The sequence below is a fragment of the Falco peregrinus genome, chromosome 4 (assembly GCF_023634155.1).
Source record: "Falco peregrinus isolate bFalPer1 chromosome 4, bFalPer1.pri, whole genome shotgun sequence".
Classification (NCBI taxonomy): Eukaryota; Metazoa; Chordata; class Aves; order Falconiformes; family Falconidae; genus Falco; species Falco peregrinus.
Window position 1 is genome coordinate 22,653,788 of NC_073724.1, and position 144,179 is coordinate 22,797,966.

The following is a 144,179-nucleotide window of genomic DNA, read 5'->3' on the forward strand; positions in this document are numbered from 1 at the left end:
TGCAGGAAAGGTTCACTGCTGGAAATTATTTTTAATAATAATTTGTAGTGGGTTTGTCTGGCAAGGTTCTGGCAGCGGGGCGGGGGGAAGGCGCTACACAGTGCCCTCTGTGAGAAGCTGCAAGAAGCTTTCCCCACATCCAACAAAACCAATGCCAGCAGCTGCAAGATGGACCTGCTGCTGGCCAGGGCTGAGCTAATCAGTGATGGTGGTTGCATTTCTGGGATAGCATATTTAAGAAGAGGAGGAAAAAATCTGCCCAAAACACCTGCAGCAGAAATGTGGAGTGAGAATATGTGAGAGCAATAACTCTGCAGACATGAAAGCCAGTGCACAGGGAGGGGCAGGAGGGGCTTCAGGGGCCAGAGCAGAGATTCCCCCCCAGCCCACGGTGAAGCCCACGGTGTGGCAGGCTGTGGCCCTGCAGCCCATGGAGGTTAATGGTGGAGCAGATACCCACTGGCAGCCCATGGAGGATCCCACACTAGAGCAGGTGGATGCCTGGAGGAGGCTGTCACCCGGTGGCAAGCCCAGGCCAGAGCAGCTTTGCTGGCAGGGCTTGTTTACCCCATGGGGGACCCATGCTGGAGCAGTCTGTTCCTGAGATATGGCACCCCATGGAAGGGACCCACACTGGAGTAGTTTGTGAAGAACTGTCTCCTGTGGGAGGGACCCCAGGCTGGAGCAGGGGCAGAGTCAGAGGAAGGAGCAGCAGAGACAACACGTGGTGAACTGACCACAGCCCCCATTCCCTGTCCCCCTGCACTGCTCAGGGGGAGGAAGTAGAGAAATTGAGAATTAAGTTAAGCCTGGGAATAAGGGAGGGGTTAGGGGGAAGGTATTTTTCTGATTCAAATGGTAATACATAAACTAATTTTCCCCATGTCAAGTCTGTTTTGCCCCATGACAGTAATTGCTGAGTGATCTCCCTGTCCCTATCTTGAACCATGAGCCTTTTGTTATATTTTCTCTGCCCTGTCTGGTTGAGGAGGGGAATCATAGAGCGGCTTTGGTGGGCACCTGGCATTCAGCCAGGGCCAAACCACCACATAATTATAAAATCATTTTCTTGATCTACAAGGAAGAAAGCAAGCAAACTGATTTTATTCATTTACATAACCTTAACAACACTCCAGTATCTTTATTAAACTGTTGGCTATATTGAAATACCTTAGATTTCAGAATTTCTCAGATGAATTGCAGAAGCATAGAGTCACAGAATAGTTGAGGTTTGAAGGTACCCTATGGCATATCAGCGACTCCTCCCAGTTTTGTGTCATCAACAGCCTCACTGAGGATACACTGCCCCATCAACCAGATCATTAATTAAGGTGTTAAACAGGATTAGACCCAGTATTGACCTGTGAGGTACACTGCTAGTTACTGGCCTCCAACTAAACTTCATTACATGGACCATTACTCATGGACATGAGCTTGGCTGTTCAGTTAGGTTTCAATTCACATCCCTGTCTGCTCATCCAGCCTGTACATCAACAGCTTGTTTATGAGTTTCTTACAGGAGATGGCATCAAAGGACTTACTGCAGTCCAGGTAGACAACATCCACTGCTGCCTCAGTCTGAAACTATGACCTGAAACTACTTTTCCTGATCCATGAATCAGTAGGATCTTAAATCTGTTTTACCTCTTGTGCTAATGACTGGGAATATTTTCTGTACAATAAAGTCTATTTAATCACAAATTGAAGGTCATTTCTTCTCTTTTACTGTTACCTCATCTCATGTTGGTAGTTGCTTCCTTAGCAGAATTCGTTTCTCTTAACTGCCCACATTACTCTTAACTGTGTTTTCTGTGAAAAACTTGTAATACAAATCCCATGACTACAATACCTAACAGACCATAAATTATATATCTCAATTATAACCTAAGCACAAAGACATCTATTTATAGTTTTTAAAAAATGTAATGTATAAATAAATATATAAAATATATATGCATAAATATGTGGAAATAAATATGTAAAATGTATAAATAAATGTATAAAATTTCAGTAAGCAGGGGGTTTTAAGCTCACCCTAGTAAATGAGTCAAATTCCTCAGGTTCTCCCCATATTTCATTATCTTCTCCAAAAGCTTCCATATTTTTGTTAGCCCCACACCCCCATTTCTTACTCTATGTCTGAGTCCATGAACAATTGCAGATTAGGAACTCCATTCTACCTTCTGTTACACCAACCATGACTTATGTCAAATTCAGCCTAGTATCTTTGAAATTCTGTCCTCATGGAGACAAGGAAAGTGTTGAACAATGACCAAGTCACACATTAGAAGGGAAGTAGTATTTGAAAAACTAGTATGCCTAAGAAAACATGTCAAAACAGATACAGTTCCTTACTAAGTTTTTGGGATACTTCCGTAAAATATTATTTTTGTCTCCCAATCTGTTTTCTTACCAGAGCTTTCCTGTGCTTTCTGGACTGACCAAGGGAAAAACATCTCTTTGCAGGTACCATGGATTTACAAGGGTCTGTAGCAATCTGGATTCTGTCTTTCTTACTCAGTGAAGCAACTACATCACAACAGCCCAGAGTCTGGCACAAAGCAACATAAGAACCCAGGATAACACAATAAATAACTCCAGCTGAGCTTCCACGCTTGGTGTTCCGCTAATAGTCCTGGCATTTATGAAGTAAAACCTGTTGGTTAACCATCAAAGAAAAAAATTACTAGAAAGCTGCTGCTAACTACTAATCACGTACAAATATCCTAAATGTGTAGTTCATTAGTCTGTTTAAAAAAGATTTAGTCACATATCTGTATAGGTGTCAGTGAACATGATCAATACAAATGCACTGTTAAACCTTCTTTTCACATGTTCTAATCAATGGCTAGCTTACTTATTGCATTCGTAGAATTATTTTAGACTCAGTTGCAGAATATCACCTCTATGTCTCTCACACCATCTAAGATTATTATATTTTTTAATGAAGGTGTATATGTACTAAAATTATCCATATCCTCTCCCATATTTCTGGGTTTATTATCACTTAAAAATTGGAGAAAGTGTAACTTGGTATTTGAAAATATAAAAAAAAAATAATAAAAAGCTGTTCTCCCTCTAAAGAATGAATATTTTGCATTGACTCAATATTCAACGTATTCCTAGGCTGTTTTGTATTCATGAAATGAAAACAGGTTTATTTGTTAATATTTTAAAATAGACCATAATCTAATGGATTCTCCCAATTGCCCACACTGGCCTGTGTTGCCATGTCACATGCAGAGCCTCTGGCAATACAAGTGTAAAATTAATTGTGATCAAAGGCAATGTATACTTAGGATATGTATATAGCTTATCAGATTACCCAGTGAGTAAATATCATCTCACTAGTAAACAAACCAGTTTGTGCTTGCAGGAAAGTATCAACATAAACCATAATTTTATATGATTTAAATCCAAAAGCTTTGATATATTCTAGAGAACATATTTAGTGGTTAGTGAATTTGATGATGGACATTCTTCTGCCAGTGACTATGACTCATATCGTTTTACACTCTATGACAGAATATCATGAGATGAAAGGTTATTGCAAAACTTAATAGTGAGGAAACAGAAATGGCTCTAGAAAGGAGAGTCTTTTATTCCAGAAGTTTTCTTGCATGAATTATCAAGGTACCAACATTCTTGAGCAAGTTCACAGCCTTAAATCCACAGTTCATGAAGACTTTATCTTCATAAGGGAAATTAGGCAATTAGCTGTGAAGTGTATCCAGACAAGGTAATATTTCTGATAGAAAACAGAATGTATTAATCACTGAGATTTTATAAAGCTAAATTTCTTGGTCTCAGTGTTAAAGATACTTTTAAATATATCTCTTCCTGAAATTTATTTAATAATAACTTATTGGCAAAATCCATGTTCTCCAGACAATTTTCCTATAATCATAGGAAGCAGTGTATATAAGCTACCCTTAGGAGTGGTGAATTGCACTTAAAAATTTGAAACAAGTTTTTCCATTAATGGAAAGTCCATAAAATCCTGAATAGATCTATTTCAGTACCTGCTAACACTGACATGAGAATGATTTTGTCTCTTCCTTCTGTTCTTTTGCTTCTCTTTTTAAAAACTTGATTCTCATAGGTTTCCTCTGAGGAATAAGGATTTAATTTTTAAAACAAAACCTCTGGTGACTGAATTTTCCATTCTGCTACAAAGGCACTTTTTATTCTTTGTAGGTACCTCATATATAATGACCTATTCATTTTCTAGTAACCATTTGGAAATGTACAAAAATTACCTTTGTGCATCCTCTGGCTGAGGACTTCCCTTCCTTTGTAAGTATTATACAAAAGTTGAGATTTAAAAAAATAAAATTAAAAAAAAAGAACACACAAAAAACCTCACCATCAAACCCAGAAAAATATTCCAAAACATTCCACATTGTCTACAAACTTCTATTGTTTATACATCTCTCCTTAAAATATACTAAAAGTTTACATGACTCCAGTCAATGACCTTTGGTATAGTTGCAGTCATCAAGCAAAAAAATCCTTCCCTCAGTCCTCCCTGTCTCTGCGATTTGTGGTAAGAATCTGGGGGGGTGGGGGAGCAGAGGAGGGAGGAGAAGAAGCAATTGTCATTGGTGGTGCAAATAGTTTTACAGCAACTCATTAGTTTAAATAAAATTGCATACATTTATCTGATTGACTCAATTAACTTACATTCATAAAATAACAGAGGTGTAACAATGCAAACTCAATTTTCCTGGTTTAGTCATCTCTGATTGTAATGGCTGTGAACTGCAGTCATCTTGTCCATAGGGACAAGAAAGAATGGATGGACATTATGTAGTGCACCCTTAGGAAGTTTTAGAAATGTATCTCCCTCTGTCAGTCCTTACTCATTATGGTTATATGCCTATATATTTTGAGCTAGACTAGCAAATTGAATTCAGACTATCCTTTTTTATTAACTTCTAGTTATGTTAACCAATAAAAAACAAACCCAAACTTTATTTCACTAACTGGGAAATTGTGAGGCACATCCATGTTAACTTCTGGAAAAGAGTTAGGGTTTTTTTTGGTTTTTTTTCTTCCTTTTTTCTGATTTTTATTCTAAGGCCCATAAATTACCATGACAAACAGATGATTTTTTTTTTTTTTTTCTAAAGTCTACCTACTGAAGTACTGATTTCTACACCATGCAAGCTTCTCGCAGAAGTTCCACTGTTGCCTCCAGGAAATCACGTGCATTGTATTGGTCATGTGTATGCTTCCCTTATTTTTGATAGTGTCATAATAAACCTCACTGAAAATAGACACACATTTACAGCAGAAAATCCCTCTGAAAACTGTTGGTCTAAACCAAGAAAACCAAGCTCACATGCTGAAAATACTGTAAGCAATTTTGCAGAAGTAGAAAATGATAACTTATTTCTTTTTTCATGAAAATTATTTCTTCTCTGCAGCACTATGATCTGCCTCTTGTATAAAACAGCTCTGCCTCTGTCTTACACTTCCTGGAGGCAGCTGATTTCCTTGACATGTCTTTTTAATAGATGATTACAATCAGAGTCCCATGTAATCTCAGTAGCTGTTTTCAAAGAAGAAAGCTTAATCTAATAATTTATTAAATTCTTAGTTCCTGTAGGAGTACTCAAAGTAAATAATTTCATCTTGGAACCCAGTTGCTGGTTACTCTCATCTTTCCTAATGAAAATTTATTTCAGTGTAGCAGTAGATTCACTATTTGTTACATTTTGATATTTTCTGAACGAGAGAATTTGTGTGTGCCTATTAAATTCCCAGCAGAGACAACATGACCTGAAACAAATTATTTTCTTTCATTAATCAAAAGGTTAATTCTTTTCTGCCTGAATGTTCTTTTTTAGAAGAAGAAAATATTTAAATGTGCTACAGTTGTTTAGTACCTGAGTGAACTGTGAAAAGAACTTTTTCATTGCAAGGACTATATACTTACCATGACTTCTTAAGAGCTTTCATTTTAAGAAAAAAATAATCTTAAACTTGCCAAAGTTTCTTACTAGATACACCAACTCTTCTTACATAAAAGGATATAATTTCAAGGTTCCCAAGAGGAAATAACTCTCTAGGAGCTAGGAACTGCATGTTCAGGAAGAATTCATACTTCTATTAAACCATTTATAATCAGAATAGGTAGATAGGCCAAGAATGAGAGAGTGAAATCATTATCATAAGAAAGTATTTTTCACTAATGAAATACTTAGTGACTTGATGAAGTCCCAGAGCTAATGAGATAGCTGGTTTCAGATCTTTCAGGAAATTCTAAAGTTCTGAGAACCACTTTTAATTTTTTAACTGAAATATTTACCTTTATGTCCCTGCCTCCCCTCCCTCCCTCCCTTCCCTTCCTTCCTTCTTTCCTTCCTTTGCTTTCATCCCCAAATTCTGACTGTGAAATAAGAGTGGATTTAGCAACAGGAAGTCAGGACTAAGCGCCTCTGAGAGTCACTGAAGGGCTGGGACCCTTGGGTCTGGACAGCTGGTCCCCAGGAAAGGAAGGAGGCAGTTCCAAAACGTTCGGAATGGGCCACTGTGGTGTTCTATAGCTTTCTGCTGCAAAATGATACCTGTTCATGACTCCTACTGAGCCTGTGAGGAGCTTTATGTGCCTGTGGCATCTCAGCCCCAGCCTTGTTCCTGGGTCTTTGCCCACCCTGCTCTGGAGAACTGCTGTGCTTCACCTTGTCTCCTCCAAATGCTGTCCACAGGAGCTCCCTGCAGCTCAAACATTGGTGTGCCCCTAGGACTGCCCTGCAACCACTGGCTTTGAAACCGGCAACTTTTCCAGTGACCTTGAGAAATCACACCAAATGCTGCCAGATCCCAAAATTTTGTTGCTAGAAGTTTGTTTAGAGAAGTATGTTTCCATTAAACTTTTATTTATATTTTTATTAAACCACTCTCCACTAGACAAACAAGGAAACTAACAAAACCACACCAAACAAGCAAATAAAATGCCTGCTGCAGACCTAATAATTTGTACCTGAATAGCCTGTGTCTTGGATCTGAAGTTCTGAGATCCCAGTCAATACATTCAGTATAAGGACCTTTCTTCATTTTGACAGACATTAAACAAACAGGAAATTCCCAAAGGAAGAGTTGTTGTACTGACAGTAAGCTGATGCTGACTGTCCCCCTCCTCCAGCCCTCCGTCTTCCAAGCCTTTGCTTTGTGCAGACATATTTTTCCCCACTTTGACTTGGAAAAAAAAAAAAGTGTAATCAGCACAAAATTTGGTGAAAGCTCTTCCAGTTAGGACTCATGGTCTAATTCACAGCCAGACATTATATATTTCTGGCTTTATTAGTTCATTGCCTTTTCAGGTGAGCTTGCACTGGCTACACCAGGGAAGGATACTACCTCTGTTTGCAGAGCATCCTCTCTGCAGTCCTGTGGCTGCTGTTTCATGGCTCTGAACTGCCAAGTGTCAAGCATACCATGGAGTCCCAGAACAGGAGTTCCTGGATAAACCCACCCTCCAGAAAATAGAAGCACCATTGTATTAGACACACAACTTAGTGTGTGATAAAAACAAATTTTATTACACTCATAGTTATTTTCCTAAATACTTTAAAGTCAAGAAAGTTCCAAAGGGCATTCTTCTATAGATAAACTAATGTCTTCTTTACAAAACACTTTTAGTGTTCAACTATTTACCTTTGTTAGCATATTTATCATCCTTCTATTTAAATAGTTTGATGACCTTTAATCATGAAGGATATATATAGATTGATTGACTATTTAGTGTATAATACTTACAAACAATCTATCATTTCCACTCTAAAATGCAATAAAAAACCCCCAACATATCACTTAAATTTACATTTAAATCATCATAATTTTTTATCTGAGCTTCATAATATGAAAAATGTGGAAAGTAATTTCTCTCATACTTTAAACAAAATATGGAGAGGTAGACCAACATTCTAAAACACAGAATGTGTAACTGACCCAGATATACCTTTCCAGGAAAAGAGATTGGTTTTAGACATAAATTCTGTTTAAATATGCCAAGACTGATAGGTTACATTTGATTTGTTATTACTGTAGCAGACATTAATGCACCCAATGCTGTCTGTGTAGCCACAGCTTCAGAGACCATAGAGCGGGTTACAAAACTTTCTGAGAATTTGTGCACTTTCTTGGCCAGTTAGATCAATGTGCTGAGATCTGTGCTGCCATGATGCCACTCAGATTTTACGTACAACAACACAGGAGGTAAACTCCAATATTGTCTTCACTGTCTCTCAAGACATCCACCTTACAGGAGCTGGACTGATAGTAGCATGTAACATCATCTTTGTTTAGAAAAAATACGAAATTAAATGCTTCCTTTTAAGCCATAATAATGTTCTGCTTTGATCCAGTGCCTGAGTCAGTGGGGAAAAGAAATCTCAAAAACACCACACATAATGACACTGTGGGTGGACTGAGATTTGTATTTGCATGCTGGTTTTCCTGATATATTATCTATCTTTAACTGCCATGCTCTGCTGTACTGTCTTGCTTTGGGACTGGTTGTCTGATATCAGGTCTCATTGTGTTAAATCCAGGAATGGAGTTACATCAGGTAAATTTAAAAGATTAAGGGAATCTTTAAAGAAGACCTTTATCATCTTTCAGATTTCATACACTTGCCTGTTTTATGCATTTTTCCTTATGTATCTCTTTGAAGGACTGGCCCTTCATTAATTTGTGTTATGTGTTATGATCCCTGTTATACATAAATAAAATAGATAGACATTCTCTTAATACATTCCTTTTTCCAAAGAAAACCATGCCTATTTTAGTGTTTTGTTGTTTTGTGGATTTGTTTTTGTTTTGGTTTGAGTTTTTTTCCTAAAAAAATGGTGCAGTTGTCTTAGATTAAATGTTAAATGTTTACTGACTTCTGAAGCCAAAGCCTATGATCAAGTATATTCCTGACTTGCTGAATAACGGTTTGCACTACTTCTTAACAGTATGCTCTATGTGCTAATAAAACATATTTTCTGACACATTTGTCAAACGGAATCTGAATTACAGTTCCAACCTACAGAAACAGAGACAGTGCATCCTGTTTCAGAACTGATGTGCAGTGGTTGAAGTTTTGATTTGTTTTCTGAGAAGACAATAATAAGTCACAGAGGGGTAGAAATCTCCAGAAATTCATTATTTAGGCATTAACCACTGAAAGCCTTAAAGTAACAAAGCTACACTGCAAAAAAGGGAGGAAAACACATTATTCTGCCATGATTATGTGGGAAAAATACATAAAAAGACTTAACAGGAGGAGTGCAGTATGATTAAATAAATAGAATGAGCGTTTAAACTTATATTTAGGGAAGATAATAGTTTTAAAAAAATTCTTTATTTTCATGAATTTGAGTAACTAGAGGAACATATGATTCTCACCTTCCACACAGCAGTTTGAAAAGGCTCTGAAGAATCCCCTCCCCAGTTCCAATTACATAGTGTAAGGTTCCAGATATGACCACATGTAATAATTAGTCCATTTACACAAAACCCACAGCTGTCTGGCCATTTTCATAGCTGTCAGTGTTGCATCCACTTTTGATCAAGTTATCTTAGAAAAACTAATGGAGGCAGAGACTCAAACAGTTACAGAGCTGGTTGTGAGCAGCAGTGACATTGAATTCTACTGTAGGCCAGGGTTAATTCACTGCTGCTGGAGCAAGGAGACCGCAGAGCAACAGGGCCTTGAATCTGAGCTATAATTGCCTCCTGAGGCTGAGCATGATATGGTTGTGTTTGTCTTCCTCCATCAGATCGTCAGAAGGAACGTGAAAACAGCAAAAATGTCTCCTCTAAGAGAACTGGTCCTAAGCCCCGTCTAACTAGGGAGCAGCTGTAAATTAAACCACTTGACGGTTTAATACTTTTGCTGGCAATACTATTCAGCCTTTAAAAATCAGTGAGACTATAGTAGCAAAGATTTACCACTTATCTACTATTAAAACATTTGCTCACAAAGACATTTTGCATTTCCATTTCTTGATAAGTAAATAAAAACTTTCCACAGAGTAGAATATAATTTTATTAGCTTATTTTTTCTGTTGCCTCTTTGGTGTCCTTAGCTTTCTTAGCCTTTGTTTTATCTGTTTCATTTGCTGCCTTTTATTTTCCTTCCAAGCACATGACATATGCAATTTGGTAGCATTTTAATTTTTACCTCAGTTTATGTTTATATATCTTATATATTTCTAAATAAGTTAATTTTCTTTTTTTTTCCTTTCATGTTTGGTTTTTTTGTTGTTGTTTGTTTACTCTTTGGTTGGTTTGGTTGATTGTGGGGGGTGCTAGGACTGACTTTCTAGCAGGCTTAACATCAGCATGGCTTTATGCCATGAAAAAGAGAGAAGCAGAATACCCTAATATTACTGTATACTATGTTATATTATTATTTAAAAGGCTAAGCCATTTCATGCAACCATAGATACTGCATTTCTACATTTTTCTTCACCCCTTCCCTGCACATGGAAAGGGCTTTTATTTTGCTCCATTGGCCCCTTTAGTCCTGCAAAAGGTGTTTTCCAATCTCCTTCCCAATCCAATAATTTTTCAATGTTTATTTCCCTTCTGGGAATAATATGATTTGAGACATTGGTGCACAATGAGTAATAAAACTATGCATTGTTGGAGTATTTAATAGTCAAGATTCAAGACAGCATATATGTGGATGTATAAATATATTTTTAAGGAACACAGCTTACTACTGAATTAAGAAAGCTCATTATAAATTACTTTTCTGACAGCATATGGTTTGCAAGTGTCGTATATCATTATATACTATACCAAGCTTCCTCTCATTGTGCCCTGTGCTTTCTGGAGTAATAAGTAACTTTGATATACTCTGGAGATGATTTGCGTGGTTGTCCTCAGGGAGATGGCTGTGTGTATGGGGGTGGCTGTGAAGGTGAAGAGAGAGGAAAAGAGAAAAGTCTCCTCACGTCAGGCTCTGACCACTGGCTTTTTCTCAAAAATGGTGTCAGGCTGTGCTGCTGTCAGATCAGACCGGACTCTCATGGATACATCACTATCTTGCTTTCTCTACTCCCTCCTCAGAGTGGTTTCAGCAGCAGAAAGGAATACATCCTACCTATCAGAATGCTTGACTATTGTAATTTCTAGCTGGTATCACAAAGGAGATGGCACACATGCTTTTTTTTCACAGCTCCTTCCTGACTGCTGCCATACAAAAAGCCTGGTATCCATTTACTCCTTAGATTGCCTTGCCCAACATAGTCATTGTGCCACTCTGGCAGATGGGCAAGAACTAAGCCAGTGGCCATCTCCCCCATATCGGGGGTGTCTGCAGCTACCACCTGAGCACCTGCCATGCGGGAAAGTAACATGCACCTGGATATCTGAAGGGGACACCTCTCAGATATTTTGTTCAACAGTTACTGTGCTTCAGCAGTTGGACTTGATGATCTCAAAGGTCTTTTCCAACCTTAATGATTCTATGATTTTATGATTCAACTAAAAAAGGCTAACATTTAAAAAAGTACTACAGTCCACCAGTGTATAACAAGCTCACTAATCAATAGTAGTTTCTGCAGGCTCAGGGACTGTTTTGTTTAAGGTTTTACTTCTGTTCAGATTGTGAGATGTCAAACAAAATTTCTCCTGACAGTGACAAAACCCTAGAAAACCTTAGCCATCTGTACCATATACATTCCACAGAAATGCCGCAGGCTTGACTAGGGTCCACCTTCAATATCACTTAGTAGTGGAAACCCACAAGGGCACTAATGAAAATTTTATAGACGCTTAAATAATTATTTCTGTTGTGATAACTCAGGCTGTAAAGTTAGAATTCATCTACTCTAACTTTAGTAATCAAAAGGTCATATTTAATCATAGACAGTTTCCACTGTGGTCCCATTCCCACAGTTTCCTACTGATGTCAATGGAAAGGCAAAGGCATCTCCAGAAGAAACTTTATCCTGTCCTAAGACAATGCATAAATCAGGCTCCAGAGGTGTATTTCCTTTGACTACAGAGGAGCCTAGACCTAGAATAAACATTTAAGATCATATTAAGATAACTAAAGTTTGGTAAAATAGATACCATATATAATGAAAAATGACACATAAATAATAATATTTTATTCATTATTATTCATTATTTTCTCCATTTTACCTATATATTAAAAAGGAATTCAACTTTATATACTGATGTAATGCAGTAATGAGCTGGAATTTTGTTAATTGTTTAGTAGATATAACCTCTGTCTATGCAAAGAAGTATTATAAGCTAACAAGTCCAGTATAATTAATCAGTTTAATATGTAATACTTTAAATAAAAGGAAGTGTTTTTATTGACTGAATATGTTAACAGATTTTAGAATAAAATTAGAAATTCTAGGAATATCTTATATTACTTAATATTGAGTGATTTTGGAATAAACCTTGAAGTTTTTTTCAGGTTTAAAGTAAAAAGTTGCCAGTTGTACTGAGTTCATCATAACAATAAAAATTTCAGCACAGTTTCCACAACTGCATGCTAACTGAGAACAGATGTTTTGTCAGAATAACACTGAAGGGCTTAATCTTTATTCTTGTATCCATAATAATCACAGTAAAAGGAGCTTTATCTGTATGTATCTGAATTGGAAAACCAAAGGCATTGGTGGATAATTTTCCTTGTATATAGTGCTCATAAATGTAAGCAAAGACCGATACACTGACTCACAGGTTCCAAAAATACAGCTTCTTATAAGTCTTCTTTAATAAATAAATAAATAAATAAATAAATGCTTCATACAATTGTTCTTTGTTACTTTTGCATTAACCTTAAAATCAAACGAGTAAGTATTACAAATATTTTTGAGAATTCTTTTGATGAACTTGTACTAGATATCTCCTGATGCATGTGATATAAGCCTCTGTCTATAGAAGTTAATCTGAGTTCAAATGCAGTTTTGTGCAGTGTAGTTTGGATGACTTCTCAAGGTTGCCCCTTTTTATATCTCATCCCAGTTTCCTATTCCCAGAGAAAAGTGTTTTAAAAAATGACCAACAGATCAGTCCCTCTTGTCCTTAGGTTGTATCCACACAGGTCTATCAGTCTTTAATGGCACAATTTCACTGAGCCGATTTGCCTTTTGCTACAGACAGACCTCTTCTCTGAACAGCTAGCTTGTTGTAGAGCCAGCATCTGGATTTTTGTATCTTTTCCAAGACATTTGAAAAGTATGAGGATTAGTGACTGGATTTCTCTTAGTAACTGCATTCGAGGTAAGTTGTGGGAACACTTGCGTTATCTTACAGAACTACTGTATTATTTGCACATAGTAGGCATGGAGGCATACCTTTTGGACCGCCACATGACATTTAATCTGCTTGCTGTATTTATTCGCAGAACAGAATAGATGTCCTACATTTCATTCATGTCTCCTTACAATGGAAATAAATTCTCAAGCTATTTCTTAGTAACAGTTATCAGAACACATTTGTTTTATCTTTCACAGCTGTTGCGTAATCTTATAAATGGTTCTGTTATCAGTCAGAAAAGTATTTACTCATGCACTTATGCTATACATGTGTGGTTTTAACTACCAGCATAATATACTATAAAACATGCTAACTTTATATCTGTATAATGTATTTATCTCTTGAGAGATTTCTTGAGCTGATGTCTCAGTGAAGTAGCCACTGAATACTGATACCATTTACCAATAACCCACCATTAATGAAACATGCTAATAAAGATAGTCAATTACTATAGAATTCTGTACCACATTATGCAAAGGTACAAAATTCTTAGATATTTTTCTGGTATCATATCCTTTTAAAAAAACAGAGTCAGCATGACTGTTTCGAGGAATCAAATCAAATTCAGTTACAGCCTTTCACTTCTTTGTTTTTTAACATAATTTACTTGGCTTTGCTTAAGTATTGCCTCTTAGGTTGTTTTGAAGAGTATATAATGTTCACAACTCACTACCAAGTGTAGCTAGTAATTCTAAAAGGAATTTCAGAAATTGTGGTGTAAGACTAAATAAGTTACTTATTTCAATTTTATTTCTTTGACACCATGAGCTTAATGTTTCTTGTACATTTATCCCACAGGTCTCCTTTTTGATAGTCTCTGCATATTTCTTTCATCTGGCTGTTGACATTGTTCTGCCCAGACTCTTTCTAAAATTGAAAGATACTTTGCATTCTCAATCTTCCATATAGGATATATTTTACTTTCCGTATTTGAAGGTAATTTTTATTTTCTTCATTTTTTTTACAGAAAACATTAAAGGCTCTCACTCTATTCTGAATTATCATTGTGCATATAAATAGGTAGGATGATGAAATGTAGATATCTATATCTAAACTGATTACCATGAATCATAGAGTGTCATAGACAAAAGGGTTTAGGTGTCACAGGTGAAAACAAGCAGTAGAAAATGGGCAGCATGTGTAAGTGTGGATAAATGCTCCAAACTGAACTTTTGAACTCTCAGGCAGAAACCTGGTACTCGCTAGCTGCAATTGTTAGGTTGTATGTTTTGGTAACACCTGAATTAAACACAAGTGGTATGTCCTGCATCCCTCACTTAGAAAGTAGATTTGAGACAATTGCAGGAGGCTGATCCTGTATTTTGCTTCTGGACATGGCCTATTTAAATTAGAAAAACCAAGGACTTGAGGATCCAGAAAGAAAAGCTGGTGCTGGAAAAAGAGGTTCCTGAAAAAAGTGATCTCAGTAAGATGGGACCTAGCAAGAATGTGAATATCCTGGCCGAAGGCAAGATCATGGAATTGGAGAAAGACCCCAGAGATCAGGGAGAAGCACGGAATAAAAATGCCAGGAAGTGACCAGAGACCCCACCAAGTAATGCCCAAGACTGGTCACTATGAGCAGCTGCATATCATTAATAACTTTCTCCCCAGTCTCCCTGGACTAGCAGCCATCTCCCTGCTGAAAAGGGAATTCTAGACCTAGAGAATATAATGCTGTGGGTGGGTGGGTGAGTAAAAGAAGAACGGAGTGTATGACTTTCAAGTAGGTTAAAACCTCAAATTTTTTTTCTGACATAACACTATGCAGATCCAATACATGTTGCCATTTACTCCCCCTGACCCATGAAAGTAGGCAAAAGCCATTCTCCTTACCTCTGGCCCCATAAATTCTATCCATTGTAAGAGATCTGTATAGATCAGGAGACAAATATGCAGTTTCCCCACAGAATACAAATTAATTTATTAATTTAAGAAGACTCATTGAAATGTTACTTTAACATATATAAAAAATAATTATTGTCAAATGTCCCAAGTGTAGTTTAATAAAAGATATTCATAGTCTGAATAGTAATAAGTATAAATCAGAAATCTTTCACACAAAACCTGCAAGAAACAGCAGCTACTCTGCTTTGGTTCACTGTAGTATCCATGTCATGCACAGAGGACACATTTGAACAAACGTTCCCTGGGTACTAGTTTGCAGAAGTTTGGCACTGCACCCTCAGCATGTGATCACTTTAAATGAGAGAAAAACCTAACATTCAAGATTTTAAAAGAAATAGAAAACACCAAGGGTAACAATACCTTGTTTTCCTAAGTCTTCTCTGCTAAGAATGGCCTTCAAGAGACACAAGCCCATGATATTGTCATAAAGACTACAGCAAGAAAAGCTTACCTTCAGTGTAGAAGGATCATGTTAGGGAGCACATAAATAGACCAAACAAACAACTCCATGAAATCTGATGGTGTGCATCAAAGGGCACTGAGGAAGCTAGCCCATGTCATTGTGACACTACTTTCGATTATCTTGGAAATGTCATGGTGACTGAAGGAGGTTCCTGGTAACTGCAAGAAAGAAAATTTGACTTCTATCTTCCAGAACTGCAAGAGGGAGGATCTGGGAAACTACAAGTAGTTCCAGGTCACTTCACCTGGGAAGGTGATCAAACAAATCATCATGTTTGCAAACATATGAAAGACAATAAAATGATTGTGATTTTTTTAAAAAAAACCAAACACCTGACCAAAGTGATAGGCTTCAACAAGGAAATAACTAGCTGAAAGGACAATGGGAGAGCATGGACGTTGTCTATCTTGACTTTAAAAAAGCTTTTGATGTCTGACATAACATGCTCAAAGACAAACTGATGAAACACAGGGTAAGCTGTGTTTCAGTAGGTGGACTGGGAACTGGATCAGTTGCTGGGCTTAAAGGATTGCAGCAGCGTGAAGTCTAGCTGGAGGCCAGAAAAGGTTAGTACTGGAGCCAATGCTGTTTAGCATCTTCGTTAGTCATCTGCATGATGGGCCCAAGCACATCCTCTAGAACGTTGCTGATGAGACAAAACTGGGAGGAATAATAATTGATATGGCAGGGGTGTGTGCTGCCATTCAGAGGGACCTCAACAGGCTGGAGAAATGGGCAAACAGAAATCTGACAAGGTTCAATAATGGGAAGTGACAAGTCCTTCCCCTGGGGAGGAACAACCCCCTGCACCTGTACATGTTGTGGGCTGACTGGCTGGAAAGGAGCTCAGCAGAGAAGGCCCCAGGGGTCATGGTGGACACCAGGGTGAACACATGTCCTTGAGGCAAAGGCAACCAATGATATCATGGGCTGCATTGTGCAGAGCATTGCCAGCAGGTTGAGGGAGCTGACACTTCCTCTCTACTGAGCCCTGGTGAGACACACCTGGATTGCTAGGTCCAGATCTGGGCTTCCAGTACCAGAGGGACAAGGACATATTGGAAAGAGTCTTGCCATGGGCCACGAGGGTGACTAAGGGAACATTTTTCATATGAGAAGAGACTGAGAAAAAATGATTTTTCAGCTTCAAGAAGAGAAAGCTCAGGGGGTATCTTATCAATGTGTATAAATGCTTGATGGGGGGAGCAAAGAAGACTAAGACGCTTCTCAGTGATGCCCAGTGACATGACAAGAGGTAATGGGCACAACTGAAATACAGGAAATTCTACTTAAACATAAGAAAAAAAAAAATCTCTGTTACTCTGAGAGTGGTCAAATCAGGTCAAGTTTTCTGTGGAGCCTACATTCTTGGAAATAATTAAACTCCAGCTGGGCATGACCCCGAGCAACCTGCTGTAGCTGATGCTGCTCTGAACAGGATGGTTGGACTGGATGATCCCCAGAGCTGCTTTCCAGCCTCAACCATTCTGTGATTCTGTGGGAGAGTAATATAAGGCACAGCAGGATCAGATTTTTATTCATTCTGTGCTTTTTATTATAAAACATTGCAATATGGAATAGAAAACCATATTTTTTTCTTTCCGTCAATTTTTGGTTGCACTAGAGTAAATAGAGAATATCATTCTTTTAACTGAATAACATACAATGGTTTGAAAACTTAAAGAAAAGAAAAAAATACTTTTTTTGCAGAGTTCTTGAATAGGGCTTTTGTCTCTTAGAGAACTCTGAAAGTTAACCCTCTGATTCATCTGATAGAATCTTTCCGCTGGGCTACAGTGCAAGTGATCTGATTCATCAAGCGTATTTCCCTCTCTTGGCTTTTCCTATGCAGCCTTTTAACAGCCCCTTTCCATTTCATAGTGTTTCAGTCTTGTAATCATTTAATTTTTGTAAAAAAACTCATTTCTACCACTAGGAGATCTGCATTAACTCCTATGACTTTGATGATAATTTGACACATTTCAACTGTTCTGTCTCAGCAATACACATTTCTGTCCTCTCCACCATGTCCATTGCAAAAGCTAGCTAATGGGGGGTGGGGGGATGGGGGGTGGTGGTGCAGGGGGAGAGAGAGAAAAATCTTACAGGAAAAATTTACTGTGTCTTCTTATAATCGTACATGTAAAGCTCTTTTACTCAGTATGTTAAAGCCCTGACACGTCACCCCGTTTGTCTATTAATTTTCAATAAATGTCGGCCGGTCTGTAATTTTGCAGTTATCAAAAGGGTCTCACATTTTCTTTGTTTTCTGAACAGTAAGAATACTGCTTAAAGCCATTAAACTTCTTCTGATATATGATTTATTCACTATACATTAGTGTGTATACCAAAATATTGTAGCTGCAGAAATAAACTTTTCTGACAAGCAATGAAGTTACTATAGTTCCACAGGCCTCATGGACAATATGGTAATTGTCCTGGGCATAAGCCTTCAATCAGCTTTAGCTCTGCTTTTAATGATTTTGCCAGACACTCAGGCACTTGATCGCTGACATTCATGTGAGATAATAGTCAGAAGGTTGCAGAAGACAAGTAAGTTTTATATGAAAAGTGAAAAATCTTTTTGAATATGAAGGTATAATTAAAAATTTCCAGCTTTTTATACTTAACAATTTGTCCAAGCAAAAATAGCTGTCTTATTCTATATGCAAAGGAGATTAAATAATCTTGCTTGTAGCCCTACTCAACCTTGTCCTAAACATGCAATGTAAATCAATCAGGAGGCTTTCAGCTAGAAAACTTTATTTAAACTATAATGTAATTTGCCTGAGGATAATTTTATATACTGTTTAATCTATCCCTTGATGCAGCTGGTGCAATCAGTTTCTTTCCAAAGTTACTTATTTTAGGGTACATACTTAGTCATTTAACTCTTTCAGCCTATTGCTGAACAAGTTCTCTATTAAAATGATAAGATATACATATACAGAAGACAATCTTAATGAGGTGGTCCATTACAAAGAAATGCCATCAATACTGGGTATACCCTTAGACTGACAATTCTATGAATGTTCATGAACATAAGCAATAAAGACTGAAGATGAAATACCAAGTCATGCTAAAATCAGATTCCGTGTTCTGTGCAACATCAGTAACAACAAGTGGGATTATGAGGTTCTCACGCACACAGATGTCCCTGAGCAGACACTCAACCTTTTGATTCAGCAGTCACACTCTTAGCCAGTTTAATAGCATGATCTGGGTTAAAAGAGGGTCCTCCTTTCTTCCTTTGTTTTCCTTTTTTTATGCATGTGCAGGCAGATGCTCAGGAGCAGCCACCTTCTTTTCCTCCTCATATACATTATTAATGTTACAGTTCATTGCATATGTCTGTGTAGAAGGAAAGACCTTACAAAACTTTTGAAGCAAAGAACCTGGAAAGAAAGATGGTGGCCTTGATTCATCCCACCTGAATTAGACACAAGGCAAAGTTAAAAGTCTGTTTGCCAAAGCTCAGTTTGTAGCACGGGCAAGAGATCAATGGCTTTAGATAATTCAGATCCTGGTGGGCTGAATAGGTCTTTAGCAATGTCTGTGTCTCATCAATGGCTGTTTGCCTAAAGTCACTGTTAAATGTTAAAAGGCTTTATTTATTTTTTTTTCATTTTACCCTAAATTGCATAGAAAATAAATGGAAAAAACTGTCTGAGCTTTGATATTAAACACTGTGAACTGTGAAGGCTAATTCCAACCAGCTAGAGACAGCCCAGCTGAAATCTAAAGCTGCGCTAACTATCTTTTTCCTCTCCCGTCCTTTCTGTAAATGAATAACCTCTCTTTCCCCACCTCCCCTCCTTTTTTTTTTTCTTTTTTATTTCTTTCTTTTTTGTTTTTTAATGTGAAAAACCAGCTTAAGCTTAGCCACAAAAGATGGTTTGAACTGCTGGTTCTTTCCCAAGACAGAAGAACTAAAGGTTTCTTTTGTTCTTACTGGGTCAACTTTCTAGCATCAAATCATCAGAATCTCACTTCTGGTGACAGTAGATTCATTATCCAAAATCACTAGTAGATGTCCTCAGGTTTCTTTCTCTTTCTACAGGCCACTGATCTTGAGCTTATTATTCCATGTGTGAAAATTCAGAAGACCAAGTTTTTATCTTACTTTGAAAGACTGAAGATGCTTAATTTGAAGTATTTTAATTGGCCATGCATGACCAGAGCTAGCTGATTAAAATGTTTCTTCAGGGTTTCCTTAAACATTTATATTAAATAAAATTTGCTGCTGTTTTAATAATATATTTCAAAATGTTTAATTAATTTGTCCAATGTTAATTTGTGATGCCCAGTAATGTGCACACAAATTGGAAAGTACATTTGTAATGCTGGGGAAAATACTTCTTTTGCCTATCTTATATATGGCAGCACATTAATAAAAAAAGAGAAGGAGAGATGAAATAGGAAAGGAATAGAGTCTCTTAAAAAAGGAGAATTAGTTGAAACTGGGAAGAAAATGAAAAGGTTATAGGAAACATACTGTTCATTTGAGGTGAAAGAAGGCAAGAGCTAAAATGAGAGGTAATATATGACCAGAGACTTTCTTCAGACAGCTTTTACTATTCACTGACTCCCTATAAATTTCATTCTGATTTTTAGCAATGAGTAGTCAACATGTTCTGAGCTAACATCCTTCCCTTGACTTGTCAGTTAGTCAATAATTCCTTGATTTTAAATGCTTTCCAAAGTAGTACATGTGGTAATGTAAATGAAAGTAAATTGACATGAGATGTCATTCACATTCATTTTCCAGCTTCTGCTTTTCCTTGATAAAAGCGGGGGGGTGGGGGGTGGGGACGAATAATACAGGGGACAAACGCAAGGACAAGTGAGTTTTAAATGCATTGTTTTGAGGCTAAAGTATGAACACTTTAAATTAAGATAAAACTACTTGTAGTACCGCAGAAATGGGTTAAATCTTTAGCCTTGTACAGTGCAGGCATGGATATAACATATAGTACTTTTTTCTAAGTCATCTTATCAAAAATATTGTTCCATAGTATTAACATAGTAGTAGCTGCTCATAAATACTATGATCTCAAGTTCGCATTAAGAGGCACAAAATATAATTTAGAAGTTTTCTCTTATTCTTTCTGAGTAGAGGATGGTTTCTGCTTTCAATTTGGGACATTTAAATCCAAAAAAGAAACATTTTTCTTTATGGTACTTCTGGAAATTGGAAAACAGAACACACTTAAAAAAGCAATGTAGTTAATAATAGGAACCAAGGAACCAAAGAACCCGCAGAAAAAAATGCAACTTCATAATCCTTTCTCCTAGAAATAGAGACGTGTAATTTATTATGGTGGAGACTGATTGATGACAAACTTACCAGAACAAGCCTTGATGGTTGGTTTGTTGTTTTTTTTCAGACTTGTAACCCAAAATTGCTAAATACAGGTGACAGTTTCAAAAACGCCTTTGTGCTCAGCTAGTGTACCTGAGGCTGTGGCAGCTGTTAGAATGTTCAATAAACTGAGAGGGAGGAGGGGTCCAGGAGAACTGACTGATTTTCAAAGGTCACTTCTGAGCTCAAGAACAGTCCACCCCCAGATGCAGGAAGTCAAACAAAGGTGGCAGGAGTCCTGCATGGGTGAGCAAGGGTCTCCTGATTAAACTGAAACATAAAAAGGAAGCATACAGGAGATGCAAGCAGCGACAAATGACCAAAAAGGAATATAGAGACACTGTCTAAGAATGCAGGGATGGGGTCAGGGAAGCCAAAGCTCATCTGGACTGGAATCTGCTGAGGGATGTGAAGGTCAACAAGAAGGGCTTCTGCAGATACAGCAGCAGGAAAAAAAGACTAGGGAAAATGAGGGCCAGCTGCTAAAGGGTGAAGGGGACCTGATGGCACGTGACATGGAGAAGTCTGAAGTACTCAGTGCCTTCTTTGAAGTACTCAGTGCCCTCTTCAGTCTTTCCATAATAAGACTGACCTTCAGGAATCAAGTATTTGTTTTCAATTTAAGATGTTTGCCATATATATTCACGTGCTGTGTCAACAGAAAGTTGTGTGTAAAGGTAACATGTGTGTCTCTAAATGCCACATTTATGGGGATATTTATTACATGCTTATGTGATCTTCTGTGTCTGCCAGTCTCTGAGCACATTGTTTTTTAGGTGGTTTGGTTGTTTGTTTTTTTTTTTTTTTTTTTCCTAAAGGTACTCTTTAATTCACACATAAATGCTCCAGAACCGACAAAGGAAATTCATGAAAATTCAGACAATGTGAAGGAGGCTACTCAGATACCAGAATACTTTTCAAAGGTAAACGTCCTGGATACCCAAACCCAGAGATTAAAAGATGTATGTTACTCTTTGTTACTTTTTTGTTACTTTTTGTTGAACGCCATACAATTGGCCTCAGCCCATCGATCCACCCTGTCCACATCCCTCTGCAGAGCTTTTCTTACCTTCAAGCAGACCAACTCTCCTGCCTAATTTGATGTCATCTGCAAAATTACTGAGGATGCACTCAATCTCCTCGTAAATGGGATGTGTTTAAGTTAGGGCTGTCACTGCCCATCTTCCTTCAACATTCAGCAGGGTATAGTGAACTCTAGAGATCTGATTCACCTGCTGAGACTGCCCATTTATCTCCTTTGTCTCTACAAGCCACTTTTAAAATTTTTACTCCCATAAAGTTGCCTGAAGTTTGAAAGTGTGCCACCAGGCTTACCTGCCTACAACCCCACTAAGAGCAGTCCTAATGCTTGTTTTATGCTTTTCATTTGTTTTTATTTTAGTGATATTCTTACCCTCATAATAAGCATATGAATGCTGCAAGTGGCCCCAACTAGCAAGGTTCCCTTTAGACAGCTGACTGGAACAAACCCTCACTGTCTGAGAAACTAACATGTTAGGAAAGTGAACAATTCTTTCAGAGCAATGCTGGCATCCAGGTGGCTGCCAGAAAACTACCTGGAGCAGTGTAGATAGGCTTTAGTAGATGAACCCATGCACTGGATTAAAGACCTGTGAGTGTTAATAGCTCCTGAAATGCTGTCACCTGAATGACAGCAAGTTTTGCAAAAAACACCTCAGTTAAGTGACTCATATCTGCACTATTCCAGTCTGCAACAGCTTCCATCTTTTCAGAGTGATTTATAGTCTAAAATGATCAAGCTTCTTTAAAGGTTCTTCATAGAAATGTAAAGTGCATCTAAGTGCTCAGACTAGGTCAGTGCCCTCAATTGCCAAAGTTCAATGGAAAGTTAGGAGCAGATGTTGGGTCACTGTCAGAATATGTAGCAAGAAAATTGCATCTTTGGCACTGAGGAGAAATAAATCATTGGTGAGGTCATTAAACCTGTTACTATAGCCATAAATACACATTCTACTTAACTGTAAGTGAGGAATTGCAAGACAAAATTGTAGAGCAATTCTAGTGTTAATATTACCTTGTACTGCTCAGAGTATCATTGCTTCAATCTTGTATTATCATTCGGTTAACTAGACTCCAGCTCACAGATGTGATCACTACCTGACATATCTCTAAGTGCTTCCTTCATGACTATCAGTTTAAACTCTTATGAAATAAATTGCTGGATCATTTTGTGGTCTGGAACCCCCTTCATAAACCATGTGCTTCTATTTCACCTGAAAAACTTTCTAACAGAGAGAAACAGGATATCAGCTGGTGTGTGTCAGGTACCTTTATTTTGACCTCTCAATATTATACATAAGCTTCAGTGAAACGCGGTGATGCTAATGTATTTAATTTCCTTTAGTCTCAAAAAAATAATTCAGTCTTGTCTCTATCATTCATCTTACATCATTCTCACATCCTGACACCATCAGATACTGCAGTAGTTTACAAAGATCAGCATGCCTACACTGAAACTACTGCATTGTTGTCTCATCTTTTTGCATAGTTCTCTGCATGTAGCTTAAATTTCTTTGCATGATACTTTGTTTCTGTATTTCTACCTAGATATGAAATCTGCTTGATAAAAATGTAAATTCAACCTACATCAAGTAGTTCCTAAAAGTATTTCAGAGCTATCATCTTAACTGACACATTTATGAAAATCATACTATGTGAATCAGTTTTCAGAGCCTTAGTACTTGGTATTTCTGACGCCTCTCTATACATCTATCAGACATTCTGCATGGTAGGAGCACCCATCTATCATAAACAAATGCATTTAACCTTTCCTCTGGCCTCTTTGTGCTCTCACCTTCATATCAAATACATTCAGTTTTATGTAAATTTACTGGTCTGATTCAAAGATCTGAAAAATGGGAATGATTTAATAGTTAGTTATACAAGTTAAATGTATCAGAATGCTTGGATGAAAGGTCTAATCACACATTAGAACATGTTAAACATGGTAAAGTCTATTTTTGTTTCAATGTCAACCAAGATCTCTAAATATAATAGCAGTTTTTGTTTGTGGAGTCCTGGCCTTTGTGAAATATATATGATTATCAGTCTTGACCTGGATGAAAGTTGTCATAGGGATCAACAGATTCCTTACTCCTTTCTCAGTTACACAAATATATAGTTCATTAATTTTTTTTGTATTATACAGGTCTACAACAGTCCTATGTAGAGAAATATATGCTACCACAGCTACATTAAACTTGAGTGTCTTTCTAGGATTCCTTCATAAACACTGATTTGAAGTAAAAATCTGAAACAGTCCCATTTTAAGGCAAAATAGTGTGGGGATTTTGGTAAAATTTAAATTTATGTGAGAGGAGGAGTAAAAAAACCCATCTGTCATATCAGATGTTCATCTCTGTTTTAAAATCCGTGCCAGGAAAAAAAAAAAAAAAAAAAAAAAAGTTGAAGGTTTTGAAAGCAGTTATGTGAAAGAAGTAGTAAGCATAAGCATAGGGAGTAAAGTCATTTATTATTCATAAATTTCTTGCAACTCCTGTTTGCATGTATATATCTGACATTAATTGGGGGGGGGGCATATTTGCTTTATATTGTTACATATGTATAAAATACTAAACCGTGGAAAATTCTACTTTTTTTTTTTCCAGAAAATTGGGCTTTTTCTGTAAAAATTATACATTATTTTGCATGTTCGGCAAAGGATATATATAGCGGATGACTATTTCCCTCCTCATATACAAAAGATCTTTTGCATACAGAAATGGCAAGTTGAATAATCAGTAATAAAAATAATAGGTAGGATATTAATGTTTATAAATCAAAATTTGTTTTTGCTCTACACTTTTTTTCAAGTGTAAATAATTGTTAGTTCTTAGATTAAAATGAATGCCAGTAATTTAAGTGGACAAGGCTATGATTCTTCATGGCAGTGCATTATTTTTATTAATGTAGATTGGCAAAATACATTATTTATGATACCTTAGTATTAAAGCTTCAACCAATATCCATTCATCTGGTGTATGTTTATTAAAGTAGAAAGATAAAAAGAAAGTAATCTCTTCAAGAGCTAATGATTTAAAATACAAGTCAAATTTTTAGAGTATTGATGGTTTTTTTCTTTCTTTTTTTCAGGATTAGGCACTACATTGCTGCTAGAATCAAGATTACAATCCAAGTGTTTGGAGTCCCATCTTACATTTTCCCCTGGTGGACTAGGGATCATAGAAAGAGGCAGTACAGTACTTCTGTGTCTAAAATACCAGTATGAACACAGCTGTTCTTTCATTTCTTTTGGAGTCTGTTTTTAAAGAGAAATATATTCCAGCTGGAGTGCCATTTCTCAGAACTGCCAACTGTCTAAATGTATGACTGAGACTTTTTGTAATAGTTTTATCTTGTGATTCCCTGTTGCAGGGATTTATTGACTAACATAAATTCTGTTATGTAATTACCCTGCTACTAAAACACAGTACATCAGTATCTGCCTCTTTTGTTGGAGCTGTTCCATTTTAAATAAATAAATATTCACTGGGCCAGAACAAATGAGTGATTGCCTCTACACCAGTGATTAAAGCACTTGCTTGGGAAATATGAGTCAGACTGAAGCAGTGGCTCCAACTGTTACTTATGCAAAGTGGAACAGCTCCAGCCTGTTCTTTAATTTTCAGAAGCTTAGGTAGGTTGCACGTCACTTACAGGTACTCGAATCCCAGTTCTAAATCAGGCTAATAAGAAATATCTGATGCTGTGTGTCCTGTAACCCAGGGATAATTGGACATCTTGGGAGAGATGGAGAAGTCAGTACTTTTCTACTACATTAACCAAAGAAATATGTTTCAGCGATTTCCAAAATATAAAGAAACATAATGAAATTAAATCTTTCATTAAAATGCATTTTACCTCTCTCCACAAGAACTATACATTGCTTTAAAAATTTGTAGTTAATGTTACCTTGGAAAAACATTTCTTTCATTACAAGGATGTTCTTTGGGTCCCTTATGCATTATTATACAAATATATAGTTTAAAAATAAATATATGTAAAATGCATGTATGCTAATTACTAAAAATTCCCTACCCACAACCTGTCATAAAAAATGGTTTAACATTACTACAAAAACACTCAGAAAAGTGGAACTTTATGGTGCAGCTATTGTGGATATAGCCTTCTCCAGACTGCATGCAGTTATCTCTGCACGAAGTGCAGATGCTTATCATGGCTAATAAGGGTGAGCAGTCAGGCATTTGGCTCTTTAAATGATACTGCAATTTCGTTAGTAGCCTTATAAAAAGATTATATAAATAGATAGATAGATAGATAGATAGATAGATAGATAGATAGATAGATAGATAGATTTAGAGAGAATCACATATATAATTGTATATATAATTCTATTCTGAAGTCTTTGAAAGGTGCTTTTTTTACCAATTCGTTTTTTGGGGGGTGGGTGAGGGTGAGGGTGGAATGGATAATTAGCAGACATACCTGACATGGAAATAGTCTGCTTTAAAGATTACTTCAGACATCTATCAAATAAACATATATCTGAGCATATTATCTGGCTCAGAGAGTGGCCAACAGAAGGAAATAAGATTCTCTAGTGCTCAACTTATAGGATCTATTTTAGGTCTGTATATTAGGGTAAGATAAATTGCAGCCTTGAATAGCTATTTCTTTTCTTTTTTTGTTTTTATAAACCGGATCTAGATGACCAGTTTAAGGCATTCCTGTGCTGTAAATTGCAGTTAAGATGAACCAAACTCCCTCATTGCCTGACAAAAATAACTACAGAAACGTTTGGTTTTCATTAGTCCCATTTTGTTTTAATAGTTTCACCGTGTTGAACACATCTAAGTGATTCTATCTGCTGACTAGGTATGCAAAGTTCTATATACAATGCACTAAACTATATCATATTTATTACTGTTTAATTGAAGATACCTCCCTTGTTCCAGAAAGCAGGATCCATGATAATGTAGTCTACCATTACATTTAGTTGGCAGGGGTTATTAAGAAAGAATTAACATCTCAAAGCCTATGTACTTTCTAGGCGTGGTTCTCTCTATCAATATGACCTTTTCACATTTTATTTTCAAAAAGTGATGTGTTGAAAATAATCAATATCTTTAAAAATTTCTACTACCTTATCCTAAGGCTAATATTTCAAATTCTAGCAGGAAAGTTGTTAACTAACATTTAAACTGAATATCTGTTTGATATTACTGAGTTAAAAGACTTAAGCCACTGGACAAAAACTTGTCTGCATGAAGAGATATATTTTTTTTTTTTTTATTTAGAGGCAGTTTGTTTGTAAGCTTCTATTGTACATTTTTGAGCCTCAGAAATTCAACCTGCCATTCTCTTACTTTCAAAAAAGTTTCTCAAGATGTGTATCTTGCATGCTTACTGTGTCTGACTTGAATAAACTTAATAAACTGTAGATTCTGAATTTGTAACAAATAAAAAAAAAATGTAACAAGTTATACTATAATATGGTCTTTTTTGAAAGTAAATTGTTTTCATACACCTTTTTGATTGGAATTCAGTGGGAACTGTTTGAAAAGTAAATAGGAAAGACACATATCAACTCCCAAATAAAAACTTGCTGACACACCCTTGAAAGACAGTGGGAAAATTTTTGATTCTTGAAGATTCTTATTATATAGCACAATCACAGTTGTCAACACAGTGTTTCAATATGTCAAAGGATAGGAGTATCGCTATAAGGGCAATGTTTTCTAGACATCTTCTATTATACTTTTCTAAATAATTTAACATGTTTAGAACAGGCTAATCAAGTAAAGGCTGTTTAGCTCATAATGCTCTTATGATATGGTTATTAAATAATAGAAATATATCAATGGACAAAAATAATCAGTTTTCTCAGTGGTTTGTGAAGGGGTGGCAATTTTTGTTTCTATGTAAAATATTTGCTACTCCACCACAAAACTTGGTATGACATATGCATACATTAGAGGCATATAGGATACAATTACCTGTAGCTAATTTACAGTACTAAAGCTCACATGAAATAATCTTAGTGACTTAAAACTGGTTATTTAATTAAATAAGATGCATATCAATGACAATTATAATGCAGGCATTACCCTGGAAACATCAAGAATAAGACATGAGAAAAAATGTTATACTTTATTGACTGTCTCTCAATACACCCTAGATAATTCTGTCCTTGTGTTTCTAATGCGAGTAAAACCAATTTAATTTTTAAATACTTTAGCATTTTTTGAGCTACTTTATTGCCAGTTACTTTGCCATAGCAGTATTACCTCTACTTAATTTGTTTATGCAGTTGGCTTTAGTGCCTGTCCTAGACTTTATTACCAATACATGATGTAAAAAAGCCAAAATCTCTGTTCTAACGCTGGCCAGAACTTAAAAATTAAAACCAACAAAAAGCTAAATTTTATTTAATAATAATATAGTTCAAATTGTTCTGTGATTACATTTGAAGATTATGTTTTAAATATGACTATTTCTGAAACTCATTTTAAAACTTACTAAAGAAGATTACAAAAAAAAAGTGTGCCACTGATTCTTTAGTTTTAGTGCCTTTCTATACCAGGAGGCATATTCTATCAACAGTCCTTTAATAAAAATGACAGCTTTCCCTTCAATACGTTCAGAGCCTGCTTTATGGCTATAAACTTAAGGTCTAGGTGAGATAAATTAAGACCTTGTTTACTGATCCCTGTCAAAGATAGGGATGATGCTAATGACAGTCTACCATACAGAGCAGGTAGGCAGTATGAATAAACCAGATCAGGAACTGGATTATCTTTATTACAAACTTTATTATCTGTATTATTCATGTTCAAACAGGACAAGTTAAGATATAAGGCTGATCACCTAGTACACTTGTATATTAATGCAAGAGTCTCTTTCCCCCCAAGGATTTCAGTGAGTATTTCTTTTCTGCCTTTCAATGTGCTGTATAAATACGTCAGCTTGCCTGGAGATAGTCTCTGTATCTGTAGCACAGCAGCAGCATTAAGGTCTATCTGACCAGAGCAGAAGGAGGTTTAGACTCCTGATTTACCTTATTGCTGAAACTGGAAACATTTATGGTCTCAACAGGAGGAGTGCAAGGGAACAGATGAAGCTGCGGTAGAGCACTGAAAGTGCAAAAGGTACCAAATCTCTGACATGGTCCGGTACAGTAGGTCTCTGTGCTTGAGATTGATAGGTCACACAGAGAACTGATAGGATGCTGAGGAACTGGAAGGTATATATTGCAGAGCCTTATTTCACATATACATGTATCTGTATATATATGTATTTATTTATTTATTTATTTGTATTTTTATTTGGGTATAAGTTTATATATTCTATATGTACCAAAGCTGGAGCATTATTTAGACTAGACATCCCATCTGAATTTTCTGCTTTTCCCAGGGTATTATTGTCCTGGAATTAGGAAGGTAACTTCTAATGGGCAACATTTAAAATTAATAATTTTTTAATGTACTTGGAAGCCTACTCAGTAACTAGTATGATATTAATGAGAGATAAAAAAGTTTATCGCGTGTATTAAAATATGCTAGCTTTTCTATTTCTAAAATGACAGAAATAAATCATTTATACTGTTATGCAATTAAATGCAAAGCTAATTCAGTCTGCTACTGTATGTTTTCTTTATCACAAGAGATATTGTCCTCCCCAGTAGTTCAATATTTAAAAGAAAGCCACTGGAGCCAAGTGACTTCCTCATTAATGTGACTGCCATCAGGAGTTTTAAAGCCATCAGCATTTTAGCCTATTAGCCACTTACTCATTACATTCAACCAATAACTTTAACAGGTGATTGATGTTTAGGAAACATTTGCTATTGCACAGGGCTAGTAATCTAAACTCAGAATTTAAAGAGAGTTCTGTCCTGAATTATACAGAAACAAAGACTTCTGAAAGTTGTGTGGCTATTCCTGAAGGCTCAAGGCAACAAATATATCTTCTTCAGTTTAAAATAGTGGAATTAGACACAATTTAAAAAAAAAAAAACCAAAAACAACAAAACAACAACAAAACTTAGCTAGGAAATATGGACTTGATTGCTGTAAAAACACATATTTGACAAAAATTAAATTAAAATACTCTCTTGGATCTCTATGTCTGTAAGAGGTTAGGGGGGGTGGGGGGTGGGGTAGGGGTGGGGTGTATTGGGGGGATAGTTCGTTTGGATGGGTGGGTTTTGGAGGCTTTTTTGGTTTGTTTTTATTCACTTTGCAAAGTTAAAGAGGAAGCTAACAACAAAAGCTTATTTTTTTTACTGGTGGTGCTTATGTCTGTGTGGCCATGATATCTAATGGGAAAAAAACCCACCCCAAACCCAATAGGAAACTGGTAGTGTATTTGAGCAGCCTTCCTCCAGCCTACACTAATCCTTCCTCCCTGAAAACACTGTGAAAACTCTAAGCTCCTGATTTTTTTAAGCAAGAAAAACTAAAGTGAAACAAAACACTGCCAGAAAAAAAAATGTTTGGGGTTTTGGTTTTTTTTTTTTTCAGCATGGAACAGCTTCTTCTCTTCTGCAGCAGAACAAGGATGCTTTTTTGAGGCCTGGAACTGACAATATTGTCTGGATCAGTGACAGCTATCTGATCTCGTAAATTCCCTACTAGAAACAGGTGCATTACACCTCTGGATTTCTAATGTGGTACAGGGCTCGGTAATCCCTCAGAGCTTCAGAAATAGCAACTTGTATCTGTCACACGACTGGGACTACCTGTCTCTCAAACCAGAATCTACCTCCCAAAGCAACAGTAGTACAGCTCTTTCTCTGAGGCTGTCCAAAATGGTACCACCATCTGGCCCTCTTCCAAAACACTGCTTCAAAAAAGACTATAAACTGTCATATTATCCACAGTGGCTTGTCCAGTTTCAGTCACATTTAGATAAAATTTCCCTGTTGAACTTGTCTGCCACAGAAGAATACTGCAGCAGTCACTATTAAGATTTTTAAAGAGATTTTTTTGTGGACGTTAATTGTTTCCAGGTAAGCAATCACTTCTATGGAAGAAAAGGGAATTAGTGGCTATGGAAAAAAAGACCTCACTTTTTGTTCAAAATGTCCTTGATTTGCAAATCACTGAAGTATACTGAGGGTAGACTGAGGTAGAAGCCCTTTCTTTCTTATCTTTGTTAGTCATCCACTGTCAGTTGCTGCCAGAGCAAAGATAAGGGATTGCATGGTCTTCCTCTCCAATTTTGTAGGGACATTTTTATGTTTTCCAGTTTAGAGGCTTGAGAAGGAAAAGGTAGAGTTACTAAAGTCTCTTCCAGAAAGCATACTGCTTTTGGGGACCCAAACCCAATCTGACAATTTAAGATTAAGGTGACACTTTTAAGATTAGATCATTTTCTTTAAGATACTTGTAAAAATCAAATAGATAGTTTAAATAAAAATAAGCAATGATTTCTTCTGTAAGTAAGCAATATTTAAAGCAATTTTAATGGAATTTATCCCTGGACTATAGGCAGCTAAATTTAAGGCGCAAAATAAACAAGGTCAGTGTCAAAGGTTCATTAAGGGTTAGTACAGAGCTAGGGAGTGATTCATGCAGCTATATATGAGGTGTCCCAGGTTGTCCCATGTGGCTTTCAGATGCTGCTACAGAAACATGGGTCTTCTATCTATCTGCTTTGTGTCATATGTGCTAGAACTATGTGGATATCTTAGCCTAACAACATTTGAATTGACACTGCACACCCAATTCTAGGCAAATGCTTTAATACCTCAATCATGAAGTCAATGGAGTCTAGAGAATTATGCAGGTAGCTATATATATATATATCTACGTCATGTGAAATGTGGGGAGGGAGATTTTCTCAGCCCCTAATGTTTGGTCTGTGTACCACCACGCCAGGAAAGCTGAGACCCTTGTGCCCAACCAGTCTGTTAACATCCCATTATAGGAACCCTTCACTGAACAGTCCTGCTGGATTGGAGGGTGATTCAACTGACTTGTTCAGGGAAATATGTCAAAAGCATCAGGGGACCCCTCAGTGGATCTGCCCACTTTGTTTGAATGTTACCTGCAGCTGGCAGCTGCTAGCGCCCACAAAGGACTAAGGCTAACAGTTTACGGAATAACAGTCTTTATTAACATAAATTTGTGACAAATTAAGATTCATGATTGCAGGAGATAGGGACTGTTTGCAAAAACAAACTTGAAGTGATATACAACCAAACTACGTACAAACAAAACTATAATCATTAATAAGAGCTAGCATGGGTTAGTTATTCAGTGGCATGAAACAAAGTTCTTACCCAATAGGTGTCCCTGTGGGGGAGAAGACAGGTTCAGCCCATTGACTGGTCCCAGAAGTTACAATGGAGTCTTCCCTAACTTCCCCCCTCATTCATTCATAATGCACTCATAATACATGTGCATTAGTAGTATAATGAGATTATAATGAGCAAGGTTCACCTAAGGAAAGGAAAGGGATTTCACCACAGGTGATGGCTCAGTAATGCACATCTTCCCTTATATCTCCCATTTGACAGCCGCTATGCAGCTTATCAGCTGTAAGGTGCCATCACGTTCTCAGTCCTGCTGGGAGTACAGCAAAGCCTGGCTGTGGGGTCTCCACTCCTCTCCACCCTCCACTGCTCCTCTAGGATAGCAGGTTGTGTTGTCTAGGGAGCCATGGTGGAGTAGATTCCATGCATGCCAACCATCCTGAAAGTGGCAACTGTATTTTACCTTTAAAAAGTTTCTATAATACTGCAACTTCTATTGGACTCCAGTTTTCCCTAATTTCCTCTCAAAGTAATTTTCCCACAATATAGATGACTTTTGGTTGTTTTTTGTGTGGGGTTTTTTTGTTGGTTTTTTTTTTTGGTTTGGTTTGGTTTGGTTTGGTTTGGTTTGGTTTGGTTTGGTTTGGTTTGGTTTGGTTTTTTTTGTTGTTGTTGTTTTTTTTAACCTGAATAGGTATCCAAAGTCTATTGGGTACATATAGATCTTTGTTGATCTACTGACTCTCTGTTATACATATTGGGAACACCTGGTTTATGTGAAGACTCCTGAATCTACAATATAAAGCTGAAAACCTTTAGTGGTTTGGGCAGTATTAGTTACCTAAACACAGAAAAGTAGTAACATTTGCAGCTTCCTAAATTAAGACACATGCACCAGATAGGTTTATAAAACAAATAAAATATTAGAAACCTGCATCTTTCTGCAGTAACAGCTGGAGCCCAAGTGGGATACCCTACAGAGCTTGAAACAGCACTAGATCATTAACAAATCTGATCATAGACAAAGCAAATTTGAAGTGAGATTCAGTTACCTAATTATCAACATAATTTCTGCTGTGGATGTCTTAAAGTAAGCCAACTGACCTCCAGCTGCGAGGTCAGAAAGGTTCTTCCACAGACCATGTCTTTCAGATACTCTAGGGCATTCAAAAGGCACTAGTCACCTATATTTAGACATCTGAAGTCCTCCACTACAAATGCAGCACAAAGGACAATCATATTTTACAATTCATGTCAATATAAAACTGAAAAAATATAAAAGGAGAAGATACAAATATTGAAGAGAATATGAAAGCCTAAAAAATCCATTGCAAGCTAGCAAATCCTACCTTACTTTTGAAGGGAAAAACTCTGAGACAGATAAATAAATTAACCTTTAAATAGATTTAACAGGTAAGTGTACTACTCTCAATTATTTAAAATACTTATAGCACATAGATCAAATAATATAACAACAATTTTGCCAATGGAAGATGCCAGCAAATGGAAACATATGACATGTAACCATAAGAAATGTGTGACATCAGTGGGATATATGAAGGAAACATATACAGTAAAGGAGGAATGAAAAATCCTAAGGAGATATTTCAAGTGTGCGTTTGTGTTCTGACTATTCATGATTAAAAAAAATTGAAGTATACATGGGAAAGACATAATGAAGAGATACTATTATGATCAAAGATCAAGACAAGGCTTACAAAATAAGCCTGCAAGTTGTTTTGTTTTCTTCTTTCTAGATATAGCAGAAGAATAAATGCAAGAGAGAAAAATGAACACCATAGTCCAAAGAATAGCATAAAGACATCAGTAAATGGATACAGATTGTCAAGAGAAGAAACTTCATTTGGAAATTAGATGAATTTTGCCCATGAGCCTGAAGTTCCAAAACAATATGTAGTAGGATGAATGGTAGAAATACATACCAGTGTGACAATACCACAGAATTCTGAGTGCAAATGAACAATATGCTTTCGTCCAATAGACTGTGGGACAGACTACTGCCTGGAGAGCACAACTGCTGAACTAAGAAGTTCATGTTAACCCCAAACAACTGTTTATAACATGATTCTGTATAAATCTCAGCCAATTAGTGAGGAAACTCAAATACAAATTTTGAAGACAATTTTATCTGTAAATTGTTGGAAATATCTGCAAAAAAGATATGACATCTAAGGCAAAACTAATGTGGGGTTTAGGAACTGTTCTCAACTTTTTAGTATCCTAAAGACCAATTCATCATTTGCTATATTTCAGGGACAGGAGAAATTTACTGTGGACTGGTTCAAAAGGATCTGAAAACTAACACTATTTTAAACACAAGTAACAGAAACTCTTTTCCTCATTAGGGTAATACACACTTAGCAGTGTATTATGGGAAGCTGGGGGTTCAAACAGCTCTTCTGCTAGAGTTTCAAATCTCTGTGTAGGGAATGCTAATGAACCAAAAAGGGACAAGGGACAGACTTGCCCCTGACTACTACCAGCCATTTGTGAGGGGAAGAACATTTCTTTGCTTCATTAAGAAATTATATAAATTAGTATCTTCTAGCTTTCAAAAGAGGACTGTGAAAAAAACCAGATTAACAGAACAAAGAATAAGAGCTGCAGGACATACTGAGGTCCTTATTATATTGCCTATTTAAAAACAAACAAACAAACAAACAAACAAAAAAAACCCAACCAAAACCAAACAAAAACCACCTTTCTATTTCATTGGATTCAAGTCCTTCAAGTCCTAGATCACTATTAGGCATTGCCATACTGAGGAACATTAAATAAAAAAATCTTCTGTATATGGGACCTTGGATTTCTAATGTGTTCAGGGAATGGAGGCAAAAATACCCAATTCCATAATTAATTTCTCCTTAAATCAACACAAAGTCCTTTTCAACAAAATGACCTGATTCATGTTGTTTATATGAGCACAAATTTCAGAGAATCTGTAGTTTCAGTTAGATTGAGAAGAGGGAATTTCTGCAGAAATTAGGTTAGATATTTTAATTTTCTTTCTTGCATCTTATGCTGAAGCCAGATTTACAGATTTACATTTTAGTTCTTATAGGTAAAATATGCGCATGTAGTACCAACACATCCAAAGAACAAAAGTTATAATTTGTCTGATTTTTAATGTTCAATTTTATAATATAAGCTGATTATTAAAACTTTTAATACTATACCTATGCTCATTAAAATGGTATCATCGAAATATTATAAAATCCATAGCACTTGTATCAGGACTTCAAAATTGCTGTTCACATTTACTGCATTTTTATACATGCGCTCACTGAAGCAACACACAGGTACGACTTTTTGGCCATATCTGTAACATGTTGACATGTAATGATACCTTTCCTCTTTTCCCTTTTATTTAAATAAAGTTGAGGAGAAAAAAATAAAAGTCAGAAAGCGTATATGGGGAGGATGGGGCAGGGAAGAGTGGTGTAAAATGGCAAGTAATACTATAGTCATTACAACATATATTGTAGCTATATATAGTATACATACACTACATATATATGTAGTATACAATACTACTATTATAGTAGTTCTGTTGTGGTAGAACTACTACTACTATCATAGTTCCTACTGAATTCAGCTCATGCTATTGTACTCACATGAGATGACTAGATCACTTCAAAATGTGTATATGCATGTGTGTACATTTGTATATTGTTATCATGTACAAACCTAAAGATGCTTTTTCAGAGTTCTTTTGTCAGCTTTCTTAGCAACATTTGCTAGCTTTAAACGTTCCCATTTATAACCCCAAAGAAAAATACATGTATAAGTAGTGCTGCAGAAAAAAGATCCTGATATACATTTCAGCATGTGTTTTTAAATCCTCTGACTGAAACTCACAATCCTTTTACCAGCTTAGAACACTGATAGTAATTCTATTACCACTGCAATAACCGTTCCTCTCTAATTCTCTAGACACAATTACTGTGCACCATGCAAGATGAATACAAATTAACAGAAGAGAAAACACCGTAAAAAAGGGAAAATCACTGTGGACTGAAATGTTCCTGCAGGGGATGCTCTTGCACTCTCCAGTTTAGCTGAATAAGCTTCCAGAAACACTTAAAAAAGAACGGGGGACGACGACGACGACGGGGGGGGGGGGGAGGGGTAGGGGTAGGGGTAGGGGAGGGAAGAAAAAAAGTGGTGGTGGGGGGGTGGCGGGGAGAAACCCAAAACATCAAGCAATGTTCTGTATGTGATTTTTCTTCTGTCCTTGGTGATTCATACTGATACAATTAAAATTTTAATTAACATTGTTATCTAAGATTATTTTTTCTTCCATTGTACCTAGCTATTCACTACTTTAAAGAAAGCAGCCAGTGCTTATATTTAGAGAAAAAAAAAAATCATTGTGTTTCACTTTTTGGTCAGTAAATGTTTCTGTTTAAATTTGTGCTGATTTATAGTGGAAGAAATTCAAGTACAAAATGCTTTTTCTATTGAATACAATTCCTCAACTCCGATATCTTTTCAAAGAAGTACCATATACCATAAGCAACCTTTAGCTGTGGACATACAAGAAAATAAGGTGAAAACAAAAGGAACAGCCTCGTTTAGCTTTGATATTTTTAACTTAAAACTAAGCAAAACTGAAGACTACAGCTACAGTTTACCACTGCCTCTGCTGGAGGCATATATGCCATGGTGACAGCCTATTTGGTTTCCACATCAGAAAATTTACAGCTGAACAATGCTACCTAATAATTCAGTGTTATTCAAAAACAAAACAAAACAAAAACAAAAACAAAACAAAACAAACAAACAAAAACCCCTAACAACAAAAACCAGCAACCTTGTTATGCAGGAACTGGGTAAAATGATTGTTGATTTTTAAGTCTTCTTATTTTGTCTTACTCCTCCTATAGTCTTCATGGGAGATTACCTTCCAATTTTCTTATCTTTTGCAATGTATAAATCCTTACATCCCACCATACTTTACAACTTTAACAGCACTTGTACTGCTCAATGCAACGTAGATCTGTCTTTTGATACAGAGAAACCATCTCTACTTTTATAAATAGAGAAGTAAACAATTTATAGCTTTCAATATCAGTTATATTATTTATTAAAAGTATCAGACTCGAGACAGGAACTGGACTGCTCAACTTAGATACTAAATTCTTATGGAGGCTCTCAAAGGCAGTTACACCCCACACACACCTCAGTCAATGATTTAGGCATTTACTTCAGGTGGGTCATTATCTTAAGTGCTTTATTTTACATGCAGGTTTTATGCCCACATTAAATAGACTCTATCCTGCCCTAATGGCCCTAAATAACAAGCAAGTGATAAGTTTTATCTCTCATTGTAAAAGCACAAGATCTATCTAGAGGTCTACCAGGTTTATGCTACAGACCTACATCCCTACACCGCCCTCTCATCTTACATTCTAGTTTGACTCTATTCATCAATCATTTCTCTTAAACTTAAGAGGCAGATCAACACTGATCCTCTGACTGACCACATTAAACTTAGCTTCTCAAGGCTTTTTGTACAGCTGGTATATAATAGTTTTCCCACTTTTCTTCATGGATAGGAAGGAAGGAAGGAACAAGTGAGCAAGCACTTGTTCCGTTGTTGATTACAAAAGCTTGCCATGTGCCATAGAGTCCACTCCTATTTTAGCTCAACAGTGCAAAGCTATGTTAAGTAAAACTCTATTAATAACACCTGGGAGTTAAGACTGCCTGCTTTAAACTTTTCTCAAGACATTTTCATTGATCTAATTCCTATACAAGCTAAACAAGATCTAAAGCCTTCTTTTGTGCATCTTGATCTACTACTCCTCAAAAGGGTAGAATTTGTCTGCTCTCAGAGTGAAGTGTTTCTCTTCATATTTATTGATGCCTAAAGGATATATTGGAGGCTAGAAGTGCTCAGCATGATTATTTTGCATTATATGTTTTGGGGTAAACTTATACTAAAACCAGTAGACAAAAACATTAGTCAAGGTTCAATTTTTTCCAACTCTGACTGGATGTTATTTTGTATCAAATCACTCTTTTGCTCTGCTCTGCCCTCTATAGTTCAAACGAGTTACCTAAGACTCTAGTAACTGTTGTTTAATGCAATACTTGGAAAAATGTGTGTTTAGGAAGATTATTATCATCAGATGAATATTTCTGAGAGCACACTTTCCATTTATTAATACATTTTTCTTTCAGAAATGTAGCATAATATTCTGAACAAAACACTGAAGAAAAGCTGAAAGAAAAGGCAAGATTGAGGAGGCAGAATCAGAGGAGAGTGTATAGTAGAGGTGAAATTTTTAGAAAGAATTCATGAGTTTCCTTTTTTGGAGGTGGTCAGACAAATTTCTAGTTTGTCCTATGTTAGTCTTACCACAGATTTTGAAAAACTAAATTGTTCACAATGATCTTTATCTTTCCATATTTTGTACTGCAGACTGTACTAAGAGATATTTTGTGAGAGGAAAATTATTTTCCTGCTGTTCCAGTAAGATTAAATGGTTAATATGCCACTACAGTAAACTGTAATGGAATATTTCTGTCTGGAAATGGAACAGAAATCTGTTTTATCAAATCCAGAAAAGTATTTAGGCCTCAAGTTAATGTGTCTTTTCTTAAAAACATAAACCTGAGCTTAAAATTATTATGGGTAGAAATTTGCTCAAATTCACTACTATAATTTCAAAAGTATGACCTCTGATCTTTTTTGTTTTTTTTCCCTTTGCAAAGTATTTCCTATTTTATCTGTATTATGGCAAAAATTTTGGAACATAATGAAATATTATAAATGAAATGCAGGTTATTATTTTACATTTTAAAAGAAAAATGAACAAACTTTTTTTCTATCAAACACTAAGATCTGGGTCTTCTTTTTCTTCTTTCCTAGGGTTTTAAAATTCCCTTTACCATAATTTAAAGTAATGCAGGGGTTTACAAGATTCTAGCTGAGCAGCTGAAATATGGCCTTTCCAAAAATAGATACTTTCAGGAGTCCTGAGCAGACAGTTTTCCTAAAGGCCATAACGTGGTCATATTCATCTTAACTGAATTCTACTCCTACACATGACAGAGAGGGCAATAAGATATGTAATAACTTGATCTAGGGACATTTTTATTTTCTTTGTGTGATTTTACTGAAATTGTGGCAAGCAGAGAAAAAATAATAAAAAAGGGAGGTTTATTATTGTTATTACTATATAGATTACGTAATGGGCATAAATAATTGTCCTTTGAGTATGAATGAAGATAGTTTCTTTTCAACAGTCAGTAAATGATGAGACAACACTTCAGATCATGAAGATTTCAGTGTATTTTCATGCAGGTTAACATAAAGTAAATATCCATAATAGAAACAAAAGTAAAAGAGAGTTGGTTCCCATATATTTCTAAACCAGTGTTGTTCTTTCTTTTTCTTGCCAACCTTTATATGTCCTTCTAGTCTTTTTATCAAACGTTCCTGTAAAGAAATTGAAAAGCGAGAGCAAAAGAAACCACATAGCAAAGTTTGCCGGCCTCTGGGCTGGGTCGTGCACAGAATGCTGGTGCCTAAATGTTTTCTGAAATGGAATCAAGCATCATGACTTGGAGTTGTAAGCTAGAGGGCGAGTTAGTACCTTTGGAGTGATAAATCAAACCCACTCAAATGGTGCAACAGAAGCACTTCCAGTTATTTAACCACAGAATCTGAAATTTCTCTTCCTTTCATAGCTTAGCTGCCCTTACCAGGGCAGGCTGTTCTGTCTAGGTCGAAGCCAGAGACTGAAATCTCTGCTAGAGTAGCTGCCTCACAGGGTAGTGGGGTTTTTGTTGTTGATTTTTAGTTGAGGGGTGGTGCTATTTTTTTTGGTTGGTTTGGGGATTTGTTGTTGGGTTTTGGGGTTGGGTTTTTTTTCTACATTTCTTCTTTTTTTTTCTAAATGGCCCAGAGCTGAACCTTTTGGTAGTTCAAAATCTGGTCACTAGGGGACTCCTCCAGCAGATAGTAGAAATATGTTAGTATTCCCCAATATAAGGAGAAAGCACTTTGCTTTCCTCTTTCTCCAAAAGCTTCCTGCCAGTAGACTGCCATTTAAGAGACACTACCAGCATCTCCATCCTTAACTGGCTTACATTTCAAAGGAGGAAAACCAAAACACAAACACCTAAAAGATCTGTATAAACTCATTCCAGGTCCTGTCTCACTTTAGCAAAGAGGTACCTTGTGAAAGCTCTGAAGAGGTAAGTCCAGACAAATGAATACACAGAATAGAAAGATTCTCAGGCACAATCGGGTTTGGAATTTCTTCTGGCTGGTTTTCTGGTTTAGTGCTCTACATTGTGATTGTTGTGAATCTCTCTGTTGGTGACTAAATACTTTCAAGTAGGAGCCTGAGGAACCCAAGGCACCAGATGTACACTGAACAGCAGTAGTCACCTACATGACTACACCCTTCTCACCACATTACTCCACAATCTTCTGGCTTCTCAGTCTCAGCTCTTCTTTTCTGGCTTATGCTACTCCCACAAAAGAGTTTATTCAGCTTAATGTGGCTCAGAGAAAAGGGTCAGAGGGGAAGATGAAGAAATCCTTATGACTAAAAAATACTGCATCAGCCTATGTGTGCATCTTTACCCAGATCAGTTTCCAGATAGCTTTCTCTGAAACTACACAACTACACAAGCAGGCATAAGAATAAGCAAAACAGCTAAACAACTTGATTTTTTTTTTTTTTTTTTTACACTGGCATCAGCAGTAAAAAGCCTTTCAAGAAGCTAAAAATCTAAACTTTTTTTTTTGAGTACTGTGCCTGAGGTCGCCCACGTAAGTTCTATGTATAACAGAAGATTTTCCCCTTCTGTTGAATTATGTACCAAGTTTCTTGATGGATTGGTCCTATCTCCCTCCTTTTCTTATCTGCTTTTCAAATTTTTTACTTTATAGGATGAAATTTTTATATTAGCTTTTTTTTTTTTTTCAGAAGAGAAGATGGCAATTTTTTATAGTAAGTTGATTCATTTAACAGGGTAAGGGAAAAGAAATAATATTATTTTCCCATTATACAATTCTTTATCTCTCTTTTCCTTTAAATAATTGTCTGGGTAAAATGGTCCAGTCACTAAATTAAATTTGGCCTAAGAACAGTCCTCACTAAAATGTAGCCTTTTATTTTTTCCATAGAAAATTATATTATCATACTTTGGAAATAGTATTCTGAATACAGAAGACAGAAAGATTCATAGGTCCTCACAGTATCTATTGGGTTTTGTTGTCCTTTCTTCACTGTAAACATTACAAAATGAAATATCATCATCCTCATTACAAGACACTATTTTAGAGGGAATAATGATTTTTTAAAGCATATTATACCATAAAGTTAATAAAAGAAGACCCTTTAGTTATCAAAATTGCTTCAAAATGCAATTCTTTTTTGAAAAAATTAGTTTTCCTAGGGCTTTTTGGGTGGATGATGTTTTTATTTTTTCTTCTAAGACCTGCTGAATAACAGCTTTCTAGTATTTGAAGCTTTCCGAACAAAAGTACAGGAACAGCCACCTTAATAGATGTGACAAATCTATGTGAGATAATTCTACTAATATACCTAGTTTATTGAAGAAGGTTTTGCATTAATTGAGTGCTGATGGTAAACTGTCTTTTATCAGTCTACATACATTCTCACCACCGAAGGAGGGTCCATTTGAATAACCTTTAGACATCTATATTGCATGTGTTTACCTCAGAGATAATTTGTAGCTTGGTTTTATAGCCAGGGAAGTAAAACAATGCTTTTAAGTTACAGTTAATTTTATCTAATGGCAGATGCCTAAATCTGAACCTCTGAACTCTGTGAAGTAACCTATTTCTCTCTATTAAGTTAAAACGGAGTCTAGATGAGATCAGAAATAGATGTTCATGTGACATGATCACTTAAGCTGTATTATACCAGCTAACATCTCTATCTTTCCTTACTCAACAAGGACCTGTCCTCTGCTTGCCAATATCAATTAATTTTAAGTCAGATAATTTGAAGTGAGATCCCTTGAAGCAGTCTAAAAGCCAGCTTTGGAGGCTTGCAAAAGTTTGACCTGTACTGTTAGAGGTATTCTAGAGTAAACTACATACATGTGAAACGGGACAAAAATATGGAGACTGTTCAAACTAGGTATAGGAAGTGCATTGGGTTAAATAATTGTCATGTAATTTGGCAATCAGCTATCTTCAGAAAAGCTATCATATTTTTAGACAAGTCCTGATTAGCTCTCCTTGCTGATAGTGTAACTAACAATTTTCTTTTTTCAGTCTTCGAATTTTCAAATAAGACTATGGCAGAAGTTATAGAAAACAGTGACTCTGCACCAATGTCTTGGAAAATCTTTTGACAGCCAGCTGGAGGAAAGTTTGCACAGCACACAAAATAGTTTTTATGTTCTGCAGACTTTAAAATCAGTAGCTTAGGGACCAGTGTCAGCCTGGACCACAGTGGAGCAGCACAACATTGTTCTCAGAAGTGTGTTCCTAGCCATTTAGGCAATATTTGATTGCATGTGAATGACACAGAGTTTAATATAGGACTGTGAGGTGAACTCAGCTGGGTTACAGCATTGCTCAGGTAAAGTGATATAGGACAGAAGACAATGACCAGTTGAGAGACTAGGGTGATAGTAGGGGACAACATACAACAGAAACACTTCAAGGGGCAGGCTATGGGCAAAGGCAAGAGACACTTTCCTTCTGAGAGCCTGTTCTCTCCTTTCTCATAAAATCTTTATGGATTTTAAGTAATATTTTTAATATCAACACAGAAATCACATTTGCTATATGGTTACAATCATGTGTTAGCTGGGAATCAGGGCTGTCCCCTTGCATGCATAACTAACGCATTAGGTCATCATTTCCCTGGGTGGTTTAGAAACTTCTTTGAGGCAATAAAGTGACTTGAGAGAAGTGATTAACTGAAGTCCTAACCATCTTCACAGAAAAGTGTTTAACTTACTGTTACAGGAGTCCTCAAAGTAGGAATCACTGTCAGCCCTGGAGATTCCCCCCAGGCAGTCCCTGCTCTGGATGGACTCATTCCTAGATGTTCTTTGTATGCTTAAATGTCCTGGGAAAAGAATCTGGCTGTTCCAGGGACTCCTGGAGGATGTTTCTGCTGCAGAATCAACTAAACTGTGCATAGATTAAATATATATATATATAAATAGTCAGGAATGGACACATAAGACAGTCTGTTGCAGTATTTAGGATACATAGACTGTGGAGTAGTTGGGATATGATTTGCATGTAGTTTAAGCTAGTCAACAGGAATAGATCATACATAAACCAGAGTAGCTGCAGTTGATATGGGCAAACTGATTGTAAGAGTTCACCAGAACCGCAGTTCAGGGGGTCTTGTCAAATTTAGCCAGAGACTCCTTTGTACTGACACTTGCAATGGAGACTGACTACTTGGTGGTGAATGACCACTCTTTCAGAGATTTGATTCATCACATGAGCATTACCTTTTGTAAAAGATGCAATACATTGGTGTTATAACACTCTATGCATGTGTTTCTGTGCAACACCATGTCACCCCTGTATAATTAACACCAGTTCAAAAGTGTTGGCCCCACCTTGCAGTGATGAGCAGCAGGCATAGTTTCACAGAGAGTAAATGGTTCTAGGATGGCCATGGCAGTATCTGCATCACAAAACTGTTCTTCTTCTGCCATGCAACCCCCTCCCCTAACTTTGCTTACAGCTTTGCATCCTTTCCTAATGTCAACTTCTTTCCAGCCTTTGCCCCATCATACTATGACACCTTTACCACAAATCCACCATGTACTGTATGCTCTGATTGTAATGAACCAGGATTAGCGTGTACCAAAGCTTCTCAGAAAAGATTTTGCTTTCTTCAATCATCTTTCCTGAATTCATTTGTAAATTTATACTGCCCTCTGATTACATTGCACAATTTGACCCTAAATTATGAAGACAAAGGCAAAATGTGTTTTAGCCTGTGTAATACACGTGGAACACTTTCCTAAAATTCCCATTACAGAATATAAATAGAGATATGCTGTGTAGTCAGCTTTTACTGAATCTGAATGAAAATTCATTAGTAGGAACTGCATTTGGTGGTGTTTGTCTGTTGCAACCCTTCACATTCCTATTATTGAGCAGGCATCTAATCTGCTTAGCCTGATCCAGACTGTAAATTTGTCGCTTGATTGAATACTGGTTTTAGTGTTGATGATATCCCTGGGATCATGAACATCATAAAATAGCTGCCAAGAACTGATCAGCTAAATGGAGATATGAGAACAGTGAATGTCAAGACAAGCAAAGATATATAACTTAGTGACACTATACACCAAGAAACAGAAAGGGGATCTAAGCTTTCATGAAAGAATGATTCAGGTCAAGAGCACTTAAGGTTTGGAAGTGGCTGCTATGCTGGTCCATCCTTCTACTGTTTAACGTAAAGTCAGACGATCTATGGTATGTATCTGGTTACAGGAAAGGATTTCTGAGCCCATAGAGGCAAATAACTATTTCACATAATCAGATTTTCAATAGCAGCTGGTCTCAGGTGAATGATAGGTAAATTAGAAAATCTGATGCTTCCCCACTCCCCACTCTGTTAAGTGTGAAGATCTTGTGTTAAAAATTATTAACTTGCAAAATACTTAAACCCCACTGACACAAAATTAATTCAAAAGAAGGAAAAACTTTCAGTGTTTATTGTTATTTTCCCTTTTCTCCTCCTTCTGTTGAATTTATCCTGACTTGAGTTCTGTTAAATGAACTAGCGATTTGTGGCAATTTATTAAACCAGGCAACTTTAACTTAGACTAGTCATAGCCATGGAAGAAACAGCAAGTCACACTTTTCGATCCTTTTTGTCCTCAGTCTAACTAAGCAGGTAGTTATGTGTTGATAACCAGCTCTCCAACATACCTAATTTACTGCTACAGTGGTCTCTAGATGTACCTATCTTCCACTATAGTGGTGCCTATGAAACATAAAGGAAATGATGGGTTCAAACTTCTGAAAGCACCAGCAAAAGAAATACTTTCTTGTTTTTAATCTCAAGAATTAAGTGTTCTTTGTGAATTCTAATCATGAAGCTGGGATGTGATACTGAGCTTTGAAGCCGTGTAGTCATTTTGGAGAATAGAGAAGTGAGGGAATCCTTCAGTTCCTGGAAAGACCACATGGTAGAGAACACTAAGGTATAGTTGCTTTCCTGAAATTCAGTTTTCAAAATTGCCTTGTTCACTGTTTCCAAAATTCCTGACTAGAAGGCTGGAGTAATTTCTTCACCAGAAAAAGAACTTAGATCTGTCAAGCAACATGAAACTCTCAAAGGCAATAGCCTCTAGGGAATAATTGCTCTGTTGGTAATGTACAGGGAAGCAGTGACTAAGATCCTGAACATTTGGTATCTATTCACAGAACCACAGAACCATAGAATGGTCTGAGTTGGAAAGGACTTTCAAGTATCAGCTAGTCCAACCCTCTGTCATATACAGGGACATCTTTCAGTAGATCAGGTTGCTCAAAGCCCTCTCCAACCTGACCTTCAACACTTCCAACGATGGGACATTCACACTTTCTCTGGGCAACCTGTGCCAGTGTCTCACCACCCTCACCATACACATTTCTTCCTTATGTCCAATCTACACCTACCCACTTTCAGTTTAAACCCATTACCCCTTGTTCTGCTACTACAGGCCCTGGTAAAAAGTCTCTTTCCACCTTTCTTATAAGCCCTTCTTCACTATTGAAAGGCTGTAACCAGGCGTCCCCAGAGCTTTCTCTTCCCTAGGCTGAACAACCCCAACTCACTCAGCCTTTCTTCAGAGCAGAGGTGCTGCAGCCTTCTGACTGTCTTCACGGCCCTCCTCTGGACCTGCTCTGACAGGTGCATGTCTGCCTTGTGCTGGGGATCCCAGAGCTGGGTGCAGTACTCTTGGTGGGGTCTCATGAGTGCGGACTAGAGGGGGAGAATCTCTTCCCTTGACCTTCTGGCCATGCTTCTTTTGATGCAGCCCAGGACAGGATTGGCTTTCTGGGCTGTGAGCCCATATTACAATCAAGGACTCAACACGCTCTTTCTCTTTCAGAAAGCGAAATAAATAAATCAGTAAGTAAATACATAAACTGAGAATTTTCAATATTGACAGCTATAAGTATATCCCTTTAAATGAAATCTCACTTAAAGTTTTGGTAGACAAGGACTAAAGAATAGAATATGTTATTTTAGCAGACTGTGAACAAGTCAAGTAATCAGTAACTGCTTTTAGTTTATTTGACTAAATTTATTTCCCTGATTGTTTTGCCTTCTTCGAATAAAACTTTTTTGTGACAGAGTACTATATCAAGTTACCTGTTCTAAATCAACTAAGCTCCGCTATGTAAGGTGTGGATTTTTAGCTGGAGGATTAATATTTAGTGGACATGTCTATTAGTGCATTAACAAAGCATTTAAAAGACTGTATTCATTTTGGCACAGCTCTCTTGAAGTGTTTTGCTAAATTTATCTAATTTCTACTGTTTGAGGAATGGTAAGGATTTGGGGTTTTGAATGTATGTGTCAGTAATTCTTGCATCCCATTGAACAAATACTGAATTAGGTGAGAACCAATATGCTTTAGGAAGCATATAAATGACACTATGTTAGAAAAAAAGCTCACAGGCATTGCTGATAACTGTATTTTTCTTTTTACTTCACCAGAAACTAGAATATTTATGCCTCAGATCTACTGTTTGCAGATTTAGCAAGGCTGACACTGGATGTTAGTATCAGTGGAAGCACTTTAATATTTTAATTTCCTACTATTTTTTTCCTTCCTTCTTCTTCTGAGAATTATGGTGGTTGTTTTTTTTAAGATGAGGAAAGCATACCAGCATTCCTTTTTTCATTCTTGCATCAATTTAATTGATGCTCTAGAACTGCCTGCTATTATACATGCAGAGGGAGTTGATTAATTAAAGCATATTAGCTCCAAGAGAAATAATCTATTTTGGGGTGGTTTTTTTTTACTTTTTCATAGATGAAATAGTCATTCTTCTATATACATATAAATCAAGGTTTTCAGTTAATTCTGTAACTATTCTTTTATGAGTTTTTTTCCTTTGATTGGCTTAATTTAACTAACTTTTGATAGTGATACCTAAACAATATAGTCCTTTTTTTCCCAGAATCTATTCTCATAGGTAGAACAAAAAGAGAAGAGGACAAATTTCTTTTTCCCTGTATGTGCTTTTTCTTTCTTTTAGTCCTCTTATTGATACTCCTTTCCTCTTAGCCTGTACATAGAAAATGTCCAGCCTGGGGAAGAGATGCTGCATATATCTTAATTCATATTTGCCTATAATAAATCATTTTATCATAATTTATTTGATAGCACTGTACTCTGTATTCATATGTGTCCTTCCAAAGGTCTTTAAAGGTCTTTGAACACAATTTGAAGCTATTTTGATGAGCAGGGTGTGTCAGTGTGCTCCTCCTCCCCATCATGACCTTTATTTCCGTAACAATCATCAACTGATAACCACCAGTGGCAGTCCTGATTGATGTGTCTGATCATCCGGTCTTGGTGGCTGTGTCCCTCTCAAAGTAAATTTTGGGGAAACAGATAACAACACAGTAGCCAAGGGATAATTTATCAGTGTTCCCACCTAACTACCATGCTTGACAAGGTCCAGCTCAAGCCAAGTTTGAAAGAAAATTCTGTAGTTGGTATGCAAATATGACTATGAGTCAATTATCTTACTCCACAAATAGTGGACAGCCCAGGACCCATTGAATTCTCCTGCTAAACAGTGGGTTGCATGCCAGGATGTCCCCTTGAGCAGGGACATCTCTCAAGGTTACTCCTCCAGGCTGAGAGATTCTGTGCCACAAGAGATTCTTGGTAAGTGATTAATAGCATGCTATACTTGGAAATCTTAGCTAAGTGATATAAAGGATTGATTATGCACATATAATCCTTTAGATATAAACAGTGGACCAAGTCTGGGACTAAGTCTGGATCCAGCTGCACCTGAACTCCCCTCTGAGAAGGAGTTTAGAATGCAAGGGGGTCCTTTCTGAATCTCATGACTCAACAGGAGGGTCTCCCTGTCCTCCATGCAATAAATAATCAAGTGTACCTTGTCATCAAATCTTGTTAAACCACTGTTGCATTTTATTATCAAACTTGTTAAATCACTGTTTTATACCAATAAACGTTGCTTCTCTCTTATGAGTGAAGTGCGTCACTCCATCCACAACACGGGGTAGGACCATGTTCTTTGCCAAGGCCAGGTGTCAGAGACTATCTGTACCGATTTTACATAATACTTGACGCTATCTACCTATGCTCACTGTGATACCATGAGGTACTAAATATTTTTAATATTTTTACTAACTTTTACCTTTCTGACTGTTTCTTTCAGTTTAATGTGTGTGAAATAATGTTAGAACTATATTGTAGCCCATCAGAGTTGCAGGTATAACACGTGCAGAGGCAGGACATGAAGGGCCTGTGGGAGTTTGAGAACATAACATGCCAGGATACGGTACTGAAGAGGCACAGAGAGCAGAGGGTGCCTTGTACTTTTTTGCAGGGCTGTCCACAATGTTCTGTGATGGCCTGAACTGAAAACAAAAGAACAAACAAAAAAAACCAAACCAGTAATTATGATAACCTTAATACCGTAGAGATGGTGACAGGAGTAGTGGCCCAGTTTGCTTATTGGATCTGGTTTTACCATGTTGTACAGATTTACCCTGAAGCCTGTTAGAAGTATAATTAACACACAAAACTGAGTTTTTCTTTTAAAAAAAAAAAAAAAATCAAGTCAACATCTTTAAAATATGAACTTCAGATAATTGCAAAATAAATTTGTGAAGGCTTTCTCAATTATTTGATTGTAATATACAATCTTATCACTTTTTATTGTCCTATCCATATTATATCATATAATATGCAGGTGGAGAGACAAAATGTGCATCAAAAATTTAATGAGCTTTTAGGTTATCCTCATGGAATCTCAGTTCACCCACCCAATAAGACTGATCACTTCACTCAGCTGAAATGGATAGCATAGGTAGGCTATTTGGCCTTCTTTTTTCTTCTTTGATTCAATACAGAAACTTTCTTAACTGATATTTTGCACATATTCTTCAGGTTTTGATCTGCAGGTCTATTGCTTATTTATATACCTAGTCAACATATATTGTTTCAATTGATATGCACATTTTTTCCTACACTTAATCTTTTGTATATTCTATAAATTGAATCCTATTTTTTCAACCTTTTTCTCAATTCATTAAGACTCTTCTGAATTCTTATTCTTTGAACACTCAATCTCTTCCAGCTTAGAACCATCTGAAAATGTAATAAATATGCTATTTCCTGCATTATCAGGTCAACCTTGACAATATTTTATGCCTGCAGACACAGATTCTTAGTCATCCTTTCTCTGGGCTAGTGAAACAGTGGTATTATTACCTTTTTGGAACCATTTTTACATCTGTTACAACAGCTTCCTATGGACCACGTTTTCTGAACTTGATTAAGAGAATGTCATGTGAGACAATATCAAAAACCCCACTGGAGTCCGTATATGACATTTTTTGTCTCTTGCCACAAGGCCTGTTCCCGTGTCATGGGAGGAAATTAGATTGGTTTGACACAGGTTTTTTGTTGACAAATTCATGATGGCTGTAGGTGTTATATACCCTTGTGTTGACATTACCATAAAATAGCAAGAAATAAGTACAGAAGGAAAACCCTCTACCTGCGTATGAACAGTTTTGTGGGTTTTTCTTTTTTTCTTCCAAGCTTAGGAGGGACATTGATTTTGCAGTATCTCTGAACCCCATGATTTTCTTTGTAATTTGGCACACATATTCTCAGTTTCAAAACAGCTCCTTGAAACAGCTTCTTGACTGTAGGTTCAGCCCAAATATATAACCTTTAAAAAGAACACCCACTATTTCCATTGGTCAATTGCATCTGGTGCTACAGGGAGAATTTGCAAGGATTGGTTCCTCACAGAGACCAGTGCTTAAACAGCTGAAAACCTGGCACCATAGGGAATAGATTCCACTTCCATGGAAAATGAAATTTAAGATTTTGATGGTTTTGCTGAATGGCATGCAGAATACTGTGCAGAGATGCAATTCAAGTTATTCTTTACAGGAATATTTTCATCTGGAAAACTTGGATATCCATAAATATCTCACAGGTATTTCCAACAGGCAAATCACATTTAATTCAGCTGCTTAAGCTGACATAGAAATTCTTCAGCTTTTACTCCTTCAATTCACATAGTGTAAACCCTTTCCAGGAGCATGATATATAATGCAAACAAAGAGTATAACAAAACAGGGAAGGGGAAGGTAAGTCTTGCAGATATTTAAAATGCTTCAAAAAATATAAACCCTTCTGTATTATAAGGTAATAAATAAATATGGAAATAATGTATAAAGAATATAAAGATATGTGAATACAAGAATATGTGAAGAATATAAACTATATTTTTTGCAATACAAAATATGGTTTAGAAGTCTTGAAAAAGTGTATTTTGAGTGTGAAATTATTAATAAAGGATATGCAGATTATAATCCCCTAAAGTAAAATATCTGTCTCGTAAGGACCTACCTCTATTCTATAGGAATGATCTGATTGTTATATTGTGTTGAAATTTGGGGAGCCATGAAAGAAAAACAGTAGGGTATACTTTCAAGTCTTTGAGCTCAGGCTACTCCTCAGGCAGCAATGCTACATTTATCACACACAATCCAGGTTAAAGCTATCATTTTATGACCTAAAAAAAAAATTATAGAAAACTACAATGCAGAAGATAAATTAAACTACTTCTTATGCAGAGGAGGTATTAGAACTAAGCGTAAGGAATGTCTGTTTTCTGAAAACTGCTTGGCATGCAGTATTACCTGAACTATGTCAGTGTCCTTTCCCTGTAAGCAGTATCACCTGGGTACTTAGGTCCTAGGACAAATAAAGCAATTGCCTGCTCTACTTACAAGTAATTGAGAACCATTTTGGCTGTTTCAGCTTTTGCTGGGCATATGTTTGCTTGGCTACAAAACCTGTTATAGCACAAGTCATGAAATGGTCATGAAAATTTGTGAAGTTCCTTTTAAAGACTAGTGATTTTCAATGGTGATTTTTTATTTTTTTTAGAAAATTTGTGAAGTTCCTTTTAAAGACTAGTGATTTTCAATGGTGATTTTTTATTTTTTTTAGTAAGTTGTATTTATTACAGCAGTGATACTGCTATGACTTTGTAAAGCCAAGCAAAACATACAGAAAAATACATAGTAGAAAGAAAATCTCAAAATAACATTACCTGTTCCTTCTGTTTTCACATTTTTTACAGAAAGTTTAGATTTCATTAGGAAACTTTTTATATCCCAGATAACTTGGTAATAGGATTGCAGAATAACACTCCTTTAAATCAACTGAAAGGCACCAACAGATTTAAATTGACCCGTCTCTACATAATGGCTTTCTAATTCCAAGATCATCTGAGCAAGACTTATGAGAATTTAGTTTAACCTGAAATAAGTTTTCACTTTAAAGAGTTCCCTACAGACTAAAAAAAAAAAAAAAATAAATAAAAATACCACACCAAAAAACCCCCACAACAAATTAATGGACATTTGTTGAAAATTTTCTAGGATTCTGTTGTGGTCTTTTTTGTTCCACTGGCAAGCTGGACACTTGCAAGGGAACGAGATCTACCCCAACAAACAGACAAATGTGATTCTGACTACATATGTCTAAAATTTGGGCAAGTACTGTTCACACTAGTATTGATGTTTATAGTCAGTGCAGAGAAAAGGGCATTTTAAGAGCGTGACTCATTAACGACATAGAAATAAATAATGTCCTATAATTTTCTATTTCTCATCTCTTACTGTGAATTAAATCCAGACAGGTAGATGTGGACATGTACATATGCAAATACACATATGTGTGTATGTTCAGAGAAATCCTCAGAACTTCCAAACAAAACAGTAGAACACATGGTGTCCCAGTCAGTTGAATGGAGCACTGGACTATGTGCAGGTCCTTAATGTTGAACTAGCATAAGGTCCAGCTATGCAGCAACAGCAGGAGCCACACAGCCTTCTGCTCTCTTCTGCTTCACTCTTCTGCTCCTCTGCGCTTGGTGCATTCATTTTTGTGGGGTTTTAAACTGTACAAAAATTTTCAGAGGAAAGGAAGAGTTAAATGACTACTCTGTGGAGTTATTTTAGTTACCTTGACACTTCATCTCCTAAAAAGTGAGATAAGAGCTGTCAAAAAAGTAAATGAAAACACAAATAGTCTTAAAAGATTTTATTGCATGTAAGCAGATTTTATTGCATGTAAGCAGATTTTACTAATCAACACGGTAAGTCAATGATGCACGTCTTTTCACAACTTAAACACAGCAAATATAAATTAATATGCATTGTGAGCAAGATCATATTTTGTCTTCATTACTAAAAAGCTATTTTTTGGTTAATGTTCTTTCTGTGGCTGTTAGTAGTTCGCTGATTTTGTGGGTCAGAGTATGGGATCACAATGTTCAGCTTATTCTGTAACAGACTGTGGTGCTCATTGGCTGTGTCTCTGACTTATATAACTGTTAATTAGTTCTATGTGAACCACTTAATATTAAAGCTAATTTTTGCTCTTTATTCCCTCATTTGAACATTTTTTTTGAGCAATTAACTCAGCTTTTGCTGTGCTTGGGTCTTCTCACATATTAACATCATTAATCATTAAGAATGTTAAAAGGTGTTTTGCCTCTCCTTAATAAATGCTAAATTATAAATGTGGACAAAGATGCAACCAAGTAATTTTAAAGCAAAGACAGTAACATAATAAATTTCCTGGAGCACTACAGAATGTCAGGTTAGTCTGAGATGTGAATATATATGTAAATCTGGGAAAGAGTTTGTGAAAGAGAAGAGTGATGCAGTTGTACAGAAATGTAATGTAATTGTTCAGCTTGACATTAGTCCTGATGAGATAGATTTTAAATACTTGTCTTGTTTACAAGACAACTTTCTGAGACATTTATTTTAAAGATTAAATCAAAATTGATGAGAACATAGAAATCTCATCAAGGTGATTTTACATTGAGATTATTCTCATCTCCTAAAAGTACAAGCCCTTTTTCATAATGTGGTTTCAGGCCAAAAGGCAAACAGAAAACAGTGGAAGAGCAGAAATGCTGTACATTGACTTATCAAATCAGAGGCCACAGACATGCTGCATCAGAAATTTAATTTGTTTGAAGCAACATTTTAGATAACATTAATTATTTGCAAATTAATAATAAAACATTGTCACAAAGTGTTTTCGTCAGCTGTGCTATGCAACATATTATTCTATTACCAGATTTCTAGCTGAATTCAAGGTTAAGTCATTACTAAGACTAGCAGTTACCTTACTACCTATTGCTCTGGGTGGCAAATAACAACTCTTTAGCCTTACTGATTTATATAGAGGTCTGAGAAAGCACGTTACATCTATTTCTTAGCCACCTGGTGTCATGTAACTTCAACTCCCTATAGTCCTTGGCAGGACACATTGGCTGGGCTTATATAGTCATCTGACATATTGAAAAGTTTGAATAAAAAGGAGAAAAGTGATTCTTTTATATTTAAAATGCCTAGGTGTTTCTGTATGAGTTTATTATTATAAATAAATTAATCTGTCACTAAGAAAATATCAGGACAAGCAGAAAGATAAAATAATAGTTTCACATTTAATTCACAATGTGAAAACCAGCTCTTGTCACTGGTTCCCTCTTTAGTTATTTCTTAACTGAAATTTATCTCCTTTGCTCAGAAACTGTACACACCTCACAAATATTCTGTCTGTAATGATATTACTCAATCTGTATGCAGAGCTTTCAAAATGTTTCAATTTACACCCACTTTGTCTTTTACTGCCTTATCCACAGATGAGGCAAATGTAACAATGACACACAACATTAAATGGAGCTGATCTGCATGAATCTTTGTTCTTAATGTTCTCTATTCTAGCTCTATAGACTTCAGGGTGAAACAAAAATAACAGCTGGACCAACAACTTCTGGCCTCTGCCACTCAGTATCTTATAGAGATTATTAATAAAACAAAGTAGACCAAATAACCAAGGCAATTGGAACTATCTACTTCAGTGTTCCACAAAAAGATGTTTCTATATATACACTGACATGAGGACTGTCACACATTTGAAATATTTTTATTTATTTATTTATTTTTAAAATATATAATTTTCCCTTTTCAGTCCTGTTTCTGTCCAAGAATTGTTGGTATTCTTCAGTCAACGTAATGCTAGATGTGTTTCTGTCATTCAAACTTCCAGGTTTAAAAGATCTTAAAACAGATACCAAAGAGGGACCTAATGGTTGTGAGGCATTTTTAAACACAGAGTTTGTTCAAGGCATGAATCATTCTTTGTTAAGGGCAGCCAGTAAACACAAAACAAGACAATGATCTTGACATTTATTCTGTAGGGGAACATATACAGAGACAAGTCAATAGGATTCCCTTAAGCATACTAGCACAAACTTGCTAGGAAAGGATGAGAAACTCTTTGCTCCGTGTGACAGCAAAAACACAGAATCCTTCCTATTTTAGATTACCTATTTGTTCTATTAGGTTTAATTAGGTTTTTCTCAGACATTGTCTAGAACTCCTCTATGTGTATAGAAACATAAGAATTCTTAGTAACATAAACAACTCAGATTAGTATGGCAAACCTGAAAAAGCAGGGAAATATGGACGGTTTGCACAGAAGTGTTATTTCCATGTTTGAAGAAGCCTCTGCCATATCTAGTTATGGAAAAAAAAAAACCCAAACCCAGTGATGCAAATTGTACCAGTAATGCATCTAAGACTGTTTTGCAGTCTATTACATTACGGCAGCCATGTTTAATAGTCACATATCACCATATTGTATGAGGACAGAGATGAAAGAAGACAGAACCAAAATGACTCATCACCAGGCTGAATAAAAACTTTAAAAATTTATTTCCCCCCACACCCATGTCTTCCAGAACTTACTTCTGAGCTCCCTATGGCTGATTCTGATCTATGTTATTTTTTACAGAGCTCAGAGAAATCACACCAAACTTCCAGTACAATATGTGAGTTCAGAATTGGGAACAGTCTCTTTGGTATATTAATTGGGAAACTTTAAGAAGCTATTGTAATGCTATGCAGCTGAGATTTTAAGTCTTTGTACTTTAGTCAGAGAATCATGCAAAATATTTCATTCAATCTTCCATTGCATCTCTTCCCAGAAGAATAAAAAAAATCAAATGTGATTTCTGCTTCTCCTGTAATCCTTGTTTCTGTGTAGAAATACAGCATATTTCTGATAGTCTAGTGGCATATCTTAACAAAAAGTTTCAGTTAAGAGACAGATTTTTCAAGACAACTTTATGTTAAATTTTCATGAAGCATCAAAAACTTTTTTTTGGATAAATTTATGGGAATCTAAATAACACTTTTAAACTCAACACATATATGTAAATTAATTAGGGGTTTAATGGCATTGAAAGAAACTCAAAGTTTGCCAGGTTGTTCTAAGAAGTGATTTTAGACTGACCAGTAGTTTATCAAAGGCCAACATCTATGATCTTTTCCCTGTTCAGATAAGTGAGGGATATTATATCAGTTTTCAAAGAAAAGGAAGAAAGTGCTGAACCCTTTCCTAACTTGCCAGAGCTCTCCACTTAGCAAGAGAAATGAAAAGAACATTTTCGCTATCTAAACAGATTAGATTGGTACCAGGAGCTCTTTAAGTTCAATTATACTGCCTGATTTATTTAGTGAGTGGGCAGATTTTGGTAATTTCTTTAATAACACAGTAGAACAATACTTATTTCATGACATATTTAAAAAGGTTGGATTGTAATATAATAAACTACTCGGTGCGTCCCAGTAGTGACATTAAACACTTAAGGATTTCTGCATATTTCTGTGTATTCAGTTACATCAGAGTGGGAGAGAGGTCCAGATTAAAAATATGAGCAACTGAAAAAAAATAGAGTATGAGCTTTCAGTATGTCAGCTAATCCTACCCATGTGTGGCATTTTGCATGAAGTTCTGAGTAGTTCAAAAGCTCGCACCTCAAGACAGTTTTCACAAATAAAGATAAAGGTCTCAAGTATTTAACATGATAGAGACATACTCTGAGTATACAAACTAACTGTCTGTTAATTTTTAATTAATTTATTGAATGTTCTATTTTTAAAAGGAAACTTTTGCAACTGTACTCATTCAGCCTTATACTATGGGGCTTAAATTTCTCACATGAAATATATGCCCTTCAATAGCATGCAGTTTAGTTTCTTATGTTCTCCCTAAAGTCATGGTAGCATGACTTGCTTCAAGATCCAATCAGCACTGATCTTGCCAGGGATTTTTGCCATCAGATCTAGTATTCTCCATTATCTACTATGTATATATAAACTATATGCTGTGATTCAATATGTAAATTCTAATGTGGGATTAAAACCTCACTATGGTAACTGTATTCTAAGAATGTCTAGGATATAAATAAATATATGTCTATACACATACACATATATAGTGTAATAATTTATCAATAACCCTATATTCTAGTTTTCCTTTTTCTGCAAACACACAGCTAATAAGCTATACCTTTCTGGAAAATTTTCATGGATATGCATTACTTGCATTTTACCTTTTTTCTGAACCGTGTATGGTTGTCTTTCCTTTGTTTGCTAAAGGACGATGTTAAGTTTTTATGGTATTAAAGAAATATTTGTTATCTGGGAACATTTCTAAAAATGTATCAATAGAAAGTCTTTCTTAAAACTCACATTTTTTTGAGACCAAGTGGAAAAGAAAACCAGCAGCTAAATCTCAGAGTAATTTCTATGTGTTTCTTACAATGAAGGTTGATAGAAATTGCTCTTAAAAAAAAGAAAAAAAACAAAAAAAAAAAAGAAAAAAACCTGCACAGCGCATTTCCCTGAATACTTTTGCTCTGTGTAGGAGAAAAAGGGACCCTAGGGTCATGGAAGGGAAGTAGAAAAAAATATACTAATAGAAATCCATCAATCACACATCCAGGTAAAGTGGAAGAGACAACCTGCTTATCTTAAATATACACTATACTATACTCACACTTTAAGCATAGTTTGTGAGAAATATTATTTAAATTCAGACTTTTTTCATCCATTTTTATAGGTGTTAATATATCATCTTGTTTTTCAATACAATATCTTTGAAATTACCAATTAAAAGAAAAAGAAAAAGAAAAAGAAAATCCCTATTTTTCTTTAAAGTTCTTCAGTCCTGGACTATGAGATTATTTCCTGCACCAAAGAGATAACACTACTATTAAAAGTTGGATCCTGAATAAGGCTAAAAATAAACTTTTGAGGACTTGTGCACAATATGTTTTTCAGATTGCTTTTGTACAGATTCCCTCCTACTTTTCTCTCTCAATAACTTTACACAAATTCCCAGAAGAGATTTTATGCTACTTTTCTAAATAGAAAAACCCAAGCTCCAAATATGGGTGTAATCTATCTGTGAAAGACTGGATTCATACCTGTAACAGTTGTCATTGGTATTTTTACTTTCTTTTTAATCTCCTGGAGTCTGAAATGGACTCATTCATTCACATGGGTGAAAGGTTCGGCTGTTTCACTTTAGCAGCCTTGCTTTGAGGAATTTTTACAGATGACTGAGGCAGAGAATTCTACATGCTCCAGTGCATGAGCAGCTCTGAAGCACATATGATTTTGATGGAATTTCATTTTTACTGAATACCTTGAAAACTTAAAACACACTGGTAAGGCTGACTTCTAGCCCATACAAATTTAAAGTATAAAGTAGTCATTTAATATAGTGTCATGAATTTCTTTTCTGGACACATTCATAGAATATTTGTTGGAAGGGACCTCTAAAGATCATCTAACCCAACCCCCAAATAGCAAATTTGTTCTCAACTGAACACTGATCTTGAAAATTCGATCTAAATTACCCTAGGTGTGATTTCCAATAAATGTACTTGTTCATTATTATAGTTCATATATAAGGTATATTTCCAGAAATTAATAGGCTAGTGCATCTTCCTCTCCCATATGACTATTCATAGAAGTGAAGTTTGGGGTTTTTTTTAAGTGTTTGTGAAAAGACACGGCACTCCAGTTCACAGATGTTGTTTTGAGGAGTCATATACCCTCCTCTCACATATTTCCTCAGTTCAAATATTCACCATGTTAATGTATTAATATAGTGATAGGAAACTTAAATGGAAGAGGTTGAGGTAGTGGCTTCAAGTTTTATTTCTCATAGTTGATTAAACATACTAATTCACTAAGGATTATGAGATAAGCAATTCTAGATATTAATTCAATTCAAATAGTAATTTAAAAGCAAACAGGGAGATTTTCTGTGTAATTATAATAGAAAATATAATGCAGAATCTCCAGAACAGATGAAAATGTAAACCAGCCTGATTGGGTAAGCCACAGAGTGCCTACAAATATTACTTCATAATTCAGTCAGGGGTGGCACTAAATATTGAAACAAAGAGTAATCTTTTCCTAAATAGGTAAGATGTATTTTGGGGATTTCAGCACCTGGACTAGCCAAACACTGATGAATGAAAAAGGTGTTTTTTACATTGAAACCAACAAAGAACAAGTGAATTGAATAACAACTGCAGAAAAAAGAGACAGATGTTCAGTTTAGATTTCAGTGTCTAATATTTAACCAATTTCTGTGGAATAACTAGTAGGATATAGAATCATAGAATGGTCTGAGTTGGAAGGGACTTTCAAGTATCAGCTAGTCCAACCCTCTGTCATATACAGGGACATCTTTCAGTAGATCAGGTTGCTCAAAGCCCTCTCCAACCTGACCTTCAACACTTCCAACGATGGGACATTCACACTTTCTCTGGGCAACCTGTGCCAGTGTCTCACCACCCTCACCATACACATTTCTTCCTTATGTCCAATCTACACCTACCCACTTTCAGTTTAAACCCATTACCCCTTGTTCTGCTACTACAGGCCCTGGTAAAAAGTCTCTTTCCACCTTTCTTATAAGCCCTTCTTCACTATTGAAAGGCTGTAACCAGGCGTCCCCAGAGCTTTCTCTTCCCTAGGCTGAACGACCCCAACTCACTCAGCCTTTCTTCAGAGCAGAGGTGCTGCAGCCTTCTGACTGTCTTCACGGCCCTCCTCTGGACCTGCTCTGACAGGTGCATGTCTGCCTTGTGCTGGGGATCCCAGAGCTGGGTGCAGTACTCTTGGTGGGGTCTCATGAGAGTGGTGTAGAAGGGGATGTGGTTTAACCCCAGCTGGTAACTAAGTACCACACAGCTACTCACTCACTACGCCACCCCCCCACCCCACCCCGAGGGTTTGGGAGGAGAATTGGGAAGGAATGTAAAACTCGAGGGTTGCTATAAGAACAATTTAATAATTTAAATTAAATTAAATTTAAAATAACAACCAATAATAATTGCAACAATTATAATAATTATCATTTAAAGGAGAGAGAAAGGGAGAAGAAGAATATCCAAAGGGAAAGAAGAAAAGTGATGCACAATACAATTGCTCACCGTGCTCTGACCTATGCCCAGCTAGTTCCCAAGGAGCAATCAGCTGGCTCTGGCCACCTCCCCCCATTTTATACACTCAGCAGAACGCCATATGGTACGGAATATCCCTTTGTCTAGTTCGGGTCACCTGTCCTGGCTGTGTTCCCTCCCAGCTTCCCATGCCCCTCCAGCCCTCTCACTAGCAAGGCCTGAGAAACTGAAAAGTCCTTGACTTAGTATAAACATTACTTATCAACCACTACAAACATCTGTTATCAGCATTGTTCTCACATCAAATCCCAAACACAGCACTGCACCAACTACTAAGAAGAAAATTAACTCTATCCCAGCTGAAACCAGGACAGGGGAGAATCACTTCACTTGACTTGCTGGCCAGACTTCTTTTGATGCAGCCCAGGGTACAATTGGCTTTCTGGCTGCAAATGTGCATTGCCAACTCAGGTCTAATTTTTCATCCATCAATATCACCAAAGCTTTCTCCGTGGGACAGTTCTCAATTCATTCATTCCTCAGTCTGCACTGATACTGGGGATTGTCTCAATCCAGGTGCAGGACCTTGCACTTAGCCTTGCTGAACTTCACAGGCCCACTCCTCAAGCCTTTCAAGCTCCCTCTGGATGGTATCCATATCCTTTAACAAATCAACTGCACCACTCAGTTTAGGGGAATCTACAAATTTGCTGAGGGGGAATACATTTCTGCTGTCAATGTCATTGATGAAGATACTATTATAGTATTAGTTTCAGTGCAGACCCTTGAGGGACAACACCTCTTACTGATTTTCACTTAGACGCTGAAACATTCACTGTAACTCTTTGTATGTAACCATCTAGCCATTTCCTTATCCATCTAAGAGTTGATTCCTCAAACCCCTATCTTTCCACTTTAGCAGCAAGAATGTTGTGGGGGACAGTATCAAAGCCCTTACAGAGGTCCACGCAGATCACATCCATAGCTGTTCATTTGTTCGCGGATGCAGTCACTCCATCATAGAAGACCACTAGATTAGTCAGGGATATCTTCAGTTTATGTAATATACATCTGAAGAAAAATAAGAAAGAAAGAAAAATGAATGAGTCTAGGCATCAAAGCTTCTACACAATGTTCTTCAGCAATAAAGTCCAATCGAACTTTGTGAATTTTTCATGTAAAAAAGGCTGATGTTTTTTGTCTTTTGCTTAATTGTGTCTCATATTTCATTATTAAATCATACATTATTAAACATTAACAGTAATGATTTGTACTTATATTAAATAAATGAAACATTAATAAAGTGTCTTTTATAGTGTAACAGAATAGTACAGTCACGTATTACAATATTTGTTAAAAGACATGCAGGCTTGCAAAGTTTTGGAGTTGAAAATATGCACAGTACTCAATAATTTTAATTCTCAATATCAGCTGATAAACATAATTCCAGACATAAAACCTTTGCATTCTTAAAGAATTCCACATGAATGAGGATAACTCAATAGAACCAGTAGGATGGACAGAAATTAGGAAAATAAACAATATTTGGAAAGATTTGGAAAAATAAAGGTATTTTAAAATACATATCCTTATGATGCTATGTATTCTTGCGTATTTCAAAGCATGTCATTCAGTCATTACACTTAAGATATCCATAGAAAACCTTGTTTGTTCAAAAGAGATAACAAATTTTTGTCTTTGCAACATGAATGCATAGGAGATAATTCATTTATTTTTCAGATCAGAAAACCAGAAAGTAGCAATTTGCTTTTCAAAATCTCCCATGATGCCAAATGAGTAGATAAATTTATTTTCAAACAACCACTGCCCATTCCTCCCTCCCTTTTCTATCTTTATTTTTAGTTATTTAATTTAATAGTTAATTTAATAGTTAAAATCATGTTATTATTCACACAGCTTCTTTTCCTAAGGATGCCCTCATTATCTAGACTACATTGCCTCTTTTACTAAGCAGTTGGATACGACAATTCCCCCAGGCATCAGTTATTGTTTTGGAGCAAACAATGAAATTTCCTGAAAGCTATTTTTTTGTTATAGAAAATTTGGTATAATTTTTTTCAGATACAATATATTAGGGGGAAAATAAAAGTTGAGAAACTCACATGTTTTGCTTCAGTTCCAATCCTCTTTTCAATATTTTTTTGGGGAATTTGGTATGCTTAAGTTTCCCTCTTAATCCAAATAAAAAAAATGTAAAATCTTGAAGACTTTTGTGAAAGGTATTCCATTTCTTATTTAGTTCTAGTCAGTGTTTTTGAAAGCAAAAACTAGTTAACTGTCATCTGCAAATATCTGGATTTAAATGACTTACTTTAAAAAAGATCTTGCCAGCAAAATTCAGAATAAATAAGGGTAAAATAGGAATATTTACTTGATTAAGCCATCCATTTTTTTTCTTCTGTCCATTTCTCTACCTCAGCTTCACATTTCACAGCTTCCAGTGCTGTGGTGCACATCTTCAGTAAGTAGAAGTTTCATTAATTAAAAAAAAAAATAATCTTGATTTACTCATTTAATACAGTTCACCCTATGAACTGGATGAAACAAGGAACATGTGAGTAAAGCTTTCATGTAATTTTGCCTGCCCAGTAGCACACATGGCCAAAGCACTAGCCATGTTCCTCTTTTCATGGCCGGATAAGAATGACATAACTTTAGTCTTATATGCTTATTTGCTTAAAACATTTCTGAGATTTATTAAGAGTGAGTAGGTTATATAATTATTATTTATATTTAAAAACATTGATTCACCAGCTCAATATCTGAATTTATGAATCAGTCTTTTATTTTTTGTCCCCCGTCAATCTGTCCTTAGAAAGGTCTGCACTACACAATGCTTCTATTAAATCTGAGTAGCATATCTGTGCAGCCAAAACGGTTAAAGATATCATAGATCTTCTTGAGAAATCACTGGCAGAGCTGACTGTTTTCCTCATTGAGATTAATTTTTTTGGTCCCTGTGTTAAGAGAATTTTGCACTTGAAATTTGAGTCATTGAAATAAATATAGAAAAAGTCAAAGTTGCTTGATTCCTCATCTGTGCCACTTTCTGTATCCAGAAGATCTTTTAATCATAATATTTGACATTTACATAAAGCTTTCCATTAACTGATGGAAAGATAGCCATAAAATGCAGAACATGACAATCACATCAGTGACTTTCCATTAAAGAAGGAGGATTGTAAATTCTGAGATTAGAAATTATTAAATTAAAGTGGATGCAGTAAGAAAGGCATGGTTGCCTGAAAATGTTCAAAGACTACAGGTCACACCTCTTCTGCTTTTCGATAAGAAGATGCGTTTTGTGCAGAGTGTGACTGTTCTAAAATGTTGCTGTGAGATGCTATGGGCACAGCCCCAGAGCAGCTGTAGGGGCTCTGGCTCACTGCTAAACCTGAAACCCAACAAGTCATATTACAGAAACCACAGGCACAAAATGACATTTTCTGACAGTTTAAAACTCCATGAAACTTAAAGAGATTCTCATGAAATAGAAGTCACTTTTCCCTTAAAAATTTTCAGTTTGAAGCCCTGGTGTCATATATGATGTCAATATTCATTGAGAGGAAAAAGAACAATAAAGCCACTTCATGTTTCTCTGTATTGGTAAGTGTTAGGTAACTTTAATATAGAGGCTGTCATAATACAAGACTATGACATTTCATGTAACAAACAGCCATGAAGAACTGAGGAGGCTATAATAGCTGCATACAACCATTCCAGTAAATTTTCAGATGAGTGCCCATCATTTTTGCAACACAATTTACAAGTGTAATTTACTGGTGATTGCTTACCTCAGTAGTGGCATCACTATCTGATTGGAGGCGCAAATTCATTTTAGCCAGAGCAAAGTTGGAGGATTTATCTTGCACAGACAGGTCTTTTTTTTTTTTTTTTTTTTTTTTTTTTCCCCTAAGATACCTGTGACTCTTCTTAGGATAAGAGGAAATGCAAACTTGACAGCATACTCTGGCTCGGAAATCCAGGGGTACTGTACCTAACCATTGCATTCATAACTTACATTTATGAGATCCTATAATCAGCTACAAAGAGACAGACTGTAAATCTTTAATATGGGATTGATTATTTTAGTTCCTTCATCAGTTTTTAATTGAACATTTTTCCAATCTTACATTTCATTTATAGAATTGCATATTGAATCAATACGGACAATATGAGATAACATTATCCCACCCTCTCTAACTTCTCATTGTAATGCTCCAGATAGCAGTTCTATTATTTTCCATTTCTACAGGTATGAAGTACTCTGACCGTATAAATACATTCCTATAACATATACTGAAGTCATTTGCTTAATTGCAGACAAAGCCCAAAACTAGCTCTTGCTACCTTAGCAAATAAAGGTGAATTTGTTGACAACTTTAATGACCCCTTTGGAAGCTCAGGTCCTAAGTAAGTATCTGATGAACAGAGCTAAGAAAAGGTATCCTTACATATCCAGATTTAATGGTGTATTTTTCAAGTTGGTTAGAAGCAAATATCAGGGCTTTAATAACTGCCATTCTAGCTATTCTGCCCTGTATCCAAAATTACTTTGAACAGGACGAGGTGAATAAGTACATTTAATTTATGTTTTATTTGGATAGCCTCAACAACCTGCCAATAAACATGTGAAACATTCTTTAGCATATTTCTAGTGCTTTACACTCAGGTTGGCTGTTATTTTCAGATGTGTTGGTAAGTGGCCTACATTTCTGCTAGAACTGATCAATGCTGATAGCTCTCTCAGTATCTTCCCTCACTGCATGCTCAGGATACATTGAATTCTCACTTAGCTCACTGGTTAAAAATACCAGAGACATCTGAAGAGAGTGAACCAGTGGATGTGACCTTGCATGCCTCACAGTCGGTTTACTCAGCCGTGTAATGACTACCTCAACATTCCTGAGGCTCCGATGAACTGGGTGATTCAGGCAGCTAGAGTCTTATAAGATCACAGCTCTGTTTATACAGTTTGGCAAGAGAGGAAGATACAGCACTCCCAGGTAAGCTTACATGGTGCTAAATGTACAGGTAGATGACTTGCTGTTGGAAGACCTTTCCTGTAGTTGTACAAACAACAACTGTTTAAGGAGGCACTGTAATTAATGAGTAGTTCCTCTGAAGGATAAAAGGGACTTAAACTAGGTGAGTCCTCCACTTTGCTAAGTAAATTATAATGAAAGCTCCACACCCCAGTCTCACCTGAGGTACACACACATCTCGTGTCACAAATCAAAATATATTTAAACATCAGACACATTCGATGGTTTTACGAAGCTTTATTCTTCCTTCTAGTCTCCTCTCCTGCCCTGGTCTCACAATTACGACATCTCAGCTTTTCCAAGCACAGTGATACATCTCTCTTCAGACATGATCAGTGTCACATACCTGCAGTGGCTTAATGCCACAAAATCTGCTGCCTTCCACCTGAAAACCCATTTTGTGTTCCTGCTTTGTTATAGGACCTGATGGACAAAAGGATTTTTTAGACAACCCAGGTCACGGGTTTGACTTCTTAGGAAGTATGTCTGTGTCTGGAATGCCTAACTTCTACCTTTGCTAGAAAGCAGAAAGGTAATAAACAAGATAATGATAATGAAAGCAAGATAATACATGTGAGCTATTAAAAACAAGCTATTAAATAAACCCCAATATTAAAATACTAATATTAATACTATTCAGAATTCTAGTAATTACCTCTTTCACTTCCATTAAAACTGTGTCAGGAGGATCAGAGTTAATTCTGCCTGCATCAGTTCAAGACCACGTCTAAGATTTTTAATGTTGAATCTTTTACTCAGAAAATCTATAGTCACCTGAGTCATTCACTGGTGAGTGTTGAATTGTTCCAGTTACATGTAATGACAGTAAAAAATAAATTAAAAAAAAAAAATCACAAGACAAGCAAGAAATAATGTATTGAAGGGAGTCATATTTTAAAAATGCATTTGGATGATATAAAACAAAAGTGTGAAACATTTTGTCTAAAGTATCATGTTTTCTTTCTTTAATGCGGTAGAAAAGCAGAGGAAACAGAAATCTGCATTGCAGGGAGAAGGTGTCAAATGAAATGCATGTAAAAGTAAAGTACTGAAGAAGTAAAAACTTCTTCAGATTTGACCCCAACTTTTTTTCTGAGTTGAACAGTGAACCAAAAAAAATTTATTTTTTTTTGCACAGTACTGACCATACCATACAATTACATAATATTAAGTACAGGTGTTATTATTATATTATATACATATATATACACACACACACACATATATATAGTATATAATATTATATATTATATATTATTATATAATATGTATTATTATTATATACTATATGTAGTATATAGTAATATATACATAATATAATATATATTATTATAGTTTTACTGTGCTTTTCTCACCTGACTTTTCCAGTTAACTTTTAAATTATTTTATTTATTATGAAAATATGATTTATTAGACTGTGTCAAAATAGAAATAAATAGTATATTATTTTACATTTCCTTCGGATGCAATACCTGCAGAAAAATGTAAAAGAAAAATGTGTTAGGAAAGTCATAATTTCAACATTTAAAATACTATTTTCCCTAAATGGAGGAATAACTGTTAAATAGCTTGTGTAAAATACAAAATGTTCTGAATATACTTTCAATGCAATTCATGAAAGACTAGATGGCATTCTATCTGTGCAAAGGAATTAGTAACAAGTTCTGAAAGTCTGGCTTACACAAACATTTCTTTATTAAGGTGTATTTAATAAAAAAAATCTTGTTTGTAAATACCTTTTTTACTGTTTAATTTTGATTGAATTAAGTTACTTTTGTTCACTGGTATAAAATCTGTTTTATCTTATCTGAAGGATCATGGACTTGCTACAGTGACCACCAAATAAAATAATTTTCCTTATCCAAAATGCTTTCAAACCTAAGAACTTGCTCAATAATGAGGTATTAAGAATTGGCCTTGCACTGCTCCAGGATCTCAGCAAAGTTAGTTTTACCTCAGTGGACAGCATGATTTAAATTGCCTGGATGTAAGATCTGGCTATAATATGACGGGCTACATATTATTATAAAATCGAATTGTACTCTTTCTATTATAAGCAAGGAAAGGGTGCTATTTTTCTTTTTTCTTTAATAGACCATGTTTATAGTACTCACTTAAGATATGGGAGGCTTCAGTTTTCTTTTCAGTCTGACAAAGTTCAGACTTCCAGCTTCTGTCTCCCAAATGAATGTCTAATTATTAAGCAACAGGCTAAACTGGTTATGTAACACAGCTGTTAAAACCTACAGGCAACAATAATTCCTATTGCTGTTGTGGCCCCAGATCTGATGGGTTTTTTTGCTCACTCTGACCTTTTCAAAAAAGCTTTTTACAGCAAATCTGGGCTAAAGATCTGATAAGACAGGATTCCTCACAAGTCAAAACCAGCAGTTTGGTAAGACTTTGGTAAATGTCTAGTTAGTGCATGGGTGCATGTAAGACTGTGAGAATAAACAGCAACACACTTATAGGATCAAAGTGGAATCTTATTTGAGTGTCAAATACATATTACTATTGAGACATTTAGATTGTACTATGGTGGGTCCAGAGCCCACTGAAAGGCCAGAATTCTTAGCAACAAAAAGGGAATGGTTATAAAAATCTATATCTGGATCAAGTATGAAAAGAGTACGGAGGACTGGGCTTGAGATTTCATTGATGAAAAGTTAAGAAGCACATTTGACGAGTTAAACAGCAAAATAAGCAACAAGTAATGAAAAGATTACTTCCATCTTTTTGCTTTTATGGTAGAATAAACACATCAGGCAGTGGAAATAGTGTGCATAGATATATTTAGATACATATATTGTTGGATTTTCTCTTTTTGTAAAAAGAATGGACCTCATTGCTAAAACACTGGTATAGCAGCTTTGACTTCAAATGGTAATTGTGAGGAAACCCCTGTATTAAATTTAAGAAGGTGATAGTGCCAGAGTACATTTTTGTACAAAATTTTTAGTGCCAAAGTGAATTCTTGTAAGAGATTGCTTTCTGGGAAAAACAAAACAAAACAAAACAAAACAAAACAAAATTAGATAAAGGTTTGAAGAATTAAAAATAGTTTCAACAAATAGAGCAGTTAAAAGTGCAAGATTAAAGTACTCAATCATAGGGGTGTTTTGGATTTAGTTTAGTATTCAGCTGCATATACGGGATCTAATGCACAGACAAGTGAGGAATATTATGAATGCCATAAAAATGTAGCACAATATTTACTGGTTTCATCACTCTTTGCATTAAATGGAACTGAAGGATATTAAAAGAAGTCAGTATTTGAGATCACATATAAAGGCTGAGGAATTTGTGGGGTTTATACTTTTAGAAGTGAAAGCATTGGAAGTACTGATGTATCACAGCTCATACTTTACTGTACTAAGCACTATCATGTCTTTGCATTATTTGTTAAAATAAGCATAGAGCTTCTAATTTTGTTTAAGAAGAGTGAAAGATACTCCTTTTTGTGTTTTAAGTCTTCTGAAGACCTGTCTGACCAGCCAGCCTCCCAGAGACAAAACCAGACCCCCCCAGTGCTTCTGTCTCTCCACCTCTCCAGTCCAACCCTGCCAGCCTCCTGCCCTGCCTTCTCCCTGCCCTGGCTGTCCAGGAAGCAAATGAGGCTAGAGTAGGAACTGAAGTGTAAATTGAGATCTAAGCTTTCTCATGGCTGAATTGCTCCTTCCATCTGAACACAGAGAACCCACAAGTTAACAACAACATACTAAAATCTGAAATCTCTTCATTTGTAGATGGAAACCCCATCTACATGGATTTCATACCCTGCAATCCAGCACACAAGTTATAAAAGGAAAATGAAGCTATAACACACAGATGGCATTTTTTTCATTCCTGTAGCATTTTGGCTAGGTTCTGAACATTAGAATCTTGCCAGGCACCTGTAAAATATGCCATATACTCCAAATAACTTTATCAAATTTTGCAACTGAATATGAGGTGTTCCCTTTTTACCCCTGCCTAGACCTGAAAGCTCTGGGTGAAGGTTTTTTTTGGTTGAAATTGATATATGATCAGTCTCTGGCAAAGACTTAACTAAACAAATATTTCTAAGGCTGTGGTTTTCTTAAAAGACATAAAGCTTGGTTGTCATGATTTATACATGATCCAAACTGATCCTTTATTCATTTCTGGTTTTCTGACCATTTTTACTCTATGAAAATACTTTGCTTCTCACCCCTTTGACTATGTTAGTTACAGCCTGCATGTTCAAAACCTAAGTAAATTATGTCAACTAATTCTACTTTAGTTACTCTACATTTATGTATTTAAAAAAACCCTAAAAATAAGGGTTTTTTTGAGAAAATATTGGACTTCTGGTCATCATCTTATGAAATATCTTTCTTTTTACATTATTCCAGCCACTTCAAAATTCCCATATATTCTATATTTACAAAATTTTTCTGCAATGGCCGCATTTAGAAAGCTGTGATGGATTTACGTAAGCATTTGTAATTAAAACAAAAGTCAGAATTCATTGTCATATTAAATTATACTCTCACACACACCTTTATAAATTAAGTCTTGAGCAACTTTAAAGAATGCAGCTGCTAGAATGTAAAACACATTTCATTTTTAAGTGAGATATTTTAGGGAAAGGAGACTTTAATTTACAAATTATTTTGATACCTTAGCATTTGCATTATGTTATAAATCGCAACACAAAGAAAGATACTGAAATGGAAATATGTTTAACTAACCATTTTAAATAATTCAAAATGTTATGATTGAATTATTTATTTTTCAAGTATGTCATATGCAGTTTTTATTCCATTGCATATTATGAAATAAAGAAAATCACAAGACCTAGTCACTATAAATGTAAACAATTCATCATTCAAAATAGTCACAGCTAAGCAATATCAAATATTTTTTTTTATTTTATATCAAATTAAACTAGTGCAAAATTAACATAATTCAATAACCTAATTCAAGCTTTCAGTAATTGAACCTCATCAGTGTCAGGTAACGTCAGGCAAATGGTTCAGCTAAAGTTTCTCCTATTTATGTCTTTTGAATTCAACTACAAAATAAGAAAAAAAACCAGATGAGCACACACTAAAACCAGTAACATTCTGGTCACCCTCACTAATGTATATCTTTTACAGGGCTGAAACCCTATAAGTTGTAAGCCTCTGTCTTTTACATCCTGATTACTTTGCTGTGTAAAGCAAATTTTGTTGGCATTTTTTTGGTTACTGTTCCAGTACTTCCCAAAGTGGATTCTGTATTGACTGCACTAAATCATGCTACACAGATGCCAAAGTGATCTTACATTAATTCACATCACATCAGCTCCTTTCTATTTCCATTTACTGTTCTCTTACTTCTTCCTTGTATTTTTTTTTTTCACTTTGAATGACTCATATCCTTTTTCATGTCTACCTGCATCTTGCCAAGATACAGCCAGAGTGTTTAGCAGTACAGATAGGTCAATGTAAACCTAATACACATAGATAAGAAAAAAAGTACATCAAGAAAAGACTTGGTCACAACATGATGAAAATACAGCATTTCTATTCATTATTTAGTTCCATTACATTTTCACGATTTTTACTGAAGAGACTGATCTTGTTTTGTTGACAGAAGATAAACACCTCAGCAGATAAAGAGGTGAACTTCTGTTTTGTTTTGTGTTCCCCATTTATTTTTCAAAACTATTGGTTTGTTGTGAAGTGGATCCGTTCCTCCTGGAATTAAAATTCTAAAAATTTTTGCTGTCTTGTTAATATATATCATTATTCTGAATTTCTTAGAGGAAAAAAAAAATAGTTTAAAAATACAAAATCAAAACTAACATAGTAAGTGATCTCTTTCATATAAACTATACATGATTAAAAGAGCATATGATCTTAAGTATGTCCCAAAAACTTATCAGATTGATGTCAGAATTCTGAAATATCTGGACTCATTCCACCTTGCTTTAAGAACTAAATGAAAGTTATACCTCCCCAGACTTCAAAAGAGAATATTCCATTGCTACATGTCTTGTGACAATGAACTTACATTTTCTTCAGCACATCTGATTTTGAGAAAACCTCAATTAGTTTACAGAGCACCTGAATACTACACGAGCAGGGATACAATGCTAAATGACAAAAGAGGATAACAACAACAACAACAACAATAATAATAATAATACCACACCAAGGGAATAATGAAGAGAAAGGAAAACATAAAGAAGGGAAAATAAATAAAAGAGGAAAAAAAAAGCAAAAAGGAAAAAGGAAAAAGCAAAAAGCTAAGGCTTTTATGTAGAATAGAACAGAACAGAATAGAATAGACTATTTCAGTTAGAAGGGACCTACAATGATTATTTAGTCCAACTGCCTGAAAACTTCACGGCTGACCAAAAGTTACATCATATTATTAAGGGAATTGTCCAAATGCCTCTTAAACACTGACAGGCTTGGGGAGTTGGCCACCTTTCTAGAAAGACTGTTCCACTGTTTGACTACGCTATGTCAGTAAAAAACTTTCCTATAGTCTGAACTTCTCCCAATGCATTGTTGGATGATTCCTATAAGTGTTGTCGGTGGACGCCAGGGAGAAGAGATCAGCACCTCCCTCTCTACTTCCGCCCCTCAGGAAGCTGTAGAGAGCAACAAGGTCACCCCTCAGCCTCCCTCTCTCCAAACTAGACAGCTCCAAAGTCCTCTAGCTTCTCCTCATAGGTCATGCCTTCCATTCCTTTCAGTAGCTTTCTTGCCCTCCACTTGACTCATTCAAAGGTCTGCACATCCTTCTTAATTTTTTGCACCCAGTACTCAAGGTGAGGCCAAACCAACACTGAATACAGCAGGATAATCGCCTCTTCTGACCAGCTGGTTATACTGTGTTTGATGCCCCCCAGGATGCAGGTTGCCCTCGTGGCTGCCAGGGCACACAGCTGGCTCCTATTGATCCTGCTGTCAACCAGCACCCCCAGATCCCTTTCTGCAGGGCAGCTCTCCAGCCACTCCTCCCCCAGTTTATGTCTGTGCCCAGCATTACTCTGTCACAGGTGCTGAATTGGCATTTGGACTTGTTAATCATTGTCCAATGGCCCAATCAATCTGGATCCCTCTGCAAGGCATCTTGTCCCTCAAGAGAGTGAACAGCACCTCCCAGTTTGGTATCATTAGCAAACTCGCTAATGGTGAATTCAACTCCTGTGTCCACATCATTGATAGAAATATTGAAGGGAACTGGCCCTGGAACTGATCCCTGAGGAACACTGCTGGTGACTGGTCACCAGCCAAATGTAGCCCCATTCACTACAACCCTTTGAGCTTTGCTCTTCAGCCAGTTCTTAGCTCAGCACACCATGAACCTGCTAATCACACAGCTGGACACCTTGTCCAGAAGGATGCTGTGAGGGACAGTATCAAATACCTCACTAAAATCCAGGAAAACTGTGTCCATCCCCTTCCCTTCATCCACTAGGCAGGTGACCTTATCATAGAAGGATATCAAATTAGGTAAATTGGACTATCCCTCTGTGAACACACGTTCACTGTGCTTGACGCTTGCATTATTCTTTAAATGCCTTTCAGTAGTACCCAGTAAAACCTTGACCGTAATTTTCTCATAAACTGAGGTTAGACTAACAGGTCTGTAGTTCCCTGGGTCTTCCCTCACATGTTTTTTGTGCATTGGAATAACACTGGCTGGATTCCTGTCAGGAGGGACCTCCCCAGACTCCCAAGACCTTTGGTAGATGGTCAAGAAGCATCCTGCCATAACATCCTCTGACTCCTTCAGAACTCTGCAGTGAATCCCACCAGGCTCTGTGGACTTGTGGTCATTCTTCTGAAACAGCTGATCCCTGACAATTTCAGTGTCCACAAATGGAAAGTCACTGCTCCCACACTCATGGTCCCCTGACTCAGGGCACCAGGCAGCCCAAGCTCTACCAGTATTACCAAAGACTGAGGCAAAAAGTATGTTGAATGCTGTTGAATTCCTCTGCTTGTTCTTCATCCCTATTAGTCAGATGACCATCTTCAATAAGTATTGGTCCAATGTTTTATTCAGATCTCCTCTTGATATTAACATACTTCAAAAAAAGTCTTTCTTGTTATCTGACACAACGTTGGACAGTTTCAACTCTAAATGAGATTTGGCCTTTCTTGTCTTCTCCCTGCGTAAATGAACCACAGCTCTGTAATCCTCCTGCAAAGCCTGGCCTTGCTTCCAGAAGTGATACAATTTCTTTTTCCTCCTGAGCTCCTTGAGGTGTTCCCTGTTCAGCTAAGCCGGCCTTCTGCCATGGTTGCTTGACTTATGACAGAGTGGAATTGCTGCTCCTGCTTCTGAAAGGTGGTTCTTAAAGAGTGACCAGCACCTGCGGACTCCTAAGCTCTCAAAAGCCACCTCCCAGTGTTCTCTGCTAAATAACTCCCTGAATAGCTTAAATTTTGGTCTCCTGAAGTCCAGGGTAGCAACTCTGCTATCTTTTTTTCTCATTACAGCAAAAATGTTAAACACAACTATTTCACGATCACTGAGGCCAAGACAGCCACCTACCATTCACATCCCCCATGAGTCACTCTCTAGTCGCAAAAAACAAGTCTAGAATGGTGTCTTTCCTAGTTGGCTCACTGAGTACTTCTGAGAAGACATTATCTTCCACAAACTTCAAGAATTTCCAAGACTTGCTTGCCACAGCAATATGATCCCACTTTCTGCTTTCTGGTTTTGGCTGAGATAGTTTTCTTCATAGTAGGTTGTAAGGTTCCATGTTTTGGATTTGTGACCTTAACAGAGCTGATAACACTAGAGATGATTTATGTATTGGTGAGCAGTACTTGTGCAGCATTACGGCCTGTTCTGCCTCTCACACTGCCCTGTCAGCAGGTAGGCTGAGGATGCGCAAAAGCTGGGAGATGACACAGCCAGGACAGCTGACCCCAACTGACCAAAAGGATATTCCATATTATATAATGTCATGCTCAGCAATAAATGATGGAACAAATAGAGAGTAAGGGGACATGTTCAAAGCTGCTGCATTTGTCTTCCCAAGTAACTGGTCGGTGTGATAGAGCAAGGCTTTTTTTGAGGTGACAGAACACCTGCCTGCCGATGGGAAGTAGTGCATGAATTCCTTATTTTGCTTTGCTTGCATGTGCAGCTTTTGCTTTACTTACCTTTATCTTAACTGTCTTAATCTTAAGTTATGATTTTTCTGATTTACCCTTCTTATTCTGTCCCCCATCCCACAGGGGTGGAGTCAGAGAGCTGCTGGGTGATGCTAGGTTGCCTACTGGGGTTAAACCATCACACATCAACAGCAAAACATTTTTCTATCGCTATATTTGTATTTTAATATTTATATAAGAGAAGACAACTTCTAATTTTATGCATATATTTGTAAAATAGAGATATGAAAAGGAAGAAGGAGAAATATTTTACAAATAACTCTATACAGGATTATTATTCTGCATAAAGATTATCCTGATTAACATCTGTTACTAAATTTTTGCATTTCAACAGTTACTAGCATCCTTGGCAGTACAAGAGGCAATGGGTACATAGAAAACATGGGAAGTTCTGTTTGAATACAAAGAAATACTTCTTTACTGTGATGCTGAGTGATTGCCTTAAGAGGCTGTGAAATCTCCATCCTTCGACATATTCAAAAGCCAGCTGAAAATGGACTCAGGCAGGCTGATCTATGTGGCTTTGCTTGAGCAAGGTTTGATATGATGACCTTCAGAGGTGCTTTCCAACCTCAGCAATCCTGTGGTTCTGCGGAATCAGTGAGAACAGATAGCTAGGTTCTGTAGGCCAAACCTTTCCCTTTGAAAGCATCAGCACAGTGAAATTAGTCTTCTCTGTTTATTGACTCCGTAAGAAGATAAGACTGTAAAGGATGTTCTGCATTATTGGGTTTGAGTCCCTGTCTGCTGTAGCCAAATACATCACACAGCAATATCCATAAATACATTAATTCTGAGTATAAACTTCCTTACATCTTTACAAGCTGCTTCAATGCCCTTCTATCCAAAGGGTCAAAAATATTAATCTGATTTTCAGCCAAGATAATTCATTAAAACCAACTACTTATTTGTAACTTGTGCCTGTTTAATTTCTCCCCATGGAAAATTTTCTACTTTTAGTACACACAAGGCACAGCTATAGTAGTCTGCTTAGCTGTTATCTGGATTTGCACAGAAACAGTGGGAGATACTTGGGCAGTTGTAAGGATAATAAAAATCTTTCAGATTCACTGCTGGATTGCCCGGTGGAAAGCTGCCAGCAGATTTCCAGTAAAAAAGCTGTGGTTTAAGTAGTTTTTCTTCCTCCTTAATCATTATCTCTCAATGAATTTATTAAAAAAATGCTACACTAACATGGTTTGCTAACATTAAAACACATCTCCTTTTTTTTTACCCTTTGAACTAATATGTCTTACAAACCAACAAGTTCAATAAAGAAAGGTAGGCAGAAATACCCCACTCATGTTTAGCAGGGAAGTGTCTGGGAATATCTGTCTCATGTGCTTCATGGCTGTCTACACTGAAATATTTGCTACCAACCTTTCTACTGTCTGACTGACGTCAGCAAGCAATGTAAAACTCCAGGTCTAAATCCCCTTTCTCCATGGAACATTTTTCTTTAAGTTACAGTAAAAACAAGCAAGCAAATGGAGTGTACACACAGGAGTTTGGAGGTACTTTTATTAATGTGTATGCACACTCAAGAGTAAATTGATTTACTTGAAGCAGTACTATTTTTAGAGAGAACAATAAGCCTTTTACATAGGAATTCATAATAGCTAGCACCTTAAAAATTCAGGAAGTGTGTCATGTGCTGTTCAATGATAAATGGACAGAGAGACATATTCTGAAGTGAGCAGTCTCAGTGGCTCATGTACACTTTGGTTTCTTAGGGCCAGATGGAGAGAAATGGTAATGTAATGACCTTCTCCCTACAGATTCAAACACCTGAAATCCAGAAGGCAATGTTGCTAATGTACTGCTGGCCATATAATTGCTGAACAGGTGTCTTCTAGGCAAAGAATGCAACAGGAACAAGCTTCCAGGGCAGCTGCATTATGGACATTTCAGTCTGCTCACTATTAGGTTACAGAAAATGCTGAGTTTATATATATATATATGTGTATGTATGTATCTTTTAGTTTTTAGTTTTGTAATGGGAAGTAGTCCAGGGAGGGAAGAATTAATGTGGAAAGAAAGAAATCAAGAAGTCAAAATACAGATCATTATCTGCCCAATCCAAAATACAATGGAATAAAAGCCAGCTATTAAAATAATATGATAAAAAATAATAATATGATAAAAAAATAAGATGGTGAGCTCCCACTCTGCTTTTAACAAAACCACAGATTATGTTTATTTTGAATGTGATCCTTTGTTCTACTATTTTTTTGAAAATTTCACTGCCAGCCTACATTTCTTCCCCTGTGTTATTTTCTACAGACATTTCATTCTGATTTTTGTTGTTTTGGTTGTCATCAGTTTTTATGTGGAAACTACTTTGGAAACTTGGAATGATGTTACCTTTAAGATAAATTTCTTACACTACTGCATACTTATAGGGATGTTTTTTAACTGTATAAAGATATTTTAGTTCAGCACAGTATAATGCCTTCATATGTACATAGGTAGGAATGTGCTTGACCAACAATGTGCACTGCTGAAAGAGCAAGAACTGATGAAATCAAAGCAGTACCACTTAGGAATACTTACAAATACTGGGGACTTCCCAAACTTTTAATAACAAAAAAAAAAGTTTCATTACACTTCCTCTTACCACAAGGCACTCAACTTCTGAAACATAGATTTATGACAGTGAATTTCAATCTCTTTAGACTTGCTGACTCCTTGACAGTTACCCTTTATAGTTGTAAAACTCCTACATAACAAATGGAAACTTCCCGAAAGTGAAGTCTTTTGCACATTCCACAGATTGCTCAGAAGTTGCTGGACTACATATTTACTTACAGTGCAGAAAGTGTGCCACACATCATCTGTGACTCAGAATGAGCAAAGCTCCTTAGCAGCACACAATCTCAGAAGTAATTTGTGCACAGGACGGCTATGCCATGATAAAAATTGCCATGCTAGCAGACCTTCAAACCATTCTCAGTCACGTGGCCTTTTACATGTCTTCTAGGGCACAGGGAGGACATTGAACACATAGCTACCACAGGCTTATTTCTCCCAGGAGGGCAATTTTGAATCCTTATCAGGTATGACTTCAGGGTTTGTTATGAGACTGTAGCAAACCTCCAAATTTCTCTCCAGAGTTCAGGAAACTGGAGTTCTGTGACTTATTACTTTAATACTCAACTGCTATTGTATCACTGTCCCCTTTGTACTTCCATTGCTATTATTTTATTTACATTAATTAATAATTACTGCTATTATTCTTATGTACCTATACAGAACCTCATTTGGCTCTTAAAAAAGTAAAACGTATTGCATATTCTCCAAAAATCTAAGAGGGGATTCTATTTGTGAACCTATCAAAATTATTCTACCTAACGCCAAAAAACAATAATAAAAATGCTGTTAGAAGCTTAGGAACAGGTAGCGATAGACATTGTCCTGTTATGTGTCTTAAGTAATGCAGAATGGACTTATCAAAGAATATGCTGTTAAAACAGTAATAGAAACAGTATAACTCCTGTGTGTGATTTATATATATGGTCCAAATGTTTTCTTCACATGGAATTTATCTCTCCCTTTTGAAATCAAAGTCTATAGGTCCTTACAAGCAATTGTTCTTATGTTGCCATGTGAAGCATTTCTTTCAGAGTTCTTTGTGAACCAAGACAAAAATTTTCCGATGGAAAACCTAAGATCAAATTTTGGAAGCTATATATGCAGCATACTATCATTCGAAGAATACGTTTTGAGCTGAGTTTTTCTTCAAAAGTTTTCCCATTTTGTTGAAATCAAATCTGTTCAGTTTTCCAAACACTGTACCCTACACTTCACAAGACCTCCTAAAAACACCAAAAAAATCTTAATTCCAGGTTTCTGTGTTCTCAAGGACCCACAGAAAGAGAACCGTAATAATGGTAAGAAATGTGACCTGGTAAGATGAACAGTAGTAGCTCCAGAGGCACAGGTATAAAATTAATTATGTACAAATTAAGCAGAGGATATAAGTCCCAAATTTTTATTATCTTAATCAGAATTATTTGGAAATTGTACTGTTACATACACACTGATGGAAAATGAGAGCTTCCCCCAAGTATTCTTTTTGTGGGAATATACTAATTTGAGCATAATTTTAATTGGCAAAAGGATCTCACTTCCAGCAATTTTTCAGTAAAAGCAGTAGTCTAGTACTTAATAAATTCCAGTCAAATCCAGAATCAAACACCTGCCACAGTCAGGAGTGATACTTGAACTTAGCTTTCCTGCTTGTAGTGAGACCTAGTTCTTTTTTGAGGAAGTGATGAACTTTCAGTTCTTCGCATTGGAACTGCTCTACTTTATGTAAATTGTCTCTGGGAGAAGGGGAGCAAAAGGTGTCTCTACAGGCCAAAGCTTCTGACACAAATCTGACAGTAGTCTCACTTTTGAAGTCCCTCATTGCAATCAGAAGAATTTGTCTATGTCATCCTATCTGAATAACATCACCAGTGTGCTACTAGTTATGGCCAGCAAGGTATTTTCTTGTTCTCTTTAGTAACAAAAGAGCACAACTATTTCAAATGTTCTAGAAGAGCTTGAAATTATTTATACTATAAATCTGTTTGATGGCAAGGGAAAATAATTTCCCATATTCACCTCTTGTCAGTATCATCTTTTTCTTGTTTAAATATTTACAGTTAACTGAACAAACAATCTACAACTAGCTGATGTTTTGACCAGCTATTTGATATGGGTACTTGTATGCATACAATGTTATATTTCATAATATTTTTTCATCACTGCTGTAATTTTTTTGATGTAATTTTTATTTCTGTTTCAAACATACGTAGTTACACAGGTGAAAAGTGAAAGTCTCCCCTGTCTTAAAAACCTTGTTATCCTCTGTATCTTCATAAACATTATTTTTTCCACTGAGATTTTAAACAAGTTCAGCATGCCATTTGTACTTTTAACAGATAGAATGAGCAGGAGGAATTTCTCAGGTGAATTTTATTGCAAATTGAAATGCTATTACTTTGTATTCCTTTTTGTTTGTTTGTTTGTTTGTTGTTGGTTTGTTTTGTTTTTTTTTTATTCTTTTGTTTTACTTTACATTTCCTTTAACTTTATCTTCATGGAAATAAGCCAAAAAAAAAAAAAATCCAGTCGTTACCATGTTATCCAAAGAATACTGCTTTTTTTTTTTTTAATCTGAAATATAGAGACTAGTATAGAAAATTGTTTTGTTCACTCCCACCAGTTTTCAACTCTGTGATTACGATTCTAGTCCATTCTTGAGATTTGTGCTTAAGGAGAACCTAAACAAGTCGGTAAGAGGAATACACTGCAACCTCTGCCTTAATGTTCTTCAAACTTCCCCAACAAAGCGTATTTTAATTATAGAAATATGATCTGAAATATTATTTTTTCATTTCAATGTTTTGGGGTTTTTTTTGCTTCTATATACAAGCTCTATTTGCATCTCTTGACACCAGTTAGTAGTCAGTAAATTGAGGATTCCCATCTGCCTGAAACAGGACTAAACTGAGATTATCATCTTAGTTCCGAGATCATCTAAGTAAGTGCTACTAATGTCACTTTCTAGGGCTGCTATTCAGTTTCTCTGCATATGGCACAGTGCTTAATAAACCTGTTCTACTGCTGCTTAGGGTAAGTATATAAAATCCACCTGTTCCTTAGGGTAGTTATATAAAATCCACTACCGAAGTTCAACATACTGATAATCTATTCTATTATATTTGAGAGTTTTACTTACCGGCAGGAATTTCTAACCATGGAGGACTGAAATATAGTGTAACTGAGTGCTCCCATCTATTTTTGTCAGGACTCTTGTCCAAGAACTGAGTTCATTGCAAGGGAGGGGATTGTGCTGTCCCTCTGGCTTAAGCAGTTTTCTTGAGGTAGCTAAGTAAGCAGCTTGCAGAAAGGCAAAGAAACAGTAGAAAGAGACAAGATACGGGGATCATATAAACTGTCAGCAACTGGGTATATAAAGGAGTCAGGAGATAAGATATCAAGCAGTATATCTTGGGAGTTGAAAGCTAGTAATCTAGGAAATTGGAGACCACAGAAACTGGTTTTCCAATGGGACATGAGGTGGAGAAAAAATGTGATAGCATTTGAAAAAATCAATTAAAATATTTTATCAAAATATTTTCAAGTTTAAAAATGTAAACATTCATTTTAAAAATTGTTATTTAACATAAAATCCCTTACAATATGATTTTTTGCCTTTGGAACTCATAGAGTCCTCATGGAATTACAAATATTATTGGCTTAGGAAGAAGTCAGTCATTATTTATTATAATAATGTTTTCCTAGTGGATAATTCCATAGTAAGAGATGAAGCTCCCACTAAGAAAAAGGCAAACAGAAATCTGTGTTTTATAAAAAAAAAAAAAAACAACCAACCAATCTTAGAAACTAAGTTTGAAACAGAAGACAATATTTCTGTATGAATTCTGCTAACTTCCAAGGAAAAGGAAATTTATTCAGGTTCTAATGAACTGTGAAATATGGCAATCCACATGAAAACTATGCCATTCCTTAGGAAAAAAAGAAAAAAGGGAAAAAAATAATAAGAAGAAAAGGAATTATGTCCTCCACCCCCAGATAACAACAGAACAAAACTGGGGGGAGGGGAAGTAATCTTTTCAAGTCTAATGAAGGTTTGGAAGAGTTAGTCTTTAAAACATGGCTTATGGAGTTAATTCAAGCAAAGCCATAGCTGTGAATGATGTGCATCAATTAGAAATCAAAGAGCTGTGAATGAGGGGCAGCTCATCAATTACTGAAACGGAAGTCTCAGAAATGTAAATAAAGACAACTAAAAATTAAAGAACCCAAAATAAATCCTCATGATTTAATGAAGACTGACAGGGTTCATCTGCACATGGTTAGCACAAAGCTTTTGAGACTGGAAATGTTCAAGATGGATTTGTGTTTGTTTTCTTTTTCAACACAGTACAATTTCAGGGAAATACATGCAATGCACACTGAAATCTATGTCATTTTGCTGAATAATGCATTGTCAATTGCTTCTGAAATTAATGACAGTACTTTGCAACTGATAGAATTATAGTTGCATATATAAATATGTTTTATTTCAAAACATATTTATAGAAACAGTAACTTTTTCTCAGAGTCAATGCTTCTTCACTTACATCAATACATTTGTTTCTCAACTCCAGCTTTTTCCAGTCAGAAGTACTTGAACATCCAATGTATATTTCCACTCAACATATATCCATTCAAGCTAACACAATACAGCAACGTCTACTATTCTGCTATGAATAAATATAACATACTTCTGTGGGATTGAATGCATATTACTGAAAACATATCTGAAGCTATCACACTTTACATTAAATCAGCATGGCATAACTGCAACCAAGACTTGTCTATTTTTCAGCTTCTGATGAATGCAGAATCCTCTACATATTGAATAGGCAGTGTTTTGCTGGACAAAACTCAGATCTAGTTGAATATATATTCAGGTATTTTTCAAGTGGAACTAAATGTTTTCAGTAGTAATGGGAAAACCAGTTCTCATAACCTAAGCAATTTTGTTTTCCTATAGTCTCTAATTCTTAGGACTGACAGGTGAAGGGCAAAAGATTTCAGAGACCAACTCCTCTAAATCTCATTACAACCTCTTTCTCTTCCTTACTGGCTGACAGGCTCAGTGGTTGTTTTGGGTGCAGATCCAGAAAGTATGACTAGAGATCCCTATTATCTCCATTCACACTATGGATCACCAGAGGGAATCTTTATCCAGTAGAAACTCAGTATTTTTATTTTTTTTAACATTCTCAAAAGAGCTCCTTCAAAGTAAACATGAGGTTGTGAGGTGGTGAGATACCTTGCTGTAGCTGCCCTCATGCATAAGCATGTCTGTTGAGACTCTTTCTTGATTCCTTCACTGATGATCATCATTCTGTGTACCGTCAAAGCATTTTCTGTTATTCAGATTTAAAGATGAGAAAAATTTCAGCACTTTTTCAGGTGAAGGTGCTGAGTCACTTATCAGTCATTTTTTTCATACAACTTTCATGTTTGAAGTAGTATTTGACAACGTTATGTATTTTGCCCTTCCCTCTCCCCTGCAGAATACAAAAAGTTGATAAACAAAGAAGTATAACAAGATTGCTTGTCTACCAACTCTGTTTCCAATTAACAAATAATTAGGACTATTTTGAGTATATGTACTATAATTAAAAAGAGGAAATTTTCTAAGTATATTGTTTATCAAAAATATTTTCATGCTACTTGAAATATTTTTATCTGACAACAGTAAACATGTAAAACAAGTATAGTGACAGTTACCAATGGATAAATGGATTTCATGTTAGGTTTGACTCACTATAAACAAATTATTTTTTCTTCCTTAAGCCTTGATCCCACCAAAAGTGACTGACTGAGGGGACTGTTAATAATTCTATGTAATAAGCCAAAAAAAGATTTCAATCATAGGGTTCTTCAAAATGGTTATGTAATAACAGGTTAAAGTATCGATTATATATACATGGAATGAGCTCTATCTCTGCAGCGTTTCTACAGCGGACAGTAATATCCAGGAAAAAAAACAATTACGTTTTCAGATAAGGATTTATATTTTCATTATACTGTTTGACCTTAGGCTGAACATATTTATTGAATACAACTTCTTATAACTACCATACCAAATGTAACCTTAATGGTGCGCCACAGTTTTGCAATGCAAATTATAATCTGTTTATGATTCCTGATTGTGCAAATTAAGCCTAATAAAGTCTTTTCTATTCAGGGAAACATTATGCATTGTAAGAGGATTTTTTTATTGGAAAAGCAAGGTCAATATAAACAATTAAAAAGAATTTGTTGCTGAACAGTCTGAAAATGTAATTTCAAATGCTGTTTATCAGATTCAATTTAGGGGTTCCCCACTGGTTAATTTTTGAAGAACATTTATGAGAACTGCAAGCTTTGCACTGTCCTGGAATCTACTTCTTCATTAAATTAAGATAAAATATAGAAGTAGACATACCTTAATAAACTATTGCACACAGACTTTCATCCCATAATTTGAAAGTTTTTTGCCAAAACAATCTTTTCTGCATTTGCCCCAAATATACTTATTTCTCCATAACAAAAGTGCACTGCGTGGTAAGGATTGGCAAAAAGGAAGTTAAAGGTACTGTCCCATAGCAAAGAGAGATTTATCACTCTGACTTTGGGCAGACCTTCTGAAGAACATCAGCTAATGTGAAAATATTTTCCCAGATCACATTTTAGTAGTAATTTTATTTATTTTTTATAATAATATTTATTTTCTCAGTATCTTATATACATTATTTGGACTTAAGACAAAGCTTGTCTGTTACCCAGATACGGTAACACTACTAACAGAGTAAAATACCCAGTGAAGAAATGGAAGCAAGGAATATCTTTTATTAAACTTCCCTGAATGGGCTCCAACATAACTTGGGCTGTGGAGAACTGCTACGATACAGATACCAAAATATTAACAGTAATGTTGACATTAAACATCACTGTTCTTTTTAAGTTTTTACTTTTTTAAAAAAAGTGTTTGCAAGATATATAACATCATAGCCATATGCATTCATGCCTGTATATGAAGATTTCAGCAACCGATTTTTGATGAGGATTATAACAACATTGTGGCTTCACTGCTTCTGAATCATACAATTTATCTGAACTCAGAAATCTAACGGTTACAAAGACCTTAAATAGTCTGTAATGATATTTTCTCGCCACTCAGCCTATCCTCCATCCACTGCAAATGCTGCAGTTGTGTCAGAAAACTTCTCACCACTAAGGAAAGGCTGGTGAATATTTTGTTCTAAACTGTCCTCCATACAATCCCATACAGGTAAGACCTTGAAAAAGACTTTCCCTCTCCCTTTCTCCCTTCTTTCTGCCTTCCTGTCCTACAATCTTTCTCTCTTTCTCCCTCTACCCCCCTCACTCCTTGCCCCTCCGCCCTTGCTTCACTCTCTGCCTTTTCCATGTGGTACCATCAGAAAGAAGATTATGTTGAACAGACAGTAACTTATGTTTCCAAAACACAAAATATGTGATATTAAGCAGCTGAGTGTGAGTGTGTGTGCACACATGTCCATGTCCACACTGGATTTATATCAACATTAATTAGTAGAGAGCTTGGTAGCATGCATGGAAAAGGGTCCTTAATTCTACTGATAATGCATAAGAAAAAAATTGAAATGCAATTACTTTTTCCAACACTACATTTGCTTTTCAGTGCTAAATATAAAATTTCTCATGTAGATAGCAGTGACTTGTATTTGTTACAGTGCTAAAGAGAAAGAGCATTGGTAAGAAGTTGTAAGTGTATACCCCAGCACTACCATAGAACTCTGTGCCTTGAAAAATTCTAACATTCCTACATTTTTCTGATTCATCTGTGGATTCCTACCAGAAATGCTTGCTCCTGCTGGGCTGCCTGTACTACAGAGATGCTATTATACGAGATGATATTTTAACAACTTTTTTATCCAAAGACTGGGTAATGTATTGAGAGTGAAGGAAAAAAATGTACAATATAAAAAAGTAAACAGTTTCAATGCTGTTGAGGTGGAACTTCAACTTCTATGTCAGCAATGATTTAGCCCTTTTAATTTCTTCTCATGTGATATGTCATTTTGTACACAATTTTCTCTACTACTTATATAAGCTTTTTTACAAGAAATTGTTTACCTTCAAGCTTGCAACCACACTGTATAAATAAGTATACAAAACAGTAGAGGAAGGATCCCCATAAAAGATTCTATAGGTCAGACAGAGAAGGCTTAGACGTCAGTTTTAGCTATCACAGAATCACAAAACCACAGAATGATTTGATACAGCAGGGACTTTTGAGGATCATCTTCCAGCCCTCTGCCATGAGCAGGAACATCTTTCACTAGACCAAGTTACTCAAAGTCCTGTTCAACCTGACCTTGAACACTTCCAGGGATGGAGCATCCACAGCTTCTCTGGGAAACCTGTGCCAATGTCTCACCATACTCTTCATAAAAACTGTCTTCTTGATGTCCAATCTAAACCTATTACCTTTCAGTTTAAAACCATTCTCCCTTGCCTTGTCAGTACAGGTGTCTCTCTGTCTTTCTTATACACCCACCCATGCCCCACCCCCTTTAAATATTGAAAGGCTGCAACAAGGTCTTCCTGGAACCTTCTCTTCTCCAGGCTGAACAATCCCAACTCTCTCAGCCTTCCTTCAGGGAAGGGGTTTTGCAAGCCTCTGAACTGTGAAGTAAAGCAATCTGAAATTTCCAAATATAAATGATCAAGATTGTAATAAGGCTGATGTGAAGCTAGAGGCATCTTTATGATAAGCAGGAGGTATTTGATAAGATACTAGATCAACCAGCCTGAGAGCTGCCGAAACATATTTTGCATGCATCTCTTCACCACAAGAATGCTTCAGTTTCTCTAAGGAGGTACACAGCTGGTATAAAACACTGTGGCTGTGCTATTTTTTTTCCCCATACTGTGAATTATGTCACTATCAGTTCAGCTTAGTTAGGTTATTTTCTTCCAATCACTGTCAAAAACATGCACTTTATTTAAAGAATTATCTTTCAGGTGACTTTTTTGTTTTTAATTAATATTGAAAGACAGTATCATTTGTCTGAAATACAAAGTTTAAAACAGAAAAGCATTTAGTGCTCATAACTCTGAAATTTCATGACCCATATCACAGAAATATTTGTATCATCTGATAAAAGGCTAAGGCTTGGAAATTCTGCTACCAGATGTGCATACATTTTTTATATATACATTTGCCATATAGGTAGTGATAGCCTGGAGTTAAACTGTAATCTCTGCCAGCTGACTGAACTTCACAAGGCTGAAAATTGAAAAATGAAAACTTCTCTTCTGTGACAACAACAAAAAAAAGCAATTATAATTTCTGCCCACACCATATTTTACATAAATCTCATTATGGCATCTGGACAGCTATTACTCTGGTTATTCAACAACCTTGATGAGCTCTCTTTTTAAAGAGGATCTAGCAGCTATTTTTAGTATAGCACAAAAACACATTTTCAGTACGCAATTTTAATGTGTTGCTGTAATTCCTTTCAAACTTTTAGTACAAATCACTAAAAACATGTGAGCCGTGGGTCTCATCCAAAACCAATTTTAGTTAATGGAAAGAATCTTTCTGACTCTAATGGGCTTGGATCCATCCTTTTGTCATTTGGGTAAGTTGCTAAATTCACCCCTTTTCCAAGAGTTTTGGAAAAAGAAAGTGTTTTCAAGACTGGGTCTGCATTTTATGTTGTTTTGTTTTGGTTTACTTCAAGGATGAATAAAAAAGTATCTTTCTGGGGAAATCTAGTGAGTTTATTTTCAGTTTCATTAGTATTTGTAAAGGTGATAAAGACATTCAATGAGTTTGTGCAGGTTTTTGTTTATACACATATGCACAGAGTAGTACATACAAAACCTCAAGTGCACACATACATATGCTTTGCCTAAATATTATATGAATAAAAACAATCTGTGTTCTGTTTGCCTCTAATGAATGAAAAGTTTTTACATTTATTTTTATAAATATAATTATTTTATAATAAGTTTATAAATATATTAAATTTATTTGTATAATATAAAAGAATGCTTAATCTTAATCACATTAGATATCCAGGCTATCAATCTACAGTTAAGATAAAATTGTTTTATAATTATGATCCTATATCTATTACCGTGAACATAATTAACTCAGATCTCATGTACAGAGGGACAGGATACTAAAAATTAAAAAATAAAAAAACATAATTCACTGTGGTTCCTGGATAAGAACACCTATTTGAAACTTGGCAGAAACTCATTTGTTTTGCAAGCTTTATCTCAAAATGAGAAAGAAAACAGCACAGTCCCTCCGAGGTAGTTAAAAAGGTGTTTTGACAGTGCAGCATATGCAGCCAAACCCTGCCAATGGCTGTCAAGTCAACATATGCCCAGTGTTTCCTTGGTACAAACTGTTCTTGGCAACTGTAGGGGATGTTATTGCTATCAGAACCATTTCATATTTATGACCTTCCTTATTTTAAAGTGCAAGTAGAACTGGTGAGTGATATTGAAGAATAAATATCAAGATTGTGTTTGCAAGAATCTAGAATTGGTCTCTTCATTTCAATTACTCCTATGAGAAGCATGCACAGTAATGGACTGGTTAGCCCTATTTCAGGGGCTCTTCCACATTAGGCTACTGCCAAGGTTACCACTCCAGACGATGTGCTAGAAAATGAGAAGGGAATAAGGTCTGTCTCTCAGAGAACAGCATAATTAAAGAATGAAAAATTTAACTAGGAGGTAAAAATGTCTGGACACTGCAAGGGTAGAGCAGCATCTTCTACCTAATGGAAAGGTCTAGATGATACTAAGATAGATTGAAAGGGTGTTAGCTGTCAATATCCCTCCTGCATTCACTGACTTCTGTCGAGAAAAAGTAAGCATTACAGCTGACTTTCAGCATCTACATGGGTTCAGCACCGACAGTCTAAATGTATGCGTGTGAAATATATACATGCTAAGCACATTCATGACCCAAATGGAGGATTGATTTTGCAGTAATAACTACCAGCTAAGAAACTTCACAGTACTTTTTGATAATATTCCTGTACTAAGTGTGCGAAAATTCATAGACTGCTCTTGCAGATTTCTACACCCATGAAGAACATAAGGCTGCCTCATGAACTGACAGGCACCGCAAACTAGAGTCAAACTGACCTTTATGCTCCAGGTATGAGCTTTTTTTCATTTACTGAGTTTGTTATGGATGTAGAACTTGCCACTTCTACTGAAACATGATATCACTTTGTGCAAAAGTACGCTGATATTCATCAGGCAAACAGCAAAGTAAAAAAAAAAAAAAAAAAAAAAATCAATTTATATGTAATCTCTCTCCAGGAAGAAAGTGTCACTGAATTTTGTCTGTTCTGCTGCATATATCTGTGGCTGTTAAGCAATTACCTTATTTACAGTGTTGGAGTTTTCATTGATCTGGTTAATAATTAGTACTTAAGCCAGCTCTTTGATTTAGTGCCAGCTGTCCAAAAAAAAGAAAAAAAAAAAGAAAAAAAAAGATAACTTACAGCAGAAGTAGAGACTCTTTATTATGCTACCTGGTGATAGGTTATGTACCCCTAAGCAAGCAGGAGACACAAAGAAAAATGACCTCAGTGGGTGATTTGTATTTTTCTTGGAATGTGTTTGCATATTCTGCAGATGGTAGGGGAAAAAAACAGCCAGCACATGCTGATAAGTCTGCTGGAATGATATTACTGTTATTCAGATGGGCAGATAAAATGTTGGCCCTACACACTAAACAGGGATTTTTTCTGTATTGTGATCCTGTGTGTCTTTGTGGCATTCAATTACTTTATTCCATGTTTGACAGATATGTTGTCTTATATGTAGTTAAATTTGTCAGAATGTGCGTGTCTCTTTAAGAAATATTACTTTTCTATTATAAGCTACTTTTCCTTAGTAGCATCTCCTGGACCCTCCAAGATCCATCTTAGAAGTATGGGGGGTGGGGTGGGTTTGCGGGGGGTGGAGGGGAAGACACACTTACAGTTTCAATTATGATAAATATTCAGATAAAAAACCCAATGGATTTAGTTTTAATGACACAAGTAGAAGTTCTTCAATGTGAATACAACTGGCAATCAAATGTTCTTAAGACCTGGTGAGATCTCAGGTCTTTTCTTTTTCATATCTTTTTTTTTAATATCACATCATCAAAGATCAGTAAGTTAGGATAGACTTTGGGAAGTATCTAGAGCAACCTCCTGCTCAAAGGAGGTGTTCCAATGTAGTCCTGCATTCCAGTTATCTGAATTTTAACTGTACCACACAAATGGTTGTGTGGACTACCTCTTGAGAAAACCATTAAAACTTTTGTGTAACAAAGTCAAGATTTGAGAAGGTGTCTGTATAGTGCCACAGAAATAACAGGGAGGACTCAGCTTAATTTTTGTGAAAGACACCTAATGGCCCTCCCCTTGAACCATGACTTTTCATCCATCCTCAGCTTTTAGAAGGCAGCTCTTTTTCCCTTATATCACATCACCCTCCACACTATTGCCCAGAAATCAGGTGTAATAGAATAGGTTCATGCTCTAGCAGAAAACTATCCTGTTTATTTCCCCCACATTCTTTATTTTTTCCCAGACATTAATTTATACTACTTAAACTTTGAGGGTTTAAACAATAATTGTAACTTTTCTGTTGCATTTTTTCATTAGTTTGGATTGACATACTTCTACCGCCATATTTTTAAAGGTTTTTGAAAGACCCATACTCTGCTGAACAGCTATTTATATAACAGAACCATTAGAAATTTGACAAACATCTGCTTTGTTTAGTGTCCAAGTCCTTGACTTCAAGCAATTTCTAAATATTTGACTCTGATGAAAGCTTCAAAAGACTGTATTCATCTCCTTACTTCATGGGATGTATGTGTGATATTATTCAATATGTGTGGTAGGACAATGGCATTTTACACTGCATGAAGTAGTGACTGGCCTACCTCATATACCACAGCAGGTCAAGCAGGTCATCAGTTTTGTTTGACACCAATTTACTATGAAGGAAAACAGACTATATGGATCAGATAGAAAAATTAATAAGGATACACTGTTTCTAATGTCTGACAACATTACAAATTCATTATCTTCAGTACCTTTACTGTTTGTGTATTATATACTCTACACTGTAAAGACTACAGCTTAAAACAGTGAAAATAACTTTTATAAATAAAAGTTTGGTAAAGGAAGAGTAATATTTAAGTTGGATCACAAAAAGCAAGTGCTCTGTGTTATATGATTAAAAAAGTTAGGTATGTATATCCTGTATTTTTATAGCAATACAACACCAGAAATGAAATATATATGTACAGCTAGAAATAGAATCCTTGTCTTTTAGAAGTGCTCAGATATTGCTGGAACTACAATTGGTTTTGGGGAAATGTAATTATGTAACATAAATAATTAAATACTATAAAATGCCTAAATAGCACATTTATTATTCTAAATTTATGTAAATTCATACATTATTGTTATACAAAATAAGAGAGATTTTTCTCATTCTCTTTTTTTAAAAAAAAGATATATATGATACTGTGAATTAAAAAGTACCAAAAGAAGCATTTAGTTATCCTTCTGTAAGGACTTAGGGGTTGAAGCAGTAATTTTTTACCCTATAGATGAAACAATTCTTTTTAAAAGTACAGATTTAATAAATCTTATTAGAGATCTGCTGAAAACTTAAAGGGGATTTAACAAGCACTGCACATAAAAGTGAGTCTTTATTTGTTGTAGTTAAAAATAAAGCATCTGCCATTGGTTTTCTAGCAAGAAGATCTTCCAAATAACCATTGGAGACAATTTAAGAAAAATCCAGTCTGTCATTCATTGCTGTTTAAATCGATTTATAGATGCTATTATCATGAGAACTAATTAATGAGTACATTTTCTTAAAATCGGCATCAGTGGCAGGCATCCAAGAATATGTTTAAAATGTGATTGCTGAGGGTACACCTTTGCTATTTTGAACATTTTATATACAACTAAGGTAAAAGGTTTCTCATCCAAAAAAATACTGCGAATGATTCATGTGTTTTATGGCTGTTTATTTTGGGAAATATTGCCTGCAAATCTTCAATGAATCATGCACTGGTTAACAATGTACTCTTTTTAGAATACAAAAGGTCTGCTACACAACTCCATAAATAAAACAGCTGCCTACAATCTGGAATGAATGATGACATGGCAGCCCCACAATGCTGAATAGAGTTATTAACTCCCAACCACTTAACAGCAGTAGTATTCACAGAAACAAAAATCAAACAAAAACAAAAGTTAAAGCCTCTGAGGAGATCCTGTAAGTTATTCTCTAGTTAAAACAAACTCAAAAAAATCTGCTAATAAGATATACTCCCTGGAGCTTACTTTGCATCTCTCTTTTGCTAATGCATGATGCTCCTCATCTGAAGTTGCAGCACTCCATGATGTTGAAAACCTGGATAAACAACCCAAAAATTCCCTTAATCTCATTTATTCCTTAATGTCTGTAGCAACACTGCTAGGATTTTCAGACTATGCTCTGAAATTTAAGAATCCATTTCCTCCTCAATCCCACTTTTTATGTTTTTGTGGATATGGTACCCAGGTTTTTTTCCTGTTATTTTTTTTTTCTGTCTCTTTATAAAACACCTCTTCCTCAACAGTCAGAGAAGCAAATAATCTTCAGTACTGTTATAATGTTCTAATTCAATGAGTTCTTACCTTCACCTGCATACTCTCAAAGTGCCTTTCAGCAGACTGTTAAGCAATATGACAAGACAGGATTCCTGTGCTCAGAGAAACTGTTTCTTACATCAACATCATCATCATCATCATCATCATCATCATCATCATTTATAGGTAGTACAATTTTACCACCTGCTCACCCTGTTCTGAGAAAGTTCAGAATGGAAAGACATTTTTCCAAATTTAGCTGAATAAGGTGTGAACGACACCAGTGAAAGCCAATTATTAGGCTATAGTCCATCCCACTTAATTTACATAATCAAGTGAAATATCAACAGTAGACTTCCTTGGGTGAGACCGTCGAACAAGTAAAGTTAATTTTGCAGCAAGTACACAAACATCAGCTGCAAGTAAAGAAAGATGAATTTACATTTACATTTAAATGTCAAAAGTGTTGAGCAGATTACTTTGCAGTTTCTAATACTTAATTTAAATCTATACAGTAGTAATTCCTCTTAAATTTCTGGGAGGAAAAGGATTACCTTGGACACTGGAAATTCTCAAGGTTGGGTGAGGGAACCTGGAGGCTGGTAGGAAATTAAAAGGGTAATAGGGAAGAATGATTTAAGGTTAAGTAATCCAAAACTGGATATATTTTTCTAAGGGGGCGTGGGGTGGGGAGGAAAGTAACATAGTGTCAAACTGATTTCAGTTAAGATAGTCTGAAAGACTTCATTGCATGTAGAAGTGACTTGTGTTAAATCAAGACTAATATATCACTCATTAATTCCTTAATTGTGGAAGTTTTTGGAAGAGTAAGGCTATTAGTTATGCAAGTAGGAATGTCAAGTGAGTTCTGAATATATTTGTTTAGGAAGATAAATCTTTTTTTCTCCTAATGTTTCCTTTGTGGGATCTTTAAAGGATACTGTACCCTGTTAGAAAGTAAGACTCATTTCAGTAATATAATTCTTACATGGATTCTGGTAACTCAAGGTTAATATTGACAGACCCAAGAGAGATTTACTATTCATTTCAGAAAGGACAGCATGTTATTCTTGGGTTTTAGGTGTAAATTTTAAATATTTCATGAGTATTTGAGCTCATGAAGAGCCTGACACACATAATTCTTTGAGTTCTGTCAGTGTAAAGAAAAAATTAAATTAATCACGTTGTTTGATGTTCAAAGCTATAGAATAAAGCAGAATACTGTAAAAGTTGTCTAAACTGCATTACACAATGAGAATTCAAATTTAATTTTAAGAAAAAGAAGAAACTATTAAAGAAGTTGTACCAAGATTTAAAAAAAAAAAAAAAAAGTCAAATAGCAGAAAAGAGAGACAAAAAAAGCAAAAGACAGTTTAGCACTGTTTCGAATAGCTGCAATGCTTGCACAAGAAGATGATTCATACTTTGGTCAGGACCCCAAAATTAATTTAACACATAGTGACACAGCATTGTCATTCTAAATGTTTAAGCACCTGCATCTGAAAGTACAGGAAATGAACACTTACGTATGTACCTGGGTTTCAAGTGTATTCCCAAGAAAATATATTAGATGCAAGGAAAAAGACTCATAGAAACATGATTCCAGTCTGCTAGAAAATCTGGGGTAAGGAGACCCACTGTCACCCCTGTTATGTACACCACTGAGCAGTGATGGCAGCATGTTACTTTTCTGGTGAAGTGTTGGGAGATAGAGTGGTTGCCCCATGACCAGTTAGGCATGAATGGGAGACAGAGAGGCAGTTGACCTAATAATATTCATGTTAGGTGACCTTAGTTATTGCAATGTCACATTTCTGTTTTGATTTCATCATCATACCTATTGTCTTGCTGGTCATGTCTATCTTACGTAAACTTTGCACCAGATTCTAAGTATTTTTTTTTTTCCTTGTAAGTGATTATTTGAAAATAGCTGCTCAAATTCTCTTCTGGCTGGTATTTCCAGCTGGAAGGTGTGAACAGTTTTAGCAAATCTTTTCAATTTATTAATAAACCCTGTCTTTATTGCTTATTTTCATTTTTGTTTTATTATTTATTCTATGCCAGTATTCCCTCAGCCTAGCTTACAAACTGTATAACAGCCAGAGAAATGCTGAACTCAAAACACATAAATGTGAAGGATTAAAGGTTTGTGTCCCCACAGATCATGAACTCATTTTAGAAAACGTTAGAGTAAGCTCGTGTTTGCAGATTTTGGCTGCTTGAAGAAGCTTAACAGGGACAGCAAGGGCAAGAGCCAGAAAGAAGCTGGAGACCAGTTTAGAAGTGCTCCTAGAAATGTCTTTACTGGTTACAACTCTCCATCAGGGTCTCACAGGACAAATTTATGAATAAATTATTGTAATGAACTGGCAAAAATCTGTAGTGTTGGATTAGTTTCATTAATACTGAAAATGTCTTTATTAGCCCAAGAGTGGATCGCATTCAAAATCAAATGAGTGCCATCAGAGCCTTACTTTTTGTGGAGATTCAAGAATAGTCACCTTATTTTCTGACAATGGGTTCTGTAATACTGATACTTTCTTTATATGGGTGTTATTTAAACGGTATCTGTTGAGTGTAAAACGGTGATGTATGTATATTGTAAGACTTGGCTTTACTGTACTGTGGGTCTTATTGTGAGGATGTTTGTTACCCTGTTTAGCTGAGGGAAGCAATTATTCCTGATAATATCTACCTCTCTAGTAAAATGACAAATAACTTTTAGGCATATATGTAAGACTGGAGAAATAAATACTTCCGTTTTGTACTTGTCAAAGCCCTGAGGGCACCAACAGCTCTGAGTGTCCCTGCTTAGCCCCCAGTGGGGCTCCCCCCCACTGCCCAGGGCCCTGTTTTAGCCAGCATGGGGCTGTCAGTCCCTGCCCCAGCCATTCTGCAGGAATGTGGGTCTCCCAGCCCGTCTAAAGTGCCAGCAAAGGCATTGCTCTCTGTGCTGGTTTCTGCAGCCTTCTCTGTATATTGTGTGTGTATGTGTCTAGTGGCAATACACATTCAGCCTTGCTGCTGTAGGACCTAGGGAAAGGAAACTGCAGCAGCGTGGCTGGATGGGACTGGAGCCAAAGAAACCCCCTTGGCTTGAGGAATGACCGACCCTGGCTCCAGTGGGGCTGGAAGGAATAATCCCGTGTCCCTAAAGACCACTGCATCCAGCTTCACTTGACAGAGCTGATGCCTTACCTTCACCCATATCATGTTGCTCTCCTGACTTCACATATGCATTTTAATTTCTGATTTGTTGCACTATTTGCATGGTTGGTACAAATGGCTGGAAATTCAATATTTTGTTGACAAAAGTGCTCAGTGGTGGAAGATCTTTTACCATGACCTGTTTCACCTGTGCTTCCTGCTTTGTTGCTTCTAGCCATTTGCAGGCTTCCCTGCAGCCCTGAGACTTTACACACTCCTCCAAGATATTATGACATGTTTTAATGTTGAAATTTTTCTTTGTACTGTAAAAGGCAATATCTAGGAAATCAAGAAAAATATCTTCATTTCAGAGAACTCATCTTCCAAGCTTTCAAAATGCAAACTTATTTGGTATCTTGTGAACACTTGCAAGTCCAAGACCTGGTTTCACATTTCTATTGATGAAATATTATTTTTTTTTCTTTAGCAGTATGCTGCCATCAGGCAGGAGATATTCCAGTCTGTCTTCAGCTTCACGGGGGCCAATGCTGTTGAATTTTAAAAAGCTGAATGTGCTGAGTTTTTTTCTTACTGCATCGAGTTCATAAAAGAGACCTAAAAATCTTTCCTCATTGCAAAAGTCAACATGGTATCTTTGTAGGAAACCACTACTGCCTCTGGCTGATAGCAGCCTTGAAATAGCATCTGCCAGAGCCATTAAGGTTGAGAGAGACCCTCACTGACCAATCCATGTCTAGCCCTAAGTCATCCTCAGGCTCAGGGGAGCAAGATGGGGGCTGACTGTGGCAGGAAAGGCATTCTGACCCATCATCTAAATGGCTTTTGAAGACTTTTATTGAAGTTTCTTTATGTAACATGTACCAAACATGGGCCAACACAGAGAGCACTGAACAATTTTCTCACGCAGCACTATGCCATGACAGTTTCAGGTAGATATCCAAATACATACCCAGAAATATTGACCTCAACTGCCAATTATCTCAGTAGCATCCAGCTAACTTCCCTATATTCCACATGCACAGTATTACTTCCTCTTGGTAGCTTTCCAGTTGCTTTACGTGTTACTCAGACTCATCCAAGGGTGAATGAGATATGAGGTATTCCTGGTATCCCTGCCAAGGGCTTACTTTCCTTGCAGAAAATTCAGATAGTCCTGAGATATACCTCTTCCTGATCACAAGTTTTCTCAAATGTGTCCTTACATAAATTCAGACCAAACATTGGAAGTCAGTGTAGGAGTTGCATGACCACTACCCATTGCCTGCTGGATGTGCAGAAGGCAAGTGGGAGTATCTTATTGGAAAGCACTGACAGGAATGAGATTACTGGAGCACAGTGTTGACACAGTTGTCTGACTCTAAACAGACTTTGAGGCCTTCACAAGAAAAAAATGTGGTGGGCTTGACTTCAGCAGGCATTTGTACTCTGCTATGGCAAACAGTATAGGCAGTAACAAACATGGTCACACTCACTTATATCAGGCATTGAATAAAGTGATTTTCAGCAAGAGTACAGCCAGCAACTTGCAGTGACTGTAACTTATAACTGTTTCTTTGAAACTAATTTTTGCTAGGCTTACATGTAAACAGAAAAACATTTGCCTGATACAAATCTTGCAAAACACAAATGACAAAGAAATAAAGAGGCTTTTTACTGGTTTCCAGATGACTTTTCATTTCATTCTGTCTGAAAGGAATACAGTTTCCAGGAATACTTAGTTGTTAAATGTATTGGTACAAAAAGAGCTTTTGTGAGATGCCTTTCCTTCAAAGACAGGTAGGGAATCTTCTACATTAAGTTATCAGCTCTTTTTGTGCTGTTGTTGTTGTTGGGTTTTTTAATATGTTTTTCATTCCAGCCTAAATTCTGCAATATTCTGCATTAGTATTTTGCTGGTTTTGAAGATATTATAAATAATAAAAACTAGAATTGCAGTATGAAAAAGTTGAGCAGGAGTGTTTATGCAATATAGTTATGATATTGTATTTTTTCCCTTTCCTTTTTCTTTATTCCAGTGCTGATGATAGCTTTGCATGTCTAGTGTGGTTCATTTGCAGTTAGATGAAGCACTGCCAAATGATCCTGCTGCAGTCATATAAAACTTATGCAATAAACATTTGAGCATCTTTATCCCTTTTCTTTTTTCACATTAGCCTATTGCTTAGCTTTTTAAATACCCAGAAACACTTTCATCTGATGACATTGCACAGTTAGTGTCACAAAAGAAAACAGAAATATATTAGAATCTTTGCCTGCAAAACCCAACATATTGGCAAATAGTCAGTGTTCATTTTTATATATTAAATTTTCTTTGATGCCATGAATTTCACTGTTTCCTGACTTCTATTAAAAATGCATAAACTTTCTGATTAGTTTATCACAATGTGGAACCAAACAACTGGGTATGACAAAATGTAATTTTGCTGCAGAAGAGCCATTCCCTTGATACAGTGGCTGGGATCACCCAGTCAAAGCCAGAGTAAAGGTTAGGAAATACATCACAGTCAGTATGGCAGGAAGCATTTGATAAACCCACAAATAACCTTATCCTTCCAATGATTTCAAAATGGGAGGGAGGGAAAGAAAGAAATTGAAACAGAAAGCTTGTTCAGAGCATGAAAGCTACTTTCAAGAAGCATTCTTTTTTTCACTTTTCTGCATCAATGCTTCTCAGTTATTAATTTTTTCTGCTTAATGAATGCAGACTTTCTGTAGGAAAAGAGAAACAAATAAGACTTTCCAAGATGAAAATTCCTTGATGCTTTGAGTTAAAAATAATTAAACTCTAAACCACAGATTTCCTATGCGTATACAGATAGTGACATATATGAATTGATTTTGATTGCACTAGCAGTGAGGTAAACCAAATAACCATAATGGTAAAAAATACTTTCCTTGGTTAAATAAAATGCTGCCAATAATAACACTACAGATCTTAAATACTATATTTGCAGTCCCACTGAGAAAGAAAATGAGTTTTCACACTTACATGTAAGAAATATGATCTTGTGTAGGACAAAGCTTGAGTTATGGGACATAGCAAGAGACAGTGTGGTTCTGCTGGCCAGAGGAATGTAGGAATAACACTATAGATTTAGGTAGAAATTACTGATGGTCAGCTGAGTGGCACAAGACTATTTGGACTGAAGAGTCAAAGATCAGATGTCATGCTAGCCATGTTGCTCCCTTCTCTGTTGTTGACTGCAGATTTTTAGTCACAATAGCCAAGTAACTAACCCTGAATCAGATGGCATTCTTATTGCTTAAAATCTATGTTTTTAAAAATATATACTGCAAAATATATTTGTTTCATGGTATACATTGGTTAACATTGCTTTATGGATCAGGGGCCTTAAAGGGGAGATCTTAAAGAAGAGATCTTGTACTTTTTTGGTCATTTTAATTAGTTTCTCAACCTTAATTTTAGCATCACCATTGCAGTAACACAGAGCTTTGCTTTTAATTATATCAAAACTTAGAAATTTCATCAGATGGCCATAAAACACAAATACTGTTGCATGTGACTTATTTCCCAAAGTAGTAATAGTGTTTGTTTCTCTCTGAGTCGCAAAAATAATATTACAGAGGACATAATGAATAATTCAAGAAGTCTGATTTAACACCAGGATTATTTCTGGCATCCAGTATCTGTGAATAGCATATTAATAGCATATACCAATTTTTATGATTGAATGATAGAAATAATGAACTGGCAATGAGCCTTTGTAATTCCTGGCCAAAAATGTGTTCTGTTCTCTAAGTCTAATAAATTTTATGTGTAAGATTAAGCAATTCAGTGACTTGGATTGCAGGCTAAAACACTGGCTTTTGCTTTATTTTCAACTGCTGTGTGAATTTACATGAGACTCATGACTGGTTATCATGATGGCCATAAGGAAGTAAAACATTCCTTATTTTATAATTATGCACCATGTAAATGTAAAGTATATATATGTCATAAAAATGTTATGTGACATTCAGAAACATGGTATGAATCCTGTAGCAGAAATAAAGCAATATTCTGGCCTTTGTCTTCCCCAGGTTTGACAGGTAGGACTCAAGACTTTCAGAGCTGGTTCAAGTTTATCAGCAGTATGAATAACAGAAGAGACTACCAGTAGAGGACCCCTGGAAAACAAGATTTGCTGTTGCTATTTTTCCTTCATTCCACACCATAACATCCTTCCTTGGCAGTAGCCAGCCTGGCTTTTCCTCCTGTACAGCGGGAGGAGAAACCATCTCTGTTCTGCTGGTGAGTGCCAGCATGGTGCCCGGAGTAACTCTTTTCGTGTGTCCAGATCTGAAGACAGTTTGAGAAGAAAGCCGACATTCCTTAAACCCATTAACTGCACCATATGCATTTCTTTTTAAAATCATCTCTCAGCCATATGTACTACAGTCCCGAAATAGGGTTACAAATGCAGAGCTAAATCTTTTCAAAATGTTATAAATATTCCTACTAAACTCTACAGCAAATACAAACAAGAACGCAGCAGAAGAGATCAGTAGATGCAAATAGCTGCTCCTAATCAGTAAGCTGTTCTTGCATTTAATTGTATATCCAAGTAAGGACCAAACCAGGACCAGGACAAATTTAGGACCCCCTGTATGGTTAGCATTTTTTGATGTCAGATTATATCTGGATCTGTACTAGGGTGAATTTCCGCAGTAATTTTTGCCTGTTAAAGAAAGAAACAAAGACTGCAGGATAGTCAAACAGACCTGCCTCTGAAGAATTAAGAAAGCCAGAAAGAAAATTTTAAAACTTTCAGCCTATGTATACAGTTTATTTTTTACTTCATGTAACTAACAGAAAGCCATTTCTGTGCTAATCTGTTCATCAGGTGCAGTTTGTTTAGACCAGAACAGAAGCCTGTTCAGTTAGTTATCCTCACCATTACTGTAATTATCATTAGAAATAATAAGATTCTATCCCTATGCTGAGACCATACTTACATGTGCACACAGTGCCCTCAAGAAAGAAATAATAAGTTAACAGGAAATAATTATTTAATATTATAATTTGTATAGGGACATAGCAGTTAATGCTTAAATGTGTGAAGATGATGAGTCTCAACTACGTGTCATATCAAATCTATAAATTAATTATTACTTGTTATGCTTCTCTACTCCTCCATCAAGCCTAGTATAATTTAGGGAATATGCATGACTATTTTCCATTAAAGCAGTAATTCATGAGGTAGATCTGAGGCATTCAGTAGTGTAGCCAATTCATTTACCCCAGTCCTTAAATACAGGCCATGTCTCATACCTCTCAGGTCTCTCATTGATCTCACCCCCAGCCACTATGCTCCCCGGAAACAATTCTAAAAAGCATGAAGTGAAATGTACAGCATTACTGCTGTTTGCCATAGTTCACTGAAAAGGAACAAATAATAATAGAGAATTTCTTTAGAGGTGTTATGTAGTTCCCATGCTAAACAATATTGTTTTTAAGATGTATGTACAACTGGGCAAAGTGTGACATATGTTTTATAATCACTGCAAAACAGAAAATTCCTTTATGTGAAGGTAAACTGGTTTCTTTCTCATCTTTCCTATCCATGGCTGATATGAAAGGTTGCTTCTTGGCAATGCTGTGAATCCAGAGTAAGTGAAAATAGAAATTGTCCACATGTCCATTAGCCGATATCTAAAAGAGTTTTATAATTTTTTTATTATTTTGATAGTTCTCCAAATAAGAAACTAAACACATGTGGTAGAGATCAAGTGTAACTATACCTAAAAGAGTTTACTATCTTTAATCCCCAAATGCCCAAATATTTGAATGATGGGAAAATTTAAATACACAGCAGAAATCTTGTCTGAAGTTGGGCTTAGCATTGATTCCCACCTCTGTGAAACCTTTTTCTAGTCCATTTTCCTCTGAACTTGATTTCTGTTCCACCATACACAGATAAATAACTGCTTTCATCCACAGCAAACTAGTCTTGCTGAGCACAACTATGGATGAAATTATTCTATATTTTCTCTCAGCTATGCAAGGAAATCATGACTCTAAATAGAAAATATCTCTCATTTTCAGATTTGTCCATTTGATTGATGCTTTTATGTTACTTTTTGCTGTTTATCATGTTCTGTCATGGTTACTGTAAACATTAGAAATTTGTCTTCTAAAAGCTGTTTGGAAATCAGAAGGCATTATGTGCTTAAGTATATTTTTACTTATGGGGAAAAGCCACGGAAGAACAACAGAAGAAAAAAAAACAACACACCACCAGCATATCTGAACTTGAAGAATCTACTGCTGTGGACAATTTCTTATTGTTGAAAGCACAAAGCAGTAGAATTTTTTTTTTTTTTTTTTTTTTTTTTGGTTATGCAACTGAAATTTTACCTGTCTTGTTTTAGCAAATAGGGTGGAAATTGTTATTCTACCCTGGCCAGTCCATGGACTTTCCAGTGGACATTCATATTGCAAGCTAAATTTAATTTGCCTATGACAGACTGGATCCCCATTCTTCCTTGTGAGAAATCTCCTATAAAAATAACAGCTGTAAGTGTAAGTGCAGTACCTTAAAACTTATACCTGTAAAGTCCAGCAATGTGCACAACAATACACATATAAAATCTTCAGAACTCAACTTTAATTTCCCTGGTTTTCTCAAAGATTGCAAGGGCCACTCTTCTTTAATATGAGATCCTTTTTTATTTTCTTCTAAATCACAGCTCTCTTCACTTTCTCAAATTGCTAATTGATTCTTACATTTCTTTTACAGCTGCAATTGCTTTTTGCCACTTTACACAACTCCATCCAAGCCAAGAATCCAGCCAATCTATCCTCCCACTTGGAAGTAAGAATCCAAAAGGGATGAGAATAGCAAGCCTTTGCTACAAGATATGTTCAGTTTGTATTGAAAATACTTCCCAAACGGAGACATAGACGTCACTGTGCTACTTCTACTAGTATGTAGCCTGATTCTTACCTTCGTACATTTCTGCACACTCAAAAAGCTGAAGACTGATTTTTGGCACTTAGTACTGGACTGCAAAAAGTTCAGGAATACAACCATATATTATACAATATTATACATATTATAAAATGCGTCATTAGTCTTCATTGTTATTATTACTATTTTAATACTATGAGAGAAATATCTATGTTACACAGACATTCTATGCCACTATATCATTACTAAGAATATTAAGGTACCTCTAAAGTAAACTGTAAAAGGTCATTTTTCACATCACATTCATTTCTCAATATTTTAGCAAGTGCGTTTTGAGCTCATGTTGCCATTCCCCAAAACATCCACACAGGAGATGTAAAACATTCCAGTATATCTGGTTGTTGCTACCAGATGCTCTGTGTGGGAAACGTAGAATGTTATTTAATACTTCCTCAGAGATGGCAAACAGATGGTTTAATGCACTCTTGAAATGTTTGTGCTTGAGATCCAATTATTTTTGTTCAGTTAACTGTCAACTTTCAGGGTAGAATGATGTAACATTCCTCATCTTAGGGCCATAGACTGTAGCAGTCTAACATATAAACACTGTTATACAGCTTGTTTAAGATTTTAACTTTCCCTACCCAGCAACTCTTTCTTACAGAACTCTTGAAGTTTTCTTTTTTAATTGTATGCTAAACAGCTATAGTTGCTGATACTTCCAACTTAATGCCTTTGGATGATGCTTATATTAAGAGCAACTTGATAAACCTACCATTTTATCAAACTGCCCCTGAACACAGCTCCTGACAGAGCTGAAGGCTTTCCCTGAGCATTTTGTGTGGCATGTCCTATGGTATTTCCCCTTCAGTTCATCAGCGTGAGTTTGGTCTTGCACCTGAAACATCGTTCAGATGCTTGGTCTCCACTCACTGCTTTACCAAGTGCTCTGACAAGCCATTTCTGGTGAGTGGTCTGCTGCCTGCATTGTTTGTGAGACCCAGCCGGTGACATCCAGCCAGCTGACTGAGCTGTCAGCCTGTGTGACACCCACTGGTACCGCAAATCGTGGTGACACAGGCAGTGACATGTATGAGCTTGCAGTAAGGAAGCATGCAGGGTTTTGAATCTGACAGCTTCTTTGAACAATGATTTTAATAGTAACCAGTTTCTGGTTTTATAAAGTCAATAGTCAATAACAACATATTTCTGAGTATGAGTTTTCTTTGCCAATAACACGAGGAATTTTCCTCATGCCATCACTTTGTCCTTTGTACAGCCACCTTATTGATTTTATGACGTTTCATTTAGATGAGAATTTTTGTGTTTCTTTTCATAAAATACAACAGTATATGCATAGATGCATAGAATTAAAAATTCAGAATTATATGTATAATATTATTGATATGTTAATTGCATGCCAAGACTATGCAAATAGCAAAGTTCATAGGCTATATTTGATCACTTTTAAGATTTCTTCACCCACTTGTCAATGCAGAAAATACCTTCTTCTTTCAGTCATGACTTCAGTAAGGTCACATTTAGTACGACTTGTGGCAACAAGGTTTTTATCAATTGTTGTGTACTTTTGAGACTCAGGTTACTCCAGGCAGTTATTCCAACTCTCCTTATCACCACCCTCACATTACAGCAGAATTTAGAATAACCAAAGAAGATAGATGAAGCACCATCCTGATAAAGAAAGTACACAGTTTGTACATTAGGATGTGAAATGTTTGATTGGCATTAGACCCACGGTCTTGTATCAGTATAGTGATGTACAGTAAAGGAATAACAGTGTAGGATGCAGATCGTGAACCAAGCTGTTATGAAGGTGTGTGGTCTGCCTTCTTTACTGTTGGAGGTTTTGATGAGGAAAACTTGGTTTTAGAGGGACACTGCAATAACAGTGAACAAACTCAAGTTGTAGCAAGCTAGATTTTTTAAATTTTTTTTTGTTAGTTGACCTGAAGAGTTAGAAACAAAAGATAACCTGTTCAAGGTAAGTTTTTGAGAGACTCAAAAGAGGAACTTAGACATGTCATCTTCTTCACTTCACTTCACTTCACTTGCCAAAGACAAGATAAGCTGTCCCAAATTATTCTTGACAGATGTCTGCCAGTCTCTTAAAACCTTCTAACGCTGGAGACAGCATTTTCCTAGGCAGTCTATTCTACTGCCTGGCCATCCTTCCAGTTAGAAAGGTTTTATTCTCTAAGTTCTAAGATAAATACATTTTGTATGTTCAAATGCCTTCCTCCCACATTTACCTGACTGCATGTATAGATGTACATACAGTAATTATATTCCTATACAGTCCCTTTTTTTGCTCTCTGAGAAAGCGGGTCATTTAGATCTGTAGCCTGCATTCACTTTCTTGATTTTTATTAACTGTGAATGATAAAACGGTAGAAAATATTACAGATGACATACTACTAATGCCTTGCACTCAATACTGAAAGTACTATGCCTGATATGTCATCTATTCACTCTTTTCTTGGCTGCAGAAGAATCACATTGGTTTTAGATAACATAGATAACATTAAAAAATATACTTACAAATTTATTTTCTGTTTTTTTCTAAATTAAGAATTCATGGGTTTAGCACCATTTTCTTTCATAGTTTGCTTTTTCTGCTGTTGAAAGTATTCTCATTTATATGATCAATCCTCAAGGCAATCATAGTATTTTCAGTTTTTTGCAATCTGTTATCAGTCTGTAGTGGCGGTACTTCCTTTAAATTTGTGACAGCAACAAATAGAGTAATATAATGTTGCTTTTCAGTGTTGTGGTCGTTAAGAATTGTTTTCAAGTTTTTTCAAGGTTTAATTTTTTTTTAGGAACTTTACTAGCGACCTCTCTCCAGCCTTATCTTTCCTTTTTTAAAAAAAAAAAATCTTATTAATTTTATACATTACAAATCTTATGCAAATGCTAAAGCTTTCTAGTCTAATATTTAGTACTAAATCCAATGGTTTAGTAAAATCTAGATAGTACTACTGGCATTCCCTTGTTTAGAAAATCAGTTGTTTTATCAAAGTGACATATCAGTTTAATGTGACACAATCTTCCTTTGTTAGCATGTTGCTTATGGAGGGAGGGTGAAATCAAGTGATTGTCCCAAAACAATGATGAACATGACAGTATTTTACATAAGTCTTTAACACTCAGAACAAAACCCTAATAAAACATCCATTAAAGCAAGCATGAAAATTCAGATTTGTTAGGAGAGAACACACAGCACTCAACACAGTTTAAGCTACTTATTACAAGCCATTTATTAGAAACTATGTAATTCTGTACATGACATCTATGTATAACTAGCTCAGTGTGAGAAACTTCAGATTTCTGAAATAGCTAGAAAACACAGGGCACATTCAAAGGCTGATACAGCAATATTAACATAAATATTCTTTTACTATATTCTATTGTTTCATTCAGTGATCTACTTGTTCATTAGAAACATGATTATTTGGCTTCAATGATGGGGTGGGGAGTGTTTCTCCCAAGTTATGCACACAGTATGTCTTTTTTGCGTCCATGCTCAGAATATCAACACTGACTGAAATTCTATACCGAATTTGGGTTGAAACAAGTTGAGCTACAACTTGAACAGCTAAAGACAATATGATGCCTTTTTCTAGAAAAAAGAACAAAACAAAATCCCTCATACTGATGGGCAACATTTTCATAGCAAATCTAAAGACAGGGAATATATTTTGAGAATGTAGAGAATGGAACCTTGCACAGAATTTTACTGTTTGTTTCTTATCAAATGAGAGAACCAGGGAGATTGAAAAGAAGTGAAAAATTTCATGGCACTTTATCATACCTCCTTTAACTCTGATATAAAACATTGTTCATCGTTCTGTGATCTCTTTTTTACAGGTTTAATGAAAATAAATTAAAATAAAAAGCAATTTTAAAAGAAGAAAAAATAATTTTAAAAATACCCCACACTTACTCTTTTCACTGAAAATTTAGTTAAATTCCATCAGCTGGATCTGAGAGTGGTACATTATTTCATCTCTATGCAGGTGGGTTTTGATTATTCTTTTTCCCAATGGAATTTAGCTTTGTTCTTGGTGACTTGAAATTTGTATGGAGAATGAGATTAAGAATCAAAATAAGAACAAGAATGAAAAGAATGAAAGGAAAAGGAAAATAAAAATCTGATTTGCTATTGGAAATCTTTAGTTACAGTCTATTGGAAGAGTATAGTGATTAACAAGAATTATTCTCCATACAAGTAAACAAAGAGGAGTTTTTGTTATTGTTTACAATAGCATCCTCATTAGATAACATAAACCAAATGCTTTATAAGCCTCTTCAAATCAAACATTTTTACCAGGTACTTTAATTGCTGATAGTTAGGAAACCATGAAATAAATTACAAGTTGCCCTAGCATGATTTAAACTTGTTATGAGATTTGCCACAAACAAAAGAAATATTTCTCTGCTGGATTTCTTTCTGCATCATTTACTCCCTGCAGTTTAGTGCAGATTAATGTGTTCAAAGACTGATTGCCGTAATTACTCTGCCCTGCTGCTCTTCTGTATTATGCAAACAAATGCACATGATGAAAGAGAGAAAATGGACAAGAATAGAGAATTTTAGGCTCTCTTAATTTCCAACTTAAAATATCAGATCATGAATAAAAGTTTAAACTTTCAATCAAACTTGAGTGTAGTTCACAAAGATGATTATACATCTCATTAGTTCTTTTTTCATGTTTTTTTCAATGACATTTTATGTAATTATTTTCCATTAAAATTACTTTTTTTGCAATTCATTCTCTTAATTTAGAAAACTTGGAACTCTAATGGACTTTCAGTGTTGGAAATTTTTAAGTTATTTTGAAAAACTACCTCCAAATATTTGCTTGCTGTTAGCAATAATCAATGGAAATTGTTCATTTACATTTCAGTTACAGGAAATTACCATAATAGTTTATTGTTGCTTTTTTATTCCAAGAGATAGCAAAATAAGAAAATGTTTAAAATCTGAAATAAGGCTGTAAAATGCATCAGGAAATTTGGAATGATAATCCCATAATTCCTACTAGGAGTATGCTGGCATTTTGTATATTGCATGTGTGTTTATAATCTTTGTGTCCATACACCCTAATGAAATCACTGATACCTTTTTCTGACTACATCTCTCTAGCACACTGTAAGAAATCTGATCTAACATTCCCGTTTCGGGCAAAAGGCTGCCGTTGCTGACCTCCAGACATCTCTAACAATGTTTCTGTGGCCCTATGAATCCTTGCTTTGTGGAAATCAGCTGAAACTCTCCCACTGACCTCTTTTTCATTTTTTCATATGGGTTACAATCTATTGTTGTTTATGGTTTACATAAATCTGATAGTTATGGCAAGGAAGCAGCTGACAAGATGTATGCTTATTACTGTTTCCCCCTACCTTGTAACTTTTCTGAGTCTGAATGAAGATAGGAACATGAAGTGGGGATTTTTGTACTTTCCATTTCTTCTTGTTTGTATGTTCTTCCTTGGGTAATTATCAAAGAACAAGGTTTAGTGAATTTTTGTAGTAGGCATTAGGTATCCTGTAATTATAAATTCTCCCGTTTCCATGATACAAAAGACATCCTTTTTGGGAGGACATAAAAAGATCTTACAGTGTTGAAAGCATATTTGGGATTAAATTTCAAGTTACACATGGTAGAAAAATATCTTTTCTTCATTTCTTTTGTAAATATTTTTCACTATGTTTGTGCACTATGTCATTGAAATTTCTACTAAATACTGTTTTCTACTGAGCTTTTAAATATTTTTGTAATTCAGTTACAGTACTGATCTTTAAAAAAAATAATACAGCACAAACTAGAAGTTAATATATCATTCAAGAAAGAAAGAAAGAAAGAATAACAAATCAGTAAAATTTATTCTTGGAGCAAAGTACTGAGAAATCACAAACTTGTTTTTCTGCCAGAGGGAGCTGTGTGTTAAAATCATTGCCAGTCAGTGTGGACTCAGATAAGGGCACATATTGTCCCTTATAGGATTAGGAGAACACTATGTCTGCTTTATCGAATTGCTTCCTTTGGGACATATATCTGACTTACATTTGTCTCCCCTTTCCCATGCATTAAACTGCAAGACCAGATTATCTTCTTGTGTGTCTCAAGTAATTTATGGAAAATGTGACAAATTCAGTTAAAGCTTTCTACTTTTTTTTTTTTTTTAAATTGTACAATGATGTTTGTTTCATTTTTGTACTAAGGAAACAAAAAACCACCACAAACCAAAACAACCCAAACCCAACCCAAAACACTACAAAACAAAAAACCAAACCAAACATAAGTACAGAATTTCTATGAAGCTGTCAGTCTGATGAATGTACCTCACTCTGTAAATGCAAAATGAATATTTGGGGTGCAAGTCTCAGGAAAACAGTTTGTTTTCAGAAATCCCTAGATATTACAGGCCCTGAATGCTTCTAGCAGACATTTTCAAACAAAGGTGAAAGCCATATATCAGTGGCCAAGAAAGGCATTGAATAAATCAACTGGACTTATTTTGCCTGTTCTGTCTTGCCTGCTTTGTAGCCCAAAGTCTATCTGCACATAAAAATAACCCTTTTTATATTTTTTTCAATAACGAGGGGGCTTACCACTGAAAATTCACCTGTTGGGAAACTTGCACCTCAACCAGAATACCAATATGTTCGGAGTCAGCCTGCAACAGGTTCATGTGAGTTCAGTTAATTTGCAAACAATTGTTAGAATGAAAATTTTCAGTGTCTTTATCTGATTTTGGATATGGTTAATATGTTGTTAAAACCATAGCATGTTTTTTATGGTTATGAAAATCCAAATTTTATTGCACTGTTTCCATTTAAGGCAAGCCCTTTGCTGTGAATCAGGATGCAGCAGTCAGTACCTTGTTTTTACCCCTGATGCCACCCCCCTTTCCCCCTACCCCAGTCTCAGGCCAGGTACCAGCTATCCTGCCATTCTTGCTGTCATACCTGCACCTCGTCTATGTTAATCATTTGTTTCTGTTTGCCTCGGAAAAATTTATCTATTCTCTGTCTTGTACCAAAACTTTTCACCCTTGATTGTGTTATCACTTAGTAAAGGTGAATCAGTTCAGGAGGGAGATGTTAAGATATTTCTTACTTGCCTTCATCTATTAATTACAGCCTGCCATCTCAGACTTTTTAAATAACAGTATGAAAGATCCTAATCTGTCCTAGTGTATCTTCAAACAGTTTTTATTTCAGCTTTTTTTTTTTTTTTTTTTTTAATTTGAGCTGAAAAGCTCAAACAGGATGCTGAGGTATCAGAAAATAATTTCTGTTGAGTCCAATTTATGAGGGCTTAAGCCATCACAGTTCAGTTGCATACTATAACAAAACTGACATTCACATTCTCACTTTGACTTCTCAGAAGACAACTAACAAGAAAAAAATCTCAAAATACCTTTCATTTTTAATGGACTATATGTGCACATCTGACCCATTACACTATAATGAAGCCCTATTCTTTAGTGAAGACTAGTAACAACAATGGAAAACTAGATTACCTGACCTCATAGTGAAACCAGAATTCCAGAAAGAAGTTTTTCTCTTTCACTTTAACAAGCCTCATTATGCAGTTTGTTGTGAAACCTTGTTTTCTTGGGTATAATCAGTAGGGAAAGGATAGAAGTCTTATGCAATTCTACGCCTAAACTAAAATATTAATGGCAGAAATTGCAGAACCAAATATCACAACACCTACAGTTCTTTCTTGGATGCTTGCTCATCTCTGTTTTCTCTAAGGAAATAATAAGTACAATTATTGTTTACCTTTTAATAAGGTTGACTAAAATGGTAGAAGCCAAGCCCAAATACAGAGACTCAGAAGCTCAGATCAATGGATATTGATAATCACTACATGACCTTACAGATTTACCTTAGATTTACCATGGCATAGTAGATCACATATTTATACCTTAACCAGGGGAACAACTCTGCTGTTCCTTGGTACCATTGTTTCTTCTAGTCATGCTATTAGTGACATTATACACAATCTTTTGACTCCGAAAACTATATGCAGTTATTACATCAGAGACAAAACCCCTATATTAAGTGCAAGAATATACAGAACCAAAAATAATAGAAATAATTCTGTAAAGCACTTTGAAATAAACCAAACCAAGCCAAAACAAACAAACAAACAAAAACAATAAAATATCAAGTGCAGATTATAACCAATGGCACAGTTTTCAAAAGGAACATCTAGTTTTGTCTTTTTTTTTTTTTCCTAAAAGTATGGATGGCCAATTTCTTATCAAAATAAATCTGTGCTCTAAGGAACAGACTTAACATTGTGGTCTTCAAAAGCAAATTGGAACCCGCCCTACTGACCGCTTTAATTTGCATTTGCATGTTGTGCTGGGAGTCAGTGACTGATTACTTTGTTAAGAGCACATCAGTGAAATCAGGTAAAAATATTGAAAAGCTTAAAAAAAAAAAAAGGAAAAAAAAATAGCCATTTGCTCTGCTACTAAGTGTGCCATAAATTACAAATAACCCTTAGACAGAACTCACATCTAATCAATATCACCTTGTTTCCCATCACTTAAACAATAAAACCATTAGATCTAGTTCACTGTTTGATTGATTTTCTCTTTGTATAACTATATCAGTCTTTTGAATGGTTTGAATTTTACCTGGTCTCATTTACAAAATCCCCCCAAAATAAGACTACTTAAAGTTAACAGTGTTTTGGTTCAGTTTTGAGTTTGTTATTCAGTGCAAGAAGGACTGAGGGCAGAATTCAACCTTGGATTTTGCAAGAAGCTTTTGTACTTTTTCTCAATTTCTTTATGAGCAGTCTCCAATTACTTTTTTTTTTTTTTCCTGTCCCTAATAACAGGAATTTCCTCTGAGTTGGTCATCAGTTTTATTGCCTTATCTTTAGTTACTGTCCCTGTATCATTTTTATATTATGATATATAAAACAGAACAGAAATATTATGGTCAGTGACACAATATTAATAATTATCATAGAATATTATCTACTTGTTCAGGCAAAAGGCAATCAGGATCAGGACTTAATCTGATTCCAGAGAGGTTAAACAAAGCATCATGACAAACGATGAAGAAATAAAATCTCAGCCACAGTTTTGAGGGAGAAATCACAAGTATCTGTTTATTTCATCTCCTTTTTGTCCCCCTTGACACTGATGCCCAGATCCAGCATAAATACCTTCTGTATCTTGGTAGAAAAGGATGATGTTGCATAGTCTCGTTGCTCCTGATTTTCTGGATTAACTCTTAGCAATATTGTGATGCAATTCCGAGAGCCTACAAGATTTGGCTTGTGAGAGTTGAACTGCCATTTTGTTACGAAAAATGTTTGCTGCTAATCCAAGTAATGTCAGTGATGAGTGCATGTACACCTAGAAGACTGCAAAGAAACAACAAACACATTATTATGAGAGGTGAACTGTTCTGTCCTTGAAATGCCTTATATAAAAGAATCAATATCTTGTTAAATTAATGTATTTATCTCAGTTTTCTTCTCTCATTTATGTGTATATCCAGAGAGAGATTAATTTATATAAACACCGACTAATGTAAATTGTTTTCTTTCTTTTCTATTCTTTTGTAACCCAAATTAAAATCAGTTTTACAGACTTTGGAAAGGAATTTTGATTAATGATACAATAAGTTATCCATATGTTTTTTGTTTTTATTGCTTTCACATAATTTTTTAACCTGAGGCAGAAATGTTCTTCAGCATATTTTAAAGGGTTTGTGTTTTTAAAAGTATTCACTATTTACTTATGGGACGGGGTTTTTTTCTTTTTGCTGTTGTTGTTGTTGTTGTGTTGTTGTTATATAAGTTTTCTTAAGATGAAAAAGATGCTATTTTGATTTCCCATTAAATGATTTCTATTTATTCTGACAGTTTTACTTCTATAATAACAGATCCATGAGTTAATAGATATGACTTAACAGTGCTTCAGCCTCCTGTCAATGTTAAAGAGGGTTAATATACTTCTGACAAAGATGCATCAGCTTGAGGTAAATCATACTTTATCAAGTCAAATTTTTCCCTCACTGGCTTCTTAAGGAGGTAACAGACACTGAGGAATTGTTTTTCAGTGCTTTTCAGTAAATCCTCTCTAGGCAATGTAGGATAAAAATCCAAATACTCATTTATAAAACTTCTGAACATGCTGTTTCATTTGAATATATACAACAAGGGTCTTTCAGGGCAACAGAAAAAAAATATTGTTTTGTCATACGATCATATTATCTAATTCTGTGTACATACTTTAAACTATTTAAAATTTGTAACTACCCAACACTTAGTAGAAGCTGCTTCAAACTTAGAACTCCAGCTTTCTGATGCTAAGTTTCTGTGTTTATTCCTGTAGTAATCTACAATTATTCCTTGTTAGTTTAATATCCCTTGTTAGTTAGACATTTATTGATGTATTGACAGTTTCTTTTAATATAAATATTTTGTGTCTTTTTTAGATGCCTAAAATAGTTACCAAGTATTTAGAAAACTGTGTTTCCTCCAAATTTTAATTATTATGTCAAACTATTCTCATTTGAGTTTGACAATAGTTGACAAACTATTGTGTCTACTCACAAAACAAGGTCTTTACACAGGCCTTTTTTCAACCAGTTCAGTTTGAGCAAACCTTTCCTGAATATAAAGATCAGCATTTATCACAATGAGTATTCCATACAAAATTTTATCATTGAAGTCCACATGATTTCATTAATATTTTCATATCTCTTTTCAAAATACTTCAAATTAAAATTTCTTTTGCTATCCTGTAACTGATGCCAGGAATAAACTAAATCTTATTTATGACCCACAGCTGTCCTGTGATTAACTAATGCATGTAGGTCTATCTGCTCTTCTCTTCTGCTTTAACATAAGGAATGCATAGGTCTGCTAGAAAATCTTTCAGCTAGCTGCCAGGTGTTTGATCTTTCAAAATTTCATGGGTTTTTTTTCTTCTTTTTTTTCTCCTTATATTCAATATAATATACAATTTTATTAACATTTTATTGCTGCTTCTCATGTATAGCTTCATGTTGTCTGAAACTGCATCTCCTAGAACATTATTCAATAAGGAGACTAAATATTCCAGACTTGATTATGAAGGTAGCCACTCAAAAGATGGTACTGTGCTGTGATTGCATCCTATTTTACAAGGGAGCAAGGTGGATGTCACAGAGTGTTGTACTGAAATTGTGGAGTTCTGAATTAGTTCAGTAACACAGAGGAACATTTTTAGACACATACTCACATCTAAATATATAGATATATCCTGACTAGCAGCCAGGAGCCACTTGGTACAAAATTTTTCTGAAGAATATTTGAAGTGTGAAGTCACCAGCAGCTCTCAGTTGCTGGTCCGATCTTATACTGTGTAAAAGACTGACACTACCATAGCCCAGGTTCAGCTCTGTGACCCAACGCTTAGTTTGGTGTAGCTGTGCTATCAGGAGATCAAAATTATTCCTCTCACAAAAAAAGTAAAAAGGTGCCTTTACATTAGATCATAATTATTCTTATTTTCTGAAGTTCTGTGAGCATCAAGCAGCTTTACACTTATAGTAATATTTTGGCAGAGCCCAAATAGTTACCTGTTTTCATCTTTCTGTTTTCAAATGCTTTGTTCTATTCCTTCCTGGAATATTTGGGGTTTTATTATTTTAACTGGTGAGCTTCACAGCATATCTAAAAACACTAAACAAGCTAGTCTATATGGAATTTTGCGACACAAGAAAATGGGATGAGTCCAAAAACTTCCCAGCAAATGCCAAAAAATATAGCTCTCCCAGTGTATCAGGAATGAGACAACTCAAATATTTTTCACTGTCAGTGGCAATATAGCAAAGCTTAACAACAGTGTTTCAGAAAAGCTATGAAGTGTTCTATAGCTGAAAACCGCTGTCTTAAATATTACCTAAACTTCTCATGCTGCACAGTTTATACGCTGCTAGTATACTCTGCATTTGAGAACTTACAGGGCTTTATATTAAATTTGATTTTAAAATCTACTTGCTTTTACCCATCTGGCAGAAAACTTTTTTTTAATATACTCTGAATCTATATATATTCAATTTCAGAACATTTTATATATAACACTTCCTCCAAATAGAAGATTTTTGTAACACTGCCCTTTGCTGAGTACAGAATGATCTCTTTAGGGGTTTAAAATCCAACAAAAGTCACCGACTGTTTAGAAGGAATCCAGTGCTTGTGACAGCAAATACATGCAGACTGGCAAAGCAGGAACAGAATGTCCCGTGATAGCTGCTCCACGGTGATTGATTCTTTATAGTCTCTTTTCCCATTAAACTTGAAGTTAAAATAAAACCTTGACTTTAATATGAACCTTTCTTGCTTATTTTTTACAGTGTTGCCTATTCTTTTTTTTTTAAAACTACTGGTGTCTAACTCACTATAGCTTTTCTAATTATATTTCCAGATCAAAATACATGTTAAGCAAATTTTAGTGAAAAACCAAGGTGGAAAATGTATAAAGTGACATCTAAAAGATCATTATATGAATCTGTTGTTTTGACGTAGACAAAAAGTGTTACAGCGTCAAAATTTACACATAACTGGAAAAATGATCAGGTACAGACTCAGACATTTTATATGAAAACCAAAGAGTAATATCTTTGTTTCACAGTCCGTGTGTCTAAGACCCTAATGAGGAGAAACAACTAAATAGATATTTTTGAAAAAAGACTGAGGATAAAGTGTATTAGATATATATTTAGGAAATGCAGAGAAAAAAAATACAGATAAGTATCAGGCCCATCAGTGATTCTCAAGGTGCTTGACAATAGAAGAAGTATTATTATTCCCATTTCAAACATGTAGAAATGGAGATACAGAAGATGGTAAGGCTGGGAAAAAGGCCAGATGCAAACCAGCTAGGAACAGCTTTGAGAAGTATTGTATAATTTCCTGTTCAGCATTACTGTCTTTTGCAGCAAAAAAGTTAAGAAGCGAATGAAAGAAGAGGGGTTAATCAGCAGGCAATAATTTTTAAAGTGCAAGTGGAGGGAAAAGTATAATCATAAGAATTCTTGAAGATACAGAAATTTTGCATTTAAATTTAGCTACTTGTCAGAAATCTTTTAAGAGAGAAGACATTGACTCTTCAAACCAATATCAACACTATATTCTGTAACTTCTTCCCTAAGGACTATGTGCTGTCAAGTTAACATTTGAATTGGACTGATAAGACATTCCAATGTTTCTTTTTAATATTTGGTTCATATATTCAGGTAGAACACATAGCAGTAAGAAAGTACAATGCACCAAAAGCTACACAATGGCAGATAGTTGATTTTGGTGCAGTGTCTACCTGGGTTTCCACTGCTGTTGCACATTATAATGATACTATGTGAGGTCATTACTCAGCATATGAGAGGTGAGAGCAAGCCTCCTACATTCAGAAACAATTGCTTTTATTACTTTCACAAAATTTCTGTTGAATAAATGTTTTACAATTAAATATCAAAATACTTCTAAAATGATGCAGAATAAAGCAAAGAGACAAGACCTTACCCACACTCACACTTTATGTAAAAATAAGTAATTTTTTGTGGTTGAAATCTGCAGAAAGCAAGAATTATCAACTTATCAAGGGAAGAGAGAAACTGGTAACTGAATTTTATGTGCTTGTTTGTTACAGTTGTGACAAGATCCTTATAAAATAGTAACAATTGTCATGCTGGAAACTAGAATGGGATTTCTGAAGTTTTTCTACTTCTTGTAATTTTGGGTCCAAGGTGTCTCACAGAAATAAATAAGTGTAAAGGAGTATCATGGCTTCTTTGCATTTTCCATTTTTATATACCTTCAGATAAAGATACATCCTGTTGGGCTCCAAGTAGGACATCTGGCATGTGCACAAATGTGAATATGTAAGTTTTAGTGCATTGGTATTCTTCAAAATAGGCATGCCTTCAGTAGATCTTCATAATTCCCTTTTCTGTTAGCTGCTGTTCTATCTCTTCAGGAAAAGCTGTGGAAATGTGAAATGATCTATGACTACTCAAGTTAAATTACAACTTAATTTTTGAACAAGGCTTTTGTTTGTTTTCCAGGGGAATAGAAAGTAAGTTTTGTTTTGCTTATTTTCTTTTGGTGTGTACTGGGTTTGGCTGGGATAAGGCTAAATTTCTTCACAGCAGCCAGTATGGTTCTGTGTTTTAAATCTCTTACCAAATCAGAGTTGATAGCACAGGGATGTTGCGGAGCAGTGTTTGCACAGCATCAAGGCCTTCAATCCTCATGCTGCTCCCACAGCAAGTAGGCTGAGGATGAGATAAAGGTTAGAAGGAGGTGAGATAAAAGTTAGGAGGGGATACAGCTGGGACAGTTGGCTGAAACTGACCAAAAACTATTGCTGAAAAGTGACGCTAAGCAATAAATGTTGGTAGGGGAGGGAGGGGGAAGTTCTTCCAAGGCAGCCGTTTCTTGTGGAATGGCTGGGCATCTGTCTGCTGGTGGCAAGTGATTGCTTTTGGAATCACTTTTTTTCCTTTTCCTTCCTTCCCACCCCCACCCCCCCCACCCCCCACCCCGCCCCCTTTTCACTTACTAATCTGCCATTATTGTGACCCATGAATCTCTTGAGGGTGTGTGTTTGTTTGCTTGTTTGCTTGTTTGCTTTTCCCCTCACTTTGCTCTTCTGATTCTCTCCCACATTCTGCCAAGGACAAGTGACCAAGTGGCTGGGTGAAAGCTGACCTGCCAGCCAGGGTCAGCCCACCACAGGATGATAGAATAGGTCCTCCAGAAAAGGTTTTCCACCTTTGGAATATAGCTATTTTAAAAGAAACACAAAACTAATCATGGACTGCATTTTCAGGGAATGCCACAGCAAGTAAAAGAGCTGTTATTCACAGGTATGGACTGTTATTTGTATGAAGTTATTCATTTGTATAGACTGAAATGATACAAAAAACCCCAAAGGTATCACCTTAACAGATTTAAGGCAGTGAAACTGACTTTGCAATATCTGCCCTTAGCTGTGATACTTATAAAGTTTACATCTTTATATTGTTTAATCTAACCTAGTGGAAATTAATAATATAGTACCGTAAAAAAATACCGTGAGGGAAAACTTTCCAAAGATACAGGGAAAGTAAAAAGATGATAACTATACACTTAGCAGCCCATGTTTCCTCATCTTATTCTATTTTATAGGCTAGGGAGCTTGATTAAATCTCCATTAAAACAACTGAAATTTGCCATAGAGGTCTTCATTTACTTATTTATTAATAATATAGCACTGTCAGTGAGCATAAGGTGACCTAATTGTTCTGAACAATTCATATAGTCACTTTCCCAAAGAGATTATGTTCTCAACTTGTACTGTATCGAAATAAAAACCTGTATAATGTGTATGTTCTTACAGAGAAGTTCTTTATATAAGATTGTCTGAAAACAAGGCCCAATGGTGGATGGACAGTTTTGGGTGTGGATTAATGCACTAGTTTTCCTTTCAGAAACGTGGTGGGCCACAGTTTTGGCCACAGCTGAAAATGTGTCTGATGTCCTCAGCTTTATTCTTGGTGTAGATATGCATATGGCTGAAGGCAATCTATAGTTACTCTTTGGGCCTGATGTGTGCCATGGGAATTCTACAGTTCTGTAGAAGAGATTGCAGTGACTATGAAAGACAGAATCCTGCAGTATGTTGTTTGGGAATGGTTTTTTTCATTTAGAAAAGTTTGCAAAGTATCTTCTTTTCCACCGGTTCTGAGTGTCTCAAGAGCTAAATACACATAATTCCTTTTTCAATGTTTTTGTCAGACTGTCAGATTACATTACCAAATGAAAAATTGACTCCTGTGTAAAACCAGTGACAGCATAATTTCAGCTTTGTGTTTTAGGGTGAGAACTCTACAGAACAGGGCAGAAACGTAGTTACAGAAATAATTTCATGGTACAATACTGGTGGGCTTTCAAATGAAGCTTTTTGAATGTCATAATCTAGTGTAGATTTGTAAAAATAGATTTAATACAGATGAGAATATGTTTACGTTAGCTCAGCTCTTTTGGCTGAACAATATATGTTGATGTATGGTTTGTTTTTTAACTTGTCATAGTTCTGAAATTATAGATGTGCAATGTTATGCTGAGTTGCACTGATAGCTACGTTTATGCTCAGTGCCACATTCAGAGACACCTGAGAGCATTGCAGGAGACGACGTCATAGGTTTTAACAATGGCAAGAATGTGCAGATCAGGAACATCTGAGCTGAAAAGGGGCTGCTTTCATCTTTGTGGTTCAGGTGCATATCTTCATCACAGTTGTTAACGGTGCCTCAGATATGACACCAATCTGAGAGGCTGGTTGTCTCTTGAGCATTCAGCACAGCGTGCTTAGCTATATCTGCTCACACTTGATTTTGTCTTTCTGTCCAACTAGAAAAATTCTAGTTGGCTGGTTCAGCAGAGCGAATGCTCGGTGCAGAGGTTTGTTTTTCAATAGCTTCTTTTTCCTAAGAAAAGCCAAAACGATATTGGCTTCATCTGTTTTCCCATTTAAGTTAAATGTCTGGTTGTTCTACCGTTTCAGGCCTCAATGTCTTTTCAGTAAGGTTGATTGTTCTTTCAGACAGCTCTAGGTATGACAGGTGTCTTTTAGTAATGGATAAAAATGTGTGAACTACTTCCAGCAATGGGAACCAGACAGATACGGTAACTTCTGACAAGATATGACAACGTACAACGTATCATCTGTCCCTTGTGCTCAAGGTACTGTAAAAATCTGTATACAGACAGATAGAAAAGTCAACTACTTTGCAATATCTGCCTGTGTGCAGACAGTTGGTAAATACAGTGTGATTTGAAATACATTAGTGGTCAAAGAAGGCTGGCCTATCATATATTTATTGTAGGTTAGAATGTGTAGAGAGATAGCTGGGAGTTTGATAGTGGATAGCCATGATAGTTTGCATCATTATGCAAACTTGTTTGTATATCAGTGAAGACTAGTAATTTTTTTATGTATGAGCTTTGCTGTGTGAATCTAATGTGATCGCTGCATTATAATTCCACAAAGACTGGAAAAAAATCTCATGTTGTTGAATAGTTTATAAAAAATATTGTAAACTGAATTGCATGTCAGGTTTGTATATGAATGAATGAATCCTAAAAGCCACAGTGATGATTTATTTTACTTTTTCCAGTGCTGATTGTTTATCAACTTTTGTTATTTTTTCAACACTAATTAGTATTTGTAAAGTAGTGCTATATATGAACTTGCAAAACATATTGCTTCCTGTACAAAATCAGAATATGCATACGTGTATAAATAAAAATTATTAGAATATTTTCAGAACTAAAATATATTAATGCTGTCCATGAATTTTAACAATTTTTGTGTTCTGCATTCACTGTAAAACTATTCAGAAGAGCGAGCTGAAAAACTATTCGTATGAATACACTTTCATGAAAACTTCTCCTTAAATTGCAACTGAACAGATATGAAATTAAGACACACTTGATTTTATGTTTAGAGGAAAATAAAACAAAAATCCCTCTTCAAAGTCTTCAGAACCGGCATTTCACACCCTTTCCCTAAGAACTGGTTTACTCATCTGATTTATTTCATATTAGTTGGCAAATTATTCTCAAATTGCAGTGTTTGATGCAGTTGACTTGCTATAGTAAGTAAATAAATAAAGCTCCCTACTTTGTTACTAGAGCTATTTAAAATATAATAATGCAGGCAATGATTCTCAGGATTTAGCCTGACTAGGAAATCATTTGGAAACAGTGGTAGTTTTTTTCTCTGATGGTCTATTTACTATTATGTAGGGTGGAGAATGAGGTCTTCATTTGGATAGTTCAGTGTTCAGTGTTCTGATCCAAAAAGGCATAGTTAGTTTGAACTGTTTATTCAATTTATATTGAAGTGCTTTCTTTACTACAAAGGGCTAAACCACTTATGACTCAGGAGATAATTAAAAATATTTGGGGTATTTCGGTACACCATGTTTGCATTGGCTGATGAGTCTCAAAAAAATTAAAACAGTTTATATAGAAGTAGCTCATTTTAACTCACTGAAGAAAGATTTATTTTGCTTTTCCTCTTCTTTTCTAAACAAACATACAAATACAAGCCAGACCTTGAAGATCAGACAAAAGTCTAAAAAATAATCACATTTCCCTAAAGAATATTTGTTTACTAATTTTTATTTTTAAATATGGAGTCCGCTTCTTAAAAAGTAGGCATAGAAAGTAAAAGTTTGTTTGGAGATACTTCAGAAAGATGTGCAAAGGAGCCTTTTAAATGTAATCTGTGTTGAAAAGATACTCTATCCTACTTTTGTCTATCATGCTATCTAACTGCATTCAGTTCATTCAGTCTTCGTATCTGTTATAATAGTATGTCTCAGAAGAAATCCAAGCCATCTACTCTTTTTTTCATGTATTCTTAATGGAATGAAAAAGAGGAACAAAAACTACAATGAAAAGTAGTTTGAAATTGTGTTTTGGAATACAGGTTTTCCTAGAACATGTTAAGATGTAGGATTCCACCACATCTAATTAATTCAACTTTGCTTTGTATGCAGCATATCCATGCTCTGCCTTTTATGCTTTTTAAATCTCATGAAGTATCTACAACAAAATATTTGCAGATGATCTTATGGGCTGTGTTTTACTCTGCTTTCAGTGTGGATCCTATTAAATCCTCAGATCAGATACTAGCAGTTGCACTTGAACAAAAGCATTTCCCATTTATTTTTCTGCTTCTGTGCATAACACCAACTCTTCACTTACTATATTAAGTCTGTTTAGCTTTTAACTCAAAGTCTGTCATTCTGTTCTAGTTAATGAAAAGGCTTATTGATGTGTTAATCGTGTAGGCTATAAAATGTTTGCCTCCTTTTTAAAAGTGTAGTTGCACAGATGTGTTAGGTTGGTGGCTCTTCAAGACATAAAGAGTAGTCTGTGGTTCAAGGAGGAATGGTGTGTCGTAAGCAGGAAAGTATGGTTTTAATTAGTGTAACCATAACTCCAACCACAGGACCAATAATTAAATCAGTATGGTCCAATTGCTATTTCAATCAGATTCAGATTTTATAGTCTGCTGTCTAATACTGTAGCAGTCTTACTTCTTTTAATCATTTAAATTGCATCTTATAAGCAAAATCCTATTTTCACCATTTATGACAGCACTGCAGAAAGGTTTGGTGTTGTAAAGCAGGATACAAAGGGCTGTGTCTTACACAATCTTTAAGTCTGTAATGCAGCACTACTTGCCAAGGCAGACTTTAGGTGGGGCAGCAACAAGACCAGCAGGACACTGGCCAGTGATGCAGAAACTGGAATTACTCAGCAGGATGTATTTTTCCAGCTGTTCAGTAATTTCTGTTTAAAATCACATATGCGTGCATGCATGTGGGCACACACACACACATACAGCCCATTGATGCCGCCTGCCCGTGCAGCACCACGTGGACACCCATGAACTGGGCACTTGCTCTGACCACTCAATCTGTTGGCCCTGACTGGGAGCCCAGCCCCTACAGATGTAACCACTCCAGCACGGGCCCAGCCTGCTGCACCATGCCTGACATCCAGGGATATCTCCTGTCCCACACTGAGAGGCTATTGTTTAGGTGAACTTTGGAAAAGATCTGCTTATATTCTGTCCAAAAATTATAACTGAGTTATTCTGCAAATGAAACTGGCTTGGTTTACCTTTGAACAGTCTCCTTATATTTGTGTGGAATCCAAGAGTTACTTTGCTATGGTTGAGACTATAGTCTTAGTAGTGACTTAGGATAATATTTCATTCCTAAGGTTCTGATGTTGTTCCTGATATGTATACTTCCCTTATTCCATATACAAATCACCACCTCAACATTTTTATGTGACCTTTTGAGAGCTTTTTGAGTTTCATTGTGTTGAAATCCACCACATTTCTGATAGGAAAAAACCAAACCAAAACAAAAAAACTCCAAAAGAAACGCTAAATGGAAAGCTGGAGAGAGAAAATTCTGTGGCAGCATATTTTTCCTTCCTGAAAATTAGGCACACACAACAATGAAAAAAAAATTAACAAAATCTTTATTTCCCTCTTAGTGTAATTACTTCCTCTATAACCATCATGACAGTATTAAACCTATTAAATGTAATGCTGATAGCTGGAAAATAGATGATTCAAGGCACTATGCAGCAAATACCATACAGCTTTAATTTTTGCATAATGCTTCATTTATCAACAGTGCCTTGAGGACTTTTCCTGTGCTGAACTCAATTTTTCTGTTGCATAAGATGAATTAGTTTTCCTACTGGTCAAAACTGTAATATTTTGAAGAAAGAGGTTAGTAGTATAGGATCAGCATGTTTTCTCAGTAATGATACCTCTTGCTTGAATGAGTTACAGGTATTTCCCATTTACATATTAATTTCTAAATAAATAATTAGAATATGAGTGCCAATATGAGACCAAATGTGTTGACAATGAGAGACATTAAAAATGGGGGATTTCAGCTATTGATTTTATCACATAGAGATTATATTCCCTAAGGTACAGGTAAACCTCCGTGCAATTTCAGGGATATTGTTGGACTAATGTATTACAATAACTTGAAAAAAAAGTAAATAAATACAGTGCTCTTAACATCAAAAGACTACATTTTTAATGAGGATTAAGATATATTTTTGTTTACATTTTATGTAGGTAAAGGAAACCTTAATTAAAAAGTAAGTGCTAATTATTTTTTTTAAAGGCAAACCAGAAACTCCATGGAAAATAATGAAGATGGAATTACCTATTTCAAATTGGACAAGTTATTTTTAGGCAGAATGGACTTCCCATCTTTGAGCCTAGGCTAGAAGTGTATTTGTTAAAGAACAGATAGATGTGTCCTTCATTACTATTATAACAGAATAAATAAGTGGTTGCTACTGTCAAATTATAAGTTTTAATTATTAGGCTGGACCTTAATAATGGTAAGTCAATGTTTAAGTCTTTGTTGTGCACAAAAGCAGCTTCACTAATGAAACACAAACAAATCACCCATGTATTCCAAATGTTTTTAAAATAAAGATTGAAGAGAGAATAAAGACAGCCTATAAAAAAAAGCCTTGAAAATGTGGAAAGCATAGATAGAGCTTATCAAGGTAAAACCAATCATATTAAAAGTTTCACTTCATCTGGCCAATAGAAATTGTAAAAAAAAAAATAAATGCATTTTTCTCTTTGTGATGCACCTGTCATGTTGATAATCAGAGCTGTGTAACTCTTTTGCAGGTAAGACAGACCATTGTCATGTCCAAGTGCACAAAGTACGTGAAACAGTTCCTGAGACATAGATACTGCTGTCCCGTTTTGGATTTAATATCAGTGCAGTATTAAATTGTCTTCAGTTCCCTACACTTCTTATTTTCATATAGGCACACAGCATTTCTCAAACACAGAAACTCAGAATTCCATCTCTCTGGGGCCACCTTTAGACACAGGTAAAGTAGCTGTTATGGGTGTCTGGACCTGCTAAATTAAAACCATAACCTTCCTATTTCCCTCCCAGCCAAAGACAAAGAATTGGGCTGGTGAGGGCAACATCAGAAGTGTGCTGGGAACCAATACAGACCAGAGCAATATCAGGTGCCCAGGGCAGCCCAGGAGACATTGCTGCCACTGCTGTCCTACTGCCTGTTCTCCAAAGTCGAGTAGTGCCTTTTGCTGTATTTCTCCAAGCTATATGGCTAGTGCTTGCTAGGATGTAGCAGTCCTTAAATGAATTATGAATAAAATGGAAATGATTTTACTAATCTTTTGGATTTTGAGACTGTAGGTTGAAACTAGGTTGCATTTTCAGACTGTTCCATGCAGTTATGAAAGCTAAGGCTAATACATGTGTCTATGTACTTCTGTGTCTTTATAAGTATGTACGTTTGTGCACAAATTGGTGACCCCGACATGATCCGTTTAAGGATCTGACGTGATGGGTTTATGAACCGCCAGGCTGAGTGGCAGGCTGCGAGTCCCACAGAACATTGAATGAGCTGCTGAAAGGAAGCAGGAATTGGAAAAAAAAGTCCCTCTGGAATTAAGAGGTGAGCTGTGGGAAACTTGGGAATCAGGTGTTCTTCCCCTATGAGAGACGTATATGGACTCATGAAGGGTCTTCTAGTCAGATCCGGGAGTCCGTGCCTCAGTCTTCTCAAATGGTGACCCCTATGGTGGTGTTCCAAAGCCTTGGAAGAATAAGGACAGAACTGATCGATAAAAAAGACAGCTCGTGGAAGAGGGCTGCATTCCAGAGGAGACGTCTTGGCTGAACTATCGTCTTGCTGGCTGGACCAGGCGGACAACCTGCATCAAGACAGGTGAGCAGCCAAGAAACTTTAGAGACTTTGAAAGAAATGAAAGTGTGTTCATACAGCAGCCAATTGTATGATGCTGTCGCGGAGGGGAACTCCATGTCGGGAATGCATTTAGCACCTTGGTGGCAAATTCTGACTATTCTTTGCCAAGTGTGGACTAATTATACTAACGGTGCTAAACCAGAGGAAGCTGTAAATTCCACCGACAGCGTGACTCTTCTTAACACACCGTCAGCAGTGACGATTCCGTCCACACCTCCTCTGCCCCCAAAGCTTCTGTCACTGATTGCAGTGACCCTCACAACACAGGACCAAGCATGGGAACAGGACAACTCGGACAATGATTCCATTGACACTGATAAACCTTTTGATCCAGGTCCTATAGATCTGGAAAAGGAGCTAAGACCTTTCCCCCACCCCCTTGTCTCCCCTGATGCATTGATTGTATTTTTGGGGAGGGTGAAAGGGGGTCTGAGGGATTGGTGGCAGGAATGCAAGTGGGAAACGCTTAAGGGAGGGGTTTTGGGAGTCGCTATGGCATAATAGGTTAGTGATAAATAGCTATGTAATTACATGAATGATTTTTGCCCTGAGCCTGGTGGTGCATACAGCTGTGGTTTGTGTCCAGGCTCAGAGATGTAAATATGGGCTTCTCTGTTATGACTTTTTGACTGAACCAGTTCTTGTTTGGTGTGCCCTTCCACCTATGTATAATGTTAATCCAAAAGAAGTTGATATTGTTTATTGTCTTTCTGTAGATGCTAGTGTAGTAGGAGGCTATGATGGGAACGTATTGCAGCGGTTCTTCTCTTATAAATCATCTTGTTTGGTAGGCAGTTCAGAATGTGAGTCAAAGTTGCCACTGCTTTTTGTTGTTGGTTCAAGGACACGGCTGTGAGGATTTTGATGGTATGTGCTGCGTGGATTTTAGGTGCCCCATCGCAGCAACATGTTACCAAAATCTGAGAAAATGTCAGCCTTTTTGGCATCCATTCACTCAATTGACAGTATTGTTTGTTTGCTGTTACCTTGGTTGCTGTCATGTTTGCAAGGGCCCTGCAGAACACGGCAAACCTGGTACTAGCTGTTCAAAAACAAAAAGGGGAAATTGTAAAAATGTACAGAACAGAGACAGTGGGTTGTTTTGACATTGATAATATGTCTTAGTTGCTTTTTTTATTTGTTCTATTACAAAAACTAATGACTCGTTCGGTTTCAAAGGTTCTTTGCGTGCAACAGGAAGGGGGAGATGCAGGAGCGGGCTGGAAACTAGGACCATGCGTGGCAATCAGTTAGCTGAGGGGAATGTGCTCCAGTGTGTATAGGCACATCAATTAACATGATGAGTCATGCTGAGAGAGCATAGGGGAGTGGGGGACGGATGGCGCCAAGTATGGCGCCAAGTAAAGATAACACCTTGCTGCTGATTGATGGTAGTTAACCACCAATCGGGGACTGCCTAGTATGCAATGCTTAGCTCAAAAGAACTAATCTGTTTAGAATGCGCAACTTCTGAAAGTATATATATCCATGTTTTTATACAATAAATTGACATTTGCTTGCATCAAGCTGCGTCCTGTCTCTCCATCGCAGCACTTTTGCTTGGCATTCTCAGATAATTACTGGTTACCAGGAGCTGTCCTTTTAATTAGGCATGTAGCACTACAAGATTCATAACAAAACTATATGCTTTAGCATTTTCAAGCATCATAGGGAAATAGTCCATAAATAAGAGCTTGCTGCCACATACTGTAGACATTGCATTACAGGGATTTTCACCAGGTATTTACTAGAGGTCTTTTAAGATTCATCTTAATAGCAAGGTGTAACATTGATCCAACAGAGACATCCTGAGAGCTAATAGACTCTTTATAGGCAGACTGTACCTATTAATTTATAGTGAAGGTAATTTCTATCCTCACATTGAATAGAAAGCAGCTGGGACAAAGGAGAAGAAAAGCTTTTGATAGCCACTGCCCGCCTTCCTGCCAAAATTATCTCATGCTTTGTAGATCCTCTCTCTAAAACAGATCATTGAGCAATTACCTGGTTCTGCTTACACTTTCAACACCTTCTAAAGGCACTACAATCTTCTCAGAATGAGACCCCATGCACAAAGGTGAGCAGTGTTCTTGTGCATTCAGGGCTAATCAGAGAGTAAAGAAAAAGTCAAATTCCTGTGCATCAATTAATACCACTTCAAGTTAAAGGTGATTTTCTTTCAGTATTTCCACTTTATGGTATGCACACTGGCTCCCATTCAGCTAAACATTTATGCTAGACCAGGTTATTACTTTGAACAGAGAAAAAAGATTTGAAATCAGAAGCTCCTGCAGATTAGGAAGCAGCTGTGTTCCTTCAGTGGCCATCAGGCCTTTTTTGCTTCAGCAGTACTATGTTGATCTCTTTTTTTTCCCTCTTTCTGTTGAAGATTTATCCCACTTAATGTTAGATGTTGAAAAGAAACACCTTTATCAGGAGAGAAATTAGCCTAGGCTCTTGAATGCAAATAATGAAAAATAAGTACATCCTTGCTTTGACTGTAAAGGGAACCCAAGGCTGCTTTTCTCCCAAGTTAGATAACTCCTTCAATAAAGCTTCCCATCCTACACACACACACACACACACGCGCCCACGCCCGCGCACGCACGCACGCACACACACAAACACACTCTCTCTCTCTCAGGGAACTTCTGCCCTTGAAAACACTTATCTCCAAAATCAATAATAATTGCTAATAACAGACTGGAAGGAATTATTACAACAAAAGGAAATTTACTCATATTCAGACAAACTACTACAGAAAAAACATAATATCCAAGTGTTCTTATGTTACTGTGCCTGTGAGGCTATTGTACCTGTTATGCTCTTTACTTAATCACCTTTCTCTTTGCCTTCTGCTCAATACATTTCCCAATACTGTTAGTTTCTTCTTTCTTCATTCCATCACTAAATCATATCCAGTTTATTGGGGAAAAAAGGAAAGGAAAAAAAAAAAAAAAAGATTAATTGTGTGCTCCTAATATTTACCAACCATTTTTGCATGACTTCAGAAGGAAAATCTGGGACTTACTATCTCAAGGAAGCAAGTTTCTGATATTTCCTCCTGCCAAAGCTTATAGATGCGGTTAATTATTTGCTCAGAGACATATTTAAAAGAATGGAGCTACTACCACAAAGTTAGAAACATGCATAAGACTTAGCAGGCTTAGGGCCTAATTAAATATGTATATTTTCTCTCTTCTCATTTAGTTGCAATAAAGAAAACTGGAGAATTTTAAAATATTGTACATGGCTTGTCTTATTGCATTTCTACTGTGATGGTGCAATTTTAATCAACCTAGCGATGTATATTAATAATGTTAATGGAACATGTTATTATATTACTATCTTTTACAATTAACCTAATTTTTAGGATTCTGGTATTGCATAAGTATGAGAAAATATAAACTTAAACACCTCAATTAATAAAACAGTATCAGATAACATTTAAATATTACTAGTATGGAAATAAGCAAAGACTGTTGCCATAAAAGTAGTGAAATACATTACTATTTCACTCTTTCAATTTTTTTAAAAAAATAATAGAAAATGATCAGGGAATGATGAGGATTTCTGAGTGAGCCCTGTTAGTAGGACAATATTTTTTTCAGAGGTATTTGACTAGAAATGTTAGGGTGTTATATGAGTAGGTTACTAGTAAGTAACTGAGGTAAGAATGGTCATTTATTTTCAATAGCATCTTTCACATGAAAGCTAACTTAGAGGTTTTAGAATGATTTACCTTTAACTGAAGGTAAATTCTGTGTGAGTGCCATCCTGAAGTTATTTGCCTTGTCTTTTCCCCATAGCAAAAGCTATTAGCTCTGATAGGATAGGTATTATGGAAAAGAAAATTCAAGTCAGCAGAGCAGTAGTTGTTGGAACATTGTGAAGAAAAAAGTATAATATTCTCTTGTGAAAACAAAACAAGTCCTCCATTTCTAGAATTTACCACTTGTCATTATTCTGTGAGTTCAAACTCTCACTAGATACCTTTACAATACTTCAAAAATATTAATATCTTTTGTACTTGTTGACAGATTAGTTTCTTATCTGTTTTAAAAGCTAAAATGGCAGAATATTTGTGAATGCTATTATTCATCTCTTGATGATGACAGGTTTCTTACAAATCAAAAGAAAGTTAACAGGAGACAGAGAAGCTCACTAAAAGGTTTGTTTGGCGCCTTTTTTTTTTTTTTTTTTTTTTTTTTAAGGGGGGGAGGGGTGTCCTGGAGAAATAAGATAATATATCATATTTAGCTGGTTCTAATTTGAGAGATCGTTCTAGGAGCAACTCAGTAAAACCCAAAATTATATTAAAGGGTGGAAAACATTATTTAGATTAATATCTTTCTTTCCATTTTTGCTTGCTGTAGAATCATATTAGATGTTTATACAATATTCACAGAAATATAAAGAAAAATATTGGAAATAACAATAAATTCATCACTAAGAAGACCAGGAATATAACATTTCTCAAAACATAAATTACTGGGCTTTAATAGGCTACCTTCAGAAGGCTGTATTGGAGATAAGCAATCTGAAGTGAGAAATGTGTTGAGTAGGAATGTTTATGAAATTTCTTGAGGAAATAAATGATAATCCATTTGTTTCATGTAGTGTTCAAGAACTGAACCACACAAATTTTTCATAATGTCTCGAGTCTCAAGAGGATTTCTAAACTAAATCCCGTAGAGGAACAGTATACTCAGGATGACTCATGCTGTCAATATGAGATCATATAACGGCAAGCAGAATCGGGGAAATGCACAATGGCTTGCACAGAAAGAGGGAAGTTTTTATTTTGTTCACTTTCCCTGACACATTAGAAAATAAAACGACCACCATCACCACCACCCCCCCCTTCATCTTTCATTGATAAAGGGAATTTCTGGCTTAAATTCAAAAATTAAGAAAGATGAATTAAAGTGGATCTTAGGTCAGCTGTTCAATCAACCCAACAGGCTATTTCCAGCATGATCAGAAGACAATGTGTTTTTCTCTACAAAAGCTGTCTTTGAGGTATGAGAGTGTCTCACCTAATTTTACAAATACACTGTGCAAATATCTGCCTCTGAAACCATCATCCTAGTCTCATTTTATAAACAGTAGATAAACCAATATATATTCTAGGAGTGAGCTCTCAATCATTAGGATAGGAAAAAATATTTCTGCTCCTCATAATTTGTATGGTTACACTACAGTATAATATGCCAATTAATGGTAGATGATTCACTTTTGCAGGGTCTGCTTGAAAGCCAGCGGAAGCCTGAAAAACTGTCTTGTTATAGGGCAGGTGAAATCCCCTCAGTAAGTTGTTGGTTAAGTGTTTAGAAAGAAAACTAGAGGAGAAGCAGACAAATGCAGAAAGGCAACCAAGTTGGAGGGAATAATTTAGTGAAGATGAAGCCATAGAAATTGTGAGTTCTCAAGACACAACAAAAGGCTCCTGAAAAGATAAAAAATATGGTCAGAAACAGATGAGAGTATATTCAATGGTTCAAATCTTGCATGAGATTTTCTAATTTTTTCTTTCATGAGAAAGCAATGCATGGGAAAGCAATTTGTGGTATATTCCATAAATACACATATGACATGATATACACTATAGGAAAGGCAAAGTAGATGCCCTACTGAAGAAGTGGAATTATATGATAAATTAAATGCTGAGCTCAATAAAATATCAATAAATAGTAGAGTACCCATTTACTTAAACTGCAATATGGATTGTATCAAGCATTAAAAAGAAAAACTTAGAATATGGATCGTATCAACATCATGCTGTCCATCCAAGGTGGAATTGGCACTGTGACCAGCTAAGGGCTATGGTAGATTCAGTGTAATGAGGGCAGAAATCACTGCCTTTCTGAAACCTACTGGTAGCCTAGAACAACACTGTAATGAAAAAGCAGATTATTTAGTCACAGTGCCTTCTGGAGAAACTATCCAGAAAACACACAAACAAAAGGAAAATAAAATATTTATTTCTTGGGCATGCACAGGACATGGTTCAAAAGTGACTGTTGCAGTCACTAATAACAATAATCTAATCATATTTACAGTAAAAACTACCCTAAAAAAAAGTTTCTCCCAGTAACTCTCCCAGTGATTTCACTTCAAAATCAGTATAATACCAAAAGAAAACCCAGGCAACCTTTTTTGTTTGGTTGGATGTTTTTTCATTTGTTTCTTTCTTTCTTTTAGAGGGATGATAAAAGAAATTGTCAGAAGGACATAGTGTACTTTCACATAGTACAAAGCTGTTTAAGGACACTATGTTAAAAGGTCATATTTAATGTCTGTAACCTATCAGAACATATCCTTGACAAGGCAGAAATTAGGAAACTGTGGCAAGATAATGGATAGCCACAACAAGATGGCCAAAAAATTTAGAAAAACAACTTATTAAATATATTTAAACAAGTAATATAACACAACAGAAACATGAATTTGACAAAACACCCCTGAAGAACCAATGATCAATGTGCAAAAGGATCTTTCAGGATGATAAAGCCATAGCCATCAAGCTACATCAATTCTGTGTGCAAGTGTTCAGGTGCTAAGAAAGTTTCCACAGTGGTGCCATTTTTCATGGAAGAAAAATCACAGTTAGTGACTCAGACTGAAGTGTCAACTGAGAAGTTTTGAGAATAACCTTATAAACTGAAAAAAAGAAGTTTCTTCCTCTGCCTTTTATTCATTAAAAAGTTCTAAAGGAATTAAAGGGGTGAAATACTCCCATTACTAATTCTAAGAATGTATGGTTTAAATACTGTCAATACTAAAGTAAACAACTTCAGTAGAAGAAGCTATCATGAAAAGAAGAATGAGTAGGAATGTGGGTAGTTATCTACATAAATCTGGTACAATGGTGAAAAGTAAGTGAAAAAATAGTAAATTACAAGGAAAAAGTTTTAGAACAAAGAAAAGGCAACTGCTTTTCAGACAACACATCATTAAACTGTAATTCAGCACCAAAATAGATTTCTAATGCCAACTTTGTGCATAACTGCAGGAAAAAAAGTTAGACAATGCACTGGTGAAAAACTCCAAGAGCTAATTAAAAACACCTCTGGAGAGATCCTTAAACTGCAAGTTTCTGAAAGCTAAGAGGGTATAATAGGGGAAGTTTCACTGTACATTTCCCCACTCTTGTATTCTTTTAAATATCCATTTCAAGCCAGTGTCAGCAAAGTACTGGAACAAACAGACACTTTGTCTGACTTAGTAACAGACATGTTAATGTATATCATGGTGTTCATGTATAAATATAATACATAATAGATACACATTTGAGATATGAATTATACATTATTACCAAAGAATAAACCATATAAGAAGAAACCATCATAAGAAACCTTTATAATGGCGTTTCCTATTTCATTTTCATTTTATACTTGTGCTATTTTTAAAGAAAATGGATTTTGTAGGTATGTCTTTGTGATTTTTCTAAAGAAAAACTTATGTAATACTTGGTTTATAGTAGCTTTTAATTACTTTTCAGCATCTGGTAAAACTGTTCTAGGAAAACACTAATTTCCATATTCACATTTTCCTTTTCTGTAATTGTGCTTCAGTGTCAGTCAAACAAGACTTCAGCAAAATTAAAACCAAAATGAAGCAAAACTCTGAATTCAAGCACAATAATTTAGATCAATTAAATAATATGCATGTAATGAAATTTAACAGTCTGAAGACAGAAGCTGATAATTAAAGTACATTTTTACTATACCTACAATGGCACAAACAGCATAAAGAAAAAATGACACTGATAATATATTTGTTTCTAACTGTTAATGTAAGAAGAATTATACTAATCAAGGAAAATTAATATATGTTAACTCAATTTTTATATATAAACATAAAATATGGTATCAAATCTGCATATGAATAAGAATTAGATTGTTGAGAAATTAATCCATATTTGCATAAGTTAAATAGCTGTTTAGATTCATTACAAACATATACATATTTCTACATAAAGACATTTTAAAGACTGGAGCTAACATTAATTGGCTAATCATCTTCAAATAATATTCTGAAATGTGTGAACACTCCATTTCAAAATTACAGTCAACATTTAATTTCAAAGTCATGGTAGCAGCATTTTATTATTCATTTCATGCTAGTAATCATCATGGGAAAGGCTTTAAGACACCAGACAAGACTGGGGCACCTCCCACATATCAACTTCCAGCAGAAGCTGCAAACATTAAAATGTCCTCTGTGCCTTTGTTTCAAACCAGAAGGCCAAAATTATAGTCAGCCGTTGTAGCATCAGCTGATATCTATAGAAGACAGATTCTTTTTGTTTCCTTCGTTTCTTTTTTTTTTTTTTTCTTTTTCTTTTTCTTTTTCTTTTTCTTTTTCTTTTTCTTTTTCTTTTTCTTTTTCTTTTTCTTTTTCTTTTTCTTTTTCTTTTTCTTTTTCTTTTTCTTTTTCTTTTTCTTTTTCTTTTTCTTTTTCTTTTTCTTTTTCTTTTTCTTTTTCTTTTTCTTTTTTTTTTTTGTGACTGGAACTCAAACACCTTAGATCCTGATATTACTTCTGTTCTTGTCCTCAGCTTAATATCAATAATTTTACCTGAAACAATTAATGGCCATATAATTACTGAAAAGCCCTTCAGCTTTAAAGTTTTCTCAAACTATTATCTTTATTTTATAGGATATTAGGTGAAAAAATAAAACCTCTTTATTTTCTGTATTATTGAGGACAGTCAGCAGTGGAGCATATTGCCCTGAGAGGCTATGCCATCCCCATCCTTTGAGGGATTCAGTTCTCAGCTGGACCAAGACCTGAGCAGCCTGGTCTGACCTCAGAGGTGGCCCTGCTTCTGGCAGGGGGTGGGCTAGAGACCTCCCAGGGTCCCTTCCATGATCTGCACAACTTCTCTATGTCATGTCAGCAAAGAGAATAAATAATATCCTCTAAATAATTTTAGTCATTTTACCTCAGTAACAAAGATCTGTTGGAGTTAGCGAAGTCCCTTCAGGTCACACTAGGTGAATAAATAAGAATGGGGATGTTTTGGACAGTTGGATTGTTGCCATCTGCTGTGGTATCTGGAATTGATCACTCAAGTTCTTCATGGAATGAAAAAAAAATTTAAAAGACTATTAACCTTGTAATTCTGTTTCTGTTTTCTGAGGAGAGTATAGTGTGCCTGAACATAGTCCTACAAGATGCTACAGGAAGATTAAAACGGGCAAGAATTCCATATGAAACTAAGATTAGATTTTCCTTGCTTCAGAAAGCACTTGTTGTAAAAGTATGTTCAGAAAGAAAGTTTTCTTGGAATCAGGGGAGGATCTTAGAATCGCAATGCATCAAGATTTAATGCATTGGTTCATTGAGATTGTTACCCTGGGACTGAGCTAGTCAAGTAAAGGAGCAACTAGGACCTTGAACTCAATGCATAAGGAACAGGGTAAAGAATATTTGGGGTTAGAAAGCTGAACAAGAAAACTCTGACGTTTGAGGCTGCTGTGGTCTCATTTTTCTGTGCCCACAAACACACTGAGTACTGAACTTTGTTAGACTGAGGTAGCTGAAGACGAGAGATTTGTGATTATTTCAATATATCTATAACTTCTAAGAAAAAAATAAAACAAAACAAAACTTCAACTGCCATTTAATCAAAGGAATTTCGCTGATTCATTCTTGATGTCCTGCCTCTACTCCTTTACCGCCCTGTGCCTTGGCACATGTACGCAGTCATTTTAATTCCTGGACTCCATGATCTTAAAAGTCTTTTCTAGCCTAAATGGTTGTATGTTTCTGCACCACAGACTGCACAGATGGATTTTCTCCAGTGGAATTTCTCAGCTATCTGAGAGAAAACAAGCTTCAGCAGCCTGGGTGGCCTAAGGAAGTGACGACTTCACTAGCTTTTGCTGTAGAAGATAGGGATGTCCAACAGAGGTCTCCCAAGCCATACAAACGGGTACTGCCCTTCTGAAATACTACATATTCTTCTGCCTCTAGCGGAGTGCACAGATTTAACGTCTGTTTTACTCTTAAAATTGCTGTCAATATATACAACATGGTTTAAATGGAACTTAAGAAATAGTTTATGGCTTTTTTCTGTGCAGCATCTTGTAATCATGAAAACAACATCAGGAAAAGTGTAGGTAGCTGGTCTAATTTGCAGTGTTTGTGTCACGTGTTAGACGTGAGTGGTATCGTTTGACCTGTTGCAGCTGCTTTCTGTGGTTTGTTGTTTTCAGTCACCTAACACCAGGAAGGCTCCTAGTCCTTGCCTTTCTTTCACATATGTGCAGCATTTCTTTCTAGTTTCTCGCATGCTTTGTTGAAAGAAGTCCTTGTACAGACTCATTGTGATATAATTCGTAGAATGCCTCTGGAAAGTGGAAGGATCCCATTTAATCTCTGAGAAATGTAATCATAGAGCCATAGAATAACTCAAGGTGGAAGTGACCTATAAGAGTCAAGTCCACCTCCCTGCTCCTTGCAGGACTACCTAAAATTAAACCATGTAACTAAGAGCATCATCCAGATACTCCTTGAACTCTGACAGGCTGATAAACTAAAAAACCTCCAGATTTTATTTTAGGCAAAATATACTAAGCTGAAGGTTCTGATGGGTTAGTGGGAAGCCTGAAATAAAATTTGGTACAAGCAGTCCCACATTTTTTTCTTGGCAGTACCCACACTCTTTTCATCTATGGATATATTTTGACAGTACATTGCATGAAAAGCTAAGTTATGTTTCCTTTCATTTAAAAGGTGCAAGAAAAATTGCATAATACTTAAAAGGTATTTGCTGCCACTGATAAAAATGTATTCTAAGTTGCCCAACCTGTTCCTATTTTCTGTTCTTTTCTTGTCCCCTTTTTCCATCTTGTAATTAAAAATCTGTACTTAGCTTGCTTAATAAATCTTCTGTCTAGGAGATAAATCTTTTTGTGTCATTAATGCAGTTCAGACATTAGCTGAAGAGACAGAAGGAGAGGATATGAAGCTCTCCTTCTGTGTAATGTTTTTTTTTTTTTTTTGAAGAGGTGTAGAAAGCCAATCATAGAGGTCTGGGTAATGGATTTGCACCAGAGAGATGTTTAAGGGTGCTGCAGACTGAGAATTAGTTTCTGACAAACAGCTAAAAGGCACTGTGGGTATTAGTGTGTTGTGAAGCTGTTTAGTTGGGTTTGTTGGGGGGTTTTTTGTGGTTTTGGATTTTTTCATTTCTGCATGATTAAATGAACATTTTTTATTTTTGCATACGAAATTGAGAGAGAAATACTGGCCTATTGACATAGGAGAGATGGTTACTCTGAGTGAAATTCATCTCCCCTAACTCTAGCTGCCTGAAAAATGGGCACCTAGTCAGAACTATTTGTCTAGGCCTTTTCTCCCTCCCCTTTTAGTCAATGGAAAGGAACAGATAACTGCCACAGGCAATTCATCCCCCCTATCTCAGCCACACAACCAAGATGGGATGAATTACTTTCCGGGAGTTGCTTCTTTCTCTTGAGTAACTACATACTACATGGCTACATTTCTAGCTCTGAGCAGCCATTTAACTTTTAGACGGCTGGCTGAGCTGAAACACCCTCTCAATGTACATTTGTAGTGCAGATTTCTGTTTGCAAACAAGGAAATTAAAAACTTGGCAAAGCTATTCCATATGCTGGAAGCAAATACTCAGTGTATGTTACCAAGAAAACAGTATTTGCATGGAATGCACTTAGTGTCTTTCATCTACTTCTGTGCCAGTGAACTGATGGGTCCAAACAGATATTTTCAAGCCAGAAAGATGAAGGGGCTGAGGAGCAGCAGGACAGAATAGGCATCTAAAAATGTTTTTGGATAACTTTTCTGAGAAATCAGTAATTATAGGTGCTTTGCATAGCTATAGATAAGCAAATTGTCACTGACTTTCAGCTTTCTAATAACACATCATTCAAAACTCTTCAGGGGGTTACTTTTAGTGTTTGAATAGTGAATTCAGAGCTTATGAACTGATCAACCAATACAGGAGCTGAGAACTGTGTTGTCCCAGGTCAGCTGCAGCAGAATCAGTGAAAGATGTAACCTACCACAAGGGACTGTGCAAGGGTAGTACTATGCTAGCCCACATAAATTGTGCAAAGGGATGAACAGAAGTTGTATCTTATCACAGAATCATATAGCATCATAGAATCATTTGGGTTATAAAAGACCTTTAAGATCATCAAATCCAACTGTTAACCCAGGACTGCCAAGTCCATCACTAAACCGTGTCCATAAGCACCACATCTAAACATATTTTAAACACCTCCAGGGGTGGTGATCCCAACACCTCCCTGGGCAGTCTGTTCCAATGCCTCACACCATCTCAGTGAAGAAACTATTCCTAATATCCAGTCTAAACATCCCCTGGCACAGCTTGAGGCTGTTTCATCCTGTCACTTGCTGTCTGGAGAAGACACTGATACCCACCTGTCTACAGCCTCCATTCAGGTATCTGTAGAGAGCAAGAAGGTTCCCCCCTTGAGTGCAGGAGCAGGCTGGAGACTAGGACCATGCGTGGCAATCAGTTAGCTGAGGGGAATGTGCTCCAGCTTGTCTAGACAACAATTAACATGATACAGAGCATAGGGGAGTGGGGGATGACGGATGACGCCAAGGATGGCACCAAGGAAGGTAACCCCTTGCTGTTAATTGCTGGTAGTTAACCACCAATCAGGGACTGCCTAGTATGCAATGCTTAGCTTCAAGAACCAATCTGTTTAAAACGCGCAGCTTCTGAAAGTGTATATAAACTCGTGCTTCTGTACAATAAATTGACATCTTGCTTGCATCAAGCTACGTCCTGTCTCCTCATTCGCAGCACTTGAGCCTCCTCCTCTCCAGACCAAACAACCCCAATTCCCTCAGCCATTCTTCTTAAAACTTGTGCTCTTGCATGCTTATTTATAAGCCTCTACATTTTGAAACATCAGGCCAGGGAAAAGAGGGTTCAGATCTCAGGCTTTAGCAATTTAAAAACCAACTGAAGTAAAAGTTAAACTCAAAGTTTTGACCTGAGCACGATGTATGCACCTTGCCAATATATTAATAAAAACATAATATAAGCTCCTTCTCTACCTTCCAGATATTTTTTATTATTATTATTTGTAATTTTTTTTCTGGTCAACATGAGATTTCTGTGTATATGAGTTATCAACCATATTACCTATAATTTTTAAAAAACTTCAGTTACACCTCCAGTGAAATTACAGAAATGTCAGGCTTTCTTTTAAGCTCTACTTTGAAGTCATCTTTCCAATTGTATGTGAATACAGATGCTACTTTGATTATTGTCTTCTAAGCAAGGAAGCAGTGGGTATGTCATAGTAACTTTCATGTCATCTGTCAAGTGGTGAATCTGACATCTAACATTACACCAACGCAGCTACATTTTTCTATCAACCAGCAGATCTTTTGTGTGTACCCAGTGTCGCAAACACTCGGATTGTCCTTGAATCGGTCACTGTGAATCAGTTTCTCATAAGAGCTGAGTTGTATAATACAGATGTATGAAATGTAAGGAGAGGATATACAAAAGCTATATGAGTTTTCTGCAATTTCCCTTCTAGCCCAGGTAGATACTGAGACAAGACTGAGCTCAAGGGCTAGAGGCAAGTGGCAATAATAAATGACAATATTATTTTGTGGTTTTGTACAGAGAAAGTATATTATCCTTCTAGTTTCTTTACAAATACTATAACATTGATATAACCTGCTGTATTGAGTTTGTGCGGTTTTGCCAGGTTCTGGTATTAAGAGTCTGTATGGTGAACTCTGAGAAGAGGCCAGGGGCTATCCTGTGTCTGGCACAGTCAGTTCCACTGGCTACACAATGCACTCAAAATGTATTTCACAGAAGGACAAAACACTTCATTGCAGAAAGAACAGTGAGAATAAGAATTGTGAGAGAAACCCCTGCAAACACCAAGGTCAGAAATGGAAGGAGGGAAGGAGGTTCTCCAAGCGCCAGAGCAGAGGTTCCCCTGCAGCCTGTGGAGAGGACTACAGTGGGGCAGATATCCATACTGCAGCTCATGGAGGACCGCACTCCAGACCAGCTGGGTGTTTGCTGAAGGAACTGCAGCCTGGAGAGATGGCCCATGCTAGAGCAGGTGAAAAGTGTGAGAAGAAAAGTGTGAGCAGCAAAAAGGAGCTGTAATGAACTGACCTCAACCTCCATTCCCCATCCACCTGCACCACGGGTCAGGGAAGGAAACAGAGAGGTCGGGAACGAAGGAATGAGGCTGAGTCTGGGAAAGGGTGGGGAAAAAAATATTATTTTAATATTTTTGTCTTTGCTTCATAGTACCCAGCTCTCTTTTAATTGGCAATAAATTAGAATAATCTTCCCCAAGTAAAATCTGTTTTGCCTGTGACAGTAACTGGTATGGGATCTCCCTGTCTTATCTCAAACCATGAGCCTTTTAAGCTTATTTATCTACCTGCCTTGTTGTGGAGGAGCGAGAGGGCAGCTGGGTGGGCATGGGGCTGCTGGTCACGGTTAACTCACTACGCTTGCATGTCTTAATCATATTTTTCCATTGAAAGAAAATTTCTTATGATGAAGTCAATTTAAATAAATAACTGGGTTTAGATTGTTACAGTTTGTATAAATTCTACCTTGACAAGTTCTTTAAACTTTCCCTAAACTGAAAATGCTCTTTTTCTTTAATGCAACCAAATATTTAAGACTACTTTTCCTTCTGTGGAAGTAGAAGAATTCATAGCTGTGAATTTTGTCACATTTATGTAGTGTGGTCCTGGTAGACAAGTTTAATGTCAGTCGGTGGTATGCCCTTGTGAGGAAGGTAGACTGCATGCTGCATGAATAAAAGCAAAGGCAATATATCAAAGGAAGAAGTTATTCCCCTTTACTGAGGATACAGAGGTCACAACTAGAGTACTGTGTCCACTTCTTCACCCCTGCCCCTCTACTTCTCCCAAGCAATTTTGAAGAACTGAAGAGATTTCTGTGAAGGACCAAAAAGATATCCGACTGCTAGAATATATGACTTACAAGGGGATACTGAGATACAACTGAAGTTTGTTTAGCCTGGAGAAGAGAAAATAAAGTTTGGATCTAATTGAAATGTTGCACTAAATAACAGTGGTTTGTTGAGATCTAAACTCTTCTTAGAGGTGTATGACAGAAGTACAAGAGCCAAAGATTACAATAATGTTGCAAGAAAAAAGATGCTGATTGTCAAAAAAAATTTCCTCGTAATGAGAATTGTTGAACTGTGAACCCAACTGCCCAAAAAGGCTGTGAAAACTCCATCTTTATATGTTTTAAAACTGGTGTGGAAAAGTCTTTACGCAACCAGTTCTAACTTGGAGGTTAGCTTTGCTTTGAGCGGAAGACTAGACACAATAGTTTTCAGAGGTCGAAATCAACTTAATTATTTATGTAATTCCAGGACTGAAGTACTGTATTTATCTTCAAAAAACCCAACAGATTAAAACATTAATAGTTAATGAGACGTTTGACTTTTGAACACATTTTCATTAAGTTTCCACATATATAAATACACACAGGCACACACAAATGCATATACACATGACTTACTGTGAAGCCTGTTAGATATTTGTTTCTCCCTGTATATATATCATTAGATGATAGAAACCTAAAATAATTTAGATTGCAAAGGAACTCTAGAGAGCAAGTTCTTCATTCCCCTCATTAGAAGCAGGGCTAAAGCAGATCTATGTGAACCATATATAAAATCCCTTCTTTAGAATGAGAGGAATGTTCATTGCTGTAAAAATTATGATTACATCCCTGATATTGTATACATATATTGTACTAATTTAATGACAAGGCATGTATGCATACATAAAGGGTTAGGCTTTATTATTTAGGAAAACTAAAAATATTTGGGACAAATATCTGCAAATACAATAATTTTACTGAGGAATTTGCTTGTCTGAACAGCATCATGACTACAGAAAAACACAACACGAGTCAGTTGACATTAAAAATGCATTATAGCTGAAGTGTATGAAAAGTCAGTATGTTGGCTGGCTTAGCTTTTGCTTTGTTTTAGTATTATAAATTGAATTATCTTGGGGAAATATTGTTGAGCTTTTCCTTGGAGGGAAAGATGGTTCAAGCAGTGCTAGAGAAAAGTTTCCTTTCCATCTAAATCAGATAGAAATTTGCATTTGCCCCATAGTTCTAATGCGAAAATAACCATGTCATTATTACTTTGTACTGTACGGTATATGATCTTTCACTGATGATTTCTATATGTTGTTCTGGTATCTTACAAGAACTGGTTTCAGCAAACAAATCTGCACTGTTCTGATATAAATTTTTAATGTATCTTCATAATACTGAAATATTCTAATTCTAGTGTATTTATAGCTCTAGTGATTATGATTAGACTGCTACTCTTCTACTAATACATGTATATTTTTCCTTAGTATGTGTATCCAGAACATCAGTTTTGTGCTTAAGAGTAAAGATATCCAATATTTGAATAGAACTTACTCCACAGATTTCCTGGAATGACTATATTACAGATATTGTTAATAACTCTCAGTGAATGTATCACAGTGGTAATCTGTTTCTTAAAGCCTTGAACACTAGAAGGATCTTATATATACTCAGTGGTAAAGCTTATGACAGTGTGTATTTGAACTCTAACAATTTATGACAGATAAAACTTAACAAAGACTTTTTTTTATCTCTGGAAATCAGGTAAGTGAAAAACAGTATCTTCCTATAGTTGAACCCACAAAAAAATATGGAAAATTGATTTTCATCTTAAAATGTATCTTAAAATATGTAGGTAAATCTGTTCTAGCAAATCATCAATAGAAGGACAAGCATTCCTCTTAATAAGTGACCCACTTCCCTGAGATCTTTAATAATTTTCTAAAATTAATTTGCATTTTTGGGTTTACACAAATCTTGGTGTACAACACAGTAAGATGAAATAAGCAGAAGTTTTTTTCTGGATAACAGACATTCATTTCTGCTGAAATAATGAAAAATGTGTATTCCTTATGCCTGCGTCTCAGAAGATTTCATCTGTGAAATAGTTTGGTACTCTTCCAGTAGTTATATCTGTCTTTGATATGAACTATGATATTCTAAGGTGGTAGTCTGATTTACCTTTCTAGTTTTGTTAGTTTTGAAATTTATATATGGAAATTATTTAACATATGTGAAAACAAATCAGACAGCAATATTGTGTACTGTATCATCAGTTCCTCATAGACACTGAATAGAAAAATTTCAATCAATAGTTTGATTACTTACACATGGGTAGTTCTAGAACTTATGTATGTATTTATGTATCAAAAAGTATCTCACAAATTAGAGTATGGAGAGAATTGAAGATAAACCATAATTTTTGGATTACATGATTCTGTTGAAATACAGATGTCTGACAGCTCTTAGGCTTACTAGAAGAAAAAATTAGCTTTAGAACTATAAATATTGGTTTAGTGTTGATTGTAAGTTCTCAAAAAAAACCCCAAATGTTCAAAAGTTTCAGTGAGAATACATAACAGGAACATTACTAAAGAAAAGGAAATTAAAAATTTTGATTTTATAAGAACAACATTATTTTTTTGTTTGTTTATTCATTATAACACCATGCTAAATCCTTCTACGTCAAGCCCAGTGTAGCAGTCTGTTGGTTTTTGCATGTCAGAAAGCAATACCATCTACTTTAAACCTTGTACAACCCAATGTCAGGAAGGACCTGAACCCCACCAATATCTAAATAATGTACCACCAAGGTTCCTGGAGTCCAGTGATTCCTACAGGAGCTCACAGATGGCTTGCTTTAGGTATCTAGTGGTGGAATTCAGCCAACTCTGTGTTGACATCTATGTCTCATCCCATCACTCTTGGTACCCTTCACAGTCAGTGAAAAGAAGCAAGTGTTGGTCTTCAGATGTGATTCATCTCAACTTAAAATAAATGCTTAAAATACACTAGATGAAGCAAATCCTTGAACTGTCTATTGCTCTCCGTGGGGAATCAAGGGTGACTAGATTTGCTAATACATCTACATTTAGATAACTGAAATTGAGCTCAGTGACCTTCTCTGATGCTTTGTTGCAATTCTGGCATGACGGCAGCTACATCTATACTGTACTTTATTATCTATAGGGTTTGATCTGGTAGATACAAACATTGAAGTCTTCTGCACTGAGTTCAGTTCAGTATGAAATGTGACAGAGCAGTTACTTTAGTTTGTAGGGAACTGCCCTACTCATTTTTGTCACTTTTGCATCTTTTATTAAAGCAAGAACTGAAGGAGCCAGGGAAAAGTTTGGAATGAATGGGAAGTCATTTTCACCATGAATGGAAGTGCATAGCTATAGTGACTTTAGCACGTATTTTTTTTGTATATCTCACTTAACTCTGTATGGTAAAAGACAGATAGTGGTAGCAAAATGTCATCAAAATATTTGTCTAAAACTTCTGTTCTTACTACATAGAAGAACAAGACTGGTTGAATCTGAAAATACAAATGGAATTCAAATTCGGTATTATGTTTCCACACTTCAAGCAAGTACTGTTTCCTTATAGGATTCTGTGATTGAAGTCAAGGGTGAAAACAAACCCCCAAATTCCATGATGTCCTCCTTCCACTCTTTGACAAGATTTGTGTTATCAAGACTGATCTCTTTGCAAGCAGCAATTGTGCTAAGTAATTTCATTATAGAGGTGCAGATACAGAGAGCTGGGATTAAGAAGGCATTTAACCCTAAAGGATCTGCTTGGCTGACAAAATTAACAGCACTCTGTCAAGTCAGCAGTACCAACTGAGTACATTACTAAGTAAAAGGTTTTCAACTTCTGTTTTCCAGAAGCCACACATTTTACTAAATGCTATTTACACAGGCAAGAGGAAATCTACAGTTTTTATTTGACTGTGATTAATTTATTATTGTTGTGAAGTATCATACTGCTCTTGGGAACAAAATATAATTTCCAAATTTAAAGTAAATCACGTATGTCTAGTGAAAGGATATTTCACCTACTGACCCTGCAGTGGCACCAGCACACATGCAACTATGTGTTCCTCTTGCAAAGTGTACAGCTGAAAACTAACACATCAAAAAGAAATTAAAAATAAACATTATTAATTTTCTGCTCAGTGAGCTTCTTCATCTCCCTAACTGTTGTTCAGCCTGGTAAATGTCACTGTGAGCACAGTATCTGTGTGGAAAGAAGAAAAACAGTGTGACATAAAGCTGGAGGCAGGAAAATGCACAGGTTAGCAGCAACATGGTTACATGTTCGTCATAAAGCTGTGACCTGAGCTAGACGCCTATTCTGCTGTTTTTCATGGTATTCTACAAACACAGAGAAGTGAATTTTGAAGCACGTGTAATTTGCTACATTACACTAGCAACATTGCTATGTTAAAGTCACTTTTCTATCAAGCTTTACCAAGTACGAACTGTTCTAGCTGTGAGCCATCTGAGGAACTAGCAATGTGCTGGCTTCTCAGTAGGTCTAGCTGGTGTCTTACAGCAGCTTGGACTTTAAGTGACAGCCCCAGGTCTCCAGATGCAACAATGGAAGTGTGGGTCTTAAGGACATGGCAAGGAGAGGAAGTTTTGAAAAGTTTGTTAAATTTTGGTTACAGAGGACAGGAGGGTGTGAAACTGCATTAGAAGGCTAGGTTTCTTCAGGCTTAAAGCCCAGGCAGGGTACAAGTCATTATCAGTTAGTCATGCTTCGTTAGACCCAACTGTATTCACATAACCCTGTAATATGGCACTGGTTTTGCTAGCAGCAGGCCATAAGCTTCATAGTGAGTTTGCAAGGTCTCAGTGTCACCGAAATGCGGGAATAAAACTCCTTAACACCAATGTAGAACTAAGCAGCCAGCATTATTTATTGTGGTGCCAGCTGCACGGGGGATCACTCCACCTACCATGCATGCCAAACTATTTTGTGCATCCCATTTTGTGATACACAGCTATACATATTGATTACATTTCTCAGAATTATTTGCATATGTATGAGTTTTCCCGGGACCTTCATTAATATTATAATGCCCTTTTACCCCTGTGTAGTTATGCCTGTATGTGGTTGTCTTAGTGGTCTGGTGGTCGTTACTTCCTCTTCACTCCCCTTCATCCCGTTGTTTGCCCCATGACCCCCTAAGTTCTTGCACAGATCCCTTACTTGGCACTCCTTCACAAACCCCAGAACCAGCTTGGCCTTGTTTGTCTTCTGCAGACCCTCTCTTATTGACTTCTTGGATTAGAAGGCATTGACAACTTGAGATGGTGGGAACTGCATGACAACTTGACATGTTGACAACTTGAGAGGGTGGGTCAGCTTGACCTAAACTTTGTGCACATTCTTATCTAACTAAATCAGAATTCAGTAACTGAG

At 36.0% G+C, this 144,179-nt stretch overlaps 3 long non-coding RNA genes across 4 annotated transcripts; all 3 read left to right on the forward strand.

Annotated features, from left to right (window-relative positions):
• The first annotated feature begins 40,456 nt into the window (after positions 1–40,456).
• On the forward strand, positions 40,457–55,754 carry LOC129784323 (uncharacterized). Its single transcript, XR_008746907.1, has 3 exons — positions 40,457–40,506; positions 49,229–49,345; positions 55,381–55,754. It is a non-coding gene; the product is annotated as an uncharacterized LOC129784323 (long non-coding RNA).
• A 28,056-nt stretch (positions 55,755–83,810) lies between these two features.
• LOC114013005 (uncharacterized) lies at positions 83,811–102,026 on the forward strand. 2 transcript variants are annotated; one of them, XR_003555825.2, is made up of 6 exons: positions 83,811–83,916; positions 86,165–86,275; positions 87,732–87,816; positions 96,177–96,259; positions 98,534–98,735; positions 101,224–102,026. It is a non-coding gene; the product is annotated as an uncharacterized LOC114013005 (long non-coding RNA). The 2 variants fall into 2 exon arrangements; XR_008747052.1 differs by lacking the exon at positions 96,177–96,259.
• Positions 102,027–116,064: 14,038 nt separating this feature from the next.
• LOC129784389 (uncharacterized) lies at positions 116,065–125,321 on the forward strand. The gene is made up of 2 exons (XR_008747057.1): positions 116,065–125,064; positions 125,124–125,321. It is a non-coding gene; the product is annotated as an uncharacterized LOC129784389 (long non-coding RNA).
• Positions 125,322–144,179: the final 18,858 nt, after the last annotated feature.